Source organism: Lycorma delicatula, chromosome 12 (genome assembly GCF_047948215.1).
Source record: "Lycorma delicatula isolate Av1 chromosome 12, ASM4794821v1, whole genome shotgun sequence".
In the NCBI taxonomy this organism is placed as follows: Eukaryota; Metazoa; Arthropoda; class Insecta; order Hemiptera; family Fulgoridae; genus Lycorma; species Lycorma delicatula.
This window is the reverse complement of record NC_134466.1, coordinates 58275340-58397235: the sequence shown is the minus strand read 5'-3', so window position 1 is coordinate 58397235 and position 121896 is coordinate 58275340. Positions and strand designations below refer to the sequence as shown.

At 27.7% G+C, this 121896-nt stretch overlaps 1 protein-coding gene across 3 annotated transcripts; it reads right to left on the bottom strand.

Moving 5' to 3' along the window:
• Positions 1 to 223: 223 nt before the first annotated feature.
• On the bottom strand, positions 224 to 99556 carry LOC142333012 (uncharacterized). 3 transcript variants are annotated; one of them, XM_075379782.1, is made up of 10 exons: positions 99541 to 99556; positions 88693 to 93609; positions 50925 to 51026; positions 26801 to 27009; positions 23977 to 24150; positions 15297 to 15451; positions 10766 to 10904; positions 10426 to 10614; positions 7562 to 7699; positions 224 to 1378 (listed from the first exon to the last, which is right to left on the bottom strand). In XM_075379782.1, exons 2-10 carry the CDS (start codon positions 93392 to 93394, stop codon positions 1232 to 1234), a joined length of 5955 nt encoding a protein of 1984 aa, XP_075235897.1. In that variant the 5' UTR covers positions 93395 to 93609; positions 99541 to 99556; the 3' UTR covers positions 224 to 1231. The 3 variants fall into 3 exon arrangements, with proteins under 3 accessions (XP_075235897.1, XP_075235896.1, XP_075235898.1); XM_075379781.1 differs by lacking the exon at positions 99541 to 99556 and having other exon boundaries at positions 7559 to 7699; XM_075379783.1 differs by lacking the exons at positions 50925 to 51026; positions 99541 to 99556 and having other exon boundaries at positions 7559 to 7699.
• Positions 99557 to 121896: the final 22340 nt, after the last annotated feature.

Here is a 121896-nt window from a genome sequence, read left to right as displayed (position 1 = left end):
AACAGTTACAGAAAAAAAGGCTTTCATAACAGGTTCCAATCATATAGCTGTGATTTTTCTGTATTATATGCAACAGCATACATACATATATACCAACAACATACACACAAAACCTCACAACTCACACAGAAAAATTACATAAAAAAGGGGTAAAGGATTTATAAAAAAACTGTTATCAAACCCGTTTTAAGATGATTTATCTACCTCTATATATATATATATCTTTTTCTTTTTTCTATTTTTTATTTTTTTAATACACTAGAATACAAATCTCCAGTTTGACATTCTAAATTATTACAGAAATTTTTTACATAAAAGATCTGCATTTTATAGATGTGTTATTATTATATACAACTTGTAAATCCCTGCATGTCTTTGTTTACCATTTCAGAAAGGATGTAGTACATTTCTTTTTCCATCACTAAGGGTTCACCTTTTTATGTGAAAATTACAATTTATTTATTCAAACCTGTTCATAAATAACAAATTTATGAAAAAATCCTTGAAGTGAGTCATTCTAGATTAAAAATTAATATTATTTTAATAATATTTTCATAATTTCAAAAATTATTGTTTAGTTTATTTTAATATTTTCTGTTATTGAATTACTATAATTTATTACATGAAAACATTAATAAAATTATTCCAGTTGAGATTGTGTTGAGTTGTTTAATTTTATGAAAACTGATTTTTTAAGTGACTCACTTCAAGAATTTTTGCCATAACTTTATTATTTATAAATGAATTTGAATAAATAAGATGTCACTTTCTTTGTCATAAAATGCTTAATATTTTTTTGTAATAACATGACATCTAAATAAATCAGTAGCTGCAAAGATATTAAAAATTAAAAAAAATTACATAACTGCCATTTTGAAATGGATTGAGAGATCAGGTTCATTATTTTTGTAGAATTAAACCTCTAGGTATCCTAGCAGTATATAAAATTTCAGCTTAATATGGTTAAAGATTCCTGAGAAAGAAATTTTTATGTTAAAAATACAAAATGGTAGTAGCTGGTAAATTAAGCATTTCCGAACATACGGTTTTACTTTATTTTGAAGTGGGCAACTATCCTCTGAATTCTTGAAACAGATTTTATAAACACTTTGTATATATATATGGATATAATAAAAAAATTTGTCGTAATACTTAAACATAATCCTACCATGAAATGTTTTACATATTAATTATAATTATTTTATAAAACTGCTATAAATCATGATTAATACTATTCAGTAACATTTGGATTAGTATAACTAAATCCTTGAAACTGTGTTTGATCCATAGATTGTAATATCGTTTTATCAACCGGTGTCAACCTTGGTCGTTCATTGGTAAAAGCTTTATCAAAATACTGCACATCTAGTGGATGCCGCTGAAACAGAAAAATAATTAATTAAATTTTATATAAAGACAAAACAATAATAATAAATTTATATGTTAATAATAAGTTGCTACTTTGTTAGTACTCTTTATCAGATTTATCGTTACACTTTTCAAGTTTGACAATTAAATATATTCTTTACAATGAGAAAACTTAATTTGGGAAAATGTTCTATTCCTAGCAGTGACACACACACACACACACACACACACACACACTATGTTAGTGTACATTGGAGTACAGAAACACTTTCATTATTGAAATCTTTCTAAACCAAGATGGGGCTATGTTGATTGTTTTTTTCTATTTTTTTTACTTTTCTGGCAACTATAACTATATTAAAGGGAAAAGCATAAGCATCATGTCAAAAATGGGGTGTAGATTTTTTTGTAAATTTCAAAAACATACTCTTAAAATTGAAATATGTTTTTGTTCTTTTGTTCTATCTCCCTTCAGTTTAGATAATTTTTTTGAAAGTTTATACTTCTAATGTAGATATTAAGAAATGTCAACAATTTTTTTTAAATTTTAGACCTCGAACCTAAAGTGCAGAAAAATTTATTTTAGCCTTTATTGAAGGAAAGCATTAGATTTAGAGAAAAAAAAGAAATTTTGGAAAAATGTTTTTTTTTTTTAATTTTTGATCTCATCATTTATAAAACTAATTTTGATAGATATTAGTGTTATTAAAAGTCTTTATAATATGGCAAAATTGTGAATTTTTTTAAGGCTATTTTTTTTCCCACACAAGCAACAGTTCTCTGAAAAGATGAAGTACTGGGCTGAAGAAAAGGAAAAACATCTAAGAGGAGAGTGAAAAAGTGAACGTTCAAAGGTTGATTTATAGTAACCTCCTAACGGCTGAAATTGAGAAAGAAAAAGAAGAATACTTTTCTGGTGATTTTTTATTACTAATTTTCCTGTATATCTTTCTGGTTTGCAAAATCAGAGCCAAGGTGAGGGACATTCTTCATAATTCTTTTACCTGGAATACTTTTGTAAATTCTGTAGTTTTGCGAATCAAAAACATTTTCATTCGTAACTCTAGTTTCTTGAAGAGACGCAATTATTATTTTATATTTGTTGAACGTATCTATTGTATGTTTTAATTTTTCAGTATTAAATAAAAAAATTAATGCTAATTGAAGGTATAAAGTTTATATCTTTATAAATATATATATATATATATATATATATAATATTACATTTATTTATAATATTAAAGAAGCTTGATTTTTCAGAACGCCCTGATTCTTTCAAACACTTTAATAAAGGACTGCCCAAAATCTGAGTGTCTTCTTACATTTCGATTGAAATGGTAGATTATCCACTTGGGATAAATTGTTTTTTAAAGTATTTTCCCATTGTTGATTAAGGCTATTTTATTTAAAAATTTTATAGAATTTTTTATTCTACAGTTTTAAAAATGGTTTTTTGATTGGCATAGCCAGGAAAGTCATGCGGTACTGCCAGCATTTTTTTATACAAGTAACATTTTACGTAACCATTTACAGCTTGTATTTGACAATGTATGGTAGAACTTGTAACAACATGGAAACTCTAGAAACTTATATAGAATGAATAAATAGCACTAAATATCATATTCTGTGAATAAAATGATGAATAAACATATATTTACTGCACATAAGAATATAAGTGATACGTTAATATTATAATTGTTTTTAATATAGGTTAAACCAGCAGTAGTCTTTTGAATTGGAATGACTTTAATTGTGTAAATTACGATACATTTCATATTTCTACATATTTTTCAAGGTGGCTAAATTTTGTGAAATGAGCATTTTTTTAGTAGTCATTTAAAAGTATTAAGAGACAATTGAATGTGTAGTGTGTTTTCAATATTAATTTATAAAAAGCATAGTTGGTTTTTTAATCCTTTATCATTTAGAAAGTTTATCTTGGCTCATATTAAAAAATAACAGTAATTTTTATGTTTATAAGAGAACCATTTTTGTAGAGTATTCATTTTTCATAGTATGTTGATGAACTAAGAAAAAATTCTATGACAAACAGGTCCACTGAGGACTGGGTAGGCTGTATTTTTCCATATTAGTTTTGTATTACATATTTATTAAATAAAAGTAAGTTTTTAACATATAATTTTTTTTTTTTTTATTTTACGATAAATTAATTTTTTTTTATTATAACCTAACTTTATTTCTAATATTGGAACATTTAATGTAGTCTGAATACATCATTCGTAATTAAGTGTACTGTTATGTTATGAAGAATTCTTAACCTGTTTGATGAGATATGACTGTATTATGTAAATGAGTATTATAACAGTTTTTATTAAGTGATAAAAAATACAGCATTTATGATCTTTATCATTTACCACCTGCAACTGTATGAAAATTGAACCATATACAATAATGTTGAATTTAATACCACTGTTTCACATCTTTATGAATTACAATCATATTTTAAATGTTTTACTCTGCTGATTTAATAGAAGATACACCCAAAATAAATATGCATCACACAGAACATACACATAACATATTGCTAAGCAATTTTGACTGAAAATGGATCTGGTATGGGAACAAATGTGGATGATTAGTTGTGCAGGAATAATATACAGGCCAATCAGTAACATGACTCACTGAAAGTTAAAAAAAAAACACATTACATAATTATATTTTATTTACTTTTACTGGATGATTTCAAAGAATTTACTGTTACTTATATATTTTTTCAAATGTAACATAACTGTAAGTATACGAATTCCATAATCTATGAATTCTTATATTAATTTTATAACAAAATATCTACATAAAAAATATCAATCATTTCACAATACAAGTGCATTTCGTAAGTGCAAATACAAACTATAATATTATGCAATTATTTTGTAATACATCACTTCATTACATTTCAGTGTTGTTCAATAAGAATAGAGACAAATGGCAACACTAAAAAAACTATTTAATAGAATAAATTGAACTGTTTGACATTTAAGTTGATACTCCTGATATAAAAAATATCAGCTGTTTGAAAATAAATTTTCATTATTATAGAAAACCTTTTTTTTTTATTCCAAAATGTCAGCTCTGCTTGAAATATGTACTATGAAAAAATAGCGTGCTGTGATAAAATTTTTATTTTCTCAAGGTGTAAACATAGTAAAATTTATGGATATTAAAACAGTGTGGTAAAAATTGTATTAACCATGAACATTTTTATTAGTGGATTGGAACAGTTTAATTCAGGCAAACAAGTATCACTGATTTTCATCATAGTGGAAGTTTTGAATGCTTTGCATAATTGCAGGTGCAATCTTATTAACAAGATCAAATACATAAAAAGTTTTGAAATTGGTAAAATTATTGGTACTGTTCAGTGCATTATCCATGATAAGCTGAATTACTGCAAAACGTATTCAATGTGGATTCTGAGACAGTCAACTCATGATCACAAAGACACCTGCTGAATTCATATTTGTAAAGAACTTATACAAGGGTTTTTAGCGGAAGGTAATGCTTTTTTTTAGATTATTAACTTGTGATAAAAGTTTGATTCATTATTTTGAACTGGAACAAAAACGTCAAAGTACGGAATTGAAATATTCGAGTTCACCTGCCAGAAAGAAAATAAAAACCTATGTGCCAGTCAGTAAAGTGATTCTAACAGTATTTTGGACTTCAGCCCAATTTATTGTGATTATTTGAAAGAGCTAGATACAACAACATCAAGTACTATTGTGAATATGGTAGAAAACAATGTAAAACTTCCAATAAGGAAGAAACATACTGGTTCTCTCTGAAGGTATAATTCTTTACCATGCCCATCCTCATACTGCTCAAACGACACAGGAAGCTTTTTAAAAGTAAGGTCTGGAGGTGATGACACATCTACCTTACAGTCCCAATTATGCATCAAAATTTTTTTGTTGTTTGGTTCTCAAAGGGTTAAAACCCTTTGGTACTAAGTTTAGCAAAAATGTATGAGTAAGAATGCAATATAAAAATGGCTTGACATGAAGGTAAACAATTCTTTATTGTTGGAATAAGAAAGCCCACAGAAATATGAATCAAGTGCCTAAATGTATCCAAGGAGGTTAAATTGAAAAATAGTGTTAAGTTTCATTATCATTGAATAAAGAATAATTTTTCCATAATTATTTGTCTCTATAATTATCGCTGAATGTCCCTCTTATAGTAATATTACATTAAAAAATAATATTTACAGTACCTAACAACAAATATAATATAATATTAAAATATATAAAATATTATAAATATAAATATATTACATAATATTATAAATATAAATATATTATATAATATTATAAATATATATTAAGATATTACAATATAATATTTTAGGAGAGAACATTGATGAATAATTTACTACATTTTATCTAAAATTGTAGTGATTTAGTAATTAATACTTGTTAAAAAAATTTCATTAAAAGTTAACAGAAAACTACATCAGTATTGAAATTGTTATGGCTGAACTCCAATGTAGGGAATGATAATCATTAATTACTGAAAGAAGTAGTTTTATTAAAAAAAAAAAAAAGATATACTTACAGTTAAATCAAACAACTAATCATAGGCATATCAATACAAATGAAATTTGTTGTCTCAGGGAAATAAATTTTTTTACAGAGGCAATCTCAACATAAATTAAAAGGCTTGTGTTTAAAAAACTGTATCTTATAAACCATTCAATCTAAAAAATTGTTCTTGTTTTAAGAGTACTTTCATGACTGATAAAAAATTCTTTCTATATATATTTAAAATTGATATTTTTATGTAATCCTTAAATGAAGTTATAAAATGTTGATAATAAACTGCCTGGGAAAGAGGCAAAAAATGGGGTACATTATCACAAATTTATGTTAATTTTTTCAGGTTTAATCTCAGGTGTATAAAAAACTAATTAATTTTTTACTATTACAACATGATTTTTGATATTACATCAAAATAAGAAAAAAAAACATGACTGAATTTCAAATTTTCATATTTTGCAAATATGTTAAATTAAACTTTGAAAAGATAATTCTTTATATAAACTTAAAGCAACTTAATCAAATTACAACGAATATGCACAAAAATAACAAATATCAATCGGTATGTAATACATGTGTTGTATATCTGAGCTGATTAGAAAAAGTTGATTCTGTGTAGTGTCAGTATCTGTTGAAGGAAGGAATCTCCAATTTGCCTTATGTATGTTTAATAGTAATTGCAATTTAAATCACAAATAACTATGTCGTGTATCAGCATATTTTATTATTTTACTTTCTTTATAGTTTTGAAAGCATCATCTTTCATTAAAATGTCAGTAATTTTTTAAGAGTTAAAGTTTACATACAAAGTGTTTCTTCACAAGGAGGAACAATTCTAATTCAGGAAGTGATTTTAGAGCTAAAAATAAGAAGAAGAAAAATACAAACATAGATCCAAAAATGATTTGTTTTTGAGTTAGAGCTGCTAAATATTTCATCTTGAGTTTTTGCTCTCTAGGTAATATAATGCAATAGTAAAATCTTTTAAGACACTTTTATAAAAAAATGTTAGTATATTTTCATTATTAGTATTTTTTTGTTATTTTTGTAACTAATTTTTTTTCAATAATTAATGTCCAAAAGATTTTAATACTACATTTGCTATGAAGCAAAATCAGAATGAATCTTTTGGAAAGTGTAACTTAAAAAAAAAAAAACCAGCATTTCTGGACCTATTTTTATATGACTTATTTTTTATTTTTAGCTCTACAATCACGTTCTGAAATAGTATTCTTTCCTGGTGAAACAACCAGGTATATTAGCGTTAAATACTTTGTCACCAGGACCGTATTTGATTTTTTTTTAAATCAAAAACAAAAGCGAGCTATTTCAATTTTCTTCTTTAAATGTGTTAAAATAGATCATTAAATCAATCAGGGAGATTAATTTTATTTTGTTTCCAACAGTATACTGATATTTTAACTATTATGAATAGGAACAGGAAGGGATGAAAGTTGTTCTTGACACACCAAACAGAAATAGTAGAATAGGAAAATGTTTTCAAATGCAGAAGTCAATTCCATTAAAATAAAAGAGAATCATATCTTCTATTATTAAAAACTACTAATACTTTTACTAAAAATTATACTACTAGTTTACAAACTACAGCAAAAATGTTGCTTAAAATTTTAACTGACTACTCTAGGCTTGAAAGGAGGTTCAATCTCTCTTCTTTCTAATCGTGCCCAATCCCAATTTCTAAAGAATGGATGTATTGTAACTTCACCTCCCCTCATGTCTGTTGATCCAAGCCGCTTACTTGAGTCTTTTTCTAAAAGCTAAATAAAGAAGAAAACAATTAATATTCAAATTAACTATACCAGTCAGTATACGACATGAAACAATATTAAAAAATTTTTTCTGAAACATTATAGGTTTCTGATAATAAAAATGTACTAATTATTAACTCATTTATGAGTAATGTATGTTCATTATTTTTTTATTAACTGAAGAATAATTAATTATACAGCTAAAATCATATCATAGCACCCCATGAGATGGGGTGCTATGATAATACTGTACAGAGAGCCCGGCATCTATGTTGTAAAAGGTGAGGGGTTCAGTTAAGATAAATCCCACAATACCATGGGATTTGGGACCACATGTTGTCTATAAAAGGTTTCCCCTCCTCCAAAAAAAAGTTTCATAAGAAAAAAGCTTGACTTTCAAATTGCATGTATTATGAAATACTCAATTAAAAAAAAAGAATCTCGTATCATATTATATCTTCATCTTTTATGAATCACTGCTGAAAATTTGAATTAATAATAGAAAGTTACAGATTTATAAAAAGTGAAGCATAAAAATCTGTTTTTCTGGTTGTTCAATTCTAACAATCGATTTCTTTATTATACAAAAAATTAATACTACAAATTATTTATTTAAGCATCATTCTGACTGTTTAGTCCTCTTTGATTGTTGTTTAAATAATTTTAAAAAAATTCTCAATGGTAAATTTTAGTATGGTGGGTATTTACAAAAAAACTTTTGTAAAATATTTTTCTCAGAAATGGTAGAACATTTTATTTTATACTGAACTGTGAAAAGAGTTGCGAAGCGTCCTATTTGTCACTGATGTCACAAAACTTAATAATTTTGGATATTATTTCTTGATATCTTAGTATCTCTGTTGTCCATAATGTTAAATCTTTGAATATGACAAATTTTCATTGGGTAAATTGTTTTTGTTAAGAAGAAACAAAGCCACGAAGATTGGCTTTTTATTTATTTATTTTTTTCAGTAACTTGACTGGTTTGAAGCAGGTATCCAAGATTCCCTATCTAGTGTCAGTTGTTTCATTTCAGTATATCCCCTATATCCTACATCCCTAACAAGTTGTTTTACATACTCCAAATGTTGTATGCATGCACAATTTTTCCCATCTACCTGTCCCTGCAATATCAAAGCGACTATTACAGGATGCCTTAAGGTATGCCCTTGATGTAATAAATAAATCTCTCTCTTCTTTTAGCTATATTTTCCAAATGCTTCTTTCTTCATCAATTTGCCACAAACCACTTCATTTGTCACTTTATCTACCCATCTGATTTTTAACATTCTTCTATAGCACCACATTTCAAACGTTTCTAATCTTTTCTTCTCAGATACTTCGATTGTCCAAATTTCACTTCCATATAAAGCTATCCTCCAAAAATATATTTTCAAAATATACTTTTCCCTGACGTTTAAATTAATTTTTGATTTAAGCAAATTATATTTCTAACTGAAAGCTTGTTTCGCCTGTGCTATTCGGCATTTTATATTGCTCCTGCTTTGTCCATCTTTAGTAATTCTAATTCCAAAAAGAAAATTCTTCTACCTCCATAATCTTTTCTCTTCCTATTTTTATATTCAGTGGTCTATCTACATTATTTCTACTACATTTCATTACTTTTGTTTTGTTCTTGTTTATTTTCATGCGGTAGTTCTTGCGTAGGACTTCATCCATGCCATTCATTGTTTCTTCTAAATCTTTTTTAATCTCAGCTAGAATTACTACATCATCAGCAAGGTATACATGCGAGGTGTACAAGCAAAAAGTAGACACACGTGAACTGATTGCTTGCATTTTTAATACAGCTGCCCTCATCAAGGAATGTGAATATGTCATTAAGTTGGTGACAAAAAGTGTAAGGAAACAAGTTGAAAATTGAACAAGATGTCAGTGGTGGAATTTCCAAACATTTATTGTAAATTAATACAGTATTAGTATTAAATATTATAAGTATGTTATAAGGTCTAAATCTATTGCACTAAAAACAACGATTTTTAATTTTTACAATTTCATAACATTTTTCAATTAAGTTTTGTTTTTAAAATAAAAGATGACTCTTTTGTTTTCCATAAATTTTATTACATTAATTTTATCAGAATTAACTTAAATTTATCTTATTATAAGATGTATAATAAAATTTACTCATTTATTAGTCATTTAGCAAAGTTACTGTATTTCAAATCTAAAAACTTTGTTTTTTGTCAACAAATTTTTCTGTTTTATGTCGAATATCATGAAAATTATGAGAGATACAATTCTGAGACCTTTTTATTCAATTGTTTGTGTCAAAAACATAAGAAACCATCAATTTTGGAAAAAATGACAAGCTTGACTAGGATTTGAACCCAGAACCTTTATGGTTACAGTAAATAACATATATACAAAAATATTTATTATGTAATGATGAATAAAAACCATCTTTCATTAGATTAAAATATCAGTACATTACAGTAGTGAACAAAAACTGAATTAAAACTTATAGTATGATGAAAGTTAATGTAGCATTATATTTATTTGTTCATAAACTGCATCATAAAGGTTATCTTTTTATTGTTGAAACATTTAAGTTTCAGTAACTGCGTGTGCCATCTAGAAGACAAAATTCGCCATGATATATCTACATAAGTATTGATCCAGAAATTGTAATATTTACCAAATATTTTTAATGAAAAACAGTATTGCCAAAAAAATAAACAAGTAATATTTTTAAATTATAAAACAGATTTTACCTGGGTTAATATTGATTTTGCTTCAGATGTCAGGAATTTCGGATAATGTGGTTGTTCATTACAAATGGACCAGAATAGTTCATCTTCATCACATCCTGAAAATGGGGACTGTCCAACCAACATTTCATATAATAGTATTCCAAAAGACCACCAATCGACACACTGGTTGTAACGTAACCCTTTTATTATCTAAAACATAATCAAATATAATACATTGCAATATTATTGATCAAACGTTAATTTTACAGCTATGGAGTAATTAAATAACATTACATAAGGATAATTCAACTAAAGTCAAATTATGTAGCTAAAACATTAAATCTCAAAAAATACAACTTACCTCAGGTGCCATATAATCAGGAGTCCCACAAAATGTATCTGCTGTTCTGTCCAAATATATCTGCAGTTTACACATACCAAAATCTGCAATTCTAACATGACCATCAAAATCTAATAGTATATTATCTAATTTTAAATCCCTGCAAACAAAAGAAAGAAGAAAAATCAACAATAAAGTTGGCCATAATTATACGACAATACAATATGTATTAAATTAATAAAATAAAATAAGTAAATTGTGGTTTTTCAAAAAACTTCAAACAATCAAAATAAGAAGACTAAAATTATATACTCAGTCTACAGCATTAACAAATATAGAATTGCAAAAACCATCCTTAACTTTTTTGAAAAAAAAGGGAAAACAAAAACAAACTGGTTTAAAAAAGAGAGAAATTAAGAAACTACACAACAAAACTTTTCACAACAAAAACCTGGGAATTACAAAATAAAACATCAGCAAGTAACAAAATAAAATGGATAGAACAAAGAAGAAAACACAGCGAAAGGATGAAAATCTACTGGGAAAAGAGAAAACAGTTCAAAGTAATGTAGTTATGTTTATGTGGAGCAACTTATCATGCAAAAAAAAAAAAATTAAAAGTAAGTAAATATTTATAAAATGAAATCTGAATTGGTGCTTACGTAGTAATGGAAGCCTATTATTTTGATAATCATATAACTGAAGGTCAAATCATCCACATGTAGTGTGGGTGAAAAAAAGCATCAATGTGTTGTCAATTTAAGGAAGAATATCACTAACTAATGGGCATTCATACTATCATTACCTAACAATATTCATAATACATGTTGCGATATTGAAAAACTTTTACAATTAACTTCTTATCATCATTATTAAATACTTATCATGCTTATAAATATTCATATCTGAAATATAATTTATCTTAATAAGAGATTCCTTCAGAAAGTTAGAATTTTAAGGACACAAAAATGGACTCTCATAACATTGTTTGGTACCAATAAATATGGATAAAGTAAACACAAAAGTTTAATCTATCCATGCAAGGATTTAGATAACTGTGCTAAAAAATCACTTATTCCTAAAAAAAAACAATATTCTTTATCAAACAAAAAACAGATACATTTTCATATAGCAGCATAATGTATATGTGGCTTATTGTATTTTTGACAATTTTGATAAATTATCAAAACATTTAAAATATTTTTCATCAAATTACAAAAAAAAATTACTTTGTTGGAGGGTTTTTTAAATACAAAAAAAAACCTTAAAAGCCGTTCACTGCAACACAGACCCAACATTTCCTAACCATCTCATACATACAAATCATAAATCCACCAACATTAATAACCTTGATATCTTAGATGTATATAAAAAAAAGACCACATTTTAATAAACTTTGATATCTGATATATATAGATATATTTATAAAAATCTAATGTTTTCTGTGGTCTTTTACTCTTTGACACCATAACTACTGACTATTGAGCTAACCAATTGAGCTGAAAATTTGCATGTACACAGTTTTTATACTTGGGAAGATTGTAGGACTATTGCCATTACAAAAAATCTCACTGTTTTAAGATGGTGGCCATTTTAATGGCTTGTGGTAAGAATCAGATTATGTTCTTTGCTGATATTCAACTTGACTATGGCCAAACTGTTGATCAAGTCAAATTTGGAGAACACTTGCAGTATTCAAATTAAATTTTATATAAAAACAAAAGTCTCTTTTGTCTTTTTTGATATCTTTTTTAGTTATTGAGAAAAAATAGCATTAATGATTTGGTAGTGTATTGCGCAGTGGCACAACCACTGTCATTGTTACTGTGCTTGTTTGTGCCATGACTGGCTGCACGCCTCTGGTAATTTGATTAAAAAAACATAAAATAAAAAAAAAAAAAAAAAAAACAGAAGTGAAATTTCACGGTCACCTCCTCGGGATGTTTGTCAGGAAATCTGACAACCGTGCAAAATATTTTTTATCCATATGAAGGACGAGTAACCAGCAATAATTACTATTTTAAAGATGACGCTGATTATTTTGAAATACACATGATTCAGGAAGTTTCAAGAACTGCGCTGGCCAAACTATTGCCCTGAAGAAATTACAATACACCAAGTTTTTATAATTGTTATTTATTAGTATTATTCTCACAAGCATGACATTAGTAAACACACAGGGGGATAGAGCCCAGACCAACTATTTAAACAATAAATAAACATACAAAAACACACAGTGATATAGGTACAGTTCAAATCACACATACTTATTGAGCACATTCTTAATACGTGACTACCCACTACAAAAAAAAAAAAACTGCCATAAATAAGTAACATCAGTTGATGCCAGTGTGAAAACCAGACATTAGTGAGGATGGTAGTAAGTATGATGTATTATATAATTTGGTACAGTGCATCATTTTAAAAAGTTTAAAATTAAATTAAAAAAAATTCCAGTATACGTACAGCTTTCAGGGCTACTATAAAATTACAATGGCATGCTTATCGCATCGATATCGTCAACAACTGAAAGAAGTGACCATGGAAAACATTTACAGTATTGTTGTCAGTTTCATTCTCTTGATGATGACTATGATATTGACATTTTGGATCGTGTTTATTTCATTGATGAGGCATAGTTTCACTCAGATGGCTACATTAACAGCCAAAACTGTCAAATATGGAGCGCTGAAAATCCTCACGGATTTCATGAATAATCAATACATGCACATAAAATTTGTGTTTGGTGTGCGATCTCCTGGCATCGAGTAACAGGGCCTTTATTTTTTGACAAATCTGTAGATGGCGTGGTTTATCACAACTTAATCAAACAATCTATTGCCAAGTTAAATTTCTACGTACGAGAAAATTGGTTCCAGCAGGATAACGCAATGTGTTATATTACTAATGAAATGCTGGATATGTTATGGAAATTTTTTGGCCATTGTTTGATATCATAAGAGTTGTGGCCTCCAAGTTCCCCAGATCTTACACCAGAAGACCCTTTCCTTTGGGAATATCTAAAAAGTGAAGTTTTTAAAAACAATCCTCATACACTTGACAAATTGAAGGCTAACATTGAAAGTGAGATTTCTGACACTAATGAGCAAATATTATGAAAAGTGGCTGCAAATGCTATGGATGTGTGTGAACCTGTATAAATCACAGGAAATCATTCAGAACATCTATTGTAAAGTAATTAAAGGTAATTTGAATATTGTTGTGTAAGTTATTTATTAACATTAATATTTTTGAAATAAATTCATGTCATCAAACCAAGGGGTTGCACCCTTTTTTAAACACCTGTTATATTAAATTGAATTTAAAAGTGCCAAAAATTTTGTCTTAATGTCTTATACAAATATTAATATTTAAGTAATGCATTTTACTTCAATAATAAATTGAGCTGTTTGAAAACTTATGAAAAAAGCTAAAAACTAGTTTTTAGAATTATAATTTGGTATTTCTTAAATTTATAATTATTTGAAAAAAATCCTCAGTTTGTATTTCTGCATGTAATAGAACTTTAATAGAAGCTGAGCAACAGCTAATATGCATGAATGTGTATTTGTGTAAGCACACACATATATATATATATGTTTACTTACACTTCAAAATATATAATAGGTATAACGTTATTTAATTTGTAATTATCCAAAATACAGTTACGGTAAAAAACTAATATAAAATGCAATTAATTATCTTCAAATAAATATGTGCATATGACACACATCATCATATATGTGATTGAATAGTATAATAACAAAAAAAGGTAAAATTTGACAACAGCAGGTGATCACTCGCGTGGGCGGCCTGTAACTGCAGTAACAGTATACAGCTGTTATCAGTGCCAAAAGTGTTAAGAAATATTTAAAATAAAAGTAACTGACTCTAAACCAATGTAAGCAACTTTGCCAACTCCCAACGTGGGTTTTAGATTGTTAAATCAGCGTAATCATAAATAATATATATCACCAATGATTAAATAATATATAAATAAATATATATAAATAAATAATATATAAATATATAAATATATATAATATATATAAATAAATATATATAAATAATATATATCACCAATGATTAAAAATATTAAGTATAGTTTCTATTTGATTATATAACTGTAAAACCATTGTCATTTTTTGAAAATTGGTTGTAGTAGGTGTTGGCTTAAATCTATTATCTTAAATCGTATTATCTCTTAGTAAATGTACAGTTACATTTTGATTTTGGTCTAGCTGTTGTGAAAAAAGCTCATTCATAGGCACCAGGCCAATAAGCTTTAATGGTTAATGAAAATCATTTATACCATGACACTCCTGACTATTAAAAATAATCGGAATAATTTTGTTGCATACACTTTTATGAGGGAATGGAACTAGTCGCAACCAATCTTATAATGTTTGATTTAGTAAACTTCACAGATACTATGTAACAAATAACAGTAATATGAGTAATAATGTGGATAAAACTGACAAACATTGAATCATAGCTTATATAATTTGAACATAGGTTGATAGCTTATATAAATAAACATTTTAATAATTACCTGTAAACAATACCCTTTTTATGTAGGAACATAAGACCAGAAACAATTTCAGAAGCGTAAAATCTCGCCCTTCCCTCATCAAATCTTCCAGACTGTTGTATATGAAACATTAAGTCACCTCCATTTAGATATTCCATTACAAAGAACAGGTGCGACTGTAAACATAAAAACCAATAAAATCATTTACAAAGTACTGACTCCCGTGACAATATTCTAATGGGAAATTGTATTTATGTAAGTAATGTTTTATTAAAGCTGTCTTTGTAGCAGTAGTTGGTATCAATAAACTAAAATGGACCTTTGTAAATAATATTATCCAAAATAAATACTATTATCCATAAGTTGGTTAATTTTATAATATGTAGTATGTTATATAATTATTTATCTTGTCTGTTCTTTTTATAACAAAACTCAGCCCCAGAGTTTGGACTTGGTACTGTCAACAAGTTAATTTATTTAAATTTTTCAAAATATTTTTCAGTAATCACCACAACATACTTGGAATAAGTGCCAAAAAGCTTATTTTATGGAATCACTTTCAGTCATTGATTACATCACTGATCAAACAATTAATTTAAATACAATAAAATTTCCTATATTTGAACTTCTAATATCCAAAAGAAAGACCAAAAAATGTAAAAGAATAATCAAAATTCCAAGACTAGTTTTATTTTTTATTTTTGTATTCTAATAAGAATGGAAATATATGTAACACTAAATTCCATTTTATTTCATAAACAAATATGTAATTCTCTTGAGTTTTACTATGTTTTTACTTTTACAAAAATTAAAGGAAAATTTCATTAAATGTAAAATATACTATTATATTTTGTAAATAGATAGCTTCTTAATGATATACTTGTATGCATGATAAATGCTTAGTCTATCACCAATCTAACTAGTTCGTTATAAGCTATTACATTGTATTGATAAACAAATATTTAATAATAGGCTGAAAAATGAGTTATTATTTTTATCAATTCACAACAATCTACCAAAGAATAGTGAAAGTTTATTTGGTTTAAGAACTTTGTGGTATTATAAGCTGTTTTTCACTTTATGTACCTTCATAATTTCAACATAATTTGGAAGTATTGTTTATATATTGAATTAGGTATGATATCAACAAAGAAAAAACATTATGTTTATGATAAAAGAAAAAGAACTGGAGGCAAGAATTATTAAAATTTTCTGCCAAACTATGAAAGGTTATCATCAATATCTAATTAATGAAGAATCGCAACTTAGAAACATTAAATGAAATTGTGTATGATATAAAGGTAGTGCATGTAAGATAAATGAAAAAACAGTTAAATCAAAAACAAATTTAAAAAATCAAAAACAATTGAAGGTTATATAAGGTTTGTAGAAGGTTATAGAAGGTTTGGAGGTTTCACATAGCTAATACCAATTATATAAGGCTTAATTTTAAGTGACAATCAAATGGATTGTTACTTAATCAGAAAAATAAGTCCCTGGTAAAAAAAGTGTTATTAGTTACCATTCTCTGATGGAGTAAAACATCCTGAAATTAAAATTTTCCATTTAGTTTATAAGTAAATCTAAAATATCACAGGGAAGTTAAAAACATTAATCTGTATACATTTATGTACTATAGAAATCAGAAAAATTCTTTGCTATTATCAGACTTGTTCAAAGTAAGATCTCGTAAGCAGTTTATTCCAAATATTTTTAACTTACAAACTTCAAAGAGAAAAAAAATGTGCTTCTCATATTTAAAATTTTCCTACGTCTAGACTTATCTTGTGCACATTATTCTGATTAAGAGAAGTTTTTCAGTATATTATATTAATTTAAGAAAATCCACTTTTATTCTTTCAAGTTAAAATGTTCTTCATGTTTTCATATGTTAGTATTTTTCTCTGCAATCATAATAAACTCAAATACATATGTTTTAGCTACTTTCTCACAATTAACTCGCATCATTTTCAGTCAACTTGTATAAAGTGCACCCATTAGTGTTTTGGTATCCCATCTTGTCTGCATAAATGATCTTATAAGTGAACTTTTTAAAATTTTACGAATTTGCTGCCATTTTATTTAATGAAGGACTCGCAGTAACAGTCCAATTTTTTTTTAAGTACTGCTAGTACCTCAGAGTTAAAAGTTACAAAAAAGGTCTGTTACTTTAAGCCCTTCATTATTTATTTTGGGCCTAAAATATGAAAAAAACAATTTGTAAATGTAATTTTGGTAAACATTACACGATTTGGTTATGTAACCAAATGAAATTTGAGTACAATATGATGAGTACACTATAATAAGTACACTTATTACAATAAATAATCAGATTTTAGGCATGTAGAAATTGCATGTGTAATATTGTTATACTACTGTCATGATGTTTTTTCCTACAACAAAAAGTAGTAATGTCAAAAAACTATACCTGATAGAAATAAAGTACTTACATATTTGAAATAAGCATAAAAAATACATGATTCAACTATTAAGATTCTTGTAACAAATAAAAAAAAAAAAAAAAATGTCTTGCCCAGTGAATTGGTAACAGCTCTCCTAAACCCATTTCCTTCTACTTTTTTGACAGTCCCTGTCCATGTTTTTGATTGTTCATTTGGTTGGAAATTATTTAAAAAAATTTCATCTTTAACATTGATTATGATAAAAATTTATGAAATTATTATAAAATTCAAAATTTAATTACAAAAATTAACTACTTGAGAAATTTTTTATTTCATAAGTTAATATAGTTAAGATTACAGATGTTGGTAATATGCGGCTGACCAATAATTAAGTTTCTTGCAGTATGATTAAATGATTAAAAGAGAGTGCATGAATACTGGAGCCTAAAAATGGTATTTCCACTTCCTAATAAAAAATATGTGAGCAGTTCTATTTAATGATTTAATAATGGGAGTGCACATTGTGAATATCAACAAACTTTATTAATACAAGAAAAGTTGCTGATGAGAATTTCAGAACTATGTTCAAGTTACATGAAACAATTCTACGATACAGAGAGCCACACAAGAAATTTTAGCTCAAGCAGAGTATTGTATAAACAGTGCCACAAGACATTTTTAATAATTTATATAACACACTGCAATATCAAAAAGAGTTCCATGCAGATTTAAAATTACAATATTTTTCTGCCATGTTTAATCTGTTTTGTTTTAAATAAAGATCAAATTTCTTACATTTTTATTTGTTTTTTAGTTGAATTTATGCATGTAAATTTTCTCAGAATTTAATTCCCCATAAATGTTGTTACGAAGCTGTTGCCAATTTATCTTTAGATAATTTAAAAAGAAAATTTATGCTGAACCTAAAATAGTACGTTTTCAAGTTCAATATTTTGAACTTTACAACAATTTTCTTGGAAACCTTTGTTGACGCAGTTCTGAGATCCATAAAAGTTTTTTTTTGGTAAGAAACATACATAACCACTAATTTTCCCTTACAATTTGTGTTCAAAGAATTTTAGTACAGCAACATTTCACCATAAGTAAAGAAATCGAAGCAAAATGTTTATTTATACAGACTGTGTTTGTTTACAGATTTGTTTTTGTTATTTTAATAAGTTAATAAATTTGTAAATTTTAGCAAGAACACATTACATATTAAAAATTAAGTAATGAAAATTTGAAAAATAATCTTTTTTTTATTCTTAATTTGTACATGCAATTTGTTCAAATAGTAAACAATAAGTAAACCCCTTCCCATAGTCCAATGAGTTGAGGGTGATATGTAAGACATGTAAATGAGGTTGTAGTCTTGTACAGACTCAGGACAACCATTCCTCAGATGTGTGGTTAATTTAACCCCAACTACCAAAGTGCACAGGTATCCACTGTGTAGTATTACAATTCCTCATAAAACCAATTAACTTTTAGTAGGATTTAAACCTCAGAATCTTCAACTTTGAAAATCAGCTGTTAAACAAATCATTTGTGATGATAAGTTAACTACTAGACCATTTTTAACCCGATGAATTAAAAAAAATTCTCAAAAACAACATTTTTGGAAAATTTACAACTGAATTTGTAGATTGCTAATATTTATTAGATAATTTGCTAGTTTGTTTGATAATGTTAAAACAAAGGAATAAATATAAAATAAATTTAAAAATAAGTAGTAAAAGGCAAGATGAAGGTGACACTGTCATAAGGTGATATGTAAGACATGTAAATGAGGTTGTAGTCTTGTACAGACTCAGGACAACCATTCCTCAGATGTGTGGTTAATTTAACCCCAACTACCAAAGTGCACAGGTATCCACTGTGTAGTATTACAATTCCTCATAAAACCAATTAACTTTTAGTAGGATTTAAACCTCAGAATCTTCAACTTTGAAAATCAGCTGTTAAACAAATCATTTGTGATGATAAGTTAACTACTAGACCATTTTTAACCCGATGAATTAAAAAAAATTCTCAAAAACAACATTTTTGGAAAATTTACAACTGAATTTGTAGATTGTTAATATTTATTAGATAATTTGCTAGTTTGTTTGATAATGTTAAAACAAAGGAATAAATATAAAATAAATTTAAAAATAAGTAGTAAAAGGCAAGATGAAGGTGACACTGTCATAATGTCATCATGTTACTTTAAAATAAGCAAATAAAAATCAACAGTAGCATTTAAAAATAAGATGTACAACGTGATTTTTCAGTGGCTATGTATCTAAGAACAGGTGCATCACAATAGGTGAGTGTGTGTTGTGTATATATATTTTGTTATACAATCTTAAAAGCATTAGTCATTAACAAGATAAACTTATCCAACTGGCAACCACTTACAGAATGCCATTTATACTACTAAATATTAAGCTTGGTTTTTAATAGTAATTATAATAAAAAAATAAACATTCTTTTTTTAATATTATCAATAGTGGATGACTAAAAATTGGTCTTTTTTTAAGTTTTGAATCTTAAGGAGACACCTAAAAAAATTATTTTATTAAAAAAATAAAGATCTAAAGAAATTGTAAATAATCTGCTATAAAATGTTTTATTCCAATGCTCCCAAGTCCAAAAAACTTATTCTTGTCAGACACAACATTTTTGCATATACATGTACTGTGTATATACGTATGTTGGCCGGTGTATTTACTGTTATATCTCTGGACCCCGTTGACCAATTTCTTTCAGTCAAGAATGGGACATTTTAGTAAAAATGTTTTTCACAAAAATTAAATTTTTTTTAATCAAGATCACAAATTACCAAAAAGTTTAATTTATTTAATAATCACCCTCTCCCCAAAAATGACTTAATACATTTTTCTTTTTTTAACTATATCTTGCTTCAGACAAGCGTTAATGGGAGATTTTTGCTAGTACATCTATAAGCCTTCAAACCATTATAGCAATTTTTTGCTATAATGGTTTATAACTCATCCCACTTCAATGGTATGTGCAATAAAAAATAGTTTATGATTTAGAAAAAAACTTTATTTTAAAGATAAATCCATTTCGCAAGTTATCCATTGCATTTAAAATACAAAAATCTTAAATTTTTTGATAGCCTTATGCTTTAGTATTTCTTGAAAATAAAGATAGCCAAAAATGTTCACCCACTTCCTAGAAAATTACAACTTTGTTTATTTAGAATTATGACTATCTTTGTATTATTTTTTTATTAAAAAAAAAAAAAATTAATTATCAACTCTTGAGAATTATTTTCTTAAAAATTAATTTTACCTGAATGTTTCCCTTGAATTTGAGAGTCCCTAAATGAAAAAAAAATTTTTTTTGCAATTTAAAATTTTCAATCCTCAAAGTTTTTAGTTAAAAAATGAAGTCACTAAAATTACTTAAAACCCTCCCTTGATGGCAAAGTTCCAACATTTTTATTTCTTTTTTTAATACTTATTTAACTGTGCATCATAAAATCAGAAATAAATATTTTACATAGAAACATGAAAAAAAAATCATAATTTTGGTTATTTTTTATTAATAAAAAGGGATTATTTTATCATAAAGATGCAAAAGAACTTCATTTTGATGAAGTTATGGATAATTAATAATACGTACTTATTAAAAGTACATAATTCTATGTACTTATGATTAAGTCAGGTAAGTGGTAATAATAGCAGTAAGGTCAACCCACATCTACAGAAATTCCTCATATTAAACGTTCCAGAGAGAGAGGTCATTGTAAGCACCTCTATCCACAACTGATAAATTTTAATTATTTGTGCAAGTGCCAACAATAAATAGTTACATTACAGGAATTCTTCTATAAATTTCAAAGTGAATTTAAATGGGGGGGAGTGGAGATAATCTTTAACATTTAGAAAATATTAAAATATTAAATAGAAATTAATTTTTACCTGTAAATATTTTTTAAATTTATTTATTCATGAAGTAATTACAAGCTAATAATACTTCATTGTAACTACTGTAGAATTTTTTTTGTTAATAATAATAACAAAACAATGGTATTTGAAATGATTTATCTCTCTTTTATTTTTAACAAAATATTATAACAGTATTAACATTTTTATTTCAATACAATCCTAGAAAAATTGGTACACTTCAACCATAGAAGCATCAGTAGTAAAGTTATGTTCTGATAAGGATAAGTAATATCATTCCGTTGAGAATTAGAAAAGAAAATATATGCAGAAATGGAAATTTAATTTTAGATTTAAATTGAATTTTTATAACTAAAAATTATAATTAAGTGAGATATATACATTTATGTAAAATTTAACAATATTTGTTAAATAATTCAGGAAATCCTACCAGCAGTATATAATTTTTTTATAAAATTGATTTATTTTTTTACTTACTATTTTATTGTTTTTAATCTGCGTTATAGTAAAGTCCTGTGTTCGTCACCAGCATTGGGATTCACAGAGACTGAGAGTTTTTGGGAGGTTGTTTTTTTGTAGTACTTAAGTATGGAAGTATCATTCAGGGCAGTTGTTTTTGGCCAGGAGGATATAGTTTAGTTAGTTTAGGCCGGCCTCCTTGGCACGAATGGTAGCGTCTCGGCCTTACACCCGGAGGTCCTGGGTTTAAATCCCAGTCAGGCATGGCATTTTTCACACAAGCTACAAAACATTCATCTCATTCTCTGTGGAATGAATTGCTTGGACTGTGGACTCGGAGGTAAAAAAAAAACTAGGATATAGTTTAATGTCGAGAAAAAAGTTAAATAAAATTTGGCTTTATTTAGATCAAAGTTGTATGAAGAAGGCACATAGCTCTTTGGTGTAGTGGTTTGAGTAGCTGCTTTAGATTTTTGTTTGGGAGTGTTTTATAAGCAAATGCTTAAACGAATTTGGGCAAAGTTGGCCTGAGCCACGAAGGGGTAAGGGCAGTTGAGATGTGTCCGTAGGACATGTTTGTGATTGCTTGTGATTAGTATTTTCATAGAGATCTCTGCTTCACAACAACATTTTATGTGAAACTGAATTAAAAACATTATTTAAATTATAGAAAGTTATGTTCACCATATTAGTTATTGATTTAACTTTGTTTTTTTTTATATATATGTAAAGTATATAAGTATTAATATACTTTATATTTTCAGTAATGTTTTTTATTTAATTTCACATAAAATGTTCTGATGAATCGGAAAACTCATGTGAAAGTATTAAATGTGGAAGAAAAATTCATAGTATAAGTGGAAAAATGAATTTTGGTGTAAATATCATAATATTTAGGTAAATAAAAAATAAATTATTTTTATAAAAGGAGGTGAGTCCTACAGTGGTGAGTACAGTGCACAAAAATGCAACTATTTTTTATTTCCAATGTGATAACATTGTTCCATGTATAAGCTTTTTAGGAACGTTTATTGATATTATAAGCATAAAAATTCAAGTTAGCTGGTAAATAACCTGAAATGTGTTCAAAAGTAATATCCAGTTTATTTGAATCATTGTCATTTTGGTTAATATTTGGAAAATGTGAATTACTATATTTCAATCTTATTAAATTCATATAATATAAATAGATTGTTACTTTATTTTAATGTTTTAATAAAGTTTTACACAAATAAAAAAAAAAAACAATTTATATAATGTAAACACAATGATATCTCCATTCACAAAACTGAGGTTAGTTTTACCATCAACTATTACATTATCAATTTTAAAATATAGTCAAATGCATAAAATACAGCTGTGTAGTTAGAGTGTATTCAATTGAGATTAAAAATAACAGATCACATGGCACATCTACTGATGTGCTTCAGCATTCCTTGACATAAACAAGTTGGAATTTTTTAACAATGTATTTTTAAATCAACAGCTAGCATGTCCAGAATCATGGACTGTAGTAAAAGTTGACCTCTGATTATTAAAAAATTATAAACTTATCCAGTTAATCAGCTATTTTGAAATTTTGTAAAAAGATAAAACTGTTTTGTTCTGCAATGGTTTATGTTAAATTTATCCCTAATAGTCTAATGGTGTTTCATTGTTTTCCAGTATTTCACGTACAATCATATAGATAAATTTCTTGTAAAATAAAATGAAAATGTAAATTTGGATCTCTTTATATCATTACCTTTATCAAGTTATTTTATATATCTTATTTATAAGTGTTTTGAAAATTGGCACTAAAATAATCGATCCGTAAAAATATAGAAAGATTTGGTATTTTTCTACAGTACAAAATTTAACTCTCCCTTAATCATAAATAACGTGACAATAAATAAATTACTTTATTAAGAAAAAAACAATTACCTCAGTCTGGAAAGTACAGAACAGATGACATAAGTATGGATGATTAGTACCTAATGCTAAAACTTTCCTCTCGATTAATGTGCATTCAACATCATCATCCTCTAATACGATATCTTTCTTAAGACATTTAACTGCGTAGTAATTCTCAGTGCCTTGCAGTTCTGCCAACAACACCTAAAAAATCTGTCATATTAACAAAATACCATCTCAAAGCAATATGTTATTATATAATACTATCATTTTTACCATAAAAAAGCTGACAATACAGTTGTAGGACTCTCTCATCAAATGGCTAAAGCCATGTTCCGGAATGTCAACTGTGGGTTGTTTCTGATGCACGGCTTACACACACAACTTAATTTAAAAAATTTATCATTTTATTTAAATATATGTTTTTTGTTTATTTAATTCAATGATTCTAACACATATACTGTATTTAATTTACTTGAGTGTGGCGATGCTATCAGCAACGGTCGGCACCAACTGAACTAATGTAATATCACAACTTATATAGAACAAATTTCGCTTGTGTGGTTAATGTACCAGATATCGAGTCAACTGGATGATCAAGTCTGAGACCCAGCCAGACTGACTTACGTTTTTACACTGTAAATATTATTCATTTATTTAATTCTACTGCTCACCTATTATGTTACAACATAGCAGACAACTATAACATTTTTGGGGTGGGAGTGCAATTTTGAAAAAAATTTGTTTTGCAAATATTGTTATTTTTTAATTAAAAACTGTGTCTAAGAAAAATATACCTTTAATTAGGCAAAATCTTGACTGAGGGTGACCTTTCTTTCTGCAGCCTCACCCTCTTGACCTTTAAAGTTGAAAATTTAATGGCATCTATGCCCCATAGAAAGAAGTAATCTGACCGATTTTAGTCAAAATAGGTCCAGTAGTTCAGGAAATATAAGGTGATTTAGAGGTCAACATTGAACATATGTACACATGAACATTAACATCTGGAAAATTTCAAGCTATTGCTCTGCTATAGCGCAATCTAGATGGGGAAGTAAAAAAAAACTATAAAGTGGTACACTAAAATGAATCTTAATGTATTTTCATAAGTTCTTACAACTCTACTACCTAAAAATTACAATTTTATAATGTTAATTACACTATGAAATTGCATTTTTAAACAAAGATTTAATAACAAATATTTAAAAATTTATAATGGGAATTTTTTGAAGAAACATTTTTTGTAATTTACTTATTGATTAATTCTAACAAAAAGATTTCATGGAAATGTGGTAATAAAAAAATATAATTTTCTTAATAACATTGTTTTTAAATAATTTCTATAAAAAATTAAATTTTAAACTTGGGTTCTCTTGTTGATCTATTTATTGAAAATGGAAAGTAAAAAATTTCAAACTGATTGTAGATATAATATGCCTTATTTATACATTGTGAACCTGCCTTTGATCCATCAACCATTCCAAGTTATAAAAAGAAGTTAAGTTTGTAACAAATTAATGGTAAACAAGTATGCATTTTGACTTAACTTAAATAGTCATGTTAGTATGGGGAAAAAACATTAAAATTTGACATCAAAGTATATCTTTTCTATCTGACAAAAACAATATTTTGGATTTATTCAACAGGGATTAATTTTACCATAGTATTTTAGAAGGATGAGAATTCCAGTAAAAGTTATTTAAAACTACCTTTTTGCACTCAAAGGGGCAGAAGAGTTATTGTAATATTGCAACCATGGTGAATTAGGGACTATGTGACATGGTTGGCTAGAAGCATTTATTTGTTGTTTTCTATATTGCCATGATACGAGAAGCCTGTACGGATGCCCATTTCATTTAGTATGTGTTTGTATGTTATATGATGTTCAGGTGCATTAAGATGTAATGTCTTGTGTGTATATATAGAATATTAATATCAAGGTTGTTGGTAAATGTTGATTATGGTCCTATAAAGTGGTTTTATGCATTCACTGAAACATTGTTTTATCATTTCATTTGTTCAGTATAGAACAATAAGGAATCACATCCTTAATATTAATTAATAACTAATTTAGACAGCCTTCATATAATCTTTAAAAAATTAATAATTTGATGTAGTTTTTACCTCCAACTGTACAAGGTTAAAAAAACATCACAGAAAAAACAGATTATCACCGTGCTACAATATAAAAGAAAAACAAATAAACCTACACGTGTAGTTGAGGAGCTACTGAAAATATAAGATATGTAGATTATTTGATATAAATAATGACATAGTACAAAAAATACAGCTTTAAATCACCATATATCTGAGTAAATGCAATAATCATATGAGAAAAATGGTGTAATTCATTTGCCAACAAATATTTTGCAACATAAATCTAATTCTAAACAACTTGATAAACTTTGATAAAATTTCATGTTTACAGAGAATTTGTTACCAGGATCAATTTTAAAGGAATTGCTATAACACTCAGAATCTATGTTGTACATAAGAAAGCATTAGAAGTAATAGATCCTCATACTTTATCGTTTTCAAAGTCCTTTTCTTTCTTCTTTAACTACTATTTATTCCTTATTCTACTACTATAAAGTGCTACATATTCCATGAATATTTTTAAGAACTTTTAATTCTTAGATCTATATTAAATAATAATTTTTTCTACATGAAAGCACTCCTTATTTATATCTCATCTACCATAACTGCAACATTTTGTTGCTATTTATTCTTCCATTCCATAATATAAATAATTTCAAATAAAGAGATATTCACAAACAAAAAATTATTCTAAAAACTTAATACAGAAACAAAAAAAAAATGCATTTAAGAAAAAATATATAAATTAAAGAAATACCTTGCCAAAACTGCCCTTTCCAAGCACTTTAAGGAACTGAAAATCTTGAATTGTATATTTTCTAAACCTAGGTAATGTTGTAGCAGGTGGTGTAACTCTGCAATGTTCATCCAAAATCAAATCTTTACCAAGGTTATCAACACCAAGAGCTGTATTACTAAAATGACGTGTTGGTGAACCTGATGCATGATCTCTTGACTCTGCAGAACCTAATTAGAAAATAAAAAGAAAAATTTAAATCATGAATCTAAAATGTTATGAAGAACCTTTATCTGAAATCTATTTATCTGAAATCATACTCCCAAAAATGAATTGTCATCTCTTAATAATAAAGTATTTAATACTCTACTAATTAATTTCCTAGAAATAGCAACTACCAAAATGACAACATTTTGAGTAATTTGGATCAAAAATGTTACTAGGAACAATGTTAGAACATTTTTCATACCTATGACAATGGTTAAAAATTACTTCTGTTCTACTAATGACTCGTTTATAGAGATGTATCAATACTGAATACCATTACTTGGAATCAGTTAGAATGATTCACGATAACAATATGGATCAATGCATCAAATTTAACCTGTAGCAATACCAAGAATTAAAGAAATATGTTACCTTATATCTTCTACTAATAGCTAATAGAATATTTTCTTTGATCTTAAAATTAATTTTATTTTCATTTATATAGAAAAGTTAAATAAAATAGAACATAATGCCATCTCTTAACTAATAACCTATTTGGACCACTAAATTTAAAAACAATACACAAAAAAATAAATAATTTTAACCAAAAGGATAATTTCTACTTAGAATCATTGTTCACACATTGAAGGTGGTTAAGTATAATAATATCAAAGTAAAATATTTGTTCATATGGAGAGAAACAATCCGCTCTTACAAATGAATGAAAGGATAACAGACAAAACTCATATATCTGATAAGAAACAAAAATATTCATTCAATAGGAAAAAAAACAACACATCTGGTTTAATTATTTTTAAATTATATAAAAAAATTGATGTGGACACCACATGACTTCCTTGTATGCCTATTAAATTACATATACACATTTTTAAAAGTATATAAAATTTTACTTCACTAATAACTTCTGATTTTTTTCATATTTTTTTATTGTTATTATTGAATTATTATTTATTATAAAAATTGTTTTACAATCAGAGGTTAATAATTATTAATAAATCAATATATTTAAATTAACAAAAAAAAAGGAAATGAAGTTGGATTCAAATTGATGTGTCTACCCCTTGTAAGATCCAAATGTTTCATTAATTAAAATTTTATTTGGCTATAACTCTGGAACCATTGAAAATAAGTACTACTTATGATATATCACTGAAAAGCTCTCAATGAGAGCTTATTACTGCAGATAAAAAAAAGGCCATAATCCATTTTTTTGATTTTGGCCAGGATTTTACAACTGTCCTAAATCCAAAATGTCAACATTCTAAAGCTAATTGAGTAATAAATAAAGTAAACAGCAAAGATTTGGTAGTAAGGACAAGAAATGGAAGAACAGAAAGAATGAGATTTCAGATATTTAGTAACTATGATGACAGAGAACTGGAAGAGTGCAATAGAAATAAAAGGAAGGTCAGCAATGGTCAGCAATGTAAGAAGAAGAAATTATTATATAGTAAAAGTCTGGACTTAGAGTTAAGGAAGATGTTAGCCACTAGCTATGAATGAAGTGTTTTGTATGAGAGTGAAGCATGAAGAAGAGGTAGAAGGGACTGGATTGAACCTTTTGAGATGTGGGTTTGGAAAAGGATGGAGAAAGTATGATGGACAAATAACATGAGGTATGAGGAAATAATGAATAAAAATACCACTTATGCGGGAAGTAAACAAGAAAGAAACTGTAACTGCATCAGAAGGGTCAGTAGAAGGAGAAAGGTGGCGAAGAAGAAGGATGAGATAAAATTTGAAATTACATGGGACGAAGGAGAAGGCTTGGGACAGAAATGGCAACCGTGGCGTAATTATTCATCTGTAGTGGCGTAACTATTCATCATCATCATCATCATCTGATGTTGTGCCTGGCGGCAGGCCAGGCCAGGCACAATAACAGATGATGATGAATTTATTGACTGATGTCATCACACCTTCCTAAATTTTGAATTTAAAGATAAAATTTATTTAGATGGATATATACATGTTTCTATTTAATAAATTTTTTGTTAGAATTTGTGAAATTCCAACTAAAATTCCCCCTTCGCCGGAAATAAAACATTTTCCCCGTCCTTTCAATTCACCAGAGCTGCTTTTATTTGGGAGTGGGTACAACTGGATTACACCCAATTAACAGATTATTTAAGAATCTCGCCAAGATGTGTACGCATGCCATTAAAGTTAAATAAAATTAGTTTAATTAATTACCATCAAAGTTAAAGTCAAATAAGTTTTACAAGTTTTTAGGAAGTAAAAAAATCTGATGTGGACACCACATGACTTACTTGTACGCCTATTAAATTACATTTACACATTTTTTTAAAATGAAAAGTACATAAAATTTTATTTCATTAATAACTTCTCATATCTTTTTTTTCTGTTTTACTGTTATTATTGAATTATTATTTATCGTATTTTTTTTTTTACAAACAGGTAACAAATCAATATATTTAAATTGAAAAAAAAGGTAAAAAAAAGAGATGAAGTCTGATTAGAACGCTTTCTTTCTTTTTCCTGTTTAGCCTCCGGTAATTACTGTTCAAATAATACTTCAGAGGATGAAATGTTCATACATATCATCCACATGAAAATGAAGTGTAGTCTTGTACAGTCTCAGTTCGACCATTCCTGAGGCGTGTGGTTAATTGAAACCCAACTACCAAAGAACACCGGTATACACGATCTAGTATTCAAATCCATGTAAAAATAACTGACTTTACTAGGACTTGAACGCTGGAACTCACAACTTCCAAATCAGCTGATTTTGAATGACGTGTTCACCACTTGATCAACCTGGTGGGTTAAAGTCTGATTCGAACCGATGTGCCTTACCCTTGTAAGATCAAAATATTTCATTAATTAAAATATTATTTGGCTACAACTCTGGAACCAATGAAAATAAGTACCACTTACGATATATCGTTGAAAAGCTCTCAATGAGGGCTAATTACTGCAATTAAGAAAAACTCAAAAATTCAATTTTTTTGGATTTTGGGCTTTTTTGATCCAGTCTATTGCAATTAAAAGGGGAGGTGTACAACTAGATGTTACAACTGTCCTAAATACAAAATTTCAACATTTTACGGCTAATTGTTTTTGATTTATGTTTGATACATACGTCACGCCGAAACTAGTCAAAATGGATATTTTCGTTGAAATCTAAAGACCGTAATTTTTCGCGATCACAATACTTCCTTTACTTCGTACAAGGACGTAAATATGAAAAATATATGGTAGTTTATAACCAACTTCAATGAAAAAGGGAGGTTTTTGATTAAAATCATTAAACATTTTTTTATAATTCTTTGGATCTTACTGTTCATCAAATGTAGTATGAATTTTTTAATTTTACTTTGTACAGGGGGTTAAATTCTAGTAAAAAGCACTGGAGGGAGGGAATTGATGTCGAATAGGTTACACTACTAAATACCGGTAATGCTTACTGATACTGTCGAGTAGGACAGTATCTTTTTCGAAGGAGTTGGTTCACAGCTCAGCCAGCAAATCCTAGATCCGAGAGTCGACTCAACCTCTGGGTACAGAAGGGCTTATGGTTGTCGATATGTAACAGGCTGGAAGAGAGTGAAAGGACGAGAACTCGGCGCCTTAAAACGGAGTTTTTTTTTGTGGTTACGGGAAAGAAATCCCTGATAGAAAAACCCTGGTTCTCTAGGTTGTGAAGTTAAAGATATGGATCAGCACCCTGTTATCTGGAAAATTTTTCATACGCAAAAAATGCCGAAGATCAGCCTCGGAATACGAATAGATTAACGGAAAAAATCTTGGAGACGTCAAAAGAAAGATTTGAGTTCTGGATGCTATAATATATAGGGACATACAAAGAGTTTGTTTTGGATTCCTGCTAGAAGGAGAAAGAAGGGTCGGCTAAGGAATAGCTGGGATGAGTGATGTTTTGATTGCTGTGTGGAAGCGAGGCTGCAATATGAAGACAAGTCATAGATCAATGGCGTTTTGGGTTGTGGTAAACGGCTTCAAGCTGTACTACAAACCATGAAGGAAAAACACAAAAGGAATTTCCTTTAATTTTTCCATTGTAAGAGTTTCTACGTAACGGAACATTTTTTAAACGTAAAATAAAATTGTCTACGAAGACGATTTGAAGATATCTTTCCATTTTTTCGTCATTACTGTTTAGTAATGGGTTGGTTATATCACGTCATTTTATTCCAATGTTGCCGCTACTCGAGTTGTTTTCTTTGCATTTCTTCTATTATTTTTAACAAAATTGCAGATTCTCGCCAATACGGATTTTATGATTGGTTTTTTTTACATACAGGAAATATTTTTGTAGATCTATCCAAAATAAAATCTCTTATAAACAACTGTACTAAGAAAAAAATTGAATTCCTCCTTAAATTACGACTTTTTTTACAAAATTATGATAAATTTTTTTTATCAAATTGACGATAAAACTCGAAATGTTAAGAATTAAAAAAGGATTTTTTGGAGCAAATTGTTTTTAAATCTATTTTACTTCACAGTTTTTATGATCACCTTGTTGATTAGAAAAAATAACTGTGCTAAATGAGTTATAAGATAAAATCTTATATTAAAAAAAATGGTTAAAAAATGTATAAAATAAAAGTAAAAATGGTTAAAAAATGTATAAAATAAAAGTAAAAATGGTTAAAAAATGTATAAAATAAAAATCTAAAACTCAGGGCACAATTTCATTGTTAAGTAATCATCATCAGTACATACAGAAAAATGATTAAAAAAATAAATATAGAAAACTAGAAAAAATAAACCAATATTCACAAAATATTATAAAAATGTACCTACGTTTATAAAATATTAGAAATAAAACAAGTAACTGTTGTCAGATATATTATGTAATATTATTTCAGAGAGTTCAAGTTGAAGGTGAACCTTTTCCAATTTTGTGGTTTCAAGAACATAGGTGTTGTTGCAATATTTCAGATAAATAAAACTGATAAAGGCACAGAACTCTTAATAAAACAAATTTTTTAATCAGAAACTATATAAAATTGAGAAACAGAAATTTAAAGGGAAGGTCGTTTTTGTTAAACCACAACAATATTTTTCTTCTATAATCTAATAAAAAACACTGAGAAAGTAAAAGTAATTTTAATATAAAAACAAAATTTAAATAAATCTATGTATAAGTTTGTTTACATACTAAAGAAAATTAATTATATAATTAAACTAATGAAGCTTGTATTACAAGAATAAACAAATTACACGACAAACAATTAAGAAAGAAAAAAAAATGAAAAGGGTAATTAGAATATATTTCCTCTAAATAACCTCATAAATAATAACATGACGTAAAAATTACAAGAATATAATACAAAACATTTTTATGGAAAACTGCCAGAGAAGTTTATTTAAGTGTACAGCAAAAAGTGAGACGATCACAAATAAAATGAGGTAAAAAGAAGGAAGAAAGAAATAAACTAAAAAAAGAAATAAGACAATAAACAAAAAAATAAATATAGCTTAAGGAAGATTCACCTGTCTCTCAAATATATTGTTAATATTATTAAACTTTTATTATTAAAAAAAAACCTGTTATCGAAGCAGAATTTAAATTATATTTATCACTTAATAAATTAAGGCCCCCATTTAATAATTAAAATTAATCATTTTTAGGTAAATAAAATTATTTTATTTTTAAATTATACAAAATAACAATATAAAACACGATTAACATAATTCATTATGATATATCTGTTCAAAAATAAAACTATAACTAATTGATATAAGTTTTATGATCCATTGAATATTTTATTGCAGGAGACCCAACCTTACTCAATATACACTTCAATGATTAATTTACACATTAAAATTTAATGTGGAACCACCTGAAAAGAAACACAAGAATCCTAGGATTGATCCACAGGTCCTCCTCTTGCATCAAATTACACCAAGACATCAATCTCTAAGTCCTGGTATTGATTAACATGGATCTATTAAGTCTGGACAAACACAAACAGAACAAGATTGAGAATAAGAGATGGATAAGGAATATTAGGTTGATGAAAGAATGACGTACCAATGGATGATCCAGACAGAACAAACCAGCAGAAGATTAAATCACATAGCCTACATAGGCCTACCCAGGATAAAAGTAGCACATCATCATCACTAATTTGCACTGACTACTTATAACGGATGTTGGTCCAAAACATAAGCATCCAGATCTTTACATACCAAAATTTGGTAATATCCTTCTCACAGAAGGTTATGTAGGGAAATTATTGTTATGCTATTGGTAACATTGATTTTTTTTTTAACAAGGCAAGGGTCCCTTTAATTAATAGTTATACTTAATTTTGTAAAATGTTTGTTGTGCAGTTTATTAAAATTATTTTTTTAAGATATAACAAGGCTTTATTTTACAGTACCATCTCTGAATGAATAAGCAAATGAATAATATTTTTTATCTCACCATTTTGAACGTGTTTTTGTTAATCATGAGCTGAATAAATTGAATAAAAAATATTTCCTTGATTGCTTTTTGGAAAAATGGTGAGAGCAGAAGTTAAAATACTACTTTGGTTGTCACACACCACACTACTTTGATTGTCCTTCGGAACTAAGAGTTGAAGTGGTTGATGACATTAAAAAAAACTGACAGCTATAATCTCCTAAAAATTCATTATGTAATATAACTTCTTAGTCAGAATTCCTCAAATAAAAGTTTTAAAAAGACTATCAAAATTACAACAGCTTTGAAAATCAACATTGTTTTAAGAATTTAAAGAAACATAGACTTTTAACCGTTAGTCTCCGTTACTGATAAGAATACATCTTACCATATTAGTTGTTTAGTTTAGTGATTTTTATCACTAATGGATCTTTAATGGATCTTCTAAAAAGAAGATCCATTAAAGGATCATTAATATTTAAAAAACCGAAACTGAGTCATTGTTAATCCATTTCTGCAATAAGACTTGCCTTTACACAAGAGTGAATTGGCTATTTAATGTGATATTTTGTAGAAGAAAGTTATAATTCCTTTTTTAGCATTACATAAATAAACATTTTCACCATGACAGTATAATTAAATTAATTATTCTTTTAGAGACAACAGATAGATATTGCTACCTACAACAAAAGATGCTGCTACATCAGTTAAAACCAGTAATATTTGCTGACCAAGGGTTTTAATTTTCTGAAAGATTAAGGCCCCCCCAAATCTTCTGATGTGACATCATTAGATTTTATCTCTGGTGCTTTTTGAAAAATATTTTGTAAAATAATAATAATAATTCCCATATCATTGACAAAAAAAATTAAGACAAGTATAAAAATTGAAACTGAAGCGGTAACAACAGTTAAATCATAAAAGGTGTCTATAAAAATGATGGAAGAATGATAACTTCTCTAGAGCTTAGTGAAGGACATTTAAAAAAAATTATTATAACATTCTGCTTTAAAATTTTTAAAAAATCAACAATTAAAAAAAAAATTATGTTTTTAAATGAAATTAAAAAAGCCTTGCTTCTCCCCAGAAATTAAAGTACCAATTAAGAACAGATAAAGTTCTAATTTAACATTATCCTTAGAATTGAATGACATATAGAATCAACCAACTGAAGTACGAACTATTTGCTCTTAACCTTACATTGAAGGGCTTATTATATTCTACATAAGTATTAATCAAAAACTGATAATACTTTATCCTCCATGATGAATGATGATACAAACCATATGAAATTATAACTAATCATTATTGATTAAAAAAATTTCCAATGCTTTCAACTACTTTTGTAGTTATCCACAATGTAGTCATGTAGCTGATTATGATACTAAATGTTTTGGTATAGATAAAATAATATCCGTTAAGTTTAAATCTATTATTATTACTTTGATAAATAGTAATGCACTTAACTTTAACACTGAAGATATTGGAAACGACTATCATCTTGGATCTGGGAAATTCTTAATGACTTAACACAGACATCTCAGTAGTTGATGACAATTAAAGTTTAAAAAATATGGTAACGTTGGTCATTAAAAATAAATAATTTTGTACTACCATAAATTAATACTTTCAATAAAATCTGATAAATAAATAACATCCTCACTTGGAAGGTTCTGGACTAAAAAAGAAATCACTGTAGTTACAGTATAAATCAATCAAAGGTTTTAATATAGGTCGAGGTTTTTCCTTCACTTTCTCCCATAAAATGCGGGAAGTTGATTTATAATCAAGATTGACCTATATATGGGGCCAACTTACACTCGGATTCATTAAGGCTTTTAAGTTGTTTTGTAATTTATTTTCATTTCTACATTCATGATGGGGAACTTATTTCAGTTTATATTTATAGTAATAACTACCTTCAGTTATTATTACCAGTTATGGTTAATAAAAGTACCTAATTAATGAAAAAGGTCGGATGGATGAGTCTTTTGTTAAGGGTGGGCTTAAAACAGTCTAGTCGAGAAAATTAGGTCTTAGAAGACAGCAATCCATGTTAGATGCATTCTAGGGTCATTTGACTGAAGATGTAAAATCAGAATTAAAAAACTAAACATTGATTTATAAGAAATTTTACCCTGAAATTTTACCCTGAAAGTGGCAAAGAAAATTAAAAATATGTTTGAACAATTGTAAATTTTTCCAATTTCAAGTATAGTAAACAGGATATTCAGTAGTTTGGGCTTGCAAATACTCTTCAGATAAATATCTAAAAACCATTGTTGGAGTTTTTTAATTTCAATTCAATTTTTTAAGGGGGTGTATGGGTAGCTAAACCAACACAATCACTGCCACTTTTACTGTAAGTGTGACATGACTGGATGTACCTGCCTCTAGTTATTTGACTAAAAAACATAAAATAAAAAAAACTAACTGCGACGGGAAATGCAAGTAACCATGTAGTGCAGGCATGAAGCCGTGACAGTTTAGAAATAAAATTTAAGCAATATAATATTATAAAATACTAATATAATAGTATAATAAATAAAAAGTATGCATATTATTATGTAATAGTAATAATAGTTATATTCTCATCTTTTACAAAGTACATATCTATTACAACATTGCGTTGTAACACAGTAACAATTTTTGCAAACTTAAAACAAAATAAACACATTTACATAGACATAAATAAAATGTACTCAGCTATTTGGATGTATATATATATATATATATATATATATATGATTATATGATTATATGATTTAGTACTATTATAACAATGAAAGAAAGTTACTTAACATATTACTGATATATTATGATTTGTAAAATATAAAAAAAAAGAGACCTAGGTACTCCCAAGGAAATCCTATGTGGAAGTTATCATCTTCATAACTCAACAAATGTAAAAAATGTAATTATTATATAATTGAATGTATAATAAATTTCAAAATTAGTTTCTTATTGGTGGTAAAATTTTATTTGGTGGAAAAAAAAATTTCTAAACTTTTTTCCTGAAAATTAATTTCAAATATGGGGGGGGGTCGATATATATGCGAGCAAATGGTATTTTTATATACTAAACATGTTGCAAATTAAAATAATTATTACAGTGATTAACAAACATAAATAAATTTCACGCTATGGTCTCATTATAATACTTTTAATCTGATTTACAACAAATTTTGTTAGGACATATATTTTGGACTCTGGGTAAAATGATAAACTATCCAGAATGGAAGATCACACTTTTTCACTATTCATACCTTCCCTTATCCTAAATTCCTTTTTCCGAATTATTGATTCTGTGGGTAGAGTTATCTTCCCAATAGATTGTTATAATGAGAATGCCAGGTCATGAGAGGAGGACATCTTTGGTATTTGGTAATAAGAGTTGCTTGTGAACTAACTTGCAAACTTTTAATTAACTGTCTGGTGGCTGTACAGCACGTCTAATGGCTTAAACGCCTATCAGGTGAAAATGAAATAGCACACATGATTTTCAGTTTCCTTTATTAAATAAAATAGGTAAAAATAAAAAATAAAATAGGTATTACTTATTAAGGATTTATACATTAAAGATTTTTCAGTTGCCCCCAAAAGATTACTTAGTAGAATGAAGTACATTCACTGAACATATATAATAAGACAACTACTTTTATTATATCAATAAAAATTTATAAAATCTCAATTTTCTACTTTGACCGATTTAAACGTTAATAAACCATTCCTGGAATTTTCAGGTTGTGTTTTTCATGTTGTGTAAGTAATTACTTTACATTTTCAAGTAATACTGTTTAAATTACATTAAATTATTTTAAAAAAGTCATTAAAAACAAAATTACGTAGACATTTAAACTGTTAAAATATAAATTACATTAAACTGTATAATCACTTATAATGGAGAATATAATTAATCAAAGTCAAAAGTATGCATCATAAAAACTTGAAGAAAATTACTGCCAACTGACTTCTGAAAGGGTGTACACTAATACATATGTGTGTGTGCATGTGTGTTTGTTTTTTATATCTTACACAAAAGAAAAAGTATGTATATACACACACACACACACACACACACACACACACACACACACACACACACACACACACACACACATATATATATATATATATTCCATTTACACATTTAAAATGAAATGACACAAGTATAAATATTACAGGAGAAAAAACTGTGATAAAAATAGAATAGTGGACTGAAAGTTAAACATTATGTGGGTGGTTTGGAAGGTGAATGAAGTATTTGGCAGGGGGTAGAAGATGACTGGATGGAGTGAGTGAGGGGAGATGAAGGATAAATCTTTTATAGTTAATTGTTTTAATGGTGCTTTTTATAATTTTAACTTTTTGACGCCAGATGGCAGTAGCAAAAATGTAACCCATATTCTCATATATTTCAGTGACATTTTTATGGTTTAATAAAACTATGCTGTAGTACACACAAAAACTCCATTCAGAATCTACCATGAAATTATAACTGTTCATTTACACACACATGCATGTAGACGTGTGTATGTGTGTGTGTGTGTGTATGTGTGTATGTGTGTGTATGTGTGTGTATGTGTGTGTGTGTGTATGTGTGTATGTGTATGTGTATGTGTATGTATGTGTGTGTGTGTGTGTGTGTGTGTGTGTATATATATATATATATATATATATATGTGTGTGTGTGTGTGTGTGTGTGTGTGTGTGTGTGTGTGTGTGTGTGTGTGTGTGTGTGTGTGTGTGTGTAAAAAATGTTTGTAATGAATCATTAAAAAAAAAAAATTTTAATGAAATTATAATTGGAACAAAGATTATTCAATATCTAAATGAATGCATAATTAATTAGACATTAATAAATCTGTTACATCTAGTTAAATTATGATTTTTTTTAAATTGTACTTTTTTGTCTTGATTTAAAACTTAAATCTCTAAAGAGACTTTTAAATTTATTATACAAAAAGTGCACGTTATTAAATTTATTTAAATCTTAAAAATAAAGTGATTTCTTACTCCTTCCTGATACACTACAACCAATATCAACTATATCACAATAATACATCACTCTAAACAGCAAAGTTTTATAATCCCAATATTTTAAACAGGATAAAACATAATAAAATACTCCTTAATCAGATAGAAAGATGGTTTATTATAATGATAAATATAATGGGCATGTAAAGCTTAAATATATGAAATTTGAGGTAACAATTCTGAAATGATTTTACTATGAGCAAGTCAGTTACGGTAAGTAAATAGATGTAGCTATGGCTATTGACCACAAAGTATTGGGAGAAGGAATTAGCCATAGATTTGAGCAAACTTCCTTCAGTTGGTTGTTAACAATCAATTGAGTTAGTTGATTTTTGCATCTTATTGGTTTTCATCGAATCAAAATATGGTACAATGTTTGGACATCGAATTTGATCAAAACTAGGGAAAACTGTCTATTAAATGTTATTATTAGTGGCTTAAAATAATAATACCATGGTATATTCATAAGCTTTTGAATGTTTTATAAAATTAAAAGAGAGAAAACAAAAATTAAAAGTAAAAAGATAAGCTTCAAAAAGCAGCAATAAAATTATTGGTAAAATTTACACATTCATCCATGAAGATCATCGTCTTAGAATAACAATATCAACAATCATCAGATCAGTTCAAACAATTTGAGCATGAAGAGGTTGCCAGCTAAGTTTCTCTCCAAAACTTTTGTAAGAAAAATTGTAAATATATTGTCATTTACGAGATAGTATGTAATGAATCTGATTAAATTTTTTTAACTAAACCAATAATTACTGATTAAGAGCCTAGATCTATAATTCAGAATCAAAGACCTAATCTCGCAGTGGAAGGCAGGAGAAACTGTACACAGGTAAGACCAGATAGCTGGAAATGGGATCAATGTTCCACTGCATTAAATCCAAAGGTGAAATTTTAAATTATAAATTTTGTTATTATTTACTGTGGTCAATTAAAAAGATTAGAATCTAAATAATAATCTTACAATTAAAAACATTGCAGAAGAGGAAATCAAACTGGCTGGGACATACCATAAGAGCAAAAAGGTTAATTAAAACAAAATGAGAAGGTTCAAAAAGTGGAAAATAGAGAAAAATTAAAATTTAGACATTATAAAATAAAGGGGCACAAAAGTTTAGATGGAGATAGAATGTGGAGAACAGATATGGTACCACAGACCCACTTTGGGGCAAACGATGATATGACATTGATTAAAAACTTCATTAATTAATTTATTTGGGTAATATATCCACTCTCTCAATTAAACTATAAGCACTTATCTAGTTCTAATTCTATATACGGATTTCAGTATTATGAGTCATGTATAAATCAGTTGGTTTTCTGTAAGGAAGGTGGACGGACCACCCATAAATTTTTTTAACATCTAATTAAGAATATATTCTAAAAATTAAAAGATGTGAAATGTAAAATGGCAACCAACAAAATTATATTCAATGAACTGGTTACTGTATGTCACCAAACTGAACATGAAGTTTACTACATTTTGTTGGTATATTTTTTTACAGCACCGTCAATGGTACGGTGCTATAAATTGTCTAAAAATCTAAAAATCAGGTTGTTATTAATTAACACCAAACATAGGTTATATTAATTATACTAATGCACAGAATACAGACATGAATTTTAACAAGGAAGATGAAATTTAACCTAAAATCCTTTGAAAGCAAGTTATTAATTAATATCTATATCAAGTTTGTCAAAAGACAGGTTGATGGAAAAACACAACAAATAAAATGGTAGCTAAACATTCTTTTTTCTGTAAGAATTTGATTGGTAACAGAAATAAAAAGTGGAAGGAAGAAATGATTGGGTCATGTTTTTGAAGACATGAGAAAATAATTAAAATAGGAACAGATGATGCAAGACTCTTTTGGAAAAGAAAAGGTGGATAAACAGTATAGGAGAAGACTGACCCTTGTAGGGAAAGACACCCTCCACCACCCCCTTCATTCGTAGCCCTTATGGGCTTTATCGTAGCTCATCTTTGAAATCTTGGCTTTTGACATATTCCAGTCCGCTTCGGCCAGGATGTGACCGATGTGAATACCATGAGTGACATTCCCATTGGTTTACTATTATTTAATGAACTAAAAACAAAACACATCTCACCGAGTCTTAAGTAAGACTGAAAGAACTTAACGAAACAAAGGTACTGAACTACCTATCCTTAGAAGGTAAAAGTGAATTCAACATACAAGACGAAATATAAAAATATTACATGTAACAATAATAACACATTAACATTGAAAGAAAATAAAACAAAGGCCAAAAACAGAATACAAAAGAAATCCAAGCAGGGCTCTAGATCCCCTCAGCAATCCTTTTCTTTGCCTACACTATAAAACTCTCCACTATTACCCATTCAGACTGGCTCCTCCAGTTTACATGGAGATACAATGCCGACCCAACAAAATCAAACCGACAGATGGTCTCCGTGCGCATTAACTCAAGCATACTTCAAGCATTCATAAAATAACATGGTAGGTGTCATCCAATTGTCCATGCTGAGGACACATCCCAGAATCCACCAGGCCGAATTTCTGCAGTCTGTCCCTAAAAGCACCATGACAGAAAGAAATTGCATCATATATTTATAGAAGAGGACTTGAGACTTCTGGAGGGGCCACCGAGGAGGTGAACAAAGTGGTGGCACTTGACCAAGAGAGGCTATGAACTGACTATAGTTTGACAAGCCAAGACACTAAGTATAATATATGTACATATTTTATAAAAAATATAAATGTGAAGGTTGAAAAGAAAAAAAAATAGGTACATGAAAAAATAATAATAAAAGAACCAAAAAAGAAAAAAACTGAAAGACTCTGACGTCAATTAAGAACGTTTATAAATGTTATATAATAACTTATATAAGTATGAAGTTAACAGGTTCATTATCTATTAATAGAACTAAAGCAATGGGTTTTTTTATATCAAAAGATCCTTTTACTTAATTAATAACAAGTTCGTTTCAACTCATTTATAATGATAGCATTTTATGTACCACATTTATTGCAGCTGTATGTCATAAAACATAAATATTTCATACTTATTATCTAATATCAGTGATTCATTCATTCTCTTTACTCCCTAACATTGAAACTGAAAAAAAAGGTTAACTTACTTCTCATTTGTTATGTTATAATGAGTCAGCAACAGCTCATTATTTTTACATTAATTCTAAAAAATTTGTATCTATTGTTCAAAAATTAATTACGATTAAAAAAATCAACTCAAGATTTATGATAGTTCTTTAATATCTTAACAATTAAACTGATATAAATGATAGGAAAAGCAATGAGAAGGTACATTTATCAGGAACAAAACATGAAAATTTTGTTTCGGACAAGACAACTTCCTGCTTCATTATCCTTGGATCAATTCTTTTGTCGATAGAAAACATAAACTTTTTGTTAACTACTGCACTAATCATATTAGTGTTCCCATACTGATACAAAATGGTATAGCTTGTAAATAGTAAATAGCAGCTGGTACATTGGCCAATTTTCTTTAATGTGATGGTAACTATGTCTGTAGATTTGTTCAAGTACTCCATTTCTTATTCACAAGAGCTGTACAAACAGTCTAAACAAAGCTAGTGGCAGAAATGCTGAACCAGTAAAACATCTCAGGCAATCAATTCCTTCCCTTATACATATATATATATAAAAAAAATGTGATGTCAATTGCAGGATGTATGGCAAAGATGGTACTTGAAAAATTGCTGAAAAGAATTAAAGAGATGAAAATGCATGGTGGTAAGTAGCGAACATTTTTATTATAAGCTTTCTGCAGTCCTCTAATAATAAGATTGGAGCAGAAAATTTAAATTTTAATGATGGGAAAGTAGAAGTTAAATTTTTTTTTTGATAAAAAAAATTATTTAAAATAAATAAGAGATTAAAAATAACTATCAATCATTGTTTAAAAAGCAGTTACACCATCACATGGACCAGCAAAATTTTGAAAACAAAAAATTAAAATATACATCTGGTATTCAGAAAATTATAAATTTAATAAAAATGCTGGAGGATTAAAGTTTGCATATTTGAGCAAAGCTAACAATATCTCAGATTCAACTGTCCATGTTAAGAGCCATTATTGAGTTCACCAGGTCTCATTAGGAACATTATGGTTCCAGTATGTTTTCAAAATGGGTGTGTCAATTGAAAATTTAACTAAGGCAATATGTATCTGGTATGTATTCCATCTCTTTCAAAAGAATATTAAAGAAATCCATCCAACAACAAAGATATCACCCACTCATGCTTAGTGAAATAAAAATATACTTAGAAAAAATAAATTATACTGGAAGATAGATAATGGGCATGGAGAAATACAGATCTCAGGAATCCACCTTACAATAATGGCTTTCTAAACACTGTTCTCATAATTAAAAATTATTTATACACCGTCCAGTAGCCAATTTTAGTCCAATAATCACGCAAATCACAACTTAAACTGATTGACTTCATATGTTTATGGAATAAAAAGGAATATAAACTGGAAAAACTATACATAACAATAAAGTTCAAGAAACTGATGATGTGGTCAAAGTAGAAATCAGAAGATTTGTAGAATATTAAATCAAAACAATTTATTTCATTTAACTAATAAGTTTCAGTTGAACTTAATGATGGCAAGGATGAAAGATCAATCAATATATATTTTAAATGTAGTGAAACTCAATTCCAATAAAAAAATTCAAGATTTTTTTTTTTTAAGTATCTCTTGGATGTTTCTGATATTTTGGACTCCAGAATAACTACTTGAAGATATTTCTGGAAACCACTGTGGAATAAAATAAACTGGGAGTAGTATACTGCCAATAAATGACTAGTGAATTGGCTGACACCCAAAAATTATCTGGAATTTTTTACAAAATCATCTCTGCTTCTTTAGTAAATTTTTTTAATTGTATTCCTGTTTTTCCTGGGGTACGGCTTGAAAGATTCAGCAAAATGAGTAGGATATCCTTCCTGATGTCAACCTATCCAAGAAAAATAATACAGAAAGAGTTGACGAAATCATTTGATTTGCTCAATGCTGAATCATTAGATATTAAACAAGATTGAACAGATGGTCTGAAACCATTAACTGTGCTCAAGAGAAATTAAAACTAACAATTTTTGAATTGTTTTATATCGTAAAAATATAATGAAGAAAAGGCACAAACCACTTGATCAAACATATGAAAGCAAGCTTAAATCGTCCAATAAAACCATGACAATATATTTTTAAACATTTTTATTTATTTTCCACGTTATTCTGTCTGAGATGTACAACCCTAAGAATAGAATATAAAAAAAGTTATCAATTTCTAGAATGCTACTATCTGAAATAGTACATATATTGTGAAATTATCAGGTTGTAAAAAATACAATTTACCTTCTACTTTGTATGATTTTTCAACCGTTTTCTTTTCTGATTTAGTTAAAACATCTTTACTTCCAACTAGAATGGTAAAGCCATTTGAATTGTTCACTGCTTTAAAAAAGAATAACTATATAATCTAAAATCAGCTGATCAAAATATGCATGTATAAGGATTGCAGGGGTTGGCCAAAATGTACGTATGACAGATCTTAAAAAATGTAGAGGCTAGAAGAGAATAATGAAACAGAAGACAGCGACTATTGCCAACCTATCTGTAGATTGAAAACCTAAATAATAAATAAATAACTTCTGTCAAAACAATAAATGCACTATTGCTTTGACAAAATTCAAACTCTTCTGTTTTCAAAATTTCAATCTTAACTAACTTTTAACTTAACAGTTTTTGATCTTATTTTAATACTATACACTTAAACACAACTCACATTTAATTTTTTACTATATAATTAAAATTTTTTATTAACCTGTTGGCTTTTCAAAATTAGTTTCAAATTATTAAAATATTTGGCAAACAAATTTATAACAATAAAAAATAAAATATACTGCAATAATTTATCACTTAAAATATCTCGGTCATATGACCCACAAAATTGTTTGTCAATCTCAACAGCAGCTATATAATTATATACCTCTTCATAACAAAATAAGAATAATTACTTTAAACCTAAAAATAGCATTCTGTACAATGAATCATTAATGAAAAAGATATGGCAAATTTCCATTTTGAAATGAAAGAAAAAACAAAATGCAGAAAATAAGATATTAAAGTAATGTTTTAAAATTGTGATGGTTTTTATTTTGAGAAATAATTTTAAAGTACAACAGTAAAGTAAATTTATGGGCAAGCAGTGCAATTAAATGAAGGTATTTTAATTACAAAATATCACATTATTATAGATTGTTTGAACTAATTTTAAATGTGTAAAAAGAAAAAAATTAATTACTGTACTTTTATCACAACACCAAAACAACTTTTAACCATTATTTATTTTTCCATTAAAAATATATTTGAAAATTAGTAATAAAATCTATACTAATTATTCTTTGTTGATTTAATTCCACCTAATGGCTTAATATAAAAAAAAAATGTTCTTCTTACTGTACAATAGTTTTTAACTGATCAAGGCTCTTGAACAATCTTGTTAACTATCTCATCACCATTGATCATTTCTTTTTTTCTTTCCTGCCAATTTTTCTTTATTTCTTTTTTCTTGAATGAGTTCCATCAAAACTGGGCCAGTTGGGACACAATAGTTTCATCTAGTGCCATGATGGAACTTTCAGTAGCTGATAGGACAACTGCTTCTTTATTGGAGCTTGCATGGTATGGTGATGGATGCTTAGTCTTTAGGACCATCCAAGATTCTGTTTTCTATTCAGGTTGCACAAAAAGCAAAACAAGTGGCTGAGGTGCCTAGAAATAATCTCTGGTTTCTTAATCCTCAAAAAATTTAATTTAATTTAATTCATTAAAAATTAAAATGTGATAACAAAATTAACTTTAATGTAAATTCCAATCCATTTTTTTTCTAATTTTAAAAAGTTAATTTAATTCAGCATTATTACAGAAATATATATCTGATATTGTAAATAGTGCCACTTAAATTTTTGTATGTGTAGATAGATAACTGGAAAGTTTAATAAACTAGTAATTTTGTGGTATTAATGCTAATGAATATTTCTGATTATCTAATTTCTAAGAATATTCTACAATGACTACAAACAAAGAAATTTGCATAAAATTTTATAACAGCTTCAAATTGGCATGAGAAATTCATTAGTTTTAATTTTTAAAGTTAATGAAGCAATTTGAGATTTATAAAGTTATACAATATTATGCTGAATATAAAACTACCTAGACATCTTCTAGTTGATTATGATATCCTACCTCGTAAAATTAATTTATTTTAATTTAAATTAAAAATAAATTCAGACCAATACATCCAGTAGAATGCCCAGATGACTGGAAATAGGTTTTCAGCCCAATTTTTTTAATATATAAGATTATTAAAAAAAATAATGTAACAATACAACATGAGTGTAGAAGACTCATTCAATTCTTAAGAACATTTTAAATAATTTTAACAGTTAATTTTATTTATTAATGAGTTAATTTATCTGGTTTCCTATTTATTAATTATCTTCTCATTTTAGTTATAATGATTTTTATTTCATTTAGATAATAATGTTATATTCCTTACAAATGTAATAAATTTGTCGTATCGGGCTTCCTGTTACCTAACTGGATGTAACCTTTTTAAAAAAAACTGCTAAACAAATTGACCTTAGCTTGTCTGCTTTTGCTAGGTGCTTAATTTATTATTTTTTATAAAATAAATTTTTATATAAATTAATTTTTCTCTCTTTTCAATTTGATTTAATCATTTATAAGTGAAAATTAATGTTTAATTTTTTTTCAAAATGAAGGGTTACATCTGGTTTTATACTTATACTGTAAGTTTTACATATCATTTCTACGCTGTAGATATTTAAGCAACAAATTGAAAGCTGATAAATTCTTAAGTAGTAATGTTTATTATACAGCTGGAAGAGATGAATTAAATGAATGTTTATTATAATTTATTGTTTTCTAAATAAAATTTAAAAAATGTAATTATGTGTATGTTTTTTTTATACTGATCAAATGTTTTATAATTTACAAGATTTTAATTTTTAAATAAGAAAAAAAAATCATTTATTCTCTTGTGAACAGATATTTGTTAGTTAACGTGAAAACAAAACTAACAAAGGATTTTGGTCTTTAATTAGAGAGTAGTAAATAATTAATGGCTTAAAAAACTCTTCTGTTGATTAAATTATAAGAGAAAAACAAACAAAGGAATCTGACATAGTCAAAACAAAAATACGATGCTCTGTGTTATTTATAAAATACAATACTGGCTGCTTATTCTTGATGTGGTAAGAGATATGCTATGTGTATGTAGATATATACTTGTGAAAAAAAACATTAACATAGTTGGAAACTGCTCAGGTTTTGAAAATGAATAAACTCTTCAATTTTTTATTATTTTACAACTACAGGCTTATTCTCAATTGTAATTACTTCATTTTTGTTCTGTAAAAATATTTTATTTATGATGTGAGAATGCCTATACTGAATAGGATTTGAATTTAAAAACTTTTAAAGAAAAAGTGAACAAATTAACATTATTTTACCCTAGTGTTTCTGAGAAGTAAACTCTGAGATGGCATGGAAGTGTTTATTTAATTTAATATAATTAAATTATATCAGTTAAATAGTTACATCACAGAAAAAAATTTTGTACAAAAATAACTACTCTTTAATTTTATGTAATATTTTCATACGTATATCCATTTATTTACATGTAATTTTAATTAAGCCTTAAATTTTTGAATTTTTTAAAATTATGTAAACCTTAAAATGATTGATTCTGTGCATGTGTGTGTGTTTAAACATGAAGGCTCATTTGATGTCATCTGTTTAGCTGTTTAAAACAGCTGATGGCTGTTTTAAAAAGTATAGGCTTACTGATGAAATAGTTTTCAAATATTATCTAATACTACAAAGGGATATAGAAGATTTGTTACAATTAAGTAGAATGGTTTCTCACATATCATATCATAAATATCATATTTTATTTTAACATTGATGTAAAAATACAAAATAGTGAATGATATATTTTTACATTCATACTTCATGTTATTTTATCAATAGAAAGGTAATAAAAAAATGCAAAATCTTTCTAAATGAATTTCAAGATCATACATTTTGGTCTCTACTTGCTTTATTCATCTAGGTAATTAAAACTAATGAATCTCATGTGGCATATATGCGACAGGTGCCGAAAATATAAATTATATGTTACTTGATTTGGACATATCACTCCCAGAAATTATATAGTTGTTCAAAAAATAAAAAACATCTTATGCCAGGTTTATTAAGTAATGATGAGCGAAATAATTTTCTATTGTTTTCTTTATGCTGAACTGCGTATCAATTGTACCGACTGAAATGTAGTTGATATTCATCTGTACAAGCAAAGTTTTTGCACTGTTCACTACAAGACCTTTATTCACCTTTAAAAAATTTCTTGATCTCTATTTTCTTTTCTTAACTATCTTTTTCATGGTCTTCCTTCTAGATATTCTTTCTATTACGTTTTAACTTATACATAACATTAAGATTTACTTTGTTACTCTGTAATTACAATAATTATTATCCAAACCATCTTCTGCTTATGCGTTCAATTCTACTCTGTAGTACATCATATCCTAAATCTTCTCTTAACATCACATGTTTCCAGATGTATTTTTTAAAAACGTCATGTCATTCATCTGTATTAAGTGTATTTTCTTGAAAATACCCACAACTCAGAACATATATTAATTCAGGAATTCATGAATATTGTTTGTTAACATTTCATTTAAATGTTTGATTCCTATAGAAACTAGAAATAATTGCAATCTACTACTAATTTCTGAACTCATCTTTCTGTACTTAGAAATTTAGATCTTAAATAACTTATCACTTTTAATAACTTTATTTTAATGTTTAGCGTTTCCCCATGCATTTCTGAATTGTCTCACCATTTTATTATTTTATTATTACAAATGTTTTGCTTTTCTTTGCTTAAAGAAAAAATATACTTAGAAAATTATTTTTTAAATGAATACAATAAGAAAATGAAATATAGATAGCAAAAAATAATTGTTTTTGAGAATCATTTATAATGAATTTAAAATTTATTGGATTTTTCCCATTAACAAGTAGTATTTAGAGAAAAAAGCGTAAATATGGTGGTTGTTCAATAATGCAATTATTAGTGCAAAAATCTCCCCACCACGTTTTTAATATTCCTATTCAGTTTTTATTCTTACTCCTAAGTTGTAATTTTTTAAATAAAATAATGTATAAAGCAATGCAATATAGCTTATATCAAGAAATGACTAGACTAATTGTTACGAAGTAGAATATATATATATATTTTTTTTTTTAACCTCCGAGACCACCATTAGGTATTGCTTCAGAGGATGAGGTGAATGATTTGTGGCATGTGAAAATGCTATGCCTGACTGGGATTTGAACCTGGTACCTCTGGATGAAAGGCCGAGACGCTACCACTCGTGCTACAAGTAGAATATATTTAACAGTAAACAATAGAACAGTGCTTATTTTTTTGATAAAATAATATGTAATATTACAGAACACTATGCCTGCTTGATGAATTTATCAATTTCAGAATATGTAGTTAGTTAAATAGAATGATATTAATCATGTAAATAATAAAGTAAAAAATGTAAAAAGCTAAAATGAATAAACAGTTAATGTAATAAACAAAATAATGATAATAAAATAGAGATAAATAAAATTAAAAACAAAGTAGAAAAGTATATTATTAAAGTGAGGTAATGATTACATTGTTTAGCTTGTGTGAGCATAATTCTTAAAATTTAAATTAAAATTGTTTCACTTTCATTGATATCTGTTAATCAATTTATCAGAAAAGACCCAAATTTTTGGAGTCATCAATCATATTATATTTGTTTGATGATAATCTCCGTTTTTTGTTTGTTTTGTGTTAATTTTTTAACCACAACATATTTATTATATCTCATACCCTCAGTTATCTGTTTTATATACTCCAATGCTTATCTTAAACTGCAAGTTTTATTCTTTTTACAACCTCTACTCTCAAATTATTTAATAAACGTTTATGTCTTAACATATGCATTGCTAACCTACTTTATCTGTTTATGGTATCCTACCATTTACTTCTCTCTTCTTGTATTTGCTTTTAAGACCTCTTTCATATTCTTTCAATCCATTCCTTGTAACCCATATTTCAAAGGATATCTTATTTCTACCCTATCCTTTATATTTTTTTCCTTATCTAATAGAAAAATCAATACTGCTGCTAAATTCACATAATTATTTTTAAGAATTTCTTTCAAATTCTTAGATTATATATTTGATAATGGCAGAATTTTTTCTACATGAAAGCTATTCTTACTTTTGATATCTACCTTATTTTGTTTATCTTTTGAATTTCTGCAATATAAATAAAATATTTTGCAACTTCTGGTGTACTATACATTGTGTACACCATTATAATGCCCCCATTATAACGCAGTTTAAAACAACACAGATACAGTTATAAGACGGTAGAAGGATATCCTCCCCAAAAAAACAATTATCAGATATAAAAAAAAATGTTCTACTTTTTAGTAAGTATATAGAAATGTTCTTTTAACTATGTATACATATGTAATAATAAATTGAAAATTATAAATATCTCTGTGAAATTAGAAGATATAGCTATAAAAAAAATACGATGAAAAATGTATTTTTCATCACCAAAGTTTTCTGTTTTAAATTCAAAATTATAAAAAAATAATTCAAAAATAGTTTCTGCATTTCCTAGCATTCCAGTTTATTTTAGTATTGTTTATCATGGCTCTTTCTTTTTATTTAATATGTTTAAAATGGAATATTTTACTACCAAATTAAAACAAATTTGATGTAAATAAGAAGCAGACTGAATATTAAATAAAATAAATCCCATACATGGGCACTAGACAAAAATATTATACTATGATTATTATCTACACAAATAATCAGTTAATTAGTTTTATAACATAACAAAAAGACTACAGTAATATCATAACACCAATGAAGCTTTATTATATACCTAGAGATTCACTTATACATTTTTATAAGATCGCGGAATAAACTCAGTTTACTCCTTTCTAAGCTGAAAAAATTGATTAAGTATTCTTTATTTCTGTACTCAAACATTTAACAGAACTAAAGTTACTGATTTATTAAAAATTTTAATTTCTAAATATCTAAGTACTGATAAGTAGAAAATGAACAGTGAAGTTGGTATACAATTATAAAATAAATGTGGTACTGTCCAATAAAAATGAAATTTCACCTGAAAAATAGATAAACTGAGCAACAGAAAGGAAATATTATACATAAATAAATAGTTGAATTGTCCTCTTTCCTTCTGAACATACACAATCCAGGTGTGATTTCATTCTTTCTGGAGTTTACATTTATTTACTTATTCTAAATTAAAAAAAAAGAACAATGAGTTACCTCTTTTAACACATGTCAATGCCTCACCAAGTAACTTTTGATTAATACCACATAGGTTAGGCATTAATTTTTCACACTTTCTATGACAATTCACATCGCAATCTATAATAATAATAATAATTAATAAAATAAACTAAAACATTCTTACAGAAAAAATATACAAGATACAATCTATTGACTAGTACACAATACAATGAAATGTAATATACAGTAGAACAATGTTGACAATGGTATGGTTTTCAAATATGCAACAGCTATTTCACAGAAAATAAAAAATAATATTCTTTAAACAAATTTGTAGTTTAACTTCTTATTATTTTTCTCTAAATGAATAAATAAAAACACTGTATTTAATAAACTGATAATTTGAAATATAATATGAAAAGAGAAATTAAAAAGATAAAATATGAAAATTTTCCTTACAACTAATACCTACATTAGTAAGGCCTCCTGCACAGATGTTCAGTATTAAAAATTCTCTTTGTCATAATAAAAATTTTGCTTTTGTGCAGAGGTCAAACTTTAGTCCCAAAAGCAAGCATTGAACTAGCAACATACTCAGACTCATAGATAGTACTGTTATGGCCAGAAAAGAAAAATTGACTCTCTGAAAGTTTGAATTTTGGTACAACAAACTATTTTTAAAATGCCACGGTGTGTATTTTGATGAAAATTATAATAACTTCACTTGAATCTAAAACTTTTAAATTGCTTTATCAGATTGGAAGGATTGAGTAATTTCAAGTCAATGGATATATTACTGGATTAGGTTTTAGAGAATACTTGATTTTGGCAGTGTGTTCAAAGAATGTGTGATCAAATACACACAATTTTAAACATTCAAACTTTTCAAGCATATCTTCAACTACAAAGATACTTCACAACTTAATATCAGCCCACAATAAAACTCATCATTTCCAGAGTCAATCTCTGAATTCAGACTGAAAGGTAGCTCGGACGAAGATAAGATTTTTATAACTTTCACTTTAATTGATCTATCAATTTAAAACCAGTTTTATATAAAATAATGAATTAAACTGCAATAAAAATAGCTTACAAGTTCAATGTATTTCATAAACAAATAAACATATTTCTGCATGAATGTTACATTACCTGATTAAATTCTTCACATTAACAAACTAAACCACGCAGTGTTGTAACACATACATGAGTGTTACATTTTCAACCTAATAATTGAAAAAATACGCTACAGTTAAAACTCTTCTAATGAAGAAAAGGACCACATTTTTTAAAAACAATTTACAAAACCCTATAAATATGATTTATCAGTTACGCAATTCATAAACATTATGTAGTCAATCATTTAATACAATAATTGAAAATATTATTATTAAAAAAAAAAGAAACTTATTCATAGAAATAAATCGCAGTTAATAAATCGTAATAATGCAATACAGATCATGTTAATAAACTAAAAAACATAACTCAACATCATAATTCTTTAACATAATGAAACTTTACATCCCAAGATTAGAATCACAACTCTTGAAACTTAACCCATAAATAAAAAAAAGTTATAGAAAATCACAATTCAAAAACAATAAATGTTAACACATACAAAAACATTTTGTATTAAAAAATGGGTAACTCATTGTCACACCTCACTTGTTTAACAGCTGATTTTTCAAAGGTCAAAGGTCAAAATTCTGAGGTTCAAATCCTAGTAAAAATTAGTTGCCTTTATATTTATTTGAATATTAGAAAGTAGATACCAGTTTACTTTGGTAGTTGGGGGTTCAATTAACCACATGCCTCAGGACTGGTTGGACTGAGTCTCTGTAAGACTACACCACATTTACATTTCATTATCATTTTCATCTTACTGGGTCATGGGGGGTTGCTTATTGTTCACTTGTTGAACAGATTGCAACATACACATTTGGAGAATAAAACATTGTGATGATTTTTATAGGCTCTCCTATTTGCAGAAACCAAGCAAAAACCCTCTACACAAAAAAAAAAAAAATATAAAACTACAGAATACACACAAAAAAATTTCATTAGATAACACATTTAAAAACGGAAAAAATTATAAAATAACCTAAACAGGGCATTAAATATGAACACAAATGGATTAACTGCATTTCATTACAACCAAGTATGAAACATAACAAGAACTTCTTTCAAGTATTTCAGAATGAAAAAATTTCAGGAGTACTTTCCTGGAAAATGTTAATTGTTTAATAAACCAGAATCAATAGCTCACTGAAATTAAATAAAATTGGAAGCATTTTAAAAAAAATTCTTTTTTTTTGTCTTCAGTCATTTGACTGGTTTGATGCAGCTCTCCAAGATTCCCTATCTAGTGCTAGTCGTTTCATTTCAGTATACCTTCTACATCCTACATCCCTAACAATTTGTTTTACATATTCCAAACGTGGCCTGCCTACACAATTTTTTCCTTCTACCTGTCCTTCCAATATTAAAGCAACTATTCCAGGATGCCTTAGTATGTGGCCTATAAGTTTGTCTCTTCTTTTAACTATATTTTTCCAAATGCTCCTTTCTTCATCTATTTGCCGCAATACCTCTTCATTTGTCACTTTATCCACCCACCTGATTTTTAACATTCTCCTATAGCACCACATTTCAAAAGTTTCTAATCTTTTCTTCTCAGATACTCCGATTGTCCAAGTTTCACTTCCATATAAAGAGACATTCCAAACATATACTTTCAAAAATCTTTTCCTGACATTTAAATTAATTTTTGATGTAAACAAATTGTATTTCTTACTGAAGGCTCGTAAAAAATTCTTAGGTTGACTGAATAAAATCCATTTATTAAAAGTGTATGTTATTATAATTAAACTGCTTGTTGGAATGAAAATCTGCAGCAGTGGGAATTCACTACTGAATATTAAAAAAAATATTCACATATTTTTTAATTCACTTTAGATAAATTCTATTTTAATAATTTTAACAAACATTTATTCTGTTAATTTTATTATCTTGGGTATGTTTTTAAATTATGAAATTTTTACATTTTGATATAATTTCAATTTAATTTATCACAGTTTGTTGATTGATTATCTCTATATATGACTATTCGTTTTGTTACATTTCATCAATGGTTATTCTATTACCTATTATTATATTTTAATTTTTTTAGTTTTGTGTGTGTGCCCATGTGTGCACACACACATATGCACGCTCTATAAATTAATTTTAACTATGATCAATATTTGTTTACACAAATTTATTGTTAATAAACTTATGTTCTATTTCTATTCATTACTGTATCTGATATCATTTATAAGTGATAACAGTCTGGTTATATAAACATAACGCAGTCTGTTAGTTAAAACAATTTAAACAAACAAATAGTGGCAATGATATAATATATGATATTTTTCATTTATCACATAACACAAAAAAAACAACTATCCAGGATGACAGAAATCAAAATACACAGAAAACTATCATAACAGATAAACTTCTCATTTACAAAATCTAAAACCACTTAATACCTCTCATAAACCTTCATATTTTAGAACTACAGATTGCCATTACATATAACATACCCATATTATACAGAATTCACACTCAGATTATAGAATAGCTCATTTACTTAAACAAGACAATACACTCATAAGAACAAATCAAAGATAACAGTAACAAGAAAAAAGGACACCGTATATAAACAAACAATTCTGAAATAAATAGCTAATAAAATTTATTAAGAAAATAAAACAGTATTCAAATCAAAATATAAAATAAATTATAAACACATTAACAAAAAAAGCAAACAAAACACAAAGGAGTAAACAAAAACAAACTGTACTAACTGTAGATAGTTCTACATCCAAACAAATGTGCAATAAACACATTACAAAGTAAAACTGACACAACATTTGCCAACCATTTCATACAAACAGATCCCAAGTATATTAACATTAAAAATAAATAACCTAACAATTCTACAAACAGACAAATATCGTTAACACAGATTTCATAACACTGACAAGTACTAAATGGACAAAACTAATTCAATATAACAAATAACATGCTTTTTGTCTATAACCTAAAACATACATATATTCCCATTGATCATAATATTATCAAAAAAGCTGCTATCCATAAATTACATAAACATAAAATTAAGAGTTTTAGATGCTTTTCTCCTCTTCCCCTCAACAGGATAAGATTCAATCAGGTGTTAAATGACTTCCATCTCCAGTTTTTATGTAATATTTTGTTTAAGAATAAAATTAAGAAGTAAAGAAAAAAAGCTTTTATTTAACAAAATTTTTTTAATATTTTTAAGATTTCTACTGTTTATTGATTATTTTACAAATAGATAATATTAATTTTTGGATTAGTTAAAAGTAAAATATTAAAAAATAGTTGACATTGGTAGATAATAAATATTCAACAAAAATTATTGTAGTATTGTTTAATTATACATATATTTTTAAATAAAACATTTATTAAAGAAGTTCTTTTAAGAGATACTTCATCAAAATAGTTGTCATCACGGTTTAAAAAGTACTAGACATGACAAGTACTAAACAATTATATATTTAATCTGAAGAGTACTTATTAATATTTTGATAAAATATAAAATACTGTTTAGATTAAATTTTATATGTGAAAAAATCTAAAAAATTCAGCGGGGTTCTTGGGCAAAACAATAAACTACTCTGATATGTAACTTTTTTTTCACCTCTACCCATTTTGTTTATATTTTTTTTATTATTAATTCTCTGGGTGGAGGTTCAACTTTAATAGATTCTCCATTTGAGGATACCAGAATCTGAAGAGCCAGTTCCAGATAAGACAAAGATCTGATGATAATTACAAAATTAGAAAATAAGGGATCTTTTTCATTTATCTGTTTTATTATTATAGACAAAACTGTAAAGTAAAAACAAATTTTATAAATAATTCTTTAAAAATAGTGTTAAATTTTTCTAAGCTCAATTTGTTACAATTTAAAACTTTCTAAAAGTATTAATATCTTATCACAAGTCTTGTCATGGAACTGAACTTAAGTACTACAATTAGAAAATGATTCACAGATACCATGTGGAAGTCCTCCAAAAACTAGGGCCCCATCAGGCGCATTCCTACTAATCCAAAAGGCACTAATATCTTGCCAATCTCCCAAGGAATAATCCAAGTAAAATACTTCAAAACCTGATCTACAAAGGATCAGAACACAATCCCAAACTCTATTCATATTTAACTAAAAATAAATATAAAACTGCCAATAAAAAAATTAAATAGCTGCCAGATAATTAGAAAGGCCTAGCAGTAAAGGATTGATGTTCAGGTTCTGCAATGGCTAGGGGGATAAAATATCACTTGTACCCTTTCATTATGTTCTGCTCCAATAAAAAAAATTGACAAAAAAGGAGAAACTAAATATACTGTATCAGTATTTTTATAAAATGTTAATTTACTTTAGTAGCATTTTATTCCTTTCACTAACTTATCAACAATTGGATATGCCACATATTTATTATTCTAAAGTTTTTAAGTTTCAAGGGTTTTATCACAGAAAAGCATATCTGCTTTTGTCATTTTTTTTTTCAGGAAATCTGTTTGTAATGTTTTTATATTTTGTAATGGGACTAAGTATGTTTTTATTTAAATAATTACACATTTTAAATAGTGTAAAAATGCGCAAAACATATTCATCATAATTTTTATACCATGAAAATATATGTAAAAGTGGTGTGAAATTTTACAAAGCAGAATCATCATCTGTGTTTTCTTTGGCACAACTATAACTTCTGTTGTGCACTCAGATATTGTGCAATATGTTATGGTAGTTCTGAATTAAGATGAAAGGTATTGCAGGTGCCAACAAATTTTGTATGACATATTATACAAACATGACAATGGTCTTACTGAAAGGATTTTTTGATTACCATTAAAATCAAAGAATCTATACTTCTAATTTAACTTCTCAATTTTTTATATAGTTGTTATAAAAACAGCCCTCTGATATTCTTAAGGCTTTAAAATGTAATATAAAGAAAAAGTTATGAAAATCATCAGTGAAAAACTTATTTGTATATATACTAAAATGTGCGATTGATAGAATATACAAACTGGTGTGTAATATTTATGAAAAACGGGAAGTTCCATCAGACTTAAAAAAAAAGTGTTACAGTCATGATACCAAAGAAAGCAGGAGCAGTTAAATGTTAAGAATACAGAACATTTAGTTTAACTAGTCATGCATCAAAAATCTTAACTAGAATTCTGTACAGAAGAATTGAGAGGAGAGTGGAAGAAGTGTTAGGAGAAGACCAATTTGGTTTCAGGAAAAGTATAGGGACAAGGGAAGCAATTTTAGGCCTCAAATTAATAGTAGAAGGAAGATTAAACAAAAAACAAACCAACATACTTGGCATTTATAGACCTAGAAAAGGCATTCGATAACGTAGACTGGAATAAAATGTTCAGCATTTTAAAAAAATTAGGGTTCAAATACAGAGATAGAAGAATAATTGCTAACATTTGCAGGAACCAAACAGCAACAGTAATAATTGAAGAACAGAAGAAAGAAGCCGTAATAAGAAAGGGAGTGCGACAGGGATGCTCCCAATCCCCGTTACTTTTTAATCTTTACATGGAACTATGAGTTATTGATGTTAAAGAACAATTTGGATTCGGAGTAACAGTAAAAGGTGGAAAAGATAAAGATGATACGATTTGCTGATGATATAGTAATTCTAGCTGAGAGTAAAAAGGATTTAGGAGAAAGAATGAATGGCATGGATGAAGTCCTATGCAAGAACTACCACATGAAAACAAACAAGAACAAATCGAAACTAATGAAATGTAGTAGAAATAACAAAGATGGACCACTGAATGTAAAAATAGGAGGAGAAAAGATTATGGAGGTAGAAGAATTTTGTTATTTGGGAAGTAGAATTACTAAAGATGGACGAAGCAGGAGCGATATAAAATGTCGAATAGCACAGGCAAAACGAGCCTTCAGTCAGAAATATAATTTGTTTACGTCAAAAATTAATTTAAATATCAGGAAAAGATTTTTGAAAGTATATTTTTGGAGCGTCGCTTTATATGGAAGTGAAATTTGAACGATCGGAGTATCTGAGAAGAAAAGATTAGAAGCTTTTGAAATGCGGTGCTATAGGAGAATGTTAAAAATCAGATGGGTGGATAAAGTGACAAATGAGGAGGTGTTGTGGCAAATAGATGAAGAAAGAAGCAATTGGGAAAATATAGCTAAAAGAAGAGACAGACTTATAGGCCACATATTAAGGCATCCTAGAATTGTCGCTTTAATATTGGAGAGACAGGTAGAAGGAAAAAATTGTGTAGGCAGGCCACGTTTGGAATATGTAAAATAAATTGTTAGGGATGTAGGATGTAGGGGGTATACCGAAATGAAACGACTAGCACTAGATAGGGAATCTTGGAGAGCTGCATCAAACCAGTCAAATGACTGAAGACAAAAAAAAATACTAAAATGTGTGTCACTTGGAAAAAGAAGTTAAAAAGATTTTAGTCTGGGATCAGGAATTTTGTTATAAACATGATCTACTTAACAAGAACTAGATAATTTATTATCATGAAAGAGAATATGATTTATAAATTATATAAAAGTTAATAGATCACAGTGTATAGAATATAATGTATGGATTACATACAGCATAAGTGGACTAATCTTACTAGCATAAATTTATTCTACAATCTTAGATGTCATTTATTTATAATTTAATGTTTAGAAAGGCAATTTACTATTAAAGAACATTATCAGTTGACAGCTAACATAAAAAAATTGTACAAGCAGACAGCATTTTTCCACACACTAAAGATAAAAAAAAATTATACATATTTTTTTTTAATTTTGTCTTTCTGTCTTTGATGAAATTTATATTACAAAAATTTATTTTATAACATGTGTTTTTCATCAGATATATCAGAATTATTACTTCATGGAAGTCATAACATATTAAATATATTAAAATGAATATTTTTATTGCACACTCAGTGGAGAACCCTTAGAAACATTAAAGGGATATCCTCTGACAATGGGAAGCTCTGATGGTGGGATACTCCGCTGAGTATCCATTAGGAATTACTACGTATGTACCTACAATACTTCCTGAGTACTTTATAATACTTTATTATTCATAAAGCGAACATTATTTATTTATTTGTTTTCGAGTTAATATATTTGTTCATTTCCATGGAGTAATTCTGATATTTCTGATGGAGGAAAGTATGTTTTGAAACATGTTACTGTATATATATGTATATATATATATGTATATATATAAAATCAGGCACAAGATGGATTTAAAAAAAGTATTAAAAAATTGTATACTTCCTGATAAGACTTAGATAACAAAAATAAAAAAATGATGGGTAAATTTTTTTTTACATTTTCTTAAGCTTTTATATTTTTTTCCTTTATAACAGTCCAAAGTAAAAATACATCTCGTCAAAATGTCAATGTACAGCACCGAAAAAAAACATCCAACTATCAGACCAATTAAAAAAAAAAGAAAAAAAGAGATTGTAATAAAAAAACATAGACCAGGATTTGGATTAATCTCCTACATCATTACTAATGAAAGAGGAAAAATAATAACATTTGGACATCTAGGAATAATTTACGCTATACTAGCAATCTGAATTCTAGGATATATTGTGCTCACCACATATAACCGAACTAGCTGAAGAAAAATCAACAAGAAAATTCTTTAGAATATATAAAATAAACATCACCATCACAATGATAATTTTAATCATCATAATAATCTCGATTAGTATTACAAGTTGATAATACTGTTCTTCATGGGATCACATGTGAGTTTTTCCATCTTGGACGTTAGTAAACCAATGAGAATAATCTTAATTACGAATAATGTAATATAACGATAGAACTATTCATCAGTCTCATATATTCTGAAATGACAATTCAGCTGATGCTCAATTATAACAATAATTTCTTTCGACCTCTAATTTTTTATGATTAGAAATGAATTACTAGCATGTGAAAGATATTACGCCTATACAGAGTTCAAATCCTGTTCTTGATCTTCTGGATATCTTAACGTTCTGCCATGGAGATTAATGGAGTAATTCGTTCTGCCATAGAGTAATGTTCAACCTCACAACACTGTTATGTTTGTATACATTTGTTCATAGGAAATTTGAGTGGTAAATGCAATCATCTTAAGTCCATGGAAATTTACTGTAAAACACTAAGCAGCTTTGAGCCTTCAGGAAAAGAAATATTTCAATATTTGAAATAGTTAATTCTAAGTTAACCTAAACCTTTCTAAAAAAATTCAATTTTTATAATTATTAATAAATTAAGACATACACAACAAAGTATTGAAAGCTACATAGCTCTATTAAAATTTACTTAAAAATTATCCTGAAATGTTAGAAATTTTATGTTCTGATAAAATACTTTTTCTTCTTGATAGGTAATATTATCAAGCAGAATTGAAATTAATTAGCAGCTGATGATCTATCTGAGCTCAGCAGTTTCTTAACAATAAACTATTTGGTATGCTTCTGAATCATCTCCTATAACTAGGCCTACACCTCATATAACTTTAATTCCTACACAGAAATGTTAAACACACTTTATCTGCACCAAAAATCATTCTTACACCATATTACAAACATCTGATTTCAGAAAGGAGAAACTATGTATATGCAGGAGATGTGTTCATGGCAATCTTTTTTTAAGAAGTCATTTTTCAATAGAGGTATGATTTGGCCATTATATTTTCTAAAATTTAATCTCCAAACATTTTTTTTATGGTTAACTGACCATAAAAGATCAAAACTTGTGCATGGAAATATGAAATGGAAATTTTGTATTGTACGAAAAATGTCATGCCTAACCAGTAATTGAAACCAGGACCTCCAGGTGAAAGTTTGAGACCCACCCTGCCATGAAGATCGGAAAGATCAGTTTTTCTGTAGGTTACTTGAAAGATGTTTTAATTGCATTCTACTAAACTATTAATAATAATAATGGAAAAAATCTCATATGACTGCTACACCAGACATTGTTGAGCTTATGAAATCTACTTTAATAAATTTTTCATATAATGTAAGCCATTTGAACGAAAAATTTTTTAAATAAAATCTACTATTTTTCTATTCAATATAAATCTTTTTTTTTACATAGATTATTAGTAAATATTAATAAAACGTCATATAAAGGCACAATACCTCTATTTTCTAAAATAATCAGATGTTTCTGCTCAATCAGTATTTAAGAAGATAAATATTTTTTAAATAAACACAAAAAGGTTTTTAATGTTTATCGTCATTCACATTATTTACTTCAATGGAATTTGGCAAATTTCTTGTGATTTTTCTTGTCAAAGGAAATAATGACTAGCAAGATAAACCATATAAATATCTAGTTATATGTAATTCCTTTAAAGAATAAATTTCCTACTCTACAGTCATAACATAATAACGTTTTAACGTGGTCTTTTTTCATAGAAAGAAAGTACTTTTTCCACATATATATTTATAAATAAATATATATATATATTTTTTTTTTTCTAAAGTCAATTCTTTTTAAGAATCTTATTTTTCTGTACTAATATACAGATTATATTTATTTAATCAACCGAAGTACAGAAAAATAAATAAAGTAGGATTACACTTACCTTATTCTATTAAGCATGCAAAAGCGCTTTCGCAAATTTCTCACATCATCAGTTGCATTAAATTACTTTTACAAATTATTCAGATCAAATTAAAAATTAAAATCATTTTTATATTACATTTAAAATTAAGAAATTTTTTAAAATTAAAATTAAACATTTTTTAAAAATTAAAAATTTCATATATAGAAATATGACTGTTACTAAAATTAAATAAAAATAAATAAGTAGTTTAAATAAAATAAAAATGCGTAGTCTAGCTAGCCAATGTTACATAACTGTATAGAGTTGAAATATTATAAATTAACAATCAATACTTATTTAATTTTAGTAATTGATGTCACATAAATGGAATTTTTAATTCTTAACTTTAAAAAAATTTTTAATTTTAAATATAATATAATTTTTTTTTTAAATTTTAATATGTAATTTGATCTGAATAATTTGTAAAAGTATTTAATGCAACTGATGATGAGAGAAATTTACGAAAGCGCTTTTGCATGCATAATGGAATAAGTAAGTGCCATCCTTTTTTATTATTCTACACTTAGGTTGATAAAATAAATATATATAAACTATTTTGAAATAACAAAATGCCAATGTTCTACTGTATATAAATAATATTAACAAACACACATATACCCACACATGTATTACAACAAAATTTTGACAAAATTAAATATTTAAAATTACAATTAAGAAAATAGATTAGCAGTTGAAATAACAGAATAAATAATAAACAAAAAATACTACATAGTTGATCTAATTTTTTTTTTATCTTTTCTTTCCCATGACTTACGTTAACCCAAATTAGACAGGTTTGTGTAACAACTAAGCAATATATACTAACTCTCAAGAATATAGGTAATAGTGACATAAAGTTCTTTAGCCAATACATGAAAAAAAAACTGATTTTATTAAAGAACTACTTCTCCTACATTGTTGTGCATTAAATATTAGCCAAATGGATAATTTTGATTTATAAGAGAATAATTGATAATATTGTAAAAAGAACTGATTGAGTGTTACAGGAAATGCTGAACTAACTATATGGTGACTATTATTCCACGTAAAAAAAAAATGGTAGCAACAATCTCTCCAAAGAAAAAAAAACGCATCATCTTTGATTATAAGACTTAGAGAAAGTTTCCTTATCTTTGAAGCCTGACTGAAGCGTGAGTATTTCTAATCTAAGGTTTGCAAAAGTTCTGGTCTCTATTAAAGACAAAAAATTGGACAGACTACATTAGTTTATTTTGAAAATCAAAATAAGCCTCATAGTTGAAGTTTCTTGAGAATTAGTTCTGTTAAATTTCACTAACATCTTGAACTATGTCTAATCATGATTAATATGCAAAATCGTGATTATTAATGTGTTGACCCTATTTTAATAAGAATAATTTGATCTCTTAAAGGATTATGGGCAGGGTATGTTACCACAAGGCAGGGAGGCCTTTCAAGTTTTCTCTGGGTGGGAAAGTTTTTCTCCTACAACAGTTCCTCTACAGGTAGTTTCTCACCTACCATAAGTTTTCCCTCATGCTCTATCTTTTTTTCTAATTTTTGATCTATAAGTACAGACTTAATCCTATTCAGATAATATTTCAAATATTTGAGACTTGTAGACCCGTTGTACCCTCATTATGATCTTTTGAGGGGACTGCAAGCAGACTAATGAAGGAACTTCTTCTTTCAAGTGGGTACAAAATGATAGCTGATTGCCTGTTAGGCAAAGCCAGGTTTCTGTGACACCACTCACTGAGTGGTTACTCAATACATTACTCTGTACATTACAGAGTAATATACAACAATCAGATATTAATAATAGTGAGTAGAAAGGATATAATTCCAATGCCAAAAGTCATTCTTAATAAAATGTTTCTCATTGATTGTCTAAGTTCAACAATGATGGATCGAACTTCCCATCAGGTATTGTAGTTCTTGATAGTTCCTGATAGGTTTTTTAGTAATTAAGCTCTGAAACAATCTCCAGCTTGGTTTACAGGCAGCAACCTCATCGTTTTATAATCTTGTCATTAATGTTGAGGCCATAACACTCATTAAAAATTAAAATAAAAAAACAAAATAAATATAATATATAAATGCATCCTTCTGTTGTTGGAAAACATGACTAACTCTATATTCATGTTATATTTCCATAAAGTTGATTTTAGTTTAAAAAATTTGAACTTCACCACTTCCTTACATTATATAATTATTTCTCTGAAGAAAACTGCAATAATGTATGTAAATTTTGTTTCTTATCGAGAACAGATTTTTATGAAACAAGTTTATGTCATTACACTCACATGTATAACTCCTACTTAGGTTTTATTTGGAAAGTTCTTGCCTGACATAGAGATGTCAAGTAAGCTCTTTTAAATGGCATATTATGAAGTTTCAGATGCATGCATTTAGTTGTTTGTTAATGACAATCAAGTAAATTATACAAGTTTTTACATTTTCTGAGTAATGAATAAAATTGAAGTTTGAGTTGTTGTAAAGTACTTTACTTTAAAACATTAAGATTTAAGCCATTTTATGTCGACTGGAATTAACCCCAACAGGCAAACAAACATTTGATTCCACTTTAAAATATTCTTCCTCTTCATTTTTGATGGGAAAGAAGTGGGTTGCTGAATTTGAACTTGATACATACATTTGAGACGATCACCCAAAAATCGTTGTCTGACAAAATCCTCATGAAAATCCACATTGCCGTATTGGAATGATTGCTGACTTAAGGTATGTAAGTGTACTGAAATCGCAAACACAGGGATAGACCGTGTTCTCTTCATTTTATAGGATGTTTTCTGTTTGAAAAAGCTTTCCTCTCAGTGGTGCTGTGTTTGTTAACAGTTAATAAAAAATACATTTGATTAAACACTCCTCAAATTTTTTTTTTTTGTTTGTTTAACTTCCAGGTCCATTGTTAGGCATGCTCCAGAGGATGAGATGAATGATTTGTAGCGTGTGTGAAAATGCCATGCCTGACCGGGCTTCAAACTCAGGACCTCCAGATGAAATTTATTTAAACTTATTTATATTTGACCTGAAATTTGTTTAAACTTATTTAAATCTAATTTTGCTGTTTCTTCAACATTTTACAACAGTAGATGAAATATGAATTCACAATTACATGCCAGAGACCAAATAGTAGATAGAAGTTATTGAAAGTGCACCAAGCAAACTGAAAACGGTTCCATCTGCAGGAAAAGGCAAGGCTTTGGTTATCTGAGATTCTTGTATTGTGGTGCTTATAGACTTTCTGGAAAAAAGGGAGATCATTACCAAAGAATATTAAACTTTATCAATGGACTGATTGAGAGGTGCTACTCAGATAGCACCTGAGTAGCACCTCAGGTGCTACTAAATGTCCACATCTGGATAAAAAAAATTCCTAACACAACGATAATGGTCCTACACAAACATCTTGGGTTATTGTTTTTTTGCAAAACTCCATGACATACTCCTTGAAGTGCTTTCAAATGTGTTGAATTGGGCTCCCAGCAATTATTTCCAGTTCCCAATTCCGAAGAAATGGCTCACTGGACAAAGATCCCCTTCAAATCATGAGATCAAAGCTGAGAGAACTGCTTATTTTCAGGGTTTGTTAAATCACGTTATAGTGAGGATATTAAAAGTTGTTATAGTATTAGAATATCATTGGTCTACTCTAAATATATCAAACTACATTGAAAAAAAAATCTAAAAAATCTTGTGTTTGCTTTATCAGACAGAACTTTCCAAATGACCCTTATAAAAAAGAACGAAAAATAAAATCACCAAATAAATTACATAAATTTTTATGTACAAGAACTTCCATGAAAATATTACTCTTACAATGATTCAGAAAATTACTTTTTGCACCGACAGTAAAATCTAAAATCATATAATTTACATAAAATTAAAATAAAAGCACTACTTATCATTCTTTTTTTTAGGTTACAAAAAAAAGGGATCAACTTTATATCTTTGCATAGAGTCGTCCTCAACAGCATAATTACATAATTATATTGTCAATGGGATGATGTGGAATATTATACACTTTGTTTCTCCAGAAAATTGACAATTCGAAGCCAACCAGACCAGTTAAATTTTAATCCTGTTAGCAACTTAGTCCTATATGTTAATCACCTTTGTGTTGTTTCATTCAAATGAACAACACATCCTAATATATCAATCCTGGGATGTACCAGGATAACTGATGTGTATACTCACTATACAAATGGATGCAGGTGTCTATAAATCATGATATAACAAAACTGAACAAGATATCCAGTGACTTCTGTAATATCAGACAAATAAATTATTGATTCTGTAACTTTCAACTGCTATAAGTTATAGACTGAAAAAAAAATGGTATGTATATACCATATAACAAAATACAACTACATAATTTAATCACATCTAAAAAGAAATATTTCAAAACAGTAAATGAGACAACAAATATGATAAAAATTTCTAATTTGTGGTTAAATAGATATGAATTATATATATATATATAAACAATTAATTAACATATATAAACATTAATTAGCACAACAATTGTTTTTATAAATTATTTTCATAACAACACCAATTGATACATCAAAGTTGATTAATTTCATTTACCAGTAAATATATAATGTACATTTCAAAGTTCAAATTGTACAAAAATATCTCTGTTAAGTACAAAATTCTTACTTTATAACAAACAAAATATCTGTAAAGTATGATAAACTTTTGTTATTTGCAAAATTTTTTTTCTGTTGAAACAACTAAATAGAAATGATGCTACAAAGTTACAAATTTACATTAATATCAGAAATAAAAGTTTATTTCTATATATGGTAGTTAAAATTTTGTTGCAGAAAAAAAATTACTTTTTCCTATACATTTTCTATATACTACTTCACATATTAGACTGTAGGAGAGAAAGATCTGGTTTTATACCTGAGATAAAATATGAAATCAACTTTTAAAAAATCAACCTATCAAAAAAAAGCTATTTTGATTGAAAATCAAATAAAGATATTAAAAAAAAACCTTATCTATTTTCCTAAATGTAATTTGAACATTCTGTAAAATACTTAATGTTTCAGATCATCCCTTAAGTAATGTACCATATATTCATTATTCCAAGCATTTCATTAAGCGTTAGTTATAGTATACTTTTTGAAATTTAACACTATTTTCATACTGAAGATTCAAATTTAATAACTGAGAATGGTTTAGTAAAACTGGTAAAACATTGATCACAAAATTTGAAAAATTCCATACGTCAAATATACTATGAGCTGAGACAACAGAGGATTAAGTTTTATTGATATTGACAATCTTGGAAAAAAATTGCATCACAAAAATCCAAAGTTAAGACACAATGTGAGCAGTTTTGTTGACTGGATTAATCAGCTAACCAATATAACTCTAGTTATAATTAGTGGATGACCAAGAAAAAATAACCAGATAATTTTAGGTCAATTAAGTATAGTTATTTCAATTTGGCAGTTTTATAAAAATGCACATTCACACAACTTTTATAGTTTACAGCATAAGTAAATAAATAAATATTTTATTCAAATTACTTCATAATTGTAATTTATCTACTTCATTTCTGGAATGGATAGATTTGCTAGTTGATAAGGAGACTATTCCAGCAATTGGTGAGAAACTATGTAAAACATTCTACAAAGCAGCATAAAAAATACACAATTTTACACACACACACACACACACACACACACACACATATATATATATATATATATATATATATAAAATTAGACGTGTTTAAAAAATATCCTAACATAAAAAGATAGTGAAAGAAACATCTGTAATATTTAAAAAAATTACAAATCAAATTTCAAACGTAGGTGTAAAAAAAGAAAATACAGTTTTTTAATTAGTATTACCTTAAAATCCATATACATTAGAAGGAAGATCCTTTCAGTCAAAAAAATAGATCAGTAATTTATTAAAAATTATAAAAGAAACATTAAAAAAGGTCTTTCTCATTCACCAAATGCTTAGTTATGAGGAAATAATTTTGTTGTCTTAGTTTGATAGATGTAGATACATTACTTATTATATATTACTTTCCTGTCTAGATAGTGCTATAGCAGAGCTGTAGCTCTAGAAGGGAAAGTATAGTAATCAATCCAATTTGAGCATATTTGGTTTTCACCGGATCTTGACGTATTGACACCAAAGGAATCTAAAAACCCGGATGGAAATTTTCTGGATGTTGATGTTCGTATGTACATGTGTGTGTTGCCCTCTAATTAATCTTATATCTCCAGAACAACTGAACCAATTTTTAAAAAATTTGGTCAGATTACTTCTATATATAGTGCATTGATGACATTAAATTTTCAACTTAAAAGGTCAAGGAGGTAAGGCTGTAGAGCAAGGTCACCCTCAGAATCTTGAGATTTCGCCTAATTAAGGTCATATTTCTTAAGCACGTTTGTTAACAATTAAAAAATAACAATATCTGCAAAAAAATGTTTGTAAAATCGTACCCCCATCCCAAATGATGACCTAAACTACTGTTATGTTGTGACATCACAGGTGAGTGGTAGAATTAAATAAATGAATAATATTTAAAGAGTAAAAAAGTAACTTGGTCTGGTTGGGTCTTGAACTTGATTGCCTGATTGACTCAGTATCTGGCGAGTTAAGCCTCGTGACTATACAGTCTGTCGAACATACAAGAAAAATTTTGTTCTAAGTAAGTTGTAAAATTACATTAGTTTAGTTAATGCCAACCATCGCTGCTAGTACCACCACACCCAGGCATATTAAATATGGCATGAGCGCATGCTTTAATTAGAATCATTGAATTAAATTAACAAAAAAGTATCACATTTAAAAAAGTAATAAATATTTTAAACTAAGTTGTGTGGTATAAGTGTGTAAGCTGTGCATCAGAAACAACTGTGTTGTCAGCTTTTATATATATTATAATTTCCCACAATTCTTTAAGTTAATAAAAAAAAGTTTTCAAACTTAGGAGACATGTAAAAACATTCACTGTATATTACTCCTATAATACACAGAAAATCATATTTTCAAAGACCCCTCCCCCTTATCATTAACACTATAATATAATTAACAAAATAACAATAAAAAAAATACTTAAATCATGTTTATTACTTTTAATTTTATTTATGAAGTTAACTTGAAAGCTAAATAGGTTTAAAGAATCACAGGATAGTTCGTTCATAGGTCATACATAACATAGTGTAATATTAAAATTAAAAAGAAAAAATGTGTCTTCGAAACTTCTAAGTTAATTATCATCTACGGTAAAAAATAAAATGTAAATTTAGTTTTTTATTAAAATGTTATAAGTAGATTTAAAGAATTCCTCCCCATCATTAAATTTCAGCTCCGTTAAGCGCAGTTATTTCAGTTTGGCAATACTCCAATCTAATAGTAACAAAAGCACATTTACATGTTGTAAGTTAATAAAATAAATCTAAATGTAATGTATTATTTTACCCACTCTATATAAAAATTAATATAAAATTATACAGTTTTAGGTAATATCTTTTTTTATCTCATATATTCTCTAACTCAACCGCTTTTTTTCTGAATAATAAATTAATGAATTCAACCAAAAAAATGACTAAATCATAATAAACAAAGTCAATTCTGAACTTCCCACTGCATGAATTTAATAAATATTTGTACATTAAGTGCCATAACCACTATAGTTTTAGGTGACCTAACACTAGAAAAAGTCATTATTTACTTCCAGAAATTAATAAAGCCTTCCTAAGAATAAGGGTAAGCATTCCAACCTTATTAGAGAAAGTAAGAAATGAAGTGATTTCCTTTGCTTTATCTTTGAAGCTGAGTATACAGTTCCATAATCAACATTTAAGGCCACTAAAATATAAGTAATATTCAGCCCTAAATCTTCAATCTGTACATCAAAGACTTTGGTTATAAAATCAACAAAATTACTCTCAGCAACTTTCTTGGCTAATGCCAGTTGTTCTTATTTATACAAAATTTCACTAACTAATATTTCTCAATAACGTTTTCTTTCTTAAGAAAGGAATAGTGGATATTGGTAAAACAGTTAACTTCATTCCTTAAAACCTGATTGTTTTACAACATTTTAAACATTTCAAGAAATAAAATCCTGGAATGGAAGATATTAAATAAAGATTTAAGTAGTAAAATCATGTTCAACAAATCTATTTCCATACATCACTTACGTTGGGTAGGTTTCTTTATATACAGCTAGCTTTTTTTCAGTGGCTAATGTCTATGAAAGTTGATGGTGTTTAATATTAAATAAATAAAATAAAATAAAAAAAGAAAGAGTAATTTGTAATCTATATACATATATAATTCATATATATATATATATATATATATATATATATATATACATAATACCAACAACATGGCAATGCCTTGTGGCAGACCGGATGGGATGAGACAAATGGTAGGCATTACATGCATGATCTCTCTCCAAATGTTGGTTTGCGGGACACCTCTTGGGTGCACCCTAATAAGTATATGTGACGTAATTTCTTTCTGGCTATGGTCGCTTTTAGGGACCGACTGTAGAAATTTGGCCTGATAGATTCTTGGATCCTCGGACAATTGGACGACACCTGCCATGTTCTATACAAGTGCTCAAAGTATGAGTTAATGCGTACGGAGACCATCTGTCGGCTTGATCTTATCGTTGGATCTCCATTTAAACTGAAGGAGCCAGGCCGAATGGGCAATAGTGGAGAGTTTTATACAGTACTAAGCAACAGAAAGGATTGCTGGGGGGATCTAGAGCTCCGCTTGGATTTCTCTTGTAATCTGTTTTTGTTGATGTTTTGTTTTACAAATTTGTTGTTCTTTTTGTCCTTTGTTTTGTTTCAATGTTACTATGTTGTTATTGTTTTGTGTAATATTTTTAAGTTTCGTGTTGTGTGTTAAAACTCACTTTTACCTTCTATGGGTAGGTAATTCAATTCCTTTGATTAAGAATGACATTCGCATTGGTGGCGTCCTGGCTGAGGCGGAATGTAATATATCAAAAGCCGAGGTTTCGAAGATGACCTCCAGTAAAACCCATAAGGGCTAGGAATGGAGGGGATGGCAGAGGGTGTCTTTCACCTACGGGGGTAAATTCAGTGGAGATTCGTAATTTAAAATGGAATAAAGTTACATCTATTTTCTACAATATTTTGTAAAATTATATTCTTCAAAATCTATGTTTATAAAACAAGAAAATTGCTCCTAAAATACAGCTGAATAACAACTCCTAAGTTACAATTAAAGAAGTAAGAAATTAATGAGTGATCATTATTTTTTTCTATCAAGATTTTTTTTTCCATTAAAACATTAGGTAACGAATAATATACCAAGATATTAATTATTTTTTATGGTTTTTCAATAAAAAAAAGTTTTTTTTAATTTCATTCACCCCATCATGTATCACATCTCAATATAAATGATTACTGGAAGTTAAACGAATAATAGACTAATTTATATAATTTTGATCGATTTCCCCACAATTTAAAAATTGTGACTTTGGATTCCAAGCCAAAAAATTGACTTCTTAGTCTAAACTATTAAAAACAAATTTTCTTGAAAATGTTTAAAAGATGCTTTGAATGAAATCCAACCAAATAAATAATATTCTGGTAGGTCCATTGAAAGTCTTGAAACTTTAATTTTTTGAGGATGTAAAGTGATTTTCTTTTTTGTAGCCTGCGTCAGAAGTGAGTGTTCATTGTTTTTTTCTTCAATTAATGAACAGCAATTCTGTAATTAAAATCATTTTTAAATTTGTTTTGAGTGACTATTTTATTAATTAAAAAAAAACTTAGAATTTATAGTAATGAATTACCTACTGAACCATTTTCTAATATTGTTGGTGGCCTACTGACAATTCTCCCAGCTAACTAGCCAGCCAATTTACCACTGTTCTTATGATTCTACGTAAAGTTATTCAATGATTATTTTTATTAGACAGTATGACAAGGAAAATTAATTTTTTTCAATTTGAAGAATTGTAAAATAAGTCTTTAATTTCCATGAAATAACGAAAAATAACAAAAGGAGAGTATCACCCCAGAGGTACAAAGAAATGTTCCCGCCTGAATCCAAAAATACTAAAATTTTGATTTATAAATGTATAATTTATGTGTTGACTTCTTATTTGAACAATGGTTTAATGATATTTGGTGCAGTATTGGTAGCTTATATATAAAAGAACTTGATTTTATTAAATTCTTGAAAAAAAAACACCTGATCAGGGAGTAGAGTAATAGGATATTTTATAGAAGGTTTAACATTCACGTACTACTTTTTTTACTGCCTGATGTGCCTGAAAAGTAAATTATTGTTTTTAAATCTGACTATCTTTACAAAAGTATGGCAGATTGATTGCCGATTTACATTTAAATATAATCAGTCTATTTATGTTAGAATATTATTTATATCAATTTTTTTCATCATTACTTACATCGTTTTATTGAATAACTGAATTTACATTTTCTGTTGTAATGTATGACTATACTTAGAGAATCACTTGAATCATCACTGTTCTCATCAGACTAAGCATTTATATCCAACCAGATCCTTCAAAATTCATTAAAAATTTTTGGCATCTCTCAAAGTTTTAATTTGAAACCAATTTTTAAAAGTCAAAATTTAAATTACTAAAAAAAAGTTTAATTATTTTTTTTTAAAGTAACTTATTAAGCTTGATTTATTTTTTAAAAACTTTAATTTACTTATTTACCTGAGTACTTAGAACCTGAATTATAAACCAGTCCCAAAAATGGCATAAAAATTCTCAAGAAATACAATCATCCCTTAAAATGCTTACTAAGTAAAGTGAAGTGATTTTCCGTAGCTTTTTATTTAAGGCCAAATACACTGTTGGTTGTCACCATGTCAAGGCAAGCCACAATGCATATGATTTCCAGTCCTACAAAGTGACACCTTCATCTGTTCATCACAGACAATGGCTGTACGAGTATAGTGAACATCATTACATTCAGAGAACCCTAAATTGGCGTCTCTTGTGTTTCAGGTGGATTACATGTATCAAAGCTATAAGAAAGACTGGTATAGAAAAATTAAAGCAGAAAGAACCCAAATAATCCAACAAATTTGAATTCTCATTTAATAATCCAATTGTGTTAAAAAAATTTTCTCTCCAGAAAATATGAAACATATTTCCTGTGAAAATATATATACTTTCAATCAGAATTTGGCCCAGTTAAGATGGCAATCTCACAATAAGCACACATGGGATGCATATTTTTAACATTTTCAGGAGTGGTTAATGTTTCCTACAACCATACGGTTATAGGGCTTAACATCCACATTTAAGCTATAAAACATCAAAACCTTTTATGCTATCAAATAAAGTTCTGTAGACTTCAAAAATTATAAAATGTACAATAATGTAAATAATAATCATAAAAAAAGTAGGAACAACTACAAGCCCTACAACTGTGTTGTAGGGCTTTCCCGTCAGCCACTTTTTTTCTGAGTATGGCTTACATACATAACTTAATTTAAAATATTTAACATTTCATTTAAATATATTTTTTTGTTTTATTCAATTATTCTAACTAAAACACACGCACATAGCGTACTTCATTTGCACAGATGTGGCGGTACTAGTGGCCACTTTTCAGTGACGGATTTACCATAAAGCAAAACAAGCAGCTGCTTGAGGCCTCACTTTGACAGGGGCCTCGAAGTAAAAAATTTTGAAAAATAAAAGTAAAATTAACAAAAAATAAAGAATATATTTATAATACTTTATGTATTACTTTTATAACTTATGTATAATTGTAATTGCTATCTTCAATTATGTAAAAGCTTCATTTATATTTATAGCATAGATTATAATGACAGTGTATTTTAAAATTGGTTTGTCATGCAAACCATTTTTGAGGGGGGCCTCAAAAATATCGATTTGCTTGGGGCCTCGTCCAAGGTAAATCCGGCACTGCCACTTACTATCAAGAAGTTCGTTAGAACTTCGCCGGTAAGAGTCCGCAGAACTGGACGGCTCGGCGAAGTCAACGAACTATGTTTACAGTTCTAAACATGACCTAATCTAAAAGTGAAATGAAAATTGGAAAAAAATAATCATGAAAATATTATATTTCAGCTCAATTAGATTTGTAATAAAGAATACCTTCAAAAAAAAAATACCTCGAATTTTGTTAGACAACGTGTTTTTCTTCGATTTGATGAACCACGAGACTCGAATACATCACGTTTTGCTAAAAAAGGTGGGTTTACGAATCGCGCCGCTAGGTAACAGTATTTAAGCCCACCGAGCTGGTCTAGTGGTTAACTCGTCATCGCAATTCAGCTAATTTTGAAGTAGAGAGTTCTAGGGATCAAATCCTTGTACAGGCAGTTACTTTTAAGCGATTATGAATACTAGATCGTGGATACTGGTGTTCTTTGGTGATTGGTTTTCAATTAACCACACATCTCAGGAATAGTCGATCTGAGACTGTACAAGATTACACTTCATTTATATTCCAGGAATAGTCGATCTGAGACTGTACAAGATTACACTTCATTTATATTCATATATGTCATCCTCATACATCCTCTGTAGTAATACTTTACGGTGGTTCCGGAGGCTAAACAGAAAAAGAAAGATAGTAGTACTTAAAGGCGCCTTTGAATTTACGAATGATCTCGTACAAAAACTAGATAAATGTACTTGAAATAATAAAATTTAAAAGAAAATAAACTACAGTTTATTTTAATAATAAATGAAAGTACTGAAGATGAAACATTTTTTTATTCCCATCACTTCATTAAAAAAAAAAAAAGTATTAATTTACAAGAGATCATAACTGCTAGTAAAACACGAATAATAGGAATGTGCTGCAAATGTAGCCACAAAGATTTGTTACATAAAACAGAAATAAAATCGATCGCTAAAATTTTTATTCTACAATTAGAACTACTTGAACTAACTGATTGAAAATAAAAAAAAAGTTCATTTAATAATATAAAAAGTATGTCCACGGGTACGATAAAAATCGAGGCTTACACTTACAATGAAATAAATGTAATATTACATCACAGGATCCTCGATTCGTGAAAGTCATTACACTAATTTTATTAAAAAAGGAAAAATATGGTATGAAGTGAATATGACTATCAACAAAAAAAAATCGGCCGTGAAATTCAATTTGTTTTTTCTAAGGAGATAAATTTTAATAATAAATTCATAAGATAATTTTAACAATTAGTAATTCATATAAAGATAAAAGAATAATGTAACAAAAACGCAGTGATATCCAAAAAATATTACAATGAAATTGTAAACCTTACGGTAAGAGACTCGCAGATATTATTTCTTCTGCTCAAAAAACAAAGATTTCTGTATTATAAATAAAACTGTTTTTAACAATATGATACTGATATCAAAAAAGGTAAGACGACACTGTATTTCTGTTATCAAAATCTGTTATTAATTTAGAATTTTGTTTTTTTTTAAAAATGCATGTTAAATATATGTAATAGACAATAGATATACAATTATTTTAAAATAAACAATATTTAAAGGTTTCATATAATAGGAAAAAAAATTGTTACAAAACTCTTACCGGCCCGATTTCACTCATTAAACAACGAATAATCATAATCAACGACATAACAGAAGATTGCAACAGCTGTACGTCTTTCTTTTTCCTGTTTAACCTCCGGTAATTACCGTTCAGATAATACTTCGGAGGATGATATGTATGAGTGCAAATGAAATGTAAGTCTTATACAGTCTCAGGTCGACCATTCCTGAGATGTGTGGTTAATTGAAACCCAACCACCAAAGAACACCGGTATCCACGATCTATTATTCAAATCAGTGTAAAAATAACCGACTTTACCAGGACTTGAATGTTGGAACTCTCGATATCCAAATCAGCTGATATGGAAAGACGCGTTCACCACTAGATCAACCCGGTGGGTTAACAGCTGTACGTCTGTGCTACACTAGCGCTACTTGTGGTGAGAGGGGGTAATATTGACGAATACTCACTTAGCCACTAGTTTATTTAGAATATTTTTTGTGATGGGGTGCGGTTTTGCAAATATTATTATTTTTTAATTGTTAACAAATGTGCCTAATAAAAATAAGACCTTAATCAGGAGAATTCTCGAGATATTGAGGGTGACCTTACTCTACATCCTCACCCTGTACGTCTTTCTTTTTCCTGTTTAGCCTCCGGTAATTACCGTTCAGATAATACTTCAGAGAATGAATGAGTATGATATGTATGACAGTAAATGAAGTGTAGTCTTGTACAGTTTCAGTTCGAGCATTCCTAATATGTGTGGTTAATTGAAACCCAACCACCAAAGCTGAAAATTTAATGGCATCATACATAGAAATAATTTGACCAAGTTTGATCAAAATCGGTCCAGCAGTTCCGAAGATATAAGGTGATTTAGAATACGATACCGAACATACGAACATCTGGAAAATTTTCATCCAGTTTTTTTGTTTCCTTAGGTGTCAAAATGTAAAGACCCGGTAAAAACCGCAAATGCCCAAATTGGACCGTTTACAATACTTTCCCTTCTAGAGCTCTAACTCTATCTAGACGGGAAAGTAATTACTAGTATTTAAAGAATTTTTTTTTATTTTTTCAAAAAAAAAAAATTAAGTTATTTTTAAGCTGAAATATTATATAAAACAAAATGAAATATTATATAAAACAAAAAAAATTATAATTTTAAAATCAAAGTTTAAAAAATAAAAATAGGGCACCTATAAATATACAAGGAAATATGTATAATAGTGTAAAATAAATTCCCAACTCACCCCTCTACCGCAACAGAAGTCAATAACCTTCATGAACAAATATAGGATTATAAATAAATTAAAAGCAAACAGTGATATCTAAACAATTCATTAGTTTTATTTTTGTAGAATTCTACATTAAAAATACCGTGACATTAATGTCTCTCAAACATTCAAGATAACTTTAACGTTCCCAATTGTATTTACTTAAAAAATACAATGTTTTCAAGGAATTTTTTTATATAATTAACAAAGAAAAAATTAAAAAAGGCATTTTCCTTACTATTTTTATCCCATAACATCTAATAATAAAAAATAAATTATCAAATTTCTTAATATATATAAACAGCAAAAGAAAGGTGATATTTGCATGTCTAAATATTTTTAAGAAATAATACAACCTCCTCAGATATACTTTTATAGATATTTTAACAAGAAAAATAAGATAACTGATCCCTTCGGCACGCCGGAAGGTGGAGGTAGATTTCACCGGTGTTAAATAGGGGATAAAAAAGATTTCCACCTTAAAGTTAAAAAAAACTTCAAATTTACTCAATATGACAATGGTTGCATGTGAAAAAAGTTTCACATGTTTAGCATACGACAAGCCCCATCTTCTTACAATTTGATCATCCCTTGCCGTAAGGGTTGGTCATATCAAAAATTATTTCAGACAAAAGTAATAAATAATGTTTAGAGGACTAACGATCACTTTAAACCGATTCGATACTGTGTGCCTATTAAGGGAGATATGATTTTTTTTGTCTTCGAAACCCCATTTTTTCCATCCGCTGGGCCAATGGTTGGTGATATTAAAAAACTTTACTTAGATAAGTTTTAGGCTCTTTCCAAAGAATAATAGGAACTTTAAACGAATTCGATATTTTACTTAATAAGGAAGTTACAGCGATATTTTGTTTTCTTGTAAAAGACCCAATTTCCAGCTCGATGATCTGATTTTGCCCATTAACGAACTCGGCCGAGATTTTGGGTCGTTATATTTTATATATCAATTTAAAAGGAATTGGCGCAAAATTACGGCAGTTATCGTCTCCACAATAAACTGAAATATATATATATATAAACGTATATATACATATTTGAACTGATGGTGGTTTTGGAGTTTTCAGCTACAGAGCAAGGTCATTCTCAAGATCTTGAGATTTCGCCTAATTAAGATCATATTTTTCTTAGTCACATTTATTAACGATTAAAAAATAACAATATTTGCAAAAAAATATTTTTTCAAATCGCATTCCTACCCCAAAAATTGCTGTTGTAGTCGTCCGCTGTGTTGTAACATCACATGTGAGCGGTAGAATTAAATAAATGAATAATATTTAAGTTGTAATAAAGTAACTCGGTCTGGCTGGGTCTCGATCGCTCGGTTGATTCAGTGCATGGTGCGTTAAGCCTCGCCGCTACACCAGTCTGCCGACCGTACAAGCGAAATTTTTTATATGTAAGTTGTGAAATTACTTTAGTTAGTTAGTACTGCCATACCCGTGCGAATTAAATACGGTATGCGCGCGCGCTTTATTTAGAAATATTGAATTAAATAAACGAAAAAATATTATATTTAAATAAAATGATAAAGATTTTTAATTAAGTTGTGAATTCATACCGTGCATCAGAAACAATTGAATTATCAGCTCTTTACTCTTAATATATCAATTAAAAAATTAAACTGTATTTTTATTTTGGTAAGGTTATGCATATGTAATTATATTATTATTTATTTATCTTAACTTCCGTAATTAATAAACCAGATTTGGAATTACGGCAAATTTCCTTAATACTGCGAAATATAAATGTAGTGAAAACAAAAGAGAGAGAGTAATGCGGTGTCAAAACTATTTACTATCTGGCGAAATTGTACAGTTTCTTTTTCGATGGAGAATTTGAATGGAATATTTTGTTTCACTATTTATAACTTTTTCATACATATTAAGCTACTGCCACTGTTGAGTGAACGTTGCCTAGTTCAACTGATACCAGGCGATAAAAGATATATCTATTCCTCACCATTATTTGCCTATTCATTACAAATAATCTGAACTATTTTCCCGCTCGGCAACCCTAACCACCGTCACCAATAACTGTTAAGTAGTAGAGATAATTAGCGCATCAGCTATCCTATCACCGTGCATCATCTGATTTTCCTTCTCTGGACTTGTTCGAAAGTAAAGTAATAAACTGATTTTAAAATTCACGCGTTACATTTATAAGAATATATCATTTATTTACATCTTAAGCGAAGAGATTATATCAATTAACTGTTACGAATAACAGCTGGTGATAATCTTTCATATCGTTATCTAGAACTAGATGAGAGAAGTGCATAGCAGTTAACATTACAGATATATATATATATATATGTAAAAGTATATAAAAATACGTTTAACTATGAAAGCGATCGTACTACATTTTAAGGAAAAAGCTACAGTTTGGCTTCTCTCCATTAATATACATCCCAACTCCGTAGGGGAAGAAGCCTTGTGATGCTTCCGGTCGCCACCCCCCCCCCCCCTTCCAAGCCCTGATGGGCTTTAACAATAGTCGTCTTTCGCTCTCTAACTTTTTATATGTCATAATAATAAGCCAGGCCTCGTTGGGATGCCACCGATGTAAATGCTTCGGTAGACATTTACATCAGTGATTTATAAAGTCAACTTTTGCTTTCGCTGCAGGTATTATCCGGACATCTTGAATGTCCTACATAGAAGTCATCTGAACTAGCTAACAGAGTTCGCGGAAGCCGAACTCTGCGCCAAATTCTACACTTTACAGAGCCAATTTGTACGTAAATGTCTCATAATATTCGAGCCAATTGAATAAATAACATACCACTAAAAATGTTGTTCGCAATAACGAAATTTATTCTAAGTTCTCTTAGTGAACTCAACTTTCAGTTCATACCCCTGACTTTCCATTAATATACATCTCGATTTCCCCCCTCCCCCGAGGGGAGAAGATCCCGCCTCGTAGCGTGTCCGGTCGCTACACCACCCCGTCCGTTCCTTACCAGTTGTGGCTTTAACGGAGGCATCTTCTTGCCCTCGTACTGATCACATTCCACAGTGTTCAGTGCGGCCTCGTACGATGCCACCGATGCAGATGCCCTGAGGAGGGACATCTACATCGGTCATTCCGTCCCAGTAAAATCTGCCTTCCGAAGAAGATTCAGACACCTAACACTACTTCGCAGTCCTCAAGAACTAAGCTAAGAGCCTACACGTGGAAGCGCGAACCCCACGCCTAGTTCTCCATTAATATACAGATTGATTCACGATGTAACAAAATTTCAGGACATGTTGTAATGGTTAAAATAAAGAAGAAAGTTCACATATCTTCGTTATCGAATGTCAGTAGGCAAAGGATTTCACCTTGATTCTCCGCCTTCGTTAAAATTAAATCGGACTGTATCTTGGGATACAAATTAAGAGTTAAATTTGGTGGTTTTATATATAAACTGACCTGAAAAAATTGAAAATAAAATAGATTCCAAAACTATATTTTTAGAATTTTGCGAAAAATTTGGGATAAAAGACTGGTGGGGGGTGTGGAAAAACAGCTATTTTATGTTTAACGTGAAATAACTTTGTTAAATGGATGATAAACATACCGAAGTTTTAAACAAAACTTGTAGAGAATTTAATTCTGAATAAAAATATATATGAATAAAATTCATACCAACTAAATACAAACACAAGAATTTCCAATTTTATTTATAATATATCACAATGTGGGAGATTTTAACTAGGTATTAATTGTACCCACCAGGTTGATCTAGTGGTGAACGCGTCTTCCCAACTCAGCTGATTTGGAAGTCGAGAGATCCAGCGTTCAAGTCCTAGTAAAGCCAGTTATTTTTACACGGATTTTTATTTTTTACGGATTGATGTACAGCTGTACAAAAACTATATTGAAATAAAATTATAAATATTTTGAATTAAGTTGTGTGTGTGTGTGTGTGTGTGTGTGTGTGTGTGTGTGTATGTTTGTGTATGCCGTTCATCAGAAAAAAACCGCCTGACGGGAAAGTCCTAGTACTGTACTGTCAGCTTTTTTTCTTTTCTTTTTTAATGTTGAATGTTTATTTTTATAAAATACTAGCAGACCCGGCAACGCTTCGCTATTGCTAGATTTGAGTATATATAAAGATTAAATGAACACAATTGAAAGTTTGATAAAACATTAAAAACTGAACATTATGGAACTTCACAAAATTTAACCTTTCCCTTTCACCCTTTCCCCTGTCTGTTGTCAAAACAACAGTATTTACCTATCGAACTTAATTCAAACCACTCTAAACACAGTAGTCGGTGGAAAATAACTTTTTAACGAAAAGAGAAATGACTGCAAAATCATCACAATTAATACTGAACATTGCGGAAATTCACAAAATGTTTTACCATTCACTTTATAAAAGTCAGAATGTAATATAAATAAATCCAGCTGTCAAAACAGCACTACCTATCGGATTTAATTTAAACCACTTTCTTAAAACAATAGTCTGTTCAAAATACCTCTAACTTTCTTACTACTGGTCGGATCGAGGATTTCAATAGCTTTAAATCTTCCCCGAACATCGCGGACCGTTTTGCAAAAACCCGCCCGTAAATCGGTCCGGTAGTTTTTATTTTGTCTATAGCGGATACACATACGAACATTCCCTTTTATATATATAGAAGAAGGTCTGTTATTATAATTGTTTCGTAAATATCTCGACACCGGCGCCACCTAACGGCTCCAATCCAAAAATTAAATGGTAAAATTTAACCTTTAAAATGCAAAAAGTTTTAAATGTAAAATTTAACCTTTCCCTTTTTCCTTTTTCCCTTTTCCCGTTCTTCTTTTCTCACCTTTTTTCCTTTCTTCATTTTTCGCAAAAGTATTTCTTTTCACATAACTAATAAAGATTTTGAATATGAGCCAAGTCGGACCATAAATGTAATTTTTTTTAATTTCTCAACCCCAGCGCCATCTAGTAGATCCATTTTTTGTAGATGTAATTCTTTTCACGTAACTAATATATATTCTGAGTATGAGGCAAATCAGACCATAAATACAATTTTTCGAAATATCTCGAGCCCAGCGCCACCTAGCGGGCCCAAACTAATTCAGAAAACTTCGCAGGCGTGCGTACAACTCACCAAATTTTCATCACAATCGGATGAATGGTATATGAACACATACCCCGGATAAACAAACAAACATTCATTTATACATATATATTTATTTATAGGCTTACGTACAAAATTTTGTGGCTCGAAAAATCTCCAAAACTATTAAGATCAATTTCATTGAAATTTAAATATGATCTTCTAATAAAATGTATCTGAAGTTGTGGACGTGAAAATTGGGTTGTGTAGGGTCTTTGACTTTTCGTTATTTTTAAATTTATAGCGAATCAATGAACTAATAACAGTATTGTTAGTTAATAAACTCTTCACAACATAAACGTATTTTTAAAATTTTGCTAATTAATTTGTGGTTGTCTGTATAAATAAAGTAAACAAAAATTGTTTACAAGTTTTTAATTCAAACAATTACGAATAATACGATTTATTTATTTATCTAATTTTTACTTAAATATACAAAGAGAACTAAACAAGCATTCAGCAAACATTTTAACATTAAATTAATGTCTTTTATCTTAATAAAGAGTTTAAAACTGTTAAGAGAATTTAACATCACAAGAGAATAACAAATCATAAAGTTTTAACAATCTAAAATATATTTAATGAATTTTTTTCTCATATTATTGTTTACATTTACTTGTTATATTTTTGTAATGGTTAAACTACTACTCATAAATAAAATAAAATAATCTTATAGCATTCATAACAAAAATTTTTTTATCCAAAATCTGAAAGATTTAAAAAAAATGAATTTCAATAAATAAATTGGGTATTAATGTAGTAGGCGATCTATTGCTGTAGTTAATTCTTCTAACTAACCTAGTTCTCACTAACCTTGACTAGCGAGCGAAGCGAGCGTAGGTAAAGTCTGGTTAGATTATATTTATAATTATATTTTTCTTATTTCAATATAGACTTTCTTATAATATATTGGTGCCATCTAAGAACTAATCAATATTGATACCATGAACTGATTCAATCCAACTTTAAATGTAATAAACAGTTTTAGTTTATTGATTACAATATTATACGCATATAGAAAAATAAATTTTTCTTTAAAAATCAGATATAACTTTTATAATTAAGATGCATGATGCCAACTTCTGTCATATATCATAAAAACATAGAGAGATTATTGATACTAAATGGATTTAAAAAATATTTAAGGAAAAATGCAATTTTTTTAATTACCCAAATATTTACTTTTTTACCTTTGGAGCCATCTAAAAAACTGTCTATGAAAAATTATCAGAAATTAATTCTCCGGAAAACTGTTATTCAAATGAGAAAAACACTTTAAAGCTGTTTTTTTATAAAACAAATTTTTTTACACAAAGGTTATCGCTTCTTCAAAAATACTCTATTGAATAAATGAAACGTCTGATTTCAATGAATTTATTATAATTTATAATTATAATTATTTATAATTTATTTAAAACAACTGTATCCTGATTCAATCTATACATAAAGCAGACAGTTCAACACCTAACCAAACCTGTTACATTTTAATTCTCAATGGATCCTCGATACTGTCTCTCAGCTATCATTCTGTCGTTTAATTCTAATTTAGAACACATCTTGAACCAGAATAGATAAAAAGATTTAAGTAGATGCAGATACATGGCATGACATGAATAAAACTCCCTTTCGGCACGCCGGAAGCCGGAGATAGATTTCACCGGTGCTAAGTAGGGAATAAAAAAGATTTCCACCTTAAAGTTAAAAAAACTTTACTCGATACAATAGTTGCGTGTGAGAAAGGTTTCATCACATGCTAAACATGTGTCTAAGAAACAAAGTTTCTTAGACACATGTTTAGCAAACGACAAGCCCCATCTTCTTACAATTTGATCATCCCTTGCCGTAAGGGTTGGTCATATCAAAAATTGTTTCAGACAAAGGTTTTAGGTAATGATTAGAGGTCTAACGATCACTTTAAACCGATTCGATACTGTGCCTATTAAGGAAGGTATGATTTTTTTTTGTCTTCAAAACCCCATTTTTTCCGCCCCCTGGGCCAATGGTTGGTGATATCAAAAAACTTTACTTAGATAAGTTTTAGGCTCTTTCCAAAGAATAATAGGAACTTTAAACGAATTCGATATTTTACTTAATAAGAAAATTATAGCGATATTTTGGTTTTTTTTTTCGAAAAAGGCCCTCCCCCATGGTCTAATTTTGACCGTTAACGAACTCGAGATTTTGGGACGAGTTATTTTTAAGGATCAATTTGAAAGTGATTGGCGTAAACTTACGGCAGTTATCGTGCCCATAAGAAAATTAAATATATATATTTAAACATTTGAACTGATGCTGGTTTTGAGGTCTGAGAGATGTGAAACGCGAAGATATGTCGAAATTTTCCGGAAGTAGAATCATGGTAATCGTTACAATAGGTAGCTTTCTTATGAAATCTACCTAAAAGGACACAGCTGTCAAAGGACCCAGGATTATAATGTAAAACAATTTAAAAAAATCGAAGGAAGTTTTTTCACTTAAAAAAAAACAAACTATTATTTAAATATTAAACAAACTCAATCAAATTTTCATAATCTATATAAGAAGCCCAGAAGAAAAAAATCACTTAAAATTCAAAAGATATTTATCGAAAATTATAAAAGTTGCAATTTTTATTAACACTTGAAAAAAAATTTTTAGCGGCTTATATACTAAAAACAACGATGTTATTTAAAATAAGAAAACGATTTTTTCCATATATAATCAGTCATTACTGCAGAGTGCAACAATATATTAGTAAGAACAATATTGCACTTGAATAAAGAAAAAAATGTATATATATATATATATATATATATATATATATTAGTGTATAATAATAATAATTTTTTTTAATATTTAATAATATACTAATTTAATCACATAATAACTGTCTGAGGAAGTCGATATTGACGTAGACAACGATCGATATAAATGACAATCAATATAAACGATATCTATCGATACATACAACGACATTAAATTTAGTAAAAGAAGTTTATGTTTTTTTTAAATAATTTATATAGTAGTGAGATTGATGAGATTTAAACTGCGGTATTCCACTAGTATAATGCAAATTATATATATAAGTAAATAATTTCATGAATTGCATACTGTAGCAGTTTAGAATAACAACTTGTCAATTTTACTTCCTTGTACGAAGTAAAGAAAGTATTGTAATCGCGAAAAATTTCGGTTTTCAGATTTAACGGAAATATCCATTTGGCCAACTCTGTATCGATTTTGACTAGTTACGGCGTGACGTCTGTACGTATGTATCTAGCGTAACTCAAAAACGATTATCCGTAGAATGTTGAAATTTTGTATTTAGGAGTGTTGTGACATCTATTTGTGCACCTCCTTTCTTGATTGCAATGGACTGTAACAGAAGAATCCAAAAGATTTGGATTTTGGACTTTTTCTTAATTGCAGTAATAAGCTCTCGTTGAGACCTATTCAACGATATATCATGTAGTACTTATTTTTCATTGCTTGCAGTGTTATAACCAAATAAAATTTTTATTAATGAAGTATTTATATCTTACAAAGATAAGATACATCGGTTTGAATCCGACTTCATATACATAAATTTTTTTTAACTTTTTTTAATTTAAATATATTGATCTATTAATAAATATTAACCTCTGATTCTAAAAAAAGTTCTAACAATATATAATAACTCTGCAACAACAATACAAAAAATAATATGAAAATTAAATCAGAATTTATTAGTGAAATAAAATTTTATGTACTTTTCATTTTAATTCAAAAATTTTTATTATCAGAGGTTAATAATTATCAATAAATGAATATATTTAAATTTAAAAAAAAGTAAAAAAAATATATGTATCTCAGGTCGACCAATTACACCACATATCTATTAAGTGACATGAAACAAAATTAATATAAAATGCTAAGGGAATTTTTAGCAGCAAAAAATGTGTATAAATAATTTAATACGCATACAAGGAAGTCAGATTTTTTAATCCTGCTGTCACATAAATAATTTAATTTCTTTTCTCAAGGGTTAGATTTTTATTCATTGTAGATGTCAGTATTCAACAACAGCATAACTTAAAAAATGGCCTATAAAATTAAAACTACCGATTCAACATTTCCTTTTTATGTTATAAAAAAAGCAAAAAATAAATGTGAAAAGTCTGTAATAACTACAATAATAAAGAGAAAAATAAAATAGCTGCAATGAAGAAAAGTACATAAAGAGCAAAATAGAATACAAAATTGAACAATTAGAGTATACTGCTACTGTCATGTACAGTAAATAAAACTATCCCTTAAATCATAATACAGCCTGTACCTAGACAATCAATAAACCATTTTTAATTACAAGAACATGTATTTTATTTAGGAAGATGAGTCAGATGAGGAATGTTTTATATTATAATAGCCTTAGGACCTATCTTCACAAGAGCAAATATTTAAGATTAAATTTAGAAATCCAATTTTTAACTTCTTAGGTATATTGATCAAGCTAAAGGATCTCAAAATGAATACAGGATTTAAATTATTATTATTTTTTCTGTTGGGCTGGCAACGCTCTCTGAAGTACATGTAGTACATTCAGGTTAGATGCGATAAAGAAATACATGATGCAGGAACACAAACTATTGTGAAAACATATTACAAATGTGGAAATTGTTCTAAAACTGTCAATGGTGTATGTTATTACGAGATGATTACAGCATTTTTGTAGCTTCAATTGGGAGCTATGGACTTTGGCTTTGCTGATGATCGAGACGTTCTTCCAACAGGATGGCACCACATGTTATGTGGTACACGAAACCGTTGTCGTATGCGTGAGTTGTTACAGCAAAAATTTCACGGGCAGCTGATTTCACACAATAGTGATCATGAATGAGTTCATGCAATCTTACACCGTGTGACTTTTATCTTTGAGATTTGTAAAGTCTACGCAAACACACACCACATACATTACAGCAAAAACATACCAACCATTCCTAAACTTTAAGAAGAAATCCGACATGCTATCACCAGTGTGTAAAAATGTGTTGGAAATTTTTTTTAAAATTGTGCACGTTTCATATGAGATGTAGAGGTCATTTGCCTGTTATTATTTTCCATATTTAATCGGACTGTTTACTCTTTCAAAGTGTATCACAACTTTACCAGTTCTTACATAAATAAAGGTTCGTTTTGTACATTAAAATCCTGTGTTACTTTTGGGACATTCTATAGTTTCCTTAAGATTTGTTTAGCGATAACTAACTGAGGACTTTCCCATTTATATGTATATTAGGTACAATAGCAACAAGGTTTGTAAGTGATCTGACACAAGAAAAAGTCACTTCTAAAACTGGATGAGAAATTTTAAAGAAAACAAATATCTTTACCAGGTTTATAAAGAAAAATGGAGGACAAAGCTTTCTCTTGTTGCTTTCTTTACTGAGACAAAAATAATGTTGCACATTGAAATGCCAAGTCCATCCAAAAATGCAGGAAACATTCAATGCTGTACAGGAACTGGCTTTGTAGTGAACATCATTATTCTCAAAGAAAGTAACTCTGACTAATACCTCTATTAATATTAGTACACTATATAATAATCTATTAATATTGAGATTATAATAGACTATATAGTAGTCTATTAATATATCTGAGATACTAAGTACATCTCAGTATTACATCAATGTAATTTAAATGTTTCCATTGCTTTTTGAATATAAAGTGGAAATACAAAACTTATTTATCCAGTTGAACACTCTTAGATTTAAAGGGGAATCCTGAAATAGGTTTTCAAATAAATTTCTAATTAGGATCTGTTTCAAGTTTTAAGTTTTAAGTTTTTAGAAATGACAGAGGGAATTACATAATCTGAGCATAACTTGTTAACGGAATGTTCTAAACAAATAACTGTTGAAAATTAGCTGGGATCAATAAAATTCAAAATTATGAGGTATGTTAGACTAATAGAAAAGGAGAGATTATTTGTGCTAGAAGCATGTATATACAAACTAGGTTGATGAGCTACGTGTATGGTGACATTAAAAAAATAAGCAAAGAACAGACAGGAATGGAGAATAGCATCAAACCCACTTGACTGATAAATGTAACAGAAAAATTGGAATTAATTTCAAAATTGAAATGATGTTCTATCACAATTCAATAAGAAAACAACACAGGCACTATGAAATCCAATTATAATTTAAATTAAATAATTTGGTTAATTATTTTGGAAATGATTTAATGAAAAAAACCAGAAAAATATTTTCATAAAATGATAGATTTATCACATCATGTATTCTAAATATCAACTTTTTAACACAACACTTTCAGAAAATTTGAAAATATTAGTAAATGCACCTTTAATCCCAATTTTCTACCGTATGGGTGTTTTTAGGGGAAATTCCTAAATCTAGAGTAAATATTACTCACTATATATTTTTAGAATAGATAAATTTAAGGATAGCACCCAACTAGAGTAAGATGAGACTTTCAAAAAAAATTATTTCACACAATATTTAATTAAATCAAAATAACTTACAATTACTATAAAATAACCATTTTGGAAAAACTAAGCCAAATTTAAGCTATAAGATATTTTAGAATTCGAGGAATTAGTGGGGAATGGAGTGAATCAATGGTGGCTGTTTTTATTCATACACAAATAAATTTCTGTAATGATTTAACATTTTAATAACTCTGATAATAAACTTTAATATTCAAAATGCTTCATATTAAGTACAAAAATCTAATATTTTTGTCTGTAATGGTTGGTGGTGAAAACTATAGTAAATTATTAACTATTAATAATTACCTAAATATAATTTTTTTAATATAACATCTTAAATTTACAAAATTTATCTTTCTGCTGTTTTTACAGCTTACCTTCTAAAAAGGAACTGAAAACGGTGTAAGTATAAAAAACACTACTCAATATATTTGTTTCAGTTTATCATAAAAAACCAATAGATTGTATAAAAATATATGAACTCAGCGACAGCAAAATAATATTTTAATAGTTTTTATTTAATTTTTTTCATATCTCATTCTTTGCAAACATTTTATCTCTTATCCAATTGTTCTTCGCATTTCAGGGGCAATTTTGTTTTTACTACATGAAAATAAATCTAGATACAAAAAATGTTTTTTTAAAGTAAAATTTAAAAGCAAACAAACAAAAAAGAATATATAAATCAATTTACCACTTGAATCAGAGTCGTATTCACTCGTGCTGGTGTCATCGCTTTCCTCTTCTGAATCATCTTTTTCACTGGAACTGTCTTCTATATCACTATTATCACTTTTAATAACACTATCACCAGTAATAGTACTTTTCATTGGTGCTATAATGGCATTCTTATTTTGTAATAACAAACGTTGTTCTTCATATTTAGCTAACGATAATCTTTTCTCCGATAGTACAGTTTTACGTTTTGTTAGTCTTCTTCTGACTGTTGCTTTACAATTACTTTCTTTCAAATCGATTACATTATCACCCGATAGAATATATTCTTTATTTTCATTTGATTTTGGTACAGTCATCTTTATATCTTCACTAACAACACTAGTTTTTGTTTCACATGATTTTATTTTGATTTTTTCTGTACAAGAACTATTATTATCTAATATTTCTTCCTTAGGAGTCTTTTTATTTGGATTCTGTTTTAATTTTTTATCATCTTTAGAAATAATATTTTTATTATTTTTACCACATCCATCAAAAGATTTCTTCAGTTTATTTAATGAATCAGTTTCCTTAATATCTTTTAATGTAGTCTTTTCTTTAGTATGTATATTCGTTTCTAATTTTTTAATTTCAGTTATTTCCTCATCTGTTTTTATTTTATCTGTTTTATTATTAGCATCTTTCATCTTTTCTGTAGCTATTTCCTTTTTAATATTTTTTTCAATGTTTTTAATTTCTTTATTACAATTACTTTTAATTTCGGTATTTTCTATACTATTTTTATTATCAGTTGGTGAAGGTATTTCAGCTTTTAAGTTCTTTTTATCGATCTTTAATTTTTCTTTCAGTGTAGAAATCATCCCAGAAGCTTCATTAGAATTAAGAATTTTATCAGATCCTGTGAATTTTGATTTTAATTCATTGGAATTATCTTTTTGTACACCTTTAGTTGGAGTAGCTTTATTTAATTTTGATGTTGTCGGAAGATCATTTGAGTTTAAAATTTTATTGCTTTTCATTTCAGTTGATTTTTTGGTGATTTCAGTATTTTGTTTTTTGTCAGATATTTTATCACCAGAACTTTTCTTCACAATTTTATTTGTTTCTGATTGTTTTTCATTTTTAATAATAATCTCTGTTTGTAATTTAGTCGTTACTTCTTTTTTATTATCTTCTATAATTATCTCTTCATTATCATTTTTAGAGGATGAATTTTTATTTTCTATTTCTTTATCAGATCCTATTAATTCTGATTTTAATTCATTGGAATTATTTTTTTGTACACCTTTAGTTGGAGCAGTTTTGTTTAATTTCGATGTCAGCAGATCATTAGAATTTATAATTTTATTGCTATTCATTTCAGTTGAATTTTTAGTAATTTCAGTATTTTGTTTATCAGATATTTTATCACCAGAACTTTTCTTCACAATTTTACTTGTTTCTGATGGTTTTTCATTTTTAACAATAACCTCTGTTTGTAATTTAGTTGTTACTTCTTTTTTATTATATTCTAAAATTATCTCTTCTTTATCATTTTTAGTGGTTGAATTTTTATTTTCTGTTTCTTTATTTTCTCTAGTACTTTTTATTTCAACTGTAGATTTAGTATCCTTTTTAACATCAGTGTGTTCTAACAGTTTTACTTCTTTATTAACAAATGTTTTGTCACTTTTATTAAATTTTTCGTCTGATTTATTTTTCAAAACATGGGAATCATTAGTTTTACTTATATTAGCATCTTTAAGAATATCCGGCAATTGTTTTTTATTAATAACAAAATTCCTTTCAACAGATAAACTTTTATTTAAAACTTGAGTTGTAGATAATTTACTAGAAGATTTTATATCATTTTGTACATCGTCGTCAATTACTTTATGCAAATATTTTTGTTCATTTTCATCCTTTACCTCATTTGTTGATAATTGCTTATCTTTTACTTTATCGGTTAAAATTTTTGTGTCATTTTGTTTATTAGAGGTAGATGTTTCTTTTTCATTGATCATTAATGTATTAGTGGTATTTAAACTGGTTTTTTGCGTTTTAACATTTAATTGATCATTATTTCCTTTAACTAATCTATCAGTCTCTATTTTATTAATTAACGAATCCTTATTTTCTTTTATTATATTTTTTTGTTTATTTTTATTATCCTGACTAATATCAAGTTGTTTTGATTTCACATTGCTAGCTGATAATTCAGTTTTATTTTCTTTTAATTCTGATAACTTATTGATTACTGTAGATTCTTTTTTATCAATATTTACCAATTCACTCGAAGATTCATTCATTTCTATCTTTGCTTCATTTTTATAATTATCAGTTGATAAATTATCTTCAGATTTTTCTTTTTTATTTATATCAATAATATTATCAGATTTTTTAGTCTCTGTACTTTTATTAATTTCTTTTTTAATAACAGTATTTCTATTATCAGTTATAAAAAATGGCTGTGATTTACCTGGAACTGTCAATGATTTATTATAAACTTTTTCATCAACTGTTTCAACATTATCATAAATTGTTGATGATTTATCATTTTCTTTATCAAGTTTATCATTATCAATTAAAATCTTCTGTATTATACCGACAGTGATTTGTTTCACTTTTAAATTGTTAGTGTCAGCAGATGTTGAATTTTGTTTGGTAACATTAGTTTTATTACTACTGATGTCTTTTTTACTGATGTCATTTTGTTTTTTATTTTCAATTATTGTTATACCTGATTCCTTGGTTTTAATATTATCATTTGAAGAACTACTTTCTAATTCTTTTAATGTTTTATCAACTGATGTTTTTTTATCACTGTTACTAATTAATTTAATATTATTCTCAACAGGTTTATTAAAGACTTTAATCTGTAATTTATCTTTTTCAATTGGAATGATTTTTTTATCACATGTTAACACATTATCATTAACTTTCTTTTTATCATCAATTTCTGTTTTAGATTTTTGTTCAATATCATCATCATTAATTTTAGATGATGATTGCTGTTTTGTAAATGAATTTTTAATATTGTTATAACTAAATTTGTTAGCATCTTTATTCTCTAAATTACTCATTTTACAATCTTCCTTATCATTAGTGGTTTTTATATTATCACTTACCATCTTAATATCACAGCTATTAGATTCCTTACTATTTTCATTTGACTTATCTATTATGTCTTTTTTAATATTTGAACATCTATCATCTACTTTTGTACTTACAACAATATTCTCTGTCTTTTTCTTTTCATTTAATAATAAATTGTGATTTATATCTTTAATATTTTGATTATTATTATGTACTTCATTGTTTTTCATTTTTAATGAATCTCTTTTTGTGTCATCTTCCATCAATTCTTCAATAATAACTTCATAATTCAACTTTCTAAATGGTTTTTGTTGTACAGGTAATTCAATCGATTCTTCAACAGTTATATCATCAATAATAAATTTTAATGGCAGTGTACTAGTACTTCGTTTTCTTTTAGCTGTTGGTCTTTTAACAGATTTTTGTAAACTATCTTGCTTAACAATGCTATCTTCATTTATCATCACTGTATTTACACTGTTATTAGAATCATTTGATTTATTATTAGATGTAATATCTGTTCCATTTGGAGCTGTTGCATTCATTTCGTTGATGACATCATCGATTGGTAATGTTTTTGATGATTTTTTACCAGTATATTTCTTTTTTGTTTTCCTTTTAGTATGATTACGTTTAACAGTACCAGTATAACTAATATCTTCAAAACTTGTACTTGACGTTAAATCGGTACTATTTTTACGACTTGAAGGTGTCGAATGTAACTGTTTAATCTCTTTTTTATTTTCATTAGATAATTCTTCCATGATTAACGAATCTAAAATTGCTTCTTGTTCTTTTAACATTTCTTCAGTTACTGATAAACGTCTAATTTTATTTGAAGGATCGTTATCATCATCCACATTTAAATTAACATCTGTTTGATCAGCCGGTTCAAATTCTTCATGGTTTTTTAATGATTGCTGATTAACTTCATTTATGGGCAATGAACCACTACTTTTTTTCTTGACACAACTCACATGCCTTTTTATTGTATTTCTTCTAGTTAAACCACTTTTATTCTGATTATCACTTTCTTCAAGATTTATAACATCACTGGGATTATTATTATATACATCATTATCATCTTTCCGGTGTCGTTCAACTTCATCAGTATTTTTATCTCTAATTAAAAATTTTTCAACTAATAATTCACCAGGAGTTTTCTTTTTCTTTTTAAAACCAGGATTTTCTTTTAATTTTTTTGTTAACATTCTAACAACAGTTCGACCTCTTTGTATAGGTCCAGACATAGAAACGGAATCTTTTTTCTCTTTATTCGGATCTCTTGGTGATGAAACATCAATATTATCTGTATCTATAATTACTGGTTTTTGTCGACGAAAATAGGATAATGGACTGGCTGATGAATTACTTCTGGGTGAATTACGATTGCCAAAAGTACGACTTTTAAGTACTGGTGATGTAGATGGACTTGATTCTGATATTGATGATAAATAAGGAATGTAATTTCTACGAGGAACAATTGAATTAACGCCAATACTAGCCGATAAAAGTGCAGTTAAAGGGGAATAACCGATTATCGGTGTTCGTGAATAACTGTACGGTGAATTCGAATACGGTGATGAATATGGTGAATAATATGATGGCAAGCTGCCATAATAATAATCTGGAGGTAGTGGCATTGTGATAAATAGTTATAATAACACTAAATAATAAAACTACACCAAAATGTAATATATGCGTTCAAAATGAAATGAAAAATTAAACAATTTTAAGTCATTGTAAACAATGCATAATGTCAAAATGTACTATTCACATAATATTATTCTATGTAAAATCATTAATGTTCAAATTATTGATCAAAGATTTTCTTCACATATTGAAAACAATAATTAATCTAAGAAAAAATAAAAAACAAATATGATGACAACATTTCACATACAAGCACATGTATAATGAAACATTCATATTTGAAACTGGTGGTTGCTGTATTACTACTAAAAATTAATTTGAAATTAAAGTAACTTATTAAAAAATGATAAATTTAATTTGGAACTGATGTAAACACTCACCTCAGTTATTGGTGGGCATATATTTTATAAGCTTGCTAAAATTCCTTAGTACAGCACATCTCAATAATCACACTTTTTTGCATTTCAGTAAAAATGCAATGTATATTCTTTAAATTAATTTTTTATTTAGTTTCCATCACTAATGTTTTACAATAGCTTTCCTATTTTAATTATAAATCCTATCAGTTGGGCTAATTATAAGGTTAATATTATGAATATTTACTGTTAACTACAAACAGATGAACAACAAAAAAATGTCAGTCTGTCACTTCATAAAATTATTATTCATGAGTAAAACAAGTAAATCTAGCAAAAAACCATACACACGCCAGGGAAAAAATAATCATCCAACTGAATACGAAAGAAAAATTAATAACTTGCATGTATCCAAAATAAAATGATCTGAACATCATTTGTAAGCATTATAAATATATTTGTTAGGATATTAGTTTATTTATAGTTTTGTTTATTGGTTTTATACTTTTTTAACTATTAAGCCTAAAATCTCAATTTTTATGTACATAAATACAGTGTACATGTGGCACTGTGTAAAAACTTGTATCTTTTCTTCAACAACAAAAAAATAGACTGGTAACTAGTAGTAATAAATTAATGATTGATGAATTTTTGGTAGTGTATGAAAAAAACCATTTCCAATGAACTAGAATTCAAACCCAAAACCTTTTGGATTAAAGGGAAAATATATTTCGTTATAATCTCTACTACTTCAAATAGAAACTACATCTAAAAACCATTATATAAGCTGTTGGAAGGTGTAGAAAGAGTTAACAATACCGTTTCAAATTTTGTTCAATAAAATAAATATAGAAGTTATTAATTATGTGGCTAAAGAGTAGAGTGATATTATTAATCAGATTAAATTATTTATTTAGCAATTACAAGCTGATGCCCAGTAATGGGAGTAATATAATAGATTTCTTTTTAGGAATAGTTCTTTAACGTCATTAAAATGTATATATATATATACACGCCAATACGAACTTAGTATTGTATGTAGAAATACTGACAGATCCAGTATTTGGAGTATAACCAAAAGCAGTCTAACAGCAATAAATATTATTTTAAATTAAAATTATTTTCAAAGTTAATAAAAAATATTGTAATTACTCAGTAAGATTGCTACAAAAATTGGTAATTCTTTTTTTCTTTTTTTTTTAGGAAATATAAAAAAAAATGTAAAGTATTATAATACATATAAATAAGTAATACATAATACGCAAGGTTCCCAGACGTTTTAGAATTCTGGTTAAACATTATTAAAAAGCTACAACAGTTTTAGATTATTATTTTGTAATAAAAGGTATTTATTTTATATATGATTATAAAAATAACCAGTTATTAAAAAAGTTGGCAAAATAAGTGTTCAGAATTCCCAGCTACGCCAGTCAAGTCATGTTCACTAAAATAAGATTTAAGCATCAAAATTTCAAACAAAAAAATTTTTAATTTTAAGGGCTTCCTTACTCTGTGAGGAAATCTAGAGAAAATTTTTTATAAAGAAATGATACTTAACAAAAAAAAAATTTAAAGTGAACTGTTTAAAATATTAAAAAAATGAAGTATAACTTTTATGAAAGTAATGGAAAAAGTTGCTTCTCATTTTGGGTCCAGAATATAGGTACCAAACTTACTTAATTTTAATATTCTTTAAGCGATGAAAAACAAAAGTAATGAAATGCAGTAGAAATAACAAAGATGAACCAATGAATAGTAAAAAAAGTAAAAAATAGTAAAAATAGGAAAAGAAAATTTTATGAAAGTAGAATTACTGAAGATGGACGAAGCAGGAGCAATATAAAATACAGAATAGCACAAGCGAAACGAGCCTTCAGTCAGAAATATAACTTGTTTACATCAAAAATTAATTTAAACATCAGGAAAAGATTAATGAAAGTATATGTTTTGAGCGTAGCTTTATATGGAAATGAAACTTGGACGTTTGTGTTAAAAATGTTAAAAATCAGATGGGTGGATAAAGTGACAAACAAAGCGGTGATGTGGAAAATAGATGAAGAAAGAAGCATTTGGAAAAATATAGTTAAAAGAAGAGACAGATTTATAGACCACATATTAAGGCATCCTGGAATAGTCGCTTTAATATCGGAGGGAAAGGTAGAAGGAAAATATTGTGCAGGCAGGCAACATTTGGAGTATGTAAAACAAATTTTTAGGGATGTAGGATATAGGGGGTATACCGAAATAAAACGATTAGCACTAGATAGGGAATCTTGAAGAGCTGCATCAAACCAGTCAAATGACTGAAGACAAAAAAAGTGATGAAAAATACAAAAAAATTTTAATAATAAAAGTAAAGAGTTAAAAGCAAAAAAAACAAAAAATATTATTTTTAGTGGTGGGGAATAAAATTGAATAAAAATTTCTCTAAAATATATATATATAGAATAATCTTAACAAATTTGCTTTAATAAAGTTTTCTCTAAAATACCTCTGAAGAAATTCAAAATTAGTATTTACATGATATCCTCCACCCCTTTTATGAATTTAGAAACAAAAAATTGTTAAATAAATGCTCCATACACAGAAATATTTGAGTGAAATTAGAAGAAAATCTGTTGGGTCGATCCTGAGATATAAGGCAAAGAAGCAGTGCAACACATATACATATGCCCTTGTAACAAACAGCATATACATATGCTGTTCTTTGGTCTGGATGGAATCTAATCTACAATATTAAGCTTACAAAAAAACCTGATACCTCAATTTTGACATGATCACCATACTTTTCCCTTTAATATAGCTATTTCTGTCAGGAAAAAAAAAAAAAATTATCAATTTATTTATTTTGTGGTTAACGTAATGTATTGAAACATAATAGTTTAAAACATAATGAAGTTGACAAAAAAATAAATAAATAAATGACAAAACACAAAACAAATATATTATTTAATTATATACTAAAGGAATTTCCTAACTACTGTAATTATGGTGTTATTAATAATAAATAGTATATAATAAGCTCAAAAATAAATTTTTATTTACGGTGTACTATACTTTTATATAATTATTATTATGATGAAATAATAACTAATTAGAGTTTACTAATCATGGATATAACTAAGTAAAAAAAAAAATGTTAGTTTAGAATATAAAATGATTTAACAAGGCAAATATAAATTTAATTATTGATATATGAAGGTCGTCTATGATGTATAATAATTAAATCATAATGTAATAGTATAAACACAGTAAAAAAGACTGTATTTCAAGTTCATCATCACTCTCTCACTCTTTCTCTCTCTAGAACGCTATAAAAAGAACAACAGTACCACCCTCATCTAAATAAACACTATAAACACGCCACATTACTCGTTACTGTTACATGCTATCTGTCATTACTTGTACTTCTGATTTCATTTAAACTTGATTTTATTCTAAATACAATCTTCCAAAATACCACGACAATACAAAATTTAAAAACATATTGAAGTTAACAAAAACAAATATTAAATAAATGAAACAAAGATCAAATGTATTACTTGACTATATACTAAAGAAATTTTCCAACTACTGTAAGAATGGTGGTATTAATAATTATTACCAGTAAATTTACTGAAGAAGGTGCTATGTAACTAGCATCAAAAATAAATGTTTTAATTATGCTGTTCGTCATTATATGAGATGGGTTTTTTCATAGTCACTGTAAGCAACCAATTAAAATAATTCCCTGAAGAGAGATTTTAAAAGGACTCTGGATTATATTATAAAAATTAATAGACTATTTTCATAAGTAAATTCAATCATCATTTAATAATGCAAACAATAACATTTTAGTTCAATATTACACAAGAACCGGTTTTAAACATGACTTTAACGTTACTTCACATCTTTTTATATATTTGATATTTCCTAAAATGTTTGAAATGTTGTAGACCATCAAACCAGGTTTTAAGGATAAAGTTAACGGTCATTTAAATCTTTAAATTACTATAACAATTAATGACTATACTAATGGTTCCAAAATAAACTGAAATTAAATAACATTAAGCTTATACATTTTTCATCATCTGTATAAGACTATCAGAGCATTAATAGCCATACAGTTCAACTAAATCTCTGTTGAATAAAGCCAGTAAAACTGCAAGAAACATTATTTACTAATTTTTGTTGTAATTTTAATAAACTTGTTTTTAATAGTTTATTTATGTTAATATTTTCTAATTATTTATAAGCAATTTAAGTTAGAAGATGTATTATTATTTTTGTTTTGTAATAATAAATAAAACAATTTACAAAATAAATTTCATTGGATTAATTCATAGAAATTTTTGGTTACGTTATCATGTATATAAAAAAAAATATAATTTAGTATACAAACAAGTTGTTTAGTATCTTAATAAACATAAAGGTATACAAAATATAATTTTTTAAGCAAAAATGTACAAGAAATCCATAGTTTATATATATATATATATATATATATATATATATTTAGATTAAATTGAAATAAAATATTCTGAGCAAGATGTAAACTACATACTTACAACCTGATAACAATATGACAAATTATACAGATAACTAATTTTCCAGTCACTTAATTCATTATTAATACACATAATTTAAAAATAAAACAGAAATATTAAAAAAAAACTTTTTTTTTATCAGGTAATATATTTTTAAATAGTATTTATTACTTAAATAAAATTTTAATTTCTTCAACTCACATTCATAGGAGAACTGATGTATTTTTATGTTTTAAAACTAAGCTATTCACAATTTTAAACTTCTTTGTGTCATGAGTAAATTGAATTCTACGTGAGTATATGATTACTGTAGAAATATAAACAAGCTTGAATACTGAATGTAATGCAATTTGAAGATGTAAAAAATAAATGGAAAAAATACTAGGTCACATGAAGAAATCAATTGAACACTAAGAATTGGTTGAAAGAATATAATTTTACTTGAATTCTTGGTTTAAAAAGAAAAGATAACATGATCTTGCAACACATAGAAGATGATCAACTTTAAAGCTAAGGGTCCCATAACAATCTTTCTTAAGAGAAAAACAAAATTTCAAATTTAAATGATAATTTTATTTAATATTCTTTTGAAATCTTTTTAATTTTATTTTTTATAGATCAATTTTAATAAATGCTACTTCCAAAAGTAAAGTTTATTTTTTTAGGTTTTTTATTATACCATTTATTTTGTTTTATTTTCTATTATACTGTTCAATTTTTTTTTTCTTGTTTATTTTACTAACATAAATTTATTTGATGAGTATTTTTATTTTTAAATACCGAATAATACACATTACACTGAAAAATATTAATACTTGATAATTAATATGTCATATTATCAAATTATCTGATTGCAACCTGAGAGGTCAATTCAGATAGTCAGCTTTTTGATAATACTTGAAACATTTCAAAGAATAGCTTTCTAGAAACTGAATGGTGTGAAGTAAAAAAAAAAAAAAAAAAAAAAACAAAAATCGTTAGCTAATACTGGATGTAATAACAGAATCTTTTTTTAATTTTTTTATTTTATATGGAGTTTCCCTTCATTTTTTCTTAATTTATTACTGATAAATGATCATTGTAATCTTAAAATATAAATAAATAAAAATTTAAAAACCACCAATTTCAAATATAATTTAAAATAAATTGTGTAATTAAAAAAAAATCTATATACCATATAAACAGAAAAAACACAAAAAATTACTTAAATTAATTTATATTATTAAAAATAATTTAATTAAGTATTTTAATTACGATTAACAAATATGATAACACAGTGAAAGTTCACGAAAATATTGCACGGTACAATACAGTATGTTTAAACGGCAACTGAAATAATTAAAAAGGTATGATGCCAAATAGCCGGTATATCCCCTTCAATTTGACTGGCCATTATCGCACAGTAGCCAGAACCACAGAGTATTGTTAATATGCCACCAGTATAAATGTTCTATTTAAAGATATTTGAAATAATGCCAAACAAAAAAAAGATGAAAAAATACAACAGTTGGCACTTCTCTCTCTCTCTCTCTCTCTCTCTCTTTCTGTGTGTGTGTGTGTGTGTGTGTGTGTGTGTGTGTGTGTGTGTGTGTGTGTGTGTGTGTGTATATATATATATAGAGTTGTGATGGTACCATAAGCTACGTCATATAATTTAAGATTATACACTGCGACACTCGCTGTCTTTATATTGATTGATGTTACAACGCAAAAGCAAAACATACAATAAATTAAAGTGAATGTTCGCCAACATTTTATTTTACAACATATACAGCCCTCTTCTTTCCATTACTACTAACCAAAACATCTAATACTCCCTATCATGCCAACAACCCAAAACATACACACACACACACACACACACACACACTTGTGGTCAAATACATACACATACATATTTATGCTGAATTAAACATAAATTATTACATAACTTACAATTTTTAAAATTTTTCTAAGCTAAATCTATTAAAATATTTTATATAAATTATCAAAATATTAATAGAATAAAACTTTCAAAATTAATAAACATTTATTATTATTATTTAAAGAGAAATACAACAATTCTACTCTGAATAGACTTATTTCAGTTCAGAATATTAAATTGAACGCTGTAATTATTTACATATTTTAAAAACCAATCTAAATAAAAAAATCAAAATTACAGCCATAAGGGTCTAATTTTACTTTACTGATAAAATTACTTTAAAAAAACATATTTTACTGATATATATATATATATATATATATATACAAAATAAATCAATATTCCTTCATTATTACCATGCAATCTCTATATAAGAACATTAAGGTACTTATAATTAAAGCAATTTTAAATATAATAATGGTTAACAACTTAAACATCAAAAAATTTTTATCCATACATGGGAAAATCCATATTACAAATGAATGGAAGGAAAACTAACAATATTCATTAAATTGAAAAAACACACACTAACACTTACATAAGTGCAAAATTAACAAAACAAAATGAATTGCCTTCAAACAAGTCCGTAACCTATCAGAGCTGTACTAGTAAAAGAAATTTTACTGATTTACCAAATTGTAAATCATTATTAATGTGTTTCATGTTATCAAGTAACCGTTCTATAATTAATAGGCAGTTACTTCTCAATTCCCTCCATGTCTGGTTGCCACACCACCCCCTCTGTTTCGAGCCATTGGTGGCTTAATCGGAGGACATCTTCTTGCCCTTAAACTGATCACATTCCACAGTCATCAGCTGGCCTTGTGAGGTGACACCGATGCAAATGCCTCAAAAGACATTCACATCAGTAAATTCTGCGCTAGTCAAAATTTGCCTTCTTAAAAGATATCAGACACCTAACTCTACCAGGCTAACTCTGAGGGCTACCAGGTAGCCCTCAGGAACTACTAAAACTAACTGCCTACCCGTGGAAGATCAAAGACCCCACACGCCTAACTTTATTACCACTCTACCAACTAAATCATATGTACCCACTTTACAATATTATTATTTCAGTAATTTCATGCCGTGACAGCATATATTAATAAATTTAGTGATTGGAGTGCTAACCAGTGTAAATGAATGTCCCAGAGGACCTCAGGTCTGGACCGTTCAGGAGCTGAGTTAGCCTCTAGTCTCCCACTTCAGCTCCAATTTTGAGGACCGCTAATAGGCAGCTACAAGAAATAATTTTTTATGAATAACTGTTTCATGATCAGGAATAACCAATAACTCTTTCATGGGTTCCTGAGGTAGTTTATATCAGCCACAAAAAAAAAGAAAATATTGAAGAGATATTCTGGATTATCTTCAATTAAATTCAGAAAATAACAATATTAGTGCATGAATTATCTCCATTTATCAAATTTCATTACAGCTCCAATTCTTCATAATACTACCATATTAATTTAAAGAAAACTGTTATGTAAAGAATAACTTTGAAGACAGACTCTTTGAACTATTACTTTGAATTTAATTCACAGGAGAAGTGTTCAATAAAATTTCTTATTAGAAGAATACCCTCAAAAACTGTTAAATGTCATACCAATGTTATCATTTTATGTCAAATTATTATCAAACATGACACCTACATTTTTAATACTAAAATTTGAACCAAAATTAAAATTATTAATACTTCAGGAATAACATTAAAATCAATCCTCTGAAGAAGTCAACTGTGTCTAATGAAGAAAATAAACAGGAAATTGTCTCACGCTCATTTTTCTTAATACACTTGGCATGGGATGCATGTTACTCTTAAAAATGGTTGCATTTTCAGGAGTGCCTGGGATAAGTACGATAACAAATAACCTATGGCCATTATGTAATTTTATTTATAGTAATATTCACCTCTGTAGTTGATCACTATGGTAAGCCTGAGGTAGCTTTGATATTGGGTTTGATTCTTGGACTGGATGGGCATTACAAAAATAAGATCTAGCTAAAAGGTATGTAGAACTTAAAATTTAATCCTTCTACAAATGATGTTACTTTTGCCCATGCAAACAGTTTTGTATTTATTTATTCACTGATTGTGAAATAAATGTGGATCTGATTGATTTTTAAACTAAAAAAATATTATTATAACTACTTCCAGATAAAAATTGATAACTACTTCCAACCTAATCAATCATATCTAATATGAAGTAAATTAATCATTTTTAAGCCAATAGTTATAGTTAATGCATTAAAAAAACTTCTGTTTTTGAGATGGATGTATATTATACCTTAAAACATGCGATAAAGGTTGTAATAAACATCACATCTTAAAAACATTTACCGAAAAGTAATCATACAGAAAAAAATTTCATTGCAGCAGGCTGCAAAAGTAAAAAGTTAGAAGAATTTATACCTCTATATTTAACTCTAAGGGGTACATTTCCAATACTATTATTTTTTGATTTGATAAAGGTACTTTCCCATAATGAGTAGAAACAATATGTATATATAATTTTACTGAAACTAATATTTTTAAGATTCATATTATTCTTTTGTACCTACTTTTATAAAAAAGTTACACACAATTTTCAATATTTTAATATTTCTAATTTTTAATATGCAGTTTACACATTTCAATCATGACTGACGATATGAAATCCTGCAAAAAATACTTTCATGGTAAAATTAAGGTAAGATATGTTTTATCTCAATATTCTGTACTAGGTGTTTTATATTAACGCAAACCTTGTAGAATATAATATATACATTATAATTTCAGTAGGATACGTTACCAATTCTAGCACAGATTTTTTACCCCCACCACTACTCTTGATCAAAACCTCATATTTCAGTAGGGTTGGATGGAAGCGCAGATTTAACCCCCACCACTCTGCCCGATCTAAACCTCATGTAATATTATTTAATCTCATATTTATCTTTAAAAAGAAAAATCTCTTTGAGATATGTAAATCATGCCTTTGATTTGGATGCCTTTGACTTACTTCTCCCATTCTCTGATTACCTTCTCCAAGATGATGCTGAACAAAAGTGATGATAAGCCGTCCCCTTGTCGGACTCCTGTGTGAACTTCAATTAGTTTGAGATTTTTCCCATGAATTTGACTTTTGAGGTGGTTCCTGATAATGTTTCCTGGATCATGGTTCTAGTCTTTCTATTGACTCCAAATTCTTGTAGGATATTGAACAAAGTTTGTCTGACAACAGAGTTGTAGACTTTTTTGAAGTTGACAATTGTGACTGTAATGTTCCGAGATCGTCCGATCTGTAGCATGGTCTTGAGGTCCCATATTTCTTCGATTCAGGACCTTCTTCTGAATCCTGCCTGATATTCGCCAATCTGCGAATCTGCTTGGAGTTCGTCGGTTCAGCAAGGCTCTAGAGAGGATTTTATAGGTGAGACCTCCCTGTAATTGTCTGAATTTGTTTTGTCTCCTTTCTTATGGAGTGGTTGTATCAAGGCACTCTTCTGTTCTTTTGGGATTTTCTCTGTTCTCCAGACTTCCAATATTATTCTGTGAATTTTAGACGTTACGTTTTTGAGGTCCAATTTCCAGAATTCTGCGATAATTCTATCTTCACTAGGAGCCTTCTTGTTTTTCAATGAATTGATTACATTTGCAATTTCTTTGTGTGTGAATTAGGTGTAGTCAGAATTTGGTGTAGGTTTTACAAACCTTAGTTGTTCTGATGGCACTTTACAGTTGAGGAGTGTATTGAAATATTTGGCTAGAATCTCACAGATATTTTTCATGTTAGTTTCCAGGGATCTGTTGGAAATGGGAAGCATAGGCTAGGAACATATATGAATGAATATGCCACAGTCTCCTCAAAGAAATGGTCACATATTTGTTACTTTACACCACCTGTTCTATTTTTCATTCAGCTGTGATATACCTAAAAAATTTCTGATTTACATATCTCAAAGAGACTTTTCTCTTTAAAGAAAAAGGTCTTTTGTTGTCATAAGCATTTAGCTAATGGCACTATCAAGAATAAGATGAATATAATAGTAAAAGACTAACTGTTAAATTGAAATTAGGCTAATAGCCTATATATAAATATAAACAGTATAATTTAAATTAAAAATAGAAGTTTCATCATACAAAACAGAATTAAAAATCATCTGATCAAAAATACTGGTAAAGTACAGTATTCTAATCAATTAAATAGAATAATGTAACAAATAAAAGAAAACCTTGATACTTATTTATAAATACATATTAAAGAGTGATTAATTTGGCACTGTTCAAATCCAACCATAAATTTCTAAGAACAGTAACCACCTGGATGATGTAATCACTTAGTAGCTGGTTAGAATGCATTCATTTTAAATGGGCTCTACTGTATGAATATCCTATATATATATATATGTGGTGTGTGTATGTGTGTGTGTGTGTGTGTGTGTATGTGTGTGTGTACATAAAACAAGAACAACACATTCAAAACAGTTCCTGAATCAAATGTCTTAACTTTAAATACACTGATGGATACATTTAATTATTTAAAGAGGAAGCACAGCTGAAAAATATAAATTATGAGCGACAACATGAATCATAGATCTGCTTTAAAATAGGAATTATAGATTAATATTAAAACATTTAGAAGCAATCAATATGAAAAAACCTGTTGTATAAAAAAAACCTAACATTTACATTATTATTTTTTAATAAATTACTACTTAAAAGCTTTCCTCTATGAAGAATTTTAAATGAATAAAAAACCTGAATCTTCTCCAACTTCATTTATGAACAACATATTCAAACAATTCTCATTGTTTATTCTTTATACTTATTTTATTATATAGACTTTAACAAAATCGTTTTACTATTATGTCATGTACTTATTGTTTTGTATTAATGTGGACTTTAGCAAATTCTGCTTTTGTTTTTATAATTGTGTATTTTTGCAATATAGTTCCAATCAAAAAATTTAACCATGGTTTCATATGATCTGTTCATACAAATAGTAGAACATGTACCTATTCCTGAAATGTTAGAAATATACTGATCATACTATATAATGTATAATTATGCACTGATCTAAATAGAACAAGTATTTAATAAAAATACTTAAATAAGTTTAAAAATTACCATTAAAATAAAACTAGACTCAAATTTTGTTAAATTTTTCTATTTTAAACCGGCATGATGGGAGATACTTATTAGTGACATTTCCATAGATCAACTAATATTAAAAAAAAAATTTAGTTTTATCTGGATTTTAAATTTCAACTTACAACATCAGAGAACAAAAATATAGTGGAAGCAAATGCTAAAATTTATGATTAAGAAATTTAAGTAGCAATAGCAGCAGTTAGTAATCATTAGTTGCAATATTAGGAATGAATATACATATGTGACGAATATGTGACATATGTGAAGAAAAGGGACCTTATCTTCACCAAGCAGAATTCTCAGTACAGTTGTTTTTAGTGATTCAGAAACCATTACCTACATTCATTCTAAACAACTATAATCTTATTTATTCCATGTGTTATGTTAGATAGCGTAAAATGATATTTTTCTGAACCCTTATACCAGACGCAAAAGGGACCATAAGTTCACTCATATGATTTACATTGGTGAAGATAAGGTCATAAAGGAAAGGCTAATTCACTGGTACAACTAGCAGAAATTGAATCAAATTCTACCCCATCTGGTTTAACCAATCTCTAATCCCACAAAGTGAAAATGGAGATATTTTTATTAGAGTTTATAACTGGCTTACATATTTTAGAAATAAAGAGTGGAAAATTATTAAAAATATCATGAAGTTGGCCATTTCTTTCTTTCTTATGAAAACAAAGTAGTAGTTTCTGTAAAGAAGTTATTAGAATCTCCACTTGAGACTGACCCTCAAGTGGACTTCCCTGGAGCCGTTTCCTCAACAGGATTATCTTATAAAAGAGAAAAGTATGATTTTGATAAAATTCATTGGTACTGTGATGAAGATTGTAGAGATATTTTATGCCCTGATCCTGGGTATCCCACTTCTTGTTGAAACCACAAAACCAACAATAGCAACTGCTGAGATTCAGGTACAAGAAGAAGCTACAACTGCTGCATCACTATCTCAAAAGTGTCAATGACGCAAAACAAAGTAATTTTTAATAATAATCTGTAAAAATAATAACCTTTTTCTTAAAAATCAATTGTTTAAAGTATTATCTAAAAAGTTTTAAATACTAGTTTAACATAAATTCAATTTCTAATTAAATATTATTAATATTAATTATTACACTTGCAAGCAGTTTTAGTTGTAACATGCCAACAGTAATCAATTTGGAGCTTCAAATATATGAACCAAGAGTAAATTTTGATAACATATCTGGGATCAGTGTAAAAGTTTCATTCAGATCACTGCAGTTACTTGTGTTCCTGATTATAAGTAATGTTTTTACATTCCTCTATACATTATAAAACTTTAACGAGCTTTTTCTCAAAACATACTTTTTAGTAATTGCAAATTTAATTGGTAGTTACTTTAACAGTTTTTAAATTCCTCAACAAATTTTATATACTTGTTCAGAATTTTTGTTCTTTCCAGTGATACTAATAACTCAAATATGACCAAGGTGGTTAAAATAAGGTCCCTTTTCCCATGTTTCATAACATGTATATATATGAAGGTACCTTCTCTAGGTTCTTAACTTCTTTAGGGTCTGTTGGTTTAGTTAGTGCAATAAGCTTATATGCCAGAAAACCTGTCAGATAAATCCAAGTATCTTTATATCTTTTAATAGATATGACAGAATGCAATACAATTTCAAGTATAGGTAACAAAAAACAATGGATATTTTTGAACATATATCATTTTCCACAATGCCTTATATACTATATCTGGTTCCCAACAACTATACTAATAATGGTATAAATGAAAAAAGAAAAGAGATGACCGCTTAATTATTCAGAAGGTAAAACTTATTTACTTTATAAAAAATTTTAATTTCTGTAAAATAAGCACAAAGAGAACCAATAAACAAAAAATACTCAGAAGTAAAAATATAACATTACATAAAACTAGAATGAAAATTAAAATGTCATTAACACAATAAAATCATATTAAAAAGTGTTAGCAAAACAAACTATGTTTACATTTTTAAATAATATAAGCATTAAATAATCACTCATTGAAGAAATTAAAGAGTTAATCTGTAAAACCAATATTTAAATCTGTTTCACTTAATGCTGTTTTATAAACTTTCACTATGATCGCGCTTCTTCAGAAAGGTGTTTTTATATAATTTTAATTAAAATTTAAAAATAGAAATAAACATATCTCTGCTAACTCATTCACTAGAATTAAATGAAACATTTTATTTTAAACAGAGAGCAAATATTTATCTTAATTTAAAATTTTAATGTTTTTAATAAATTTAGTATTAAAAAAAAACCTTTCTAAAAAAGCAGAGATCACTCTGAAAGAATTCAATGGATATTATAAAAAATAAAAAGGTTTTATAACTAATTTTTAATTAATTTTAATAAAATTAGTACGCTTGCTGCTAAAATGTAATTTGTTAAAATATTTGTTAATATATATGTATATATAGATATAGAGTGTTGCACGAGAAAACTGTCATACTTCACAGGTGTATTCCTCTCATTAAAATAATGTAAAAAGTTCACATAAACAGATTAATAAATGCATAACATTTATTAACAAAACTTGTAAAGAATTTAATTGACTTTAATTAACTTTTAAACATTTTAATAAATGTTTTTAAAAATCAAATTTTACCTAAGAAGAAACAAAACAAAAAATAAATTGAATGGCTTATTCTGGAAATTTTTGCAATCCATTAATTTTTTTTGTTTAAAAAAGACGGTTAATAATAAACAAATACTATAGAGTTTAGTTAATTAAATACTTACAAAACAGTTTTAAACATTCTAGAAAAACAGGATTTCAAGAATACTGTATTAATTGAAATTCTTTAAGTTCATTGAAAACCTAAAGTTGGCAACACTTCTTTTCAGAAACAAAATTTGAATCGAAGTTATTGTAGAGCTTTTCAACAATTAACTTATTATTAACCATAAATAGTCTTATCTGCGATTTGTGTAGTGTACATCCACTTTTTATGATTTGTCTAAAGTATCCGTGCTTTTTTTAAAAAGTGAGATGCCATTCAAATTTTCAAACCAAGAATATGCAGATATTGTTTTTGCTTATAGTTTTACTAATTGAAATAGCTGGAATGCTACAGCTGGAATAGCTGGAACTGTGAATATCTGGTCAACTGAAAATCTGAGTGCAATTAAAGAGTCAAACTTTCAAACCCTATTTTCAATAAATGTATGGTGTGATATAATTGGAGACCAGTTAGTTGAACCATTTATTTCTCAAAATCACCTTTCTGGTATTGTATACAAAACATTTTTACAAAATCAGTTACCAGTTCTGCTAAAAGAAGTACCTCTTGAAAAAAGGCAGCAAATGTTATTCTAAAATGATAGTGCACCACCTTATTATTCACAAGATGTTAGACATCATTTAAACTTGTTTTACGAGCAGATGGATTGGTCAAGAAGGGCCAATTAATTGATCTCCTAGGTCCACCAATTTAAATCACTTGAAATATTACCTTTGAGATCATTTAAAGGAACTTGTTTACAGAGAAAAAGTAAATTCCAAAGAAGAACTACTGAACCGAATTTTAAATGCTTTTGAACATCTTAAGAACAATCATGATACTATTAGAAATGCTTCTAATATGATGTTATACATTTGCACTAGATTTTGCATAAACTATCAAGGAGATCATTTTGAACAGTATCTGTAAGGTATGAAAATTAAATTTTAAAATTAAAACAAAATTAAAAACAATAATTTTTTTAATATACTGAAAAATAAGCCATTTCTAATCTGTAAGTCATTTCATTTATTTTTTGTTCTATTTCTTCTTAAGTAAAATTAGACTTTTTAAAACATTTATTTGATTTTTATTGGCTTTATTTACATCACTATTTTTAAAATTAAATTCTCTAAATGTTTTGTCAATAAAAACGGTTTCAGGCAACAATTTTTTTAGTTTTATTTCATAAATAAAAACCACTGAAGATACAGTTCTGGAATATATTTTATTCAATTTTTCAGGTCAAAAACCATAGGAAACCATTAATTTTGCCCCTCAATTAACATCCTAAAAATTTCAGTACAACCTCATTTCACTGGGGGAACTGAATTCTGGGTGAAATCTTTCGCTAGCCATAACTTGTCAATGAAATGTTTTCAGACCTATGTTTACATGAATTTTTTTATTATTTTGATAAAAGGAATATATACCTGTGAATTATGTCGGTTTTCTTGTGGGACACCTGTATGTATGTATGTATGTGTGTGTGTATATATATATATATATTTATATATTTTTTCCAGTATATATAAATGTCTTGAAACAAAAACACTTGAATAAAATAATTCAAAAAAGAAAAAAAGGATTTGTTAAGGATGTGGGGGTATCGCGTAAAAACCAATTTTGATTTTCTTCAGAGGGATTTTAGAGAAAACTTTATTAAACCAAATTTATTGCCTACAATGCATATATAAATAATCCATAAAACTAACCCTCATTGCTTAAAAATTAAAATATATATTTTTTGTTCTACCTTCCTTCAGTTTAAATATTTTTCATAAAGTATTTATAAGCAATCAAGAAATAGCAACATTTTTTTTTTAATTACAGACCCCCGGAAGTAAAATGCAGAAAAATGTTTTTGAAAATTTTCTGTTTCTTATTTTAGCCTTTACTGAAGGGGGTAAGATTTAGAAAAAACTTTACTAAAAGCAAATTTGTTAAGCTTAACTTACATATGAATATTTTTAGAAAATTTTTCTTAAGATTTATTCCCCACCTCTGAGATATATATATTCTGATTTTGTTTTTTTTATTTTTTGGCTCTGAATTTTTTAATTTTTATTATTAATAGCTTGGAAAGTCATCCAATACTTTACCACATTTTTTTGGATTTAGAATAATTATTTACTACACTTTTTGAAAATGATGTTCAATAATTTGTGAATAATAAAAATATTTAACTGAACATCATGTAAAATAAATAACTTACATTTTGGTAATATTTATTTAAATAAACGAATAATTTATTCAGATAAGAACATAATTACACATTATATAGATTAAATTAGGAATTGCATCTCAACTGGTTCATAGATTGCATTTGCTGGAAGGATCAAAGGAAACCATGGAAAAAGTAGATGGTCACAGTCTATATTAAAAAAATTAAAATACTATATCATATAACAGCAATGCCATGAAATTATTAAAATTGGTTTAGAATAATTAAAATTTTGAAATTATTAATTGATAATGTTTTAGTACATATTAATAATTAAATATGATGAAAGCTATATAGTGAAAATTCAGATTCATTTAATTAGTTTCAAAACTCATCAGGAGAGTAATACTGTTTCTGTACAAAATACCTATGAATTATCTGATGAATAAAACAATTTTGGAACTACACTTGTTTTATTTTGAACTAATTTCGATTATTTTTATTTATAATCTATCAATATTAATATTAGAATCATTAATTTAAATTTAAATAAAATCCTTAATATTGATTTTGTTAAAGGAATTCTTTTTTAATTTAATTCTAAAAAAGTAGTTGAAAGAATTTCTAGATAATTAAAAGTAATTTATTAAAAATAAATACTGAAGTCCTTTCTCACAGTCCTAAGTATAAAATATCTGATATAAAAATAGTTGTGTTGCCTGGTTTTGATACCTCTGAATATTATTTATTACTTTTTAGAAAAGAACTTTTAAATCAACATATTTAAGAAAAATATAAACACATGGAAATGTTTAAATTATCGATTTATTAAATATCTGTTTTTAATGAATCACATTTACAGTACCAAATCAAGATGGTAATAAAAAAATGAGTTTTTTGAGCTTAAATAAATTCAAGGTGAAATATTATGGAATTTAAGTGCAGGTGTAAAAGATGTTTTAAAATGATATTATTTAATAAAATATGGTCAAAAGTTTTTCCCTATAAGAAAGAAAGCATAAGGAGGATTTTTATGGCTGCAAGCCAACACTTGAGGGTAATGAACAGTCTATCTATCAATTTACTAATCGTCACAAACAGGTGTTAATAGCTATTTATGGAAACTTCAATGAACTTGAAGATATTAATACACTTAGACTGATTTAAAATGTAATAAAAAACTAAAACGAAATATGATAGTAAATCTCTTAATCTCATATATTAAAACAAACATATTTACTGAAATAATATAAAAATTGATTTTGTATACTTCATATTTTTAATTGTGTATATTAATTTACATCAATTGTGAAATGAAATTTTCTATTACTCAAACCTAGTAAAAATATTTTACAAACTATTTTGCATTTAACCAAATCTTTTTAACAGTTTAATAACCTCTGTTTCATTATTTTTCATAATAAAAAAAAAAGAAACCAAAATTAATATTTATATAAAATGTCTTAACTATAATAGTTATAGGTGACTTGAGTTAATTCATAAATCACTCTTGTAGATAACACCCATTTCAAGAATAACAAGCATTCCATTCAATGCCGACTACTAAAGGTGAGAGATCAAGTAGCTTTCTTCACTGAACTGAATATACTACTGCATATATAAATTGACCCAAGTCCACTAAAAGTGTGTACTATATTCAGCATTATAAGTTATACTTTCATTCTCTACATCTGAATATAAAAAGTTATAAACATCATAACGTGTAAAAAGAAAAATTACAAAATATGCAGCCCTGAAATTTATAACTGTAGCACACAATATTAAGAAGTTAAAGGTACATATACATAAACAGAGTAATATATATATATATATATATATTTCTACACCCACACACACAGAGAGAGAGAGAGAGAGTGATTCATAATGATTTTAAAATATTTCATCAGCTGACACTTTGTAACTAAGCATTTCTGACCCTATTACTTAACCTATGAAATTTCTTCTTCATATTCACAAATAAAACATGTCCTGAAAGTTGTTACATTTTTTGTGAATTACTCTGTATATAAAACTGACAAAAATTTGCATTTTTTTTAGAAATGCAGTATAACTTACTTAGTAACTAATGCTTAGTGTTACTTTTACACCTGATAAATTTACAACTAATAAATCGAATTCTGACTAGTAAAATGTTTCCAATTATAATCCATTAGGCTGATTTTACCATAAAATGTTATATAATATTTCTAAAGTTTTCTGATACTGCAATGAATTTGGCTCACTCATAGAATTTTATTAATAACAACAGTTAAAATACTTCCATCCTCATAAGTACAATCACCTCAATTCTAATATTGTTCAGTTACTTTAAATCACAAAATAACATTTTTGTACTGATCATAATGGTTATTGTAATATAAATAACTAGTTTTTTAGATTTTAATTTTTAATTTTTTTTTTTACCAAAATATAATAAAAATCTTGTAATTATGAATTATTTACCACAAAAAAATTATACAATAATTTTTTGGCTAATCTTAATCCACCAAAATTGCTTATTGTTTTGTACAATATGATTACTAAACTACCAGAATAAAAAGCAATAAATTAATTTCATAAAATATGGAAAACCACCACATCATAGAAATTTACAATTCTCAAACCAGCCAACCTTACTCTCAAGACTTTTAGAATCATGATCCATTATTTAACACACTCACATCAACTGAAGACCAAGTAGGAGAAAGCAATATTATAGAACAATAATGGATATAGATAGACATTATAGATTCAATAATGGATATCACAAAGCAAATAATGATTTATTCCTACAAGAATTTATTAAAAATAAAATAACAAAGATACAAAACAAAAATATTGTACAAATGTACATCAACAAAGAAAATGTATCACAAATATAAAAAAGCTGGACACAATGCAGCCTTCAAAACAAAAATTAATGTACAACAACCAAAACTTTAATATTAACATAATGATTGAGAAATATACAAAGGACAAACAGGATGCAATTTCAAACAAAAATAAAATTAACATTTAAAAGTACTTTATAATAACAAAGAGTCAACATCTGCTAATTTATAGAATCAAATTGTAAGTAACAGACACTGAAACAACTTTGATATTCCTTACATCCACATAAAAATATATCTTCAATACTCATACAATTATTAAAAAAATACACAATATATACCAAATAACATAATTCATTCTAATACATCAAGAGATTCCATCCTAAACAAAAATATATCTTCTTAATAAAAAAAGAAAAGCAAACAGGAGCACAAATTTTATAGAATCTGACTGTCATAATGACTGAAAGATTTATGATGAAACTTTTTTAAAGGACATATTTTTAAATACATTTTGAATTTTATGGTTGTTTCTAATAGCTTTAAATATAGATATTAAAAAAAAAAAATTATAATAGAAATAAGTTAATATCCAGAATGAAATGAATAATAGTAAAATGTAAGAATTTACAGAGATTTGTGGAAATTCAAGAAATAAATTAGTGGTAAATGACCTAAGATCATTAAACTTTCTTTGTCTTCTCTTCTCTTGAGGCCTCCCGATTCCAAACTTTAATACAAAAATTTTATTACATACAGAAATCGCTATGCCAATTTTCAAATTTGAAGATTTTTGGTTCAGTTAATAGCAAATTGTTAATCCAAATAGATATGAACATACACACACGCACATGCGCAAACATACACATACACACACACACACACACACAGTAAACATATACTTGTCCACCTCTTTTTTAATTCCTCGATACTTCATAACATTCCTGAATCTAAAACACTAAAAAATTGGATAGGTAAATTTGAAGTTATCACAGTTTCCCCATAGTAAATATATTATCTCCTATAAACTGACAGTAAAGTAAAAAGTGCATAATTACTAAAATTATCATCAGTTTTATATTTTTAAAAAGTGGGTTTATTTTCATTATTAATATCACTTAACTCCACTTCAAAGTATTACTTATGAATATTGAGTAATTTTAATTGAAATAAATCACTGAAAAAATTTGTAATATAAAATATTTTTGTGCATAACACAGTCTTTAGATGCAAACAATTGAACTTAATTACTAATAATTAATTACAATGTTACTAGTTAAAATTATGTAATTTAAAAAACTATCTAATAGACTCAAATAAAGGAGTGACCTCGGTATGTCGGTAAGAGTAAAAAAACGATTTACAGATGTAGAATTCAGTATGATTTTTTACAAAACTAGTTAACACAAAAAACAAAAGGATTTAAGCCCTTAATAATATCGATTAAATATAAAAAATGTCATTCAAAATAAGGAGTAAAGCAATAAACAAACCTGTGATGTATAACGATGTAGTATTTATATGATATCGACGTAATGTTGTTGCCATTTACATATAAATTTCAATAATATGTTGTAAAAAATAATAAAGAAATAATATTAAACCAGTCAATCACTATTATTTAACAATTTTAGTAAATATATATATATATATATATATATATATATATATATATAATTATAATTGTAAATGTTATTGATAAATATATAAAAAAGTACACATATACTTTTTTAATAAAATATAATTAAACAGTATATTATATGTCACTTAAATCGTCCAATAAAAAGAAACTATGGCAGTTTAGACTAAACTGAACTTAAACTGGCATAGCTACTCTATTAGCTTTACTGTTGTGTAATATGAAGTTAACATACAGTAGATGAAAAAGAAGACAAAACAATTGACCTAAATTCAGTTTAAACACTGCATTAAAAAAAAATAAAAAATCAAGGTAGAAGAAATCAATATATTCCTGGATTAATTTTATGTTATACACATACAAATAGTTTTCAAGGAAATTATACGCACTTAAAATTGATATAACAATTATAATCACTACAAAGTATGAGACAAGACTGTAATGATTAATACAAAAGAAACGATTTTTATTTTTACATAATATTATGAATATAATGAATTATATAAAAAAAGCAATGGTTCAATGTACAATGTGTCAATTTCAGAGCCAAAATAAATAGTAGATCATTACAAACATGCCTTTGATGTTTTGCATATAAAGATGGCCATCCAGCTTGTAAGTTACGCCAACCTTCCCCTCCAATAACAATATGTTTCTTCACTATAAATACTTCTACCTGATGTATTAAATTTTTCATACAATCTTCATGTAAATGTCTCATACTTTATTTCATATAATACATATACATATTTCATGTGTGTACTCACATGAAACATATTTGTGTGTGTATATAATCAGACTTAAATTTTGTTAACAATGCATATATATATATTTTTTAAGAAAATTAAAAATAGCATCTCTATTTTATTAATTATACATGTTTTTTTTTTCGAACCCGGGACCTCTGGATGTAAGGCCGAGACACTACCACTCACGCCACTAGTTATCAATTTAAAGCTAATAAGTAAACCATCTAATATAGTAATGAACCTGAACTCATCAAATAAGACAGTATCTCATTCCTAAATTACTATTTCCAATTATAACTAATTAAAAAAGAATTGTCTATTTTATGATTTGAGATTCAGAGCATAGAGCATAAAAAAAAATGTATATATATATATATATATATATATATATACATGCTAAATAAATTTAAAAAAATTGAAAAAAATTATAAACAAAATTGTCACCTGCACACTCTTTAAATATCCTACGCGTATATTAGTAATTATCCTATATTAGACAGCAATGTTTTTTTTTTTATTTATCTCTTGTTTCCTTTTTTAGGTGAATGCAAGCTAACCTTTTAGTTCTTGAACCATGTGAAAAATGATTAGGATTCGAACCCAGATAACCCAGGCAGAAATGGAGGCATTTCTACCTTTCATGGAGGTTGGTAAAATGGAATATTTATAGTTATGCTATTTTTCATAAGAAAAGTTGATTAGTCTAAAAAAGATATCATCCACTTCTATAAAAACAGAAAACTGAAATATTCTCACATAAAAACACAATAATTCGGTATTTAAGAAAGTTGTTTTAAAATATTTGCGATTCTTTTTCCATTTTAAATTAATTCCAATGCATTTAAAAGATCATCCCATCATATAATTTAAAGTCAAATCTAAACACTTTTTACTAAAAAACCAATAATTCTTAATTGATGAATTTTTTATATAACAATAATAACATTATAGTGTTAAAAAGTTTTATATCTTCGTTTAACATGAAAAATAAATAATATGTGCTCAGATAATTTCCATTAATAACATCTAAATAAATCATCTTATTGTACTATTTAATTTTTTTATACATTCTTTTCTTTTTTTCCTGTTTAGCCTCTAGTAATTACCGTTGAGATAATACAGACGATGAATGAGGATGATATGTATGAATGTAAATGAAGTGCAGTCTTGTATAGTCACAGTTCGATCATTCCTGAGATGTGTAGTTAATTGAAACCCAACCACCAAAGAACACCAGTATCCATGATCTATTATTCAAATCCGTGTAAAAATAACTGACTTTACTAGAACTTGCACAATGGAACTCTCAACTTCCAAATCAGCTGATTTGGGAAGACGCGTTCACCATTAGACCAACCCGGTGGGTTTTTTGTATGTTCTGCCTAACTCTAAGTAAACCACAGAAATGTCTTGATATAATGCATCATCAGGAAAAAACAAAATTCTTCAGTTTAATTATCATTCTACATTCGACTACTTTCATTTTCTGTGGTATTTATTACTTATATTAAAAATAATAAACTAAAATAACTTTATATATTTTACATAAATATAATATTTTCAACTTCTAAAAATAAATTGACTGCAATTTCAGGTTTAACCTTTAATAGGTTACCTTTAATAGGGTTAATAGTTTAACCCTTTAAACAGTTCCAAATCCAGCTCACACGCTACACACAAATGCTAGTACCTATATCTTCATTACTTCATTCAAATCATGTGTTTATTTGTCAACAATTTGAAAACTAAACTCATTCAATTATGCTTTTTATTTTATAAACATATTAAATACGTATTTAACATCTAACAACTTAACAATTTAAATTTAACATATGACTAAGTGGTAACATCAGTTTTTTGAATTTTAAAAAAATGTAATACATCTAATGAAGTGGTGTTCAATGCAAAAGTGCAATGTGAATTTTTATAAAGAATAAGCACCAAGTGATGTTTTTATTTTATCTATTATTGATAATATACACATACACACACAGACACACATATATATATATAATTATATTATTAGTTAGTTTATATATATATATATATATATATATATATATATATATATATATATGCATCTTTCTTGTAAAGGATATGTAAACAATTTGTAATTTTTCATAAATATATTTTAATTTTCACAATTTAATCATACTAAAAGACTTTTAAGTCATTAAAATTTTAGTGTAAATTCAAATTGATATCTCCACAAAACATCAGGTATGCCAACTTAACAGTTTTATTTACCATTTCAAACTACAACTATTTTCTGTAAAAGAATATTTGGAAATTTTAATTTATTCTCCTGAAATTTATACAGATTCCGGTGAATTCCATTTTTTTTAACTATTATTTTTTTTTTTAGTATAAAAAAGGAAATTTTTAATGGATGTACTTAAGTCCTCTTTGTATATGAACTAGCTCTCAGAGAATTGAAAAAAGAAATAAAATAAAAATTGAGTCTTTAGTGAATTCCATTCATTAATCAAGATAAAACAGAGTTAGTATTTTAATAAATTAAAAGTAAACACAAACGTTATTTATAATTTAAAAAATATTTTTTAAGCTTTGGTGGTGTTAGTGGTGCAATAAATCTGTTTACATAAGGCATAAATTGACTGATCCTCTGGGTCTGAACAGTTAGATAGTGAACAGTTACGATTAAATTTTTAGCAATAAGCACATACAATCTAGTACAAGATCTACATCATTTCAATGCTTGTCAAAATAAGCAATGTCACTGCATACCTAACTGAACCTAACCTTAACACCTTTATGTTTTTCAAGAAAGTATAAATATTACTGCTTGACCATGGCATCATTTCTATAATGGTAAACAAAATAAAAAATTAAAAAAAAAAATCAATGATGGTTTACGTACTTTAAAATTTAAATATATCACTTACAGGTCAGTGCATTCATGATAGCAGCAAATAAAAATTAAGCTGTACAAAAGTGTTAGAGCTATTACATACAGGGTGTTGCAGGTGCCAAACAAAGTAAACACTGTTTATGATGACCTATTTGGATATTGGCCATGTCCTCCTGTATTCTAATGAACTTTTACTACTAAATAATCATTATTGCAGATTACCATTAGATCAGTCTACCTTACTGAAAGAAACAAAAATCAAATATTGAATAATGAAACCAAAGTACATTACACTTTTGGTATTTATCATGTAATATAACGCTCGGTTGGTTATTTTTTGGTTTTTATATATATATATATATATATATATATATACTTTTTTGCTAAAGACTACAAGCACTTTATTGCAATTATGTGTTACCTTTAAACAGTCTAGTATTTTGCCAAATGTTTTTCTCACAATGACAAAACTTCCAGTAAGAATTCATAATCAAAATATGTATGATCATAGATTTAATATGCTAAAACTGGTTGGGAAAATGAAATATAATGAACTCTGTATAATTATTTTGTTATAATAAATATCAGGCTAACAATTTTTCTGAATAGTTATATGTATAACTGTATTTATATATAAAAAAGGAGCTTTTTCAGACTCCTTTACTGTTAAAATCATGGTACACAAAACTGCTGCTTTACAAGTGTTTTTCCCAGTTTTTCTTATGATTTTGACAGATGTAGGAGCATACCTGAGATACAAAGGACAAAATCAGAGTTGCTTTCTCTGAAAGTAATCATTTTCATTATACCAGCCAATCCCTACGATGAATGAGGTTCCATTTGTACAACTGAATATTAGTAGGCTCAGGCTTGGAATGCTGAAACGAAATAATATATTCAGCTCGTGTAGAAGGCAACTATTTCATTCCTCATATTAACAAGTAGCAGGTTTGGGACACTTGATAATTGTGACACGGACTATGTTGTTTTTGAAAGCAACTTGTGATGGAATGGTCGACGTGAGATTGTACAAGAATACACCTCCATTTACATTCATACATATCATCCTCATTCATTCTCTGAAGTAATACCTTACTTTACGTGGTTCCGGAGGCTGAACAAAAAAAGGGAGGGGGAGGTATCATACTTTAACATTTAATCCCTTCCACCTCCGAATCATGGATATTTTCAGTTCGATAGGAAGATAAAAATATGATTATTTCCTTTTAGTTTTAACTAAAAGGCCCTCCGGGCGGGTTACCCTGGCGAGCGGTGTCGGAATGGGATTATTAGGTGTCTAAAATTGATTGGGCATGGCTTCGCCGGTGGTCGTGATCGTGACTTGGTAATGCCACTCGAGACACCATGATGGGACCGGGTGGTGGTACGGGGTTTATCCCCGGCTCCTGCGCGGACCGGAATGAGGTTGCGTTCCCCTTGGTAGGTGACCTTAATTGGTCGACTTAATTGGGTGTAGGTCTGAATTTCTATATTGCGTAAAACATAATTTTGATTGGTATGAGTGTAGCAGATCTAACTTTAAACTCCTTCGTTTTTCTGAGGCATTCACACTCACGAACGGTGTTGTCAAATCTTTACTAGGCGCGGGGTTCGGTCAGTTAGTTTGAGGGAATCATGTTAGGTTGGATGTGAAGATGTCCGTTTGAGGTCTACGTGAAGGCGAAATTTAATTTGTATTTTACTGATTTAAATGTCTGCCGAGGCATTTACATCGGTGGCATCTGATTGATGAGGCCGAGGCCTGACTGATGACTGTGAGATGTAATCAGTTGGTCTAAAGATGGCCTCCGGTTCCAAGCCCCTCAGGGCTTGGAACGGAGGGGATGGTGTGGCAACCGGTAACGTCACAAGGTGGGTGTCTTCCCCCTACGGGATTGGGATTTCCAAAATTGATTACCTCTGGTGTAAAAATATTTATTTGAATGATAAAAATTGATACAACAAACGTTAAATTAGAAGTTTAACTCCAGAAATTGATTCTAACGAATCGGGATTTTCCGCTAGAGATCGATATATTCTGTTACTTACTTTTTGGTTATAGTTCATTATTTTATGAAGAAAAACAATCACATAAATAAAAAAATGTAAAAAAAGATTTTTATAACACCACTCTTAAATTAAACGCACTAAAGAGTAAAAACAAATTTTAGGGCGGTGTCTCAGAATGGATTTGACAACAAGCTTTGATGGTGATATGTAGGATTATGCGAAAGTCACAGCTTCAAATTAAAAATTTGATGTTTTTGCCAATTTTTTCTTATACGTGTTTGCACCCTAGTCTTTAGGCCATTTATCTGAAATACCGTTCTAAAATTATTCTTTACATTTTCGTGCGTTTTCTACTTTTTAGTGCATTTATTATAAGAAAGGTTTAAAGAAGTTTTTTTAATATATTTTTTTTATTTTCTACTTTTTAATCTTCATAAGTTTATACTTATGAAGCGCACAGTTTTGAGCGTATTTAGCGAAAGAACGGATCGGTACGTTTGAGTGGGTAACTGCAATCAAAACATAGGGCTAAACGATTTAATTTCCGGATAACCAAGATCCGGTCGATCAAGAGTGTACACGATGTGTTGAACAGTTAGCGCTCGACCTGCTGATGCATACGTCGTTTGAATCGTGAAAATCGGACGAGCAGTTGCCGAGATATTACGGTGACACCCTTTCCCCAATTTCATAACGGCGCCCCGGGGGCACATGAAAATATTATCATCCGACGGGTACCACTGGGCGCGGATGTTCAAAGGGTTGAAGAAAATTTATCATAGAGCTAGGACTGACCGTTTTCGAGATATTTGCGATTTTAGTCGGAAAATTTGGATCCAGTTAAAAATTTTCCCAAAACTTTGATATCTACGAGATATGTGCTAACGAATCGATTTTTCCCGCTTGTAATCGATATATTCCAGTGCTAAGCTAAGGGTGATGCATACACATAAAAATGCTGTTTAGTAGGGTAGGATTTAATGTTCTAATTCTTCCTCATGATGTTTTTTTTTTTTTGGTAAAATTGGGGATTACAATGTCTCTTAGTGAAGCTGAAAATATTTTCAACCTTCAGAACTTAAAAAATATTCAGCCTGACTGCTAGAATGATTACAACTGTAGTGGTCACAATGATACTGATTTAGAAATGTATGAGCAAGTAAACATGTGTGATAAGTCTCAAAAAACTTGATACGATGTCTTTAGGAATAATTTCTAACACAAAACCACATGGTATGGAGGAAATGGAACAATATGGAAGACAACTAATTATTATCAATAAAATTCCTGCTAGTAGAGTTGATGCTCAAAACATTCTTTGATATTGAGGAAAAGAGACACCTATTAATAAAAGGGAGACAACAAAGGAGAGAATTAGATACTTACCTGGTGAATCATGAAAATTGATAATATAAATAGCTACAAAATAAAATGTACTGAAGAGGAAACTACTGGAAATTGTGGAGCTAGTACTTGCAAGATCTCCAAATGCAAACTTAAATCTTTTTCATGTACTTTTAAGTGCATTTGGAACAAGTAATTTACT

What these genes read in the sequence shown, in the direction of transcription:
- LOC142333012 (XM_075379781.1), bottom strand. Translation starts at nt 93,394, where the DNA reads ATGCCACTACCTCCAGATTATTATTATGGCAGCTTGCCATCATATTAT. An exon ending in ATACGACTCTGATTCAAGTG is followed by an intron (nt 51,027 to 88,692) that starts GTAAATTGATTT and finishes TTATTATTATAG; the next exon opens with ATTGCGATGTGAATTGTCAT. An exon ending in TCTGTACTTTCCAGACTGAG is followed by an intron (nt 15,452 to 23,976) that starts GTAATTGTTTTT and finishes TTATGTTTACAG; the next exon opens with TCGCACCTGTTCTTTGTAAT.